Below are 116,760 nucleotides of genomic sequence, written 5' to 3'. Positions count from 1 at the left end.
ATTTATTGGAAATAAGCGAAAATCTAATTACTTTCAGTTGAGCGACGATCGGCGTCCAAAGTAAACAAAAGATAAGCCGTGGCCAGTTGGAGGCGTGTTATCGTTATGGATGGTAGATTACCAGCTATTTGGTGGTTAATTTTGTTAATAAGCAGATTGCTGAAGGATTTCTAATTTTCATATTCCCTACTCGAAAGGTTATTCGTTAAAGCATTTAAGACCTATGTATTTCATAACAATAAATATAAACGAAAACAATTTTACAATTTTTACGCTCTCCGTATCCATCAGTTCAGTAACCGAATCCTGCAAACATTTTCCTTCCGAAATTGTTTGGCCTTACAACAGTTTCACGATAAAGCGTCAACAAATTTTAATTAATTTTCCATCGAAATTTTCCGCACCCCTCCCAGCACACATACACATTCTCGCGCTCAGAAAAAAAATACCCTCAGATTTATCGACTGCTAGAATAGTCACGTTCAGCAGATTTACCGGCGATCCTTCGACTTGTTACGATAATCTCTCACTTCCTCAGCTTCAAGTTTACTACGCGTTGCTGTTTCGTCATTGGCGGAAAAAAGAAGTTTTTTTTGTGTGTGGATAGAAAATTTCTACCCAACACCAATTAAATGGAATTATAATTGGAAAATCGTCCCCGCTGCTACTCTGGCCATGTCATTCGCCGAGATTGGCGGAAAAAATCGACTGGTTCGACAGCCAATTGGAGGAAGCTCATAAAAGTGAAAGTAATTTCCCATTCCAGCAATTAAACGTGCAACATTGTTTTGTTGCAGAGATGGCAAATCAATACTTTAAAACTTCACAATTGAATGATTTTTAAAAAATCATCAAAAATTCTTTGTAAATTTTTTGGAATTATTGAAATTGATGATTTTTTATGACAACTTTGGTCTATAAATTCCTATTTCTTATATATGCAAAAGGTTTTGCCACAACTTTTGTTTTGGCACTTTAAGTTATGATTTGTCTACTAGTTTTAACTGCCATCCAGAAATTAAAAATTATAAAAAGAAAATCAAAAAATTGACTAAAAAATCATGAAAAAAATCAAATTAAAAATAATGTTTCAGCACAATATGGGGAATCAAAACAACAATATTTGTTTTATTCACAATTTAATATGTTTAGGAGACTGAATCAGTCATTTTTCACGCTAGAGATGCACTATGGGCCATCTCCATACAAGCAGGCGGCCAAATTATTTTTTTACTTTTTAAATGTTTTTTTATACAAATTTGGGTAATTGTATGGTATTGAAATGATATACGTCGATTTTTATGAGTTTTCATGTTTTTCAATAGTTGATTGTTTATAATAAATAGTCTTTTCATACATTTGCAAGTGCAACAGAACTGCGTATATATTGTATTGCAAGTTTATATTATTAAATTACACTACTCGACAAAACAAAACTTGTGTCAAGGGATTGACGATATCTCATCGGTTCCTCAGAGAAAAGGCATCCCCGAATCCGATGCAATCGACAGAATTTGATTTTATGTCCACGCGGACTGACGAGAAGCTGGTAAATTTTTTAACATAAAAAAATCGAACAATTTAAAAAAAACTTGCGTCTCCTCCCAACTATATGAGCCATCTACAAAAATATGGAGGCGCCTGGTGCATAGCCATTTCCTTTAAGCACAACGGAAACAACCAATACAAATGTATAAAAAAGTTGTCAAGTTCGGGGGGTCCACAGCTAGCATTTTTTGTACGATTATAAAAATAAATATTAAAAGTTTAAAATTAAAATATTTGAAAAACTTTTTTTTTAAATATATTTGTTTACTAAAATTTTATGTTTCTCAAAGGTCTATGTGTACTTCGGGATGTCCATGGTAATCCAAGGACTCCCTAGAGTTAAGATCTATGAGTCTACCGCCGTAACAAGCAAGAGGTCGTCGGATTTTGACCCCGGATTATGTGCGTATAGCATCAGTGGATATGGTAGACTACTATATGAATGTAATGGGATGTACATGGTCATCCAAGGACTCCCTGGAGTTAAGATCTACGAGTCTACCGCCGTAACAAGCAAGAGGTCGTCGGATTTTGACCCCGGATCATGTGCGTATAGCATTAGTGGATATGGTAGACTACTATATGAATGTAATGGGATGTACATGGTCTTCTAAGGACTCCCTGGAGTTAAGATCTACGAGTCTACCGCCGTAACAAGCAAGAGGTCGTCGGATTTTGACCCCGGATTATGTGCGTATAGCATCAGTGGATATGGTAGACTACTATATGAATGTAATGGGATGTCCATGGTCATCCAAGGACTCCCTGGAGTTAAGATCTACGAGTCTACCGCCGTAACAAGCAAGAGGTCGTCGGATTTTGACCCCGGATTATGTGCGTATAGCATCAGTGGATATGGTAGACTACTATATGAATGTAATGGGATGTACATGGTCATCCAAGGACTCCCTGGAGTTAAGATCTATGAGTCTACCGCCGTAACAAGCAAGAGGTCGTCAGATTTTGACCCCGGATCATGTGCGTATAGCATCAGTGGATATGGTAGACTACTATATGAATGTAATGGGATGTACATGGTCATCCAAGACTCCCTGGAGTTAAGATCTACGAGTCTACCGCCGTAACAAAAAAGAGGTCGCCGTTTGGCTAAAGTGGTAAGCAAGGACTTTTGTTCATCGTTCAAACTTAAATATTTCGATAACTTTACATCGATTGTAGATCTTAACTCCAGGAGTCCTTGGATGACCATGTACATCCCATTACATTCATATAGTAGTCTACCATATCCACTGATGCTATACTCACATGATCCGGGGTCAAAATCCGACGACCTCTTGCTTGTTACGGCAGTAGACTCGTAGATCTTAACTCCAGGGAGTCCTTGGATGACCATGTACATCCCATTACATTCATATAGTAGTCTACCACATCCACTGATGCTATACTCACATGATCCGGGGTCAAAATCCGACGACCTCTTGCTTGTTACGGCGGTAGACTCGTAGATCTTAACTCCAGGGAGTCCTTGGATGACCATGTACATCCCATTACATTCATATAGTAGTCTACCATATCCACCGATGCTATACGCACATGATCCGAGGTCAAAATCCGACGACCTCTTGCTTGTTACGGCGGTAGACTCATAGATCTTAACTCCAGGGAGTCCTTGGATGACCATGGACATCCCATTACATTCATATAGTAGTCTACCATATCCACTGGTGCTATACGCACATGATCCGGGGTCAAAATCCGACGACCTCTTGCTTGTTACGGCGGTAGACTCGTATATCTTAACTCCAGGGAGTCCTTGGATGACCATGGACATCCCATTACATTCATATAGTAGTCTACGATATCCACTGGTGCTATACGCACATGATCCGGGGTCAAAATCTGACGACCTCTTGCTTGTTACGGCGGTAGACTCATAGATCTTAACTTCAGGGAGTCCTTGGATGACCATGGACATCCCATTACATTCATATAGTAGTCTACCATATCCACTGGTGCTATACGCACATGATCCGGGGTCATAATCCGACGACCTCTTGCTTGTTACGGCGGTAGACTCGTAGATCTTAACTCCAGGGAGTCCTTGGATGACCATGTACATCCCATTACATTCATATAGTAGTCTACCATATCCACTGATGCTATACGCACATAATCCGGGCTCAAAATCCGACGACCCCTTGCTTGTTACGGCGGTAGACTCATAGATCTTAACTCCAGGGAGTCCTTGGATGACCATGGACATCCCATTACATTCATATAGTAGTCTACCATATCCACTGGTGCTATACGCACATGATCCGGGGTCAAAATCCGACGACCTCTTGCTTGTTACGGCGGTAGACTCGTAGATCTTAACTCCAGGGAGTCCTTAGAAGACCATGTACATCCCATTACATTCATATAGTAGTCTACCATATCCACTGATGCTATACGCACATGATCCGGGGTCAAAATCTGACGACCTCTTGCTTGTTACGGCGGTAGACTCATAGATCTTAACTCCAGGGAGTCCTTGGATGACCATGGACATCCCATTACATTCATATAGTAGTCTACCATATCCACTGATGCTATACTCACATGATCCGGGGTCAAAATCCAACGACCTCTTGCTTGTTACGGCGGTAGACTCGTAGATCTTAACTCCAGGGAGTCCTTGGATGACCATGTACATCCCATTACATTCATATAGTAGTCTACCATATCCACTGATGCTATACTCACATGATCCGGGGTCAAAATCCGACGACCTCTTGCTTGTTACGGCGGTAGACTCGTAGATCTTAACTCCAGGGAGTCCTTGGATGACCATGTACATCCCATTACATTCATATAGTAGTCTACCATATCCACTGATGCTATACTCACATGATCCGGGGTCAAAATCCGACGACCTCTTGCTTGTTACGGCAGTAGACTCGTAGATCTTAACTCCAGGGAGTTCTTGGATGACCATGTACATCCCATTACATTCATATAGTAGTCTACCATATCCACTGATGCTATACGCACATAATCCGGGGTCAAAATCCGACGACCTCTTGCTTGTTACGGCGGTAGACTCATAGATCTTAACTCTAGGGAGTCCTTAGAAGACCATGTACATCCCATTACATTCATATAGTAGTCTACCATATCCACTAATGCTATACGCACATGATCCGGGGTCAAAATCCGACGACCTCTTGCTTGTTACGGCGGTAGACTCGTAGATCTTAACTCCAGGGAGTCCTTGGATGACCATGTACATCCCATTACATTCATATAGTAGTCTACCATATCCACTGATGCTATACGCACATAATCCGGGGTCAAAATCCGACGACCTCTTGCTTGTTACGGCGGTAGACTCATAGATCTTAACTCTAGGGAGTCCTTGGATTACCATGGACATCCCGAAGTACACATAGACCTTTGAGAAACATAAAATTTTAGTAAACAAATATATTTAAAAAAGTTTTTCAAATATTTTAATTTTAAACTTTTAATATTTATTTTTATAATCGTACAAAAATGCTAGCTGTGGACCCCGAACTTGACAACTTTTTTATACATTTGTATTGGTTGTTTCCGTTGTGCTTAAAGGAAATGGCTATGCACCAGGCGCCTCCATATTTTTGTAGATGGCTCATATAGTTGGGAGGAGACGCAAGTTTTTTTTAAATTGTTCGATTTTTTTATGTTAAAAAATTTACCAGCTTCTCGTCAGTCCGCGTGGACATAAAATCAAATTCTGTCGATTGCATCGGATTCGGGGATGCCTTTTCTCTGAGGAACCGATGAGATATCGTCAATCCCTTGACACAAGTTTTGTTTTGTCGAGTAGTGTTATGGATAAGCTAATACACCCCTACTTTAAGGACACAACCCCTCCCTCCTCTTTCTCTAACCCCCCCCCCTCCTCCCACCAACAAAATTTTATTAAGCTTAATAAATTCATTTTAAGTCAAATATTTATTATTTACTGCTGTGTGTTTCTTTTTGTGGGTCCATGCCATATAACTTGAGACCCCCCCGCCCCCAACCCTTACGGGCATAAATTTCGAAAATTTCAATTGTTAAATCAAATAACAGAAAAATTGATTTCATTCAATATATTAATTATGAAGTAAAACGATAAAATACAATCCATATTCTTACTAATCCTAATGTTCTTGTTCATGAAAATTCATTTGATTATAGAGTTTCTGACAGCTTCAGGATATGTTAAAGGTACTTTTTATGATATTTTGTACTAACCAACATAGAACTTAAATGTGGATCAGTTTCATGGATTGATCGCAGAAATTCATCATGCTAAGTCAATATTTTGCTGAATACTTTTTTCGGTATCAAACTGAGATTCTCCAGTTTCGCTTGAGAAACTTCGGTACGAATACCTTATTTTGACTAAGGTACTCAATTTTAAATGTAGGCAACAGAAAATTCCAATAAAGTCATTTCGAACTTCTTGAAACCGGGTATTGATTTTGAAGCGACAATGCCCACGAAGTAGGTAGCAAAGCAAGTGAAATAAACGGGCGCGTAAATTGCAGCAAATTTTGATAAAACGTAAATGTTCAAAATGGCATATCTCCGAAAACGCAAAAAATCGCAGGCTGGAAATTTCAGCAATGTTAGATTATGATCCAATCTTTCAAGTGATCTTAGTTTCATGTTTAGCATCGGTTAGCAAAAAAGTACTCGATTAACAAACACAAAAATAAGTTTTGTCAAAAAATACTCCAGTTATTCGATGAAAACTTCAGTTTTGGTTTGGAAACAACATTTTATCTATTAATAGTTTCAAAGCTTATCTCATTACCTTTCTAACGATGTATAATTGTCCTAATAAAATATTTAAAATGGCTGAGCTATGTTAAAATTAAACAATCAGCCTTTTTTACGAAAAACGTTAGATTTTTACTCCATTTTTTGACTTTCAGCTTGCGTATCTTCGTAATGAACAAACTTAGAGCTTTGAAAATTTGGATTTTTCTTAGTTAGAATGTTTACTTTCGAGAAAAAAATACCAAAAAATATTTGGAGAAGGTCACTTTTTTGAAACTTGGCCACCCAATGTACCATAGTGAGATGGTTGGTGTTTGGTGCAAAAAGGAGCAAATTCTGGTACGGAAAGTGAAAAATAATTCAAAAACATGATTTTTGGCAAAACTAAAACATTGTCGAACAAAAAATTCAAAAATCATTTAAAGAATAAAAATGAAATTTCTAATTGAGAAAGACTCACATGTTTTTGATGTAGTGAACCGTTTACAAATTAAAAATATACCATAGTAAAATTTATCTCAAGATTTCTGTGACTCTATTTCGGCCTTATTTGAATAGTTGATTGTCTTTAAAATAACAAAATGCATTTTTTTTTCTATAATTCATTCCCACCATTTAAGCCATCATCTTGAATTAAAAAAATCTAAATCACTTTAGAGTAGCAAAAAAAATAAAACCATTTTATCAATTTAATTCAATTCACATGCAATGAAAAAATTAAAAGTATGGTTTTCTCATATAGGTAAGCTGTCTAAAATTTAGATTTAAGAATTTATGAAGAGTCAAATGTGCCAGTCATTGAACAATTTTCAATAGAAATTGCGGGCCAAATAAAATGGATTCACGAGTCGATTCAGGCACGTTGACCGTAGATTCGGCCTGTCTTAAAGCTTTTTTTGTGGGAATGGAGTTTTTCTCAGTATCATTCAATAAGCGCTCATTTTTAATTTGCGATTTTTCGGAAACTATAGGCTTGATTTTGAATGTTAAAAAAATAAATATTTGTGAAATTTACTGTGAGAAAAAAAGGTAAAATTTGAAACGTAAAAAAAAGTTATAAGAGATATGGAAACTCAACCATTCAAAATTTCATCGCTCTCAATTCAATATCATACAATCATTAAATAGTTTTTTTTTTTTTTTACGACGCAAACGAGGGTCCTGATAGATTTGAGGTTGTACTGTTAAGAAAAATCAGGAATCAATTGTATAACACACAATAAACATATTTCCAATTTCACTTTTTCATAAGATCGTCTGTTGTGTTCCAGCTTGTGTAGTACTAAATGGTCACTTAGTACTTTTCGAGAAAATCGATTTTTAAAGTTGGATGATAAGTATTTTCAAAACTATGAACGCTAAGGTCAAACTTTTTGAAGCAATTGATTCGTATACTATCGCTTAAAAAAGTTTCAACTAATTTGGTTTTACCAGTTAAAAAATACAATAAATTATGTAAACAAAAATTTGAAAAGCACGTGTCACAAGTGTTTTTCGTAAGTAAATTCTGGCGCAACATTTCAAAAGGGCGCATAAGCATTCTGACAGCTGGAACTGTTTGGCAAATTCCAAAACAACAGCCAGCTATTGGTTGACACCTTGAGTTTTTTGAAAAAGTTAACTAAATCCTGAGAATTTTCAAATTAGTTCAAAATATCAAAATGCTTATCCGCCCTTTTCTCGAGTTGCTCCAGAATTGTACTACGTGTCACAAGTGTGCACAGAATTTCCAAACAAAATAAAATAGTGTTTGTTAATTTTAGCTAAACGTCATCATTAACTCATTTTCTATGTCGCAAGATAGCACACAGCAGACGAGATGGTATTATTTTGGTTTAATTATAAGGATTTAACATTTAGACAAAACATTTAAAGCTAAGCAATATAATAACACTCTGAAAAATTATTTACACAAAAAAATTAAAACGATATTCAATCTACAGCAAGTTTACGAGAAAATAAACACAGAAAACAAACAAGCTAGGAAGAAAGTCTCCCACTAACAAAAAACTGTCTCAACTAACATCGTGAAAGCTGTCTTGATCAAAAAGTCTGGGATTGTTTTACGATTTCTTTCGCAAAAAAATCCTTTCGTCATTCCATTTGTTTAACTACATATCTTTGCACTCAGCTCCAATGCGTTTTTCGCTAAGTAGAAAAATACAACTAGCTGATGGAAGATTAAATATTTACTCGATTTCTCCAGGCTACACCAGAACAAGTGTCTACCCATGTTTGACAGTTCGACGAACTTGCTCGTTAGTGAGATCCGAGCAAGATTTTACATTTTGCATTTTTCATGAGGGCAGATGAAATCAATGAGAATGTAAGTTCAATCAATCCAGTAAAGATAACTTGAAACGTTTCCATCACCACGTAATTACGACTTCATCTCCGTCGTAACTTTACATCAGCAGCTGCTTGCAGTGAGAGATCTGTCTGGTACTTTCAGTCCCAAAAACGGTCCAACTTTTCGCACCAGATGCTGAGTAGATAATTAAAAATACCCTCTCTCGAACAAATAATACAACGGCACTGCTGCTAGCACCCAATGTAATCTTTTATCGCCAAACTGCCTTCCCTTTCCTGTCTGTCCGTCTATCCATCCATCGGCATCGGTTGATAATGACCGAACCATCAGGCGGTCGGTCGGTCTTCGGGGTGGCCACATATTGTCTTCCGAGTCCAGGACAGGAAATTAGCCACATTAGTAGGAAGCTCCTCACGCTGACTGGGCGGCCAAAGTGAAAAGCACAACTTTTATGTCCGAGAAAACCTGCCTTCCGCTCATCCCTTGGCTTATGTTTTGTTGCGGGGATGGAACTTTTGAAAAAGGGAAAAACACTTTTCGACCTCCCCTCCCTCGTTCAAATATCTTTTCAAGCTGGTTGTGAAGAAATGCTTGTTTTCAGCAGTTTCCGGCTTCAGTCTGAAGGCTAATGAAAAACGGAGAGCTGTTTCAGGGAGGGCGGATTACCGCCTCAAAACATGCCCCGGAGTCAATCTCCTGGACCTGGACTTTCAAACGTGCTTTGGCTCTGGAAGTGGCTTTCCGGGCCGAATCAATCAGGAAGGATAAAGTGAGAGATTATTGTGCTTTCGTTGTATATGTGTCCGTTGTGCAACTTTTATCGAAAGTGGTCTTACAAATTCGTCGGATACGCAAAAATTGACCTACGAGTATCTCACAAATTCCAGGGAAAGGGATTGTGCAGTCATTTCGAGGTAGAATGAGAGCTTAACGACTCGATTTCAACTGGTTTTGTTTAGAAAATCAAATTTATTACAGAGCATAGTTTTTCATTGAATGAGTTTTTGGTTATTACTTTTTAGTGTACCTCTAAATTAATGAAAGAGTTATAGTATTCCACAATTATCTTCTCACAATTAAATCCAATTCTCTGCTAAATCATTTAAATTCTTGCATGTTGATTCCCTTCCCAATAGCCTCAAGAGCTTCGTCAACTTTTATGATTACTCACCATCCTGTTGCTCGTTTTTGCCAAACTTGTGTTGGCGGCGATAATTCACCGGAACACAAAAAGAAACTCCTTCTTCCGACAAATCGGAAATATATTGCCTGCTGTCAAAATCCTTTGGCGGTTCACAAATCGGATTATGCTCCGTTCGATTTGATCCCGTCGGCGTCGGTCGTGCGAATTCAAGTAACAAGTGCGGTTGATACCTCATCCTTTCCTCTGGCTGATGTACCACAATGGAATACCCGATTCGAGTGGTAGTTTGACAGTTCGCTCCATAAGAAATACATTGCTTACTACCAATCGCGTCGGGTACTCCATTGTACGTCATTGTCACACAAACACTCGTTCTCACACTCACACACACACCGTTCATCATCATCAGCTGCCGTATAGATAGCAAATAATAAATGATTTTATTACCAGAATGTGTCCAGAATACGGCTCTGGTTGAATGTGCTTACCGGCGGGGTTCTTTTTCTCTTCCGGTACAGTAAGCTCAGAGATATGAGTCCCGCTGTAACAAACCAAAAAAAAACCTTTCTTCAATTTTCAAGAATGTTTGTTCGATTCGAAAAAAAACCTATTTTTAAATCACTCAACAATTCCCTGAACAATTGCCTGAGGAACACTGTACTTGTTCTCTTTGCGCATGATAAAAATGATTCACTAGACAACCATGATACATGTGCTTACACAATACATCATCATCAAAAATCGCTTCTTTTTTTCGTGCACGTGGCTTGCGGTGGTGGCAGATTCACGAGGCTTTCCAGCGACTGTCGTTGATGTCTCGTTGCGCCTAGGGTGGTGCTTCTTTGCACAAACCAATAACAATGTTTTTGCGAGTAATTTTCCACCAACTTTTCCAAGTCGATTTCACCAGCCTCAAGTTGAACTAGTTTGGTTTCAGTCTTCACCACACTCACAGAGCTTGTTAATATTTTGCACACACACACACAAAAAAAACATACATCAGCATAACTTATCCCCGGCGTTTGTTTGTTGGTTCACGCTGGGGGAGAAAAATCTAAGCAAAACCACCCCAAACCCCACCCCCTCCATTTTCAGCAGCGACCTTGGACGGTGAAAAGTTAAAGTCTGCCGCTGTGTGACTACAAAGGCGTTCGTCTTCTCGGCGGGAGTTCGCTGCTCTCTTGTCAAGAAATCGCCTCCCGCGTGATGCCGATGGCAGGTGGTGGTAAATAATCCTTTTTTGGCGCTGATTTATGGAAAATATGAAAATATTATGACTTGCCACACTCGTCACTCTTTTCGATGGCACGTGTGCGTGAACGCACAGTCACGTGGGGTTGAGTTTGTCTGAAAATGGCATTACCATGGTTGAGCCCGTCTTGACAAAGATCCACTTGTGGTGCGGCGTGATTTAATTTATGATACGCACAATCAACTCATGAATTGTCATAATACGGGTTATTTTGAAATTCCGTGGATATACATAATTTTTTATTTTTTTTTATTGATCAAAACCATCAAAGCGTCAGCTGTAGGAAGAAAATGACTAAATTTTGTGTTTGTTTCATTTAAGAATGAAAAAAATAATTGGGACAAAGAGGTGTTGAAAATTGACCCCTAACCTGTATCTCGTCAGCAAGAAAGCCAGAAAGAAACTTCCACAGTTCACGGTATGGCGGAAGATTAATATTATAAATCGAGATGACCCATGGGAAATTTATTCGGAGAAAGTTGTGTGATCAGCTTCCGAATATTGGTATAATTAGCATTTTTTCAGAAAAAAAATCTTGTTTTACAGAAAAAGAACAAAGCGTCAAGGTGCATACTGCCCACAATTGAAAAAACGGCTAATATCCACTTTTGGCAAAAACGAGATATTAGCACCAGGCGGTAGAGGATGTTCCAATGCATCTCCTGGAACATGAATTTCACTGAAATAGTGTTTAGACTTAGCTGCCGATGCGAAAAACCAAACGGCTAATATGCCACTCTTATGGGAAATTGCCTTGACGGAGATTTTGTGACAAACACTAAAACGCGTTTTTCTCGGAATACTTGATTTGGCATCACGGCGTGTTTTCTGGGCAACCTTAAGAAGAAAAAATAGTCATCGCTACTATTAAATGTGTCTTATAGGAAATTATCTGAGCTTTCCAATGCTTCTAAGAGCGAAATGTTTCATCGGGAAATTTCGAAGATATCTCTATTTTAAGTTTTTTTGTTCAACACCAGCCAGCAACAGTCAAGTGTTCGGAGCTCTTCAAACTTTTCGATTTTTTCGCCGTAATTTACCGTGATTACCCGCGAGTTTGCTGCTCCAGCATGCCAAGGGCCGGCCGTGGCCGTGGCAGTTCGAGTGCGGCCTCGAAAACCCGCGAAGCTCATCTACCGGCAGAGTGCAGAAAGGTAAACACACCAACGCCGCATCGACCGCCATCGCGCACGGGAGCGTGCCCAGTGACGTCACCGATCCATCGTTTTTACACGTGTCATACCGTCCACGTGAGTCCCTGTACGGACGAGACAATCGACTCGGGCATCCGGAAGCACTTCCGGCCAGCAGCAGCAGCAGCAGCCGTCCACAAGCACCACGACAACAACCACTTCCAACGTTCCCACCAGCAACGAATTTGAGATGCTGAGTGGAGAAGAAAACAACACCGCCAGTGACAGCAGCAGTGCTAGCGACGACGATGACGATGATGAACTTGCGCGCAAGCAAGAAAAGAAGAAAAAATGTAACTCTCCGAAGGAACGACGTCCACCTCCAATTTTTATTTTGGATACGCTGGCAGACGATGTTGACGAGTTGCTTGAGGGCCTCCAATATTGTCTGAAAATAGGTAAAACGTCAGTGCAAGTTATTACACTTTACAAACTGAATTTCGACATGGTGGTGAAGAAGTTGAAGTTGCGAAACTTCAAGTTTTTTACATTTGACCCTGCAGAGAAGGTCCCAGTGAAGATCGTCCTTCAGGGATATCCGGACCGCCCGATCTCCGACCTGGAAGAACACCTATCGGGCATCAAGGTTAAGCCTCGAGAGATTAAGGTGCTCTCAAAGACGATAACGGTGACAGGTACGTACACATTGTACCTCCTGTACTTCGATCGTGGGTCGGTCAAAATCCAGGACCTACGGCAGATCAAAGCATTGGACGGCTTCTTCGTGACGTGGCGATTCTACACGAAGAATCCGACCGACGCAGCGCAATGCCACCGCTGTCAAAAATTCGGACACGGTTCAAGAAACTGTAATCTTCCGCCCCGGTGCGTTAAGTGCGGTGAGACCCACTTCACCGAAAGGTGCAATCTTCCGCGGAAAGACCAGCTGGGGAAAACGCCCAGCAGCACAAAGCGCGCGTCAAGTGCGCGAACTGTGGTGGAAACCACACGGCGAATTTCCGTGGCTGTGCCGCGCGGAAAAAGTACCTCGAGGAGCAGGACAAGAAGAAGAAAGCGCCAGCGTCCCGCCAACCTCCGAAGACTTTGAGCTCGAACGCTGCAGCAGCTGGCGGCGGAGCGGTTCCATCGACCAAACCAGCGTTCCCTCCCGGTTGGGGAGGTTCATACGCTAGAGTAGCCGCTTCTGGCGTCGGTACTCCCCCGGGACAAGCTGATGTTACTGGTGATGATCTCTTCACGCTTCCTGAGTTTTTCGCCCTTGCTGGAGAGATGCTCACGCGCTTTCGTGCCTGCCGAAACAAGGCAGAACAATTCCAAGCTCTCAGTGAGCTGATGATGAAGTACATCTACAACGGATAAGCTGCCTTGTGCAGCGAAGTTTTTCGACGTCAACAGACAATACAAACTGTGATTTAGTTTTAAGCTTTTCCTATTTCTATCCTTTTCCTTAGCAAATCTCGAAGGTTTTTTTTTTTATTTTTCCTTCACTTGCCAAATCCATTGTTAGAATATCCAATTACATCTAAATGAATTATAGTGTAAACCATAGTTGAAAGGAACTCCAAAACTCTATTAGGTTATAAGAAACACTAAATTGTAAATTGATTATTTACTAATAAACACTAATTGAATTGAAAAAAGTTTTTTTGTTTTAAAATCCTTAATCATTTATTGGAAACTTTTAAATAACAGTCCAGGAAACTTATCAAACGATGTGTTTCATGTGTCATTTACTCATCAAAATGTGCAAAATAAGACAAGAAACAACTTTGTAGAAGGTTGCAAACCACTTAACATTTTGAAAATGAAGTTTTTACCGATTTTTTGAATATGTGAGATTTATTCAGAAATTAAAATCATAAAACCGCATTAAAATATTATTTTTACTAGAACAACTAGATTATTACATAATTGTTGTGTACAAATAACACCGGTCTGCTCTGATCCAGCTTGGAATTAGCTGATACAACCGAATTTTTTCAGGTTTTAGATTGATGAGGTTTTTCAAGATTTTTATGAATTAATATCATATTTCCTCAATCAAACATTAACCAGTTGCATGGATACAAAACATGTTAATGTTTAATACTCGAAATTGAACTGCAAACTATTTTTGCAAACTTTAGGAGAAATACTTTTCATTTGTATAAAATGATTGTTTTAGTTTTTTGTATTAAATAATCAAGGAATTAGCAATATTTTAGAAGTTTATAAGACTCTCATCTTCAATCTTATCTTTTTAAAAAAATGTTTTATTTCCTGATTTTTGTTCAAATAGTTTGGAAATGAAGTTTCTGTTTGATTTTTTTTGTTGAAATCATAAATAATATTGTTCGAACAAAAAAAAAGTTTGTGACGGTGTTTTCAGCATTCTGAATTGGAAGACTCGAGTTTTATTGCTACTTTTTAAGTGCATTTTCTTAAGTAAACATTATGTAAAATTTTATATTTATTTTAAACTTATGAAAATATGACTTTTGAAGCTTGCAAAAGTAATATGTAGTACATATTCGATTTTAAATCATATTTGTATTAATGTTCCTGGGTAATGTTTGTTTAAGAAAATTTCAAATTTATTCATTAAAATTCAATAATACCATTCACAATCACAAAACTACCAAAATTTCGATTGAACAAGCTAAATTAGAGCAGACACGTGATATTTGTACACCAAAAATATGTAATAATCTAATGATTCTTGGTAAAAAATATATTTTTGCACTATTTTTTCATTTAAATTTCTGAATAAATCCCATACATTCAAAAACTCAGACAAAACATAATTTTCAAAATGTTTAGCGGTTTGCAACCTTCTACAAAGTTGTTTCTTGTCTTATTTTGCACATTTTGATAAGTAAATGATAAATGAAACACATCGTTTGATAAGTTTTCTGAACTGTTTGTATAAAGTTTCTAATAAATAATATAGAAATTTAAAACCAAAAAACTTAAAATAGAGATATCTCAGAAATTTCCCGATGAAACATTTCGCTCTTAGAAGCATTGGAAAGCTGAGAAAATTTCCTATAAGACACATTTGAAAGTAGCGATGACTATTTTTTCCTGGAAAGTTTGTTCTAGAAAACACGCCGTGGCATAATAGCCGAATTTTCAAATATGGGCAGCATAGTGGGTCTAGGAAATTTTAATTTTCTGTGCTTAAAATTAAAAAAAAATACTAAATATAAAATTCAGCAAATACTTCTCAAATTATGAAAAGTATCACAAACATCATTGCATATTAATATTAATACTAAGATTTATGCTATAAACCTTCTTTTTATTTTTCGTCTCTTTGAAATATATATTTGAAATGACCTAATCACAAAAACTTGATTTTGACATAACTTTACCCCTTTGATATTTTTTAATTATGTTTGACAAGTTATTATTATGATTAAGTTATGATTGTTTTTAAAAACAAGTGTTTTTAAGTATTAAAATGCTCAAAAAATTTAAAAACTCATTTATAGATGCAAAAATGAATTCAAAATCCAACAGAACTTTTGTATCATGTACTTTTGATTTTATGCACTATTTTTTAACAATATCCATTTCAGATTGAATTATTTAACCGTTTTTTTTTTTCTTCAAATTTTGAAAAAAGCTTCCATCCTCGAAAAAAAATCCAAAAGATGACAAAAACTTCTACAATTTGCTTTTAAGGACATTGGATCTGACGTTTGGTTGATGAGATGGCCTTGCAAATAATGAAAATTCCCAAAAATAAGTTTTCCATCCCAATTGACCCTCAACTTTCAATCGATGTTATCTTAAAAATCAAGGGTAAAAAGTAAAACTTTTGTGAAATTTTCTTAACTCCTTGAATATAATATCATCAAATTTTTAATCACATCTTATATATCAAAACGCCTCAATCATAATATTTGGCACGATTGAAATGTAATTATAGAAAGCTGAGCTGACGATTTTAAATATGCTATACATTAAATTGTTTTAATCCTAACCCTTAATATTTGGCATGAGTTCATTTCATGTATAGACATAAAAACGCTGAAAGTTTCATCCAAAACGGAGCACCTCGATACGCCCTCTAGAATAACCGGAGAAAAATCTACAAAAACTTCCTCTTAAATTTCCTGCTGCTGGACAAATTGTATAAACATGAGTTTATCCTTATACTTGTCCTATTTTTCTCATACAAACTTCCCCCTCGAGTATGAGTGGGTAGTAGGGTGCCCAGAATACGGGACTTTTTCTCAAAACCTCGCTCCACAAGCTGAATATTGTTCCTTGATCTATTTTAGGACTCTGGTCCAAATATGAGCAAAATCGGTTAACATTTACCCTTTGATACTCGGGGGTGAAGTTTGTATGGGAAAAATCGAAAAAATGTATGGAAAACCCAATTTTCTTACAGTTTGGTCTACACGGTGCGCTACTTACATCCAAATATTCCCAAAAGTGAGATTCTCATTGGAAATTTAATGCTCTACAACTTTGTAGAACATACCAAAGCTGTAAAACTAAATCCTGAAAAGTTATTAGCGATTTAAAAAAGTCAATTTTGTATGAAAAACATTTTTTTCACCAACTTTAGGCTCGGATATCAATGGGTTAATCTCAACCAATTTCGCTCAAAATTTGCACAGATGCTTAAAATAACCCAATAAACCGTTTTCCGCTTGGGGAGCAGGGGGTCATTTTTTCTGGGCACCCTAGTGGGTAGATGTTGACCAATTATGCTCATATTTGACATAGATGCCTAACATAGATCAAGCAAAAATATTCAGCTTGTGGAGCAAGGTTTTGAATAAAAGTCCCATAAACTAAGCATCCAAATGAAGATATGTTTACGAGCTTTTTATGCGGAAATTTTATTTTAAAGTAGTATTGTATCCTTTTCTCAGTACCTAAAGAAAAAAAAACAAAACAAATATACCAAACACCGGTTTTATTTCCACCTGAAGTCGTCATAAATTCAGGGAAGCAGTTTCCTAGGGCAAACGTGTCATTTTTCATCGAATTTCCCCTCACTCACCGTAATACTCACGATTTGACAAATGGCCAAACCCGTCCGGAATCCTAGGTTCATTCCCCACACGTCGTCGTCCTCATGGTTACACGGACTTCAACCAGAGCTCGGGTAACGAGCTAGCAAATGTTGGCCAGAAAGGCAAAACATGCGATGATCCCGTGGGGGAATGATCTGCACATTTCGGTCGGTTGGAAAGTGAGCCTTTTTCGAACCAACATGACAGCAATTTGTGGGCATATGTATGCTTCCCAGGACTTTTCTCCCAACTAATCCCCCCTGAAACGTTTTTGTTGAGAAGTTTGTTTTCATTTGTGGCTTAAAATGGAGTTTCATTGTGCTGTTGTTCGTAGAAGAATGCTCTCAAAAGTTGGTACAGTTGCTGGGTTTTATTTACCGGAAACAATTGCCCAAGGAGGGCAACAAGTTCTTGCTTAAAGAACTAACAATTCCTCAGGATATGTTACTTCCAGTTTGAATTAAGTTTTGCCTTGGTTCTAACTTTTTTCAAAAACATTTTGAGGCGAACTTTTGATTGACGCAAGGAATGATAGATTCTAGATCAATATGTATTTTACTTTTCTAAGCCTTCAGCAGTTTACCATAAATTTTATCAAGTTTGCCTTAGGGTCATTGCTGAAAAATCACTTTTTAAAGTCCGAAATTGAATTAAGAGATGTTCATTCTGTTTCCTGTAGACAAAGTTAGAGCGAATAAAATTCCATTGAAACAGCTTTATTCACATGACCAAAAATTGAAAGTATAACTGTTTGTCCTGTACACAACCATGAACCGGCCGACACAACCTTGGCCCTGGAAGGGATGAAAATGAAAAACGCGCCCTCGGTTCCCAACGTTTTCCGGTGCAATTCCGCACCGAAAAAAGCACGACATCCTGAAATGAGCAAACAAGCTCGTAAAAAAAATCCTGTTAACAACCGTAAAAAGAAGGAACAATATAATACCAACCAGCAACAACAAACACCACCAACACAACACAAATTACATTGCAAACAATAGCTTTTGGCTTGCAGTTTAGCTTTCCTCCCCCGTTTGTGAGTGAAACCAAACTAACACAAACACCCACACACACATGCTTCCAGCATCCTTCGACAGTATCCTTCCACCACGGAGAGGTCAGGACACGTGAGCAGGGCAAAGAGGGAACCGTTTCCGGCTCGACTCGAATGGTGGGAGCTGCAGCGCCACACACACGAAGGAAACTGTAAACTCTCCGCAAACCAAAGCGAAACGGCCATTGTGTCTAAACTTTCTCCAAGAAGGAAATGCCCCCAAGGGGGGGGGGAGAAGGGGGAGCGTTAAGGCTACTGACTGTTGAGGCCGCGTCGGGGCACGGTAGTTCCCGGAGAAACCAATGAACTGTTCCCATTTTGATGCTTGAGATGGGTTTGGGCGTCATCCATAAAGTATGTCACGCTCAGGGTCTGAGAAAGTGTGACATTGCGTGTTATAAGTATAGGGAAAGCGTGACAAAGGGGGGGAGGGGGATTAAATTTTGGCTGATTTTAGCGTTACGTACTTTATGGATGAAGCCTTTGGAGTGGGGGTTGAGATTCCATTGCTTTATAAAGTGAACTCTTTGCGGTCCTAGCTATTTTTATTATACTGACCTGAGCTAACAAAATTGAAACATCCATAATTCAGCAATTCCATTTGAAAAGAGCATAAACCGAAAAAAAGTTTTCAGATTGGGCTCAACATTTTAACTGGCCAAAAAAATTAAAACCCGTTTTTGCCTTCCTCACTGAGGTAAGGCTATAATCCTGCTCTGAAAATGAACTTTTTATTAAAAGCTCCTAGACCCACCTTCATGTATACATATCGACTCAGAATCGAAAACTGAACAAATGTCTGTGTGTGTATGTGTGTGTGTATGTGTGTGTGTATGTGTGTGTGTGTGTGTGTGTGTGTGTGTGTGTGTATGTGTGTGTGTATGTATGTATGTGACCAAAATTCTCACTAAGTTTTCTCAGCACTGGCTGAACCGATTTTGATCGAACCAGTTGCATTCGACTTGGTTTAAGGTCCCATACATCGCTATTGAATTGTTTGAAGTTTCGATAAGTAGTTCAAAAGTTATGTATAAAAACGTGTTTTCGCAAATATCCGGATCTCAATTATATGCACGTAAACGATGTCTGGATCCATCATCCGACCCATCGTTGGTTAGGTAATTGAAAGGCCTTTCCAATGAGTCCAAAACATTGAAGATCTGGCAACCCTGTCTCGAGTTATGACCACTGAAGTGATATTTATGTACTATTTGAAGCCGGATCTCTCTTAAATGTATGTAAACTATGTCCGGATCCATCATTCGACCCATCGTTGGTTAGGTAATTGAAAGAACTTTCCAATGAGTCCAAAACATTGAAGATCTGGCAACCCTGTCTCGAGTTATTACCACATGAGTTATATCTGTGTTTTTTTCTGGAACTAAAAAAAGCTGAAATGTGTGTCCAAACCACTCATATTACCCATTTTTGGTAAAAAGTGAGGAAGGCATTAACCACATAGGTGGATTAGGTTAGTTTTTTTATTAACAAATGGTGTGACCTACGCCGTACTAGGGTGGTCCAAAAGATGACAATTTTCAACTTACATTTAAAAAAAACATAACTCCGCGCCATTCTAACCAATTTGAGCTGTCTTAGACGTAAATGAAAGATGAGCAATTCTCTACGAAATTTTTATTTTGTAATCGTGGTGCCTAAAGAAGCCATTTTGCATCATTAGTTTGTCCATATTATTTTCCATACAAATTTGGCAGCTGTCCATAAAAACATGATTTATGAAAATTCATAAATCTGTATCTATTTAAAAAATTTTGTGATCGACTGTCGTAAGGGCGTAATATTGAATGTTTGGCCCTTTTGAAATGTAAGTCTTGGTTAAAAAATTTTGAAAATATTTTTTTCGAAGAGATCGGAAAATTTCACGAATGTTTCATATTATAACATTAAAAATCGGACCATTAGTTGCTGTGATATCGACATTAGAAAATGGTGTGTTGTTTGGGTGGGACTTAGAAAACATCAATTTTCCTATTTTTAAACCTTTGCATGGCAATGTCTCAGCAACTAAGGGTCGTATCAACAAAATTTAAAAATGCAAAATGTAGAGAATTTTCTCAGCTTTTCAAAAATATTTTTTTTCAAAAGTGGGCAAACATGTGCACTAATTTAAAAAAATGAAATATTTTTAAAAAAAAGTCACCTAAAAATGGATTTAACTTGAAAACGGTACACTTTATCAAAATTTTACTAAAGTACTTTTTGATTGCAAATTTGATTTTACATCGAAAATTGAAGTTGAAAAATTTTTCGACCAAATTTTCGATTTATTGAAAAAATCAGTATTGATTCAAAAATTCATAACTCGCTCAAAAATTTTTTGCACGGCCTGGAAATTTCTGAAAAGTTGGCATTTGATGTCCTTTAAAACATATCAAAAAATAAAAAATAATAAAATAGTTTTTTTTGCAAATCAAGTTTTAGTGACAAAAAGTTAAACAAAAAATCACCAAAAAATTTTTTAACGTGCATCATTTTTTTTTCAGTGTAGTCCATATTCATACCAACAACTTTGCCGAAGACAGCAAATCGATCAAAAAATTCCTTCAAAAGATACAGATTTTTTTATTTTCATACATCATTTTTGTATGGCCAGCTGCCAAATTTGTATGGAAAATTATATGGACAAACAAATGATGCAAAATGGCTTCTTTGGGCATACCGAAGGCACTAAAAATGTTTCTGTCGGATTAAAAAATACAGAAAAATCGAATGACCGAAATCTGAGATAATTGCTCAGGTATAGTAGTAGTTTCAATGTCTATACTTTTTTTTTTTTGATTGTGTTTTTTTAGGGAAACTTTAACTATATCTTCTAATCTATATTTCACAAAAGTGTTCGACCGGTTTAAAATGTGGAAAAATGAACATATTTAAAGATTTCTGTACATTCGAGGTAATAAAAAAAATCAATAGGTTATAATGAGTAGTTTAAGACAATTGAACAGTAATTTTGAAGAAGACTACAAATCAATCTAAAAAATACGAGTTCAGCATACTTTCTAAAATATTTGAAAATTTTAATGAACAGCTGCCAACATTTAATTAAAACTTATATAGACTCACATCCCTAGTCACATTTAAGGTTTTTAGTAGGCCATTATAACCTTTTTAGGCTGTATGGGGGTTTTAAGAACCTTCATGAAACCTGTCAGTTTTAAAATGTTACTAGGGATAATTGCTCATATAAAAAAGTTAAGGAAATATTGTCATGTATAAATGCAAAATTTTGCACATTGAATTTATTTCGATTGCACACCTTCTTTAAAAAAAGACTTAATTTAATATAATTCAGAGTCCCTTTTGTAATTAATTCGGTAATACAAAATCAAAAGCCTCTTTTCATTTTAAGCCATTAAAATTTGTCATTTCACAATTCTCAAAAAAAAAATAATAATAGCCAAAATTTAAAAAAATGCTTCAATCACTCCAGAATTTAAAAAAAAACTCTCACTCAGGTTCCCAAAGAGTCAGCATTCCGGGGAAGGTCCCTAAGCCTCTAACAACCAAACAGCATACGGACCGTTTCCACTTACATTATATTTAACTAGTCAATTCAGCTGCCACTTTCGAGCAACCGAACCAACTCAGCGGAAGTTAAACAGCATCAACGTCTATACGACAGGACAGAGAAAAAGCTCCCAGCGGAAGCGAAAAAAAAGCTCCCCGTTGTCCCGGTGCAGTCAAAAGTTACATCGTTGCTGCTGGTCGCCGGCGTCGTCGGAAACGTGGTCAACACGGAAGCCACGAAAGCGTCAATACAAACAACCCAGAAGCGAAACCCCCAACAACCGGTGTGGGTGGGTGGGTGTTTGGTAGCTTGTGGGCAAAATTGAACAATTAAAAGTCAAATATAACATCACTTTGAGTGGGGGGAATGGGACAGGGGAAGCTGGCATTCAGGCCAGATCAAACGGAACGAAAGTCTAATGACCGGCCCAGAAGGTGAGGTTGAGTTGGGGGAGGATGTCGAGATCCCGGAACCAGGAACGGGGGAAAGTTACTAATAACGGAAGCCAGGGCAAACAATGGAGCCTCGGGGATAAACACAACTGTTTGCACAGGCTCACAGGCTTATGGAGGACGGAACGATGACGGTTAGTCAGGTGGTAATGGCCTATTACAATGTGAATAGGCGATTGAAGGAAGGAGGGGATTGCGCTTTCAGGGCGGTGTTTCGGTACAATTGAGATTAGCAAAATTTGTTGGAGTTGCGGGATTTAGAGTGGAGTCTGTCAGCATGACAGATTTTGTCCATCAAGTGTTTGGAAAGGAGATTAGTGGCTAACTACAAAGTGCAACTTTATACGTTGTATTATTCCAACTTCCAAGAACTAGTAAGCAACTAGATTCTTCATAATGCAAGCTTTAACTAAGCAGATTGTTATACATTAATCAACACTCCAGAGCAATACAAACTCGTCAGGTACGACTCCGTGCTGATGAATAGAAGTGGCAGTGCATCAAGAGGATTAGATGAAAATTGTATTTACTGCATTGTTCGCCGTCACTGCAAAGCTGGTAATTTTAATAAATTCAAGCCTCTTACATCGTATTCAACAGCACACACCTAGCCAGTTAGATGGTACAATCTAGCTCGTTGTACTACCAGACAAGAGATGAAATCTAGGAAATGTTCAACGTGCTAGCAAAAGTCTCTCCTCCTCGACGGTAACGATCCTCATTCTACTCGAATCCACGCCTTACACTTGGACACGGTTCCGGCCTCTTCCGTCGAGAGAGTGAATCAGAAAGAGGACACGGATGGCCTTGGACTGCACAGCATCCTCTTCTCGAGTGGGTGGGTGGTTGGTGATGGCGGTTGCACCTGTAGCCCCGGCATGTACCAACTATTGAGTGTTGTCTAGGAATAATGATGTAGTGCAGCTGCTCGGGTGCTGTAATAGTGCAACTTTTGCGACTCATTACTTATGCATGTAACAGACGTGATCCTGTTTCCTAATGACATCATCATCAAATTCGCAACAATCATCTTTGCCCGGGTGCCATCTAGAAAGAAGGGGTGGAAACCCCCTGGAAGTGCTCTGAGTTTGTCGAGTGGGTAAGTGAATTGTCATGTCGCTGTGCCGGAAGGAATCTTTTCTTCAATATCTGTCATTTATTTGGAAGGAGCTCTAAAGATGACGAACCGACGCAAAAGGTTAAAGTTTCGGTTTCCAGAATTCCAGAATATACTTGGTTCAGAAGATGTTCATACAAAAAAAAGCGATTTTTTGTTATCACAATTATCTGTCGAGAAAATTTGTCGGAGAAATATTACTGGTACACGGATAGAAATCCTGTACGCAAATCCGGTAACGGTAATCGGTGTTGCTGATTCCGATAACATGGTAATGTTATTTTCGAAATTCAAGAAAAAGTTTTAAATGTCTTGTTGTTAATATTTTAAAATGCATTGAAAATTTTTAAATTGTTGCAAAAATGATAAAAAAAAATAACTTTTTCTTGAATTTCAAAAATTTTTGTTCAATTTACAAAAACATCCCTAAAAGAAAGGCTTGAGAATTTCATAAATTTATTTCCCGGGACGAGAAATTGAACACTGCAAATAATATCATACATTAAACATAAAAATATAAATTTACCGTACACCTACTCAATATATCACAATCAATTAGTGTAGGACAGCAAACACGTGTTAACATACTATGACTACTAGCCAATCATCAACCCACAATTGATAGCACAACAAATACGACTACGAAAAGTTTTCGGAAATTGTAAACCGATTGAGCAAGCCTGAATCAGTTGAAACAAACCATAACTCTCGTGTAGTATGAGTTAAAAATACATCGATTTGAAGAAAGAACTACTTCCAGTCAAAGCAAATCGGCCGCAAAACCGATGAATGGTGATTTTCTCATTCAGCAACTTCTCGATCGATCGCACTGGCCCTATCCTTAAAGGGGGTTGGTTGCACTGCATTGACTGTCTCTCTTATGGTGAATTACATTCGGACAGGGAGAGTACCTATATTATCCACCTATGTATGGCGATGATGGGCATTGCACGAAAACGGGAAGACTGGTCAATTATGGTTGATGATGGTTGTTATTTGTGACGTGAATCAATGTTTTTCTTTCACATTAATCACACGGATATTACAGTGTTTTAATTATATTTCATTGAGATAATAGGGAATATCACTTTAAACATATGATGCTGGACTACTACATAACAAATAAACTGGATTGAAGCTTCCTGCGGTACATTGGAAGCATCATCCCTATGTTTGTACTAATCAAGTTTTAAATTCATGCGGTTTGGAACCTGTTTGGTAATTGCTGGCGGAAATTGTATGAAGATGGAGAGGAAAATATTTCGCATTGGATAAATATTAATGATAGATTATAACAAAGTTTGATAAATATTCATTAAAATGCAACAACTTGAGTGAACTTTCAGCGTCCACCCACTTCCTGCGGAATATCGTTTTTAATTTGCACCGAAAAACCGCCACAAGCAAAACGAATAATTAAAACCTCTCACGTTCCACCTTCACTGCGAGGCTGGCCGGGCTGACGACGGTCGGCGCCTCTGATTGGGACTGTTCTGAGCCAAGAACTCCGGGTTGATTACGATATCCTTCGATTGCAAATATGTTACCTTCATCAGCGGCGTTTCCGTTTTTCTTGTTCTTGTTCTTCTTCGAAGTGGCAGACACTCCGGTTTTCATCATCATCGTCATCGGTGCACCAATCTGGATCCGAATGGAGCCGCTATCATCCTTGGTAATTGATTTTCTGCCACTCTTCTTGTCAGCATCCCCCCGCGGCGGACCCACCGAGTGTCGTCTGACTGATCCTGTAGCTCAGAGCTTTGGTGCACCGTTCTTCGTCCCGGCCCGGTAGCAGGTCGGTACCTCCCTTTTGCTGGAGCCCGCACAGGCCGCCCGTCATCAACGAGATGATGAAACCGAAGAAAATCGTCAGGAATGTCCCCAGGAACGAGTACCATATGTAGCTTATACGGTACACCGGTGCCAGCGGGTTGTCGTCGGTTCCTGCCGCCGAGCTGCTGGAATAGGTTAGAAGAAGAACTTGCTTGTAATTTAGATACCAACCAAGTGTGGTGTGAGGTGAGCTAGTGAAATTAAGCAGAAATTGACAGAAAGAGAGCAGGATTAGAATGCCCCTGTGGCAGTCGATTTACTAGTGATGGTGAAGCCACACCATTTCATACATCATCTGACAAGCAATTTACTTAATTGGATGTGATCCCGTGAAGGGAAATTAGATGCAGTTCCTATTTAGCTACAGAATTGTTTCGTGTTCATCGAAAACGGAAGAATGCAAATGAGTTCTTTTTCCTGTGAATTTAACTACCTAATGCTTAATGTTTTAAACACAAAATTTCAAAATCAAATCCTCCAGACGGACCCTTGCATCATTTTTTTTGTAACTGCACCACCAACAACCAGCGCAAACTTTTTACCCTCTTATTGAGACTAATTTTCAATTACCACCACTTTTTCCTGTGAGTGTGCAAGTGTCTCTTTGTATCCCTGTGTGGGAACTGTTTGCCTAAGTAGTCACAAAGTTTTCCTCGTGATTGTGTGCAACTGTGGGGGTGTGTCACCTCCCCTCCCTATTCAAGTTGCTATAAAGCTCAGATTTTATTTTTCAATTTCCCTCAAACCAAGCGCAGAGTACAAAACTTTGTCTCCGGTACACTTTCTCTGCGCCACACTTCTTTCGAATGTGCAGTGTTGTGCCAGCGACTCGGTGGCACTTGTCTTGTTGGTTGGCTGTTTATTACGACTACTATTTACAATTGAACGGATTTGATCATGGTAAGATTCAGACGTTTCTAAAAAAAATCTTGGATACATTATTTTAAATCAATACTTCCAATCAAATTTTGAGATCAATAAAAAATAATAAAAAGTACTCAAAAATTTCAGAATAAGAACTTTTAGAATTTTACCTAAATTTTATCATGAACATCACTCCCATTGTAGTTGCGTGGTTCGCGCCCAAGAATAGCACAAAGTTTCGCTGTTTTTCATCCACCAACAACAGCTTTCCCCGCGAAACCCTTGCCACACCTCAATACCGCAATTGCCCGGGAAAATCGCACAGATTCATGGTCGCATAGTTTACGAGTCAAGCGCGTCACTTAGTCACAATTGTGCGGTGAGCTTCCACCGAGTACAAAGTTACAGTTTTATTCCCATTCTAGTTCATTTTTTGTTGTTGTTGTTGTTGTTTCCGCCAAAGGACGCGAAAATTTGCGTTGCATCCAACCAACGAACCAACAAGGTTGACAAGGACGCCCCCTCCCGCTTTGGCAAGCTTTGAATGAATAACGGTGAATGCAAGAAAGAAACGAGCTTTTCACAATGCAATCAACCCTTCGTTCGTCAAGTGATTGTTTCTGCGGTTGATTTGAGCGGGGAATTTGAGCGGTGAATAAAAGCGTCATTGTTTTTCGATGTTTTGTGGTGGCGTTTAGATTGGCGTGCCGAGGATGCAGCAGTTGGTTGGTGCGCCACGTGGAGGCGGGAGTTGACAAGAAACAACTTCCGTTTCGTGTTTACTTCCAATTAACTTCGCCAACCACACCTTGAAATTATGCGAAACCCGGGTTCGTGCTGACTTTCTTGTGGTGGTTGCTTTTATCCAATACGTTGCATTTAAAGAAGAATCCATTTAGTAGTGAAAAAATGTCTATAATTTGAGCCATTTTAAACTTTATTTGAATTATATTAAAATTTGAAATTTTTATATGGATTAAATTTCACCTCACATTTCCTTAAAAAAACCATCCAGCCTCACAAAATAGTTACAGAGAAACCTCATTTTACGCGGTGGCGTTACGCTTTTTGTTTCTTAGATTTCTCTTAAACCATTAAATATTATTGCAAGCTTTAAACGCGTTTTGTAGATCTGAATTAATTAATTAATTTAAAAACATTTCTAAAATGTTGCGTAGTTCCAGAGAAATCGACAAATTAGAAAAACGTAAGGCATGGCGCAAAAAGAGGTTTCAATGTATGTGAAATATTAAAAACTGTACACGGACTGTACGTCCGGACCGTGGTGTAGGGGTAAGCGTGATTGCCTCTCACCCAGTCGGCCTGGGTTCGATCCCAGAAGGTCCCGGTGGCAAATTTTGAGACGAAATTTGTCTGATCACGCCATCCTAAAAAAGGTTAGGTCGTTAGCTCAGTCCAGGTGTAGGAGTCGTCTCCCTGGGTCCTGCCTCGGTGGATTCGCTGAGTTGGACTAACAATCCAAAGGTCGTCAGTTCGAATCCTGGGATGGATGGAAGCTAAGGTGTAAAAAGAGGCTAGCAATTGCCTCAACAATCAAACCTTCGGACATTTAGTTTCGAGTAGGAATCTCGCAATCGAGAACGCCAAGGCAATGCTGCAGAGCGAATAATTTGATTTTTTTTTTTTTGACGCTGTAAAACACATGAACATGTAACATCGTATTAGGTATCTAAAATTGACAATATTAAAATCTTTTCGTGCGTAAGTGCACTATTCCAATAAATTCAGGTAAATCTACAATGAAAAGTACGTTTTATTCAACCAATATTACATTGATATTAGGCATTAAATTTTGTTCCGCAAATTTATCTTTTGTTGAATAAAATGTTTTTTTTTTCTTATACGAAAATTGGGTAAAAAACTATATCAAAATCATTTTACACGGAATACAATCAATTCCCGTAATCATGAGTTGTGTTCATGTTCATGAATTTTAGAACCACGAAGGAATTTACTCATAAGTATTTGTATTTGTACTCAAAACTGGTCTGAAACGTGTTTTTGCTCGGAAATCACGTTTTAGACACGTTTTGAGCACGCTGTATCTTTTGACAGGAGAGCAATTCTCTCAGATTTCGGCCATTCGACTTTTTTTTTTGTATTTTTTAATCCGGATGAAACTTTTTGGGTGCCTTCAGTATGCAGTGTGGCAGTGCGTGGCCGAATGGTTACGCTGTCCGCCATGTAAGCGGATGATTCTGGGTTCGATTCCCATCTGCTGCAACCTTCCATCGGATGAGGAAGTAAAATGTCGGTTCCGGCCTTGGTTGTTAGGCCGTTAAGTCATTCCAGGTGTAGGAGTCGTCTCCATGCCATAAGTACAAACAACACACCAAACCAAGCCTACTCCGGTGGAATCGCTGGCGGCGGTTGGACTCGCAATCCAAAGGTCGTCAGTTCAAAACACTGGGGTGGAAGGTTCCTTGGAGTAGAAAGAGGTTTGAGTGCTCTCCCCATTCAAGCCTTCGGACTCCTAGGTTCGAGCAGAAACTTGCAATAGAGACCACAAAAGACCCGGGGGTCGTTAACCCGAGCATGGGTAAATAACAAGGGAAATGCGTAATAATACCTTTCTCTGGTATCAATACCAAATTTTGGTATTCCTGGACCCTTTAAAATTTGTCTTAAGGATTATGCAAGAGCAAAATGCGGTATCATACCAATTTAAGGTATTGTTTTGATATTGCAAAATTGCAGAATTTGTCAATGATCGAACACCACATTTTGGTATTCTTTTGGTATTACAGTATTTTATCAAATTCCTCTGACACTATGGGAAAATTTTGACCAATTTTGACAAAATAATTAATTTTGCGCTAAAATGATGTCTCAAAGCGAATGCTTTCTTTCAAAACCGGAAATTTCAAACTTGATTTTAAACATTTTTGATATACCCCCTATAGAAATGACTTGAAATTGTGGAAAATTTTCTAAGTCAGGATGGCACATTTTGGTATTATTTTGGTATTAAAGTGTTTTATCAAATTCCTCTGAAACTATGGGAAAATTTTGACCAATTTTGACAAAATAATTAATTTTGCGCTAAAATGATGTCTCAAAGCGAATGCTTTCATTCAAAAATTTCAAACTTGATTTTAAACATGTTTGATATACCCCTATAGAAATGACTTAAAATTGTGGAAAATTTTCTAAGTCAATGGCACATTTTGGTATTATTTTGGTATTTAAGTGTTTTATCAAATTCCTCTGAAACTATGGGAAAATTTTGACCAATTTTGACAAAATAATTAATTTTGCGCTATAATGATGTCTCAAAGCGAATGCTTTCATTCAAAACCGGAAATTTCAAACTTGATTTTAAACATTTTTGATATACTCCCTATAGAAATGACTTGAAATTGTGGAAAGTCAGGATGGCACATTTTGGTATTATTTGAATATTGAAAAGTTTCATCAATTTTCTCTGAAACTATGGGAAATTTGTTAAAAAAAATTTACGAGTTAATTAATTTTGCGCTAAAATGACTTGAAACCCAAAAATGTTAAAGATGATTTTAAAAGTTAGTGTGATATACCCAGGGCTGTGGAGTCGGAGACGGAGTCGGAGCCGGAGTCGGTGGAGTCGGGTCTTTTTGGGGACCTGGAGTCGGAGTCGGAGTCGGAGTCGTCAAAACTCGAACAGCTGGAGTCGGAGTCGGAGCCGGAGTTGGCTAAATTTTATGAGCTAGAGTAGGAGTCGGAGTCGGAGTCGGAGTCGGAGCCGAAGATTTGATAACCGTTGGATTCGGAGTTGGTTTAATTTCAAAAATTGTTTTTATATTGTTAATTTGATAGTATTTACAAAACAACTCATATTTTCAATTGATTTATCAGATATCATTATGTATTTGAAGCTTTATTGTGATTGAAAAGCTCCATGTGTAATAACACAACACTATAAACACTAAATGATAACCTCTTACCCAAGTATGTAGTATCATAGTCAAAAAAATTAAAAATATTGGTTATGTAGTCAGACTATATTTATGTTCCCTTTTAATTCAAATTTGACCAAATTTCATCCAGTTATTTCTGAAAAAAGTACACACAAAGTCATCTTTTACCCCGATAGCGAATGTCTTAGAGGTTTTACGTTAAATCATTTTTTAGGAAAAAAATACGAGGTACATAAAAAGATTATAAATAGTAATCACTGTTTTTGCAGATCGAAAAAGAGTCACTGACAGTTTAACTTCTGTAACAAATAATCAACGATAATAACAATCTCTTACTTGGAACTCAACATGCGCATTTTGTTTATAACTGAGTACAAGAAAATCAAAGTCAAATTATTTAAAATAATTTAAACAAACAAAAAATGTCAAAAGAAGTTGCAACAAATTTGAAATAATCATTGATTGTTGATGTTGATGTTGATTTTAGGTAAACTTTTTTGATATCGTTGCAAATTATCGTTGAACAAATCTCAAGAATTCAGTACAAAAATGAACTAATAAAAAAATGTATAGAACAAAATGTAGGATTTTCATTTATTTTTCAAATATTATAAATAAAAAACACAGAATCAAAATATTATCAACTGGTACGAATTTTCTCATACTGTATGTCTCACGCCAATATGACGGAAGGTGATAATCATTGCAAATCCTTGTACCTTAAAAAATGAAATATTTGTGACCTAGAAAATATTTTACTTGTGGATATTTTTTTTTTATTATATTTTAAGTTTTTTCATATATTTTGATGAAGGCAAGATCATCCATTAAGCTTCGTTTTGGTTGAATATTCAAGAAGTATCGTGCACCTCCTTTTTAAAGTATATAAAATTTTAAAATTAAAATAAATTAAAAATTTACAGTTTAAGATATTTTCCATGTCACAGATATTTGAAAAGGACATCTTAAGCGTCCTTTCCACGAAAAATTTGTTTAGATACATTTATTTGCAATAATAATCTCCTTCAGCCATGGCGTGATGTCCATGTACGTCTTAACAAAAAAACAAAAAAAAAAGTTTCGTTAAAAATTGTCATTTAAAAAACCAGGTGCCTGTCACTGTGCTTCTTACAAATGTCAGCCTGAAAGTGAGCAAATTGAATTTTAATGTTCAATAGATCATTAAGGCCAGATTTCTTTTAGTTATTCATTCAAAAATAACAATTTAATATTTAAATTTATTAGCTTTCAAAAAAATATTTCCAAATTTGAGGTTAAGTAAGTAAATCGAAATTTACTTACAAAACTGTTCTTCTCAAAATGCCTCTAAAACTGAAGATAGTTTTTGATTTCTGTTTCCATAACGTATAAAACTTGTAACCTAGAAACTTTTTTCTATTTTTTTACTTTACTTTACTTTTACTTAACTTATTTTTCTTGAGAAAAACATGACGAGAGTATTTAAATAATCCTATTTATCAATGTTTCAAAAATAATTTACTAATAATAGTTAACTAACTTTTAAAACATTTAAAACATGTGGAGTCGGAATCGGAGCCAACCATTTGTTGAAAGCTGGAGTCGGAGTCGGAGTCGGAGTCGGCTAGAGTTGGTAGGCCGGAGTCGGAGTCGGAGTCGGAGCCCATTTCAAAGCCGGAGCCGGAGTCGGAGTCGGAGTCAGTAATTTGATAAAGCCGGAGTCGGAGTCGGAGTCGGAGTCATTTTAATATAACTCCGCAGCCCTGGTATAAACTAATATTTTTTCAAATAAGTTCAAATATTTCTAAGTCGGGAAACCAAATACTTTGAAAAACGAGTCAATCGACAGATTTTGAATTTTGGTGAATTTCAATTCAGTTTCATTTTAATAATACTATTTTTCAATCTTGTTATTTTTCAGAAGCTTCATGGAGTCCATCAGCTGTTCATCATGTAAAAAATGATTTCAGGTGTTTTGAAGCTTTGATACAAAATTTAAAAACTCATGAAAAATTTTAATAAATTGCTGAAATTATGGTTTTTTTGTTGTTATTTCAGCGAACATAATGTTTTGGTTGCCCAGTAAAGATGGTAAAATACCATGAAATCATACCAAAATCATGTATGTGAAAGACCACAGATAATACCAAAATATGATTTTCCAAAATACCTGAAACATCAACTAAAATCATGTATATCAAAAGTTTTGGAATTCAAGCAAATGTTCAGAATATTGGAATAAACATGGTTTACCAAGTTTTGCATTATAACAATTTTGTGAAACCTCAAATAAAATTCTGGGTATTTTTCCCTTGTATAAAACAAAGCAATTATTTAACATACCATTTTTGTGATATTTGATTTTGCCCATGGTCCAATTTTGTTTGTTCAGTCCCAAAAAACCATTTTACCAAGTGGACCCGTTTTATTACCCATTTGGCAGAATCCGGAAAATGATTTTGAATCAATCTGTATCCCAAAGAAATTTTTGAATCAATACTGAAAGAAAGAAATTTAATTTAATTTTTAAATTGTAAAAAAAATTTGTAAATCAAAATGTTTTACAAAATTTTGATAATGTGACTGTTTTATTTTTTTCAACTTCATTTTTCGATGTAAAATAAAATTTGCAAAAAATGTACATAGTAAAATTTTGAAATGTGCACTGTTTTCAAGCTTAAAGCCATTTTAAGGTAATTTTTTAAATAAACTCAGTTATTCATTTTTAAAATTAGTGCCCATGCCATGCTTTCAAAAAAATTTTGAAATTTTGAGAAAAAACTCATATTTTCTAAAACTTTGTTAATGCGACCCTAAATTCCTGAATATTGCCATGCAAAGATTTAAAAAAGGAAAATTGACATTTTTAAGTTTCACCTAAACAACCATCTAATGTCGATATTCAGAAACGGTCCGATTTTCAATGTTTCAAAATCTACTCAAAATTTCATCAAGAAACATTTCAAAAGGGCCAAACATTTAATATAACGCCCTTTTTAAATTAAGTCACATATTGATTTTAAATGGTTTAAAACATTTTGAAATTTGATTTTTGCATTTTTTATAAAATTGTTTTCTGATTTATTTCTACAAATCGTCATCTTAATATCAGAGCTTTGAAAAACATGGTGAAACGTTGATACACTGCATGAAATTTTGAAAAATTTTAAAACTGTAATATTTGTTATTAATAATAATTTGGCAGTAGCACAACCACACACTCCATAAGATATATTTCTGACAGAGCGTTTTTCCGAGCAAACTTAAAATAATCTTTTGTCGAAAGGCAAAAAAATTATGAGAATCACTCCAATAAATTTCAGACAGAGTGTTATCCGAATCAGTAAAATTATGGATGATCGGAGTTCGTACTGATTATTTTTTTTGGAGTCACATTTGTCACCCAATGCAAATTATAAAACTCATGTTTCATACTGTTGAGTAGTTTCAGTCACATTTGAGCACCCAATGCAAGAAAAACGTGATTTGAAATCTGAAATGAGTATCTTAGAAGTTGTGTGAAAAATGAGAGAAACAAGCAAAATATCTGTAGGATAGAGCTAGTTCAGTCAGAAAACAACATTCATACAAATTAAGAAAATTTATTTCGTCGCCGTCGTGCTAACTTGTCGTACGTGCATTTTGGGCCAAATTGTGTTAAAAACGCCATTTTATGCAGCTCACATTGCCTCACCTTTTGACCTTCACAGATCCCACAAATTCGATTTCATTCCTCAGATATTCAACGAAATCCGAAAAAAATCCGTGTATGTTTGTCACTTTACGTATGAAAGTAGTTTCAATCTTGTCCTGCTATCTTGTCACTCCCTGAAATTTGACGTAAGTGCGACAACTGGCCAAAGGGATTTCAGGTCAGAACGCGATTGACGCACGTACAAGTGAGACTACCGTAAACATTTGTAAATATAACTCGGGACTCTAGCAACTAACTTCATCCAAACTTCGGGACAATGCATATAATGGTCAGCCAAACAAAACGTGTTTGTTATTGTTTACAATGCGTGCTTTCGTTTTTGTTTATTCAAGGTCAAACATTAAAACGTGTATTCTCGGAACGTCAAAATGGCGGGAGCGACAAGATAGCACGACGACGTCGATTTCGTAAACCAAAAGTTGCTCAGATTGACCTTCATATGCGGAAAATACAATATTACCAACAAAAAATTCATATTTAATGACTTGATATTTCAAAATACACTTTTTATGTAGCGTCAAATGAAGAAAAAACAAAACGCTTCTGTGCAGGAAATGCAGGAAACCATAATTGCATTGTGAGAATTTGAATGAAAGACTAGATTTCGAATTTTGAGCCAAATTTTCATTTTTTTTGAACAAAAAGTATCACAACGTGTTGAAAAACCCATAACAGTCATGCTATTGTAAAAAAAGTCAGATTTTCTTAAGTTTTGTACCATGTTTTGATGTGGGGTCTTAAATATAAAATTTCTCAAATGCTAAAAAATGCTCTGTTTGATTTAAAATAAATTATAAAAGCGTTATTAAATGTGTTTCAAATATTTACAACCTTTACAATTGCACAACATTAAAAAAATAATAATACATTTTTAGCATTATTTATTTTTTTGACTTGTAATTTTCGAGGATAAGGGAGGGAAAGACAAAAACTACCAGTTTCTATTTCAATCAGTTTCAGATTGAACAAAAAGTGTACATAGTTGTTGCTATTTCATTTATTACTGGTAGCTTTAAACTTCTTGTAAATTGTAAATTATATTTTACAAAAATAAATATTTATTGAAGTGTCCAGGAATATATCGAAAGCAGTGATAAACTTTTTCCCGAATTCAACGTTGAATAAAATCTCATAGATTTAGTAATTTTAAACAAATTACAATCAAATTCATCATCATATAGTATAAAAAATGCAAAGCTATAGTGCTCTCCATGCATTACCGGGGCAGAAGGCTAAAATAAGTCAAGATTAACTTGAACCACACAATCCACTTTACCCCTTCTTCAGCTCGTGTGCAACACGAGTCCTCTTGGAAAACCCTCGTTATTCGAGGGCACTTAAAGCATTCCAGATTCTTCCCTTCATTTTTTATGTCGTGTTTTAACAATATCAGTGAAACACATACACATACACTCAACCTTTAACCATGTGTGCATGCCACGACACTGTCAGCAAGAATTACTCTGGATACATTGTTTGAATATTGTTAAATAAAAAAGGAGTCTTTATTTACCACTGTTTCCGGCGCTAAGCCATTCATCATTTCTTGCCACCGCCGTCGTCGACGTCGTCTTCGCCGGGAGCATTTCCCGACCCTGATGATCGCATGGTGGTGGTGGATGAAGAAAGCTCCCAGAAGAAGGTTGTCGTTTGCGGTGAAAGCACAAAACCAAACCGCAGCTTTTTTGTGAGTGGTTAATTCTTTGTACTGCTGCTGCTTCCCCACTCTCCGGCTGCTTTGTATGGCACCCTTTTCGAGCAAAATCCGATTCCCATTCGATAAACTAGCAAACAAATGGTGGGGTGGTTCTCTTTGAAGGTTTTTTATCGGAAAAGTTTTCCACCTCGGAGGCACCCTGAACCAGCGTACACAAAAAAAAAACGAAATTTCTTTGCACAAGAAAGAGTGACGAAGAAAAAGTCGACAACCTTCTTCTCTCTCTCTCTCTCTGTGGCTGGCCTTCCGGGAAATGCTCTCGGGGTATTATGCTTTCGTAGAAGAATGCAATTCACTTTTTTCTCTTGCTTTGCCTTCCCGTGAAAAATTTTTGCTCATTTTAGAAAGGCAACCCCAAGCCTTTTCTAGGGCAAAAGAAGAAGAAGAAGAAGAAGGGCGAATGCTTTCCAGCAGCAAACCAAAGCCAAAGTTGCTTCGCTTCCGTTACACGTCCTCACTCACGGAGACGAAGGCAAAAACTCCACGGAACAAGGACACACAAGGCCATTACCAACGCGCCACAATGCACTCGACAATCCACTGAAGCAGCGGGTAGAGGGCTCTGGGGGCTTTGGTTACAGGTATCGTGTTTTTTTTTGGAAGTTGAAGCAAGAAAATCTTCGCAAACATGTTCGTTTTGAGAAATTGAGATGTCTTAAAGAAATGTTTAATGCATAGCACAAATTTCAAATAATAACAAGCATGAAATTTGAAAAGAAGTGCCTTACAATGTAACATCAATAAAATGATGCACGTCGTTTCCAACATTCTTGTTAAACGAAGCTTTTTCATTCCATCGCGCCCCGAGCACGATTATGCGTTGGAGTTTGCTTTGAAGCCGGGTCCTTCCCAGAATTTAATGTCATTTTTTCGCCAGACAAAACCAGACTCGCCCTCTTAGCCCCTGGGCAAATCTTCAGTCTCGTTAGAGATTTTCCCCTTGCTGCAATCCATCTCATTAGACTTGCACGGGGAAAATTTACGACCTCGCCCTCAATTTGGCGGCAATTATGCGGCGGTCCAAATTTACTGCCGCGGATTTCCTTAAAGAAATCATGATGAACGGAAAAGCGGAGGCAAAATTCCCATTTCAAGGGCTGATGCATCACCGAAAAATGGTAGACGATTTTTTCGTTTTAATTTCCGATAACAAGTCGCTGGGTCGTTAAAATCCATGTCTTCTGCCTTAAGGCACGACAAAGGGCCTGTGACTTCCCGAGCAGGGGTAAATAACACGGGAATACCAAAATTTTGGTATTACTTGGGCAAATAACAGAAACCAAAATGTGCCCTTGGTTGCCCAGTAATAGATAACAAAATACCATGAAATCACAAAAAAAATCCACAATTTCAAGTCATTTCTTTAGGGGGTATATCAAAAATGTTTAAAATCATGTTTGAAATTTCCGATTTTCAATGAAAGCATTCGCTTTGAGACATCATTTTAGCGCAAAATTAATTATTTTGTCAAAATTGGTCAAAATTTTCCCATAGTTTCAGAGGAATTTGATAAAATACTGTAATACCAAAAAAGTACCAAAATATGGTGTTCGACTATTGACAAATTCTGCAATTTTGCAATATCAAAACAAGTCCTTAAATTGGAATGATACCACATTTTGCTCTTGCATAATCCTTAAGACAAAATTTAAAGGATCCAGGAATACCAAAATTTTGTATTGATACCAGAGAAAGGTATTATTACGCATTTCCCTTGTTATTTACCCATGCTCGGGTATTTGAGAGTAACGGAAAGGACATAAAATGTTCAAGGTTCATTCTTTAGCTCCACTCTTCCGAATGCACAGGTAAGAGTTTCCATACAAAATGGCAAAAATTAATCAATGCACTTTGAGCATTTCAGAAGAATTTTGTTCACTCAAAATATTATTAAAAATCACTTTTTTATATTCATAAAATTTATATGCAGTATTTTTGTTATTATTTAATACGTATGGACAATTCTTCACCAAAACTGGAAATGAATTTTATTTTTATATTTTAATTTGCTAAAACTTTTTGAAGGCCTTCCCTGTCCCCTAGCCATTTCCATACAAAAATTAAAAAAAGTAAAAAAATATAAAAAAAAATCTGTACTATCTGTAACTTTTTAAAGAAATTTTCTAATCGGCTTGGTGTCTTCGACAAAGTTGTAGGTATTCAGAAAAACAAATTGGGTGATTTAAAAGAAAAACTTTTTTATCAATTTATCAAAATTAATACTTTTTCATTTTTGATATGATTCAGAGGACAAAAAACCGCAACTTTTGAGCCATATAAAAGCATGGAAAAAAAATTGGGACCGAGTTATTATTTATGATTTTTTTAATAAAAAAATGTTGACTTCAGTTTTTCAATGTACAAAATATTTGCAAACGAAAAGTTTTTATTTAATAAAAATTCTGAATGGCGTAATATGATCATTTTATAATGTTAGTCTTGATTCGAAAATTTAAAAATATTTTTTCGAAAATATTTTCAGGAATGTATGCATACATACATTCCTGAAAATATTTTCGAAAAAATATTTTAAATTTTCGAATCAAGACTAACATTATAAAATGATCATATTACGCCATTCAGAATTATTACAGTTTGTTTCATAATTTAAAAAATAAAATTTTTCATTTTTAAACATTGAAAAAGGATCATTAATTCCTACGACATAGAAGAAAAAGCTGTTTGGATGAGACCTAAAAAACTTAAATTTTATTGTTTCTTTTTCTATCATTCGCTGTATTTCAGCAACCAGAGGTCCAATCATCAATGTCTCTTAAGCAGTTTTATTGGATTTTTCCACTTAAAAAACTATTTTCAAGAATGGGCATTATTTTTTCAGCTTAAATTATCTTTGAAACGGTTCATTTTATCAAACAATCTGTGAAGTACTTTTCGATTGCAATATTGATTTAACTAAATTCAATCATTTTGCCTTCCTCACTGAGGTAAGGCTATAATCCTGCTCTAAAAATGAACTTTTTATTAAATGCTCGAAGACCCACCTTCATATATACATATCGACTCAGAATCGAAAACTGAACAAATGTCTGTGTGTGTGTGTGTATGTGTGTGTGTGTATGTGTGTGTGTGTGTATGTGTGTGTGTGTGTATGTATGTATGTGTTCAAAAATCTTGCCAAGTTTTCTCAGCACTGGCTGAACCGATTTTGATCGAACCAGTTGCATTCGACTTGGTTTAGGGTCCCATACATCGCTATTGAATTGTTTGAAGTTTCGATAAGTAGTTCAAAAGTTATGTATAAAAATGTGTTTTCACATATATCCGGATCTCAATTATATGCATGTAAACGATGTCCAGATCCACCATCCAACCCATCGTTGGTTAGGTAATCAAGAGACCTTTCCAACAAGTCCACAACATCGAAGATCTGGCAACCCTGTCTCGAGTTATGACCACTTAAGTGATATTTATGTACTTTTTTGAAGCCGGATCTCACTTAAATGCATGTAAACGATGTCCGGATCCATCATCCGACCCATCGTTGGTTAGGTAATCAAAAGACCTTTCCAACAAGTCCACAACATCGAAGATCTGGCAACCCTGTCTCGAGTTATGACCACTTAAGTGATATGTATGTACTTTTTTGAAGCCGGATCTCACTTAAATGTATGTAAACGATGTCCGGAACCATCATCCGACTCATCGTTGGTTAGGTAATCAAGAGACCTTTCCAACAAGTCCACAACATCGAAGATCTGGCAACCCTGTCTCGAGTTATGACCACTTAAGTGATATTTCAGTACTTTTTTGAAGCCGGATCTCACTTAAATGCATGTAAACGATGTCCGGATCCATCATCCGACCCATCGTTGGTTAGATAATCGAGAGACTTTTCCAACGAGTCCACAACATCGAAGATCTGGCAACCCTGTCTCGAGTTATGACCACTTAAGTGATATCTGTGTACTTATTTTTCTGGACCTAAAAAAAATAGCTGAAATATGTGTCCAAACCACTCATATTACCCATTGTTGGTAACAAGTGAGGAAGGCATCAACCACATAGGTGGATTAAGTTTGTTTTTTCCATTATAGCGTAAATTTTTTTCAAAAATATTCATAACTTGGCGTCAACATTAATGTACAAGTTTATGGCTCAAAAGTTGCGGTTTTTGTCCTGCAGCTCAAATAAAAAAAATAAAAAAATGGAAAATATGAATTTTGGGAAATTGATTGTTTGTGAGAAAAAAATTATATTAAAAAACGCCCAAATTTTCTTAAACTATTTTTTTCTAATTTGTCTTCATAAATACCGAGCAACATTGCCAAAGACACAAAACGGGTCAGAAAATTCCTTCACAAGCTACAGATTTTCGAATATTTACGCATCATTTTTGTATGGACAGCTGCCCAAATTGTATGGAGTTGTATGGGTGAACCAATGGCACAAAATGGCTTGTTTGGTCAAACGCCTCCCAAAAAAATACAAAAATAAAAAAGGAACGAAATCATCCGATTTCGTAGAAAATTATGAGAACAACTTGGCAATTCGTAGAACACAAGGTTAAGGACGTTTAATTTTCATTTTTATATAGCTCAATACAAGACTCAAGTTCTAGCATATTTTTAACATCGTTGGGCGTGATTTTGGGTGCGTCCCATCTCTTTCAGACAGCAGAGGGAGGTGGATCTGGGTGGATAATTCCGGCGTATCGATAATGATGTCAATAAAACGGTTGAGCCCCTGTACTGCACCCAGTCACGGCTGGAGGTGTAATGGATGGGGCCCCCTGCAACTTCGCCAGCCTCTCCTTCAAAGTGAGCCACAAAGGCCGCGAGTGGCCATAAACTTGTCGATGATGTTCAATGTTTATTGGAATTACTGATGGGAATAAATTTGATTATATTCATTTTACAACCATCATAAAATGCGTTTTTCCCTGGCCGCGCGCTCATACAAACACATTTTCCGTTTCAAGGGGCTCGCGGATTTTATTTTTAAAACATTTTCAGGTACAATCAACCCATAACGAGCTTCGAAATGCAAATCAGCTAAATGGTTCACGATACTTCAAAACGATTATCCTGAGCAGTAATGTTGTAACGCATTAGACAACCCCCCGGAACAGCCGCGTGAATGGATTGGCTTTATCAACTCTCAACGTGGGAAAATAAATAAAAAAAGAAAAAAAAATCCCTCGTCGCTCATCCAAAAACGGAATTTTCAAGCAAAAATCCATGAATGAATCGCGTCACCCTCCCCATTATTATTGGACCAAGGCCGCGGATGCAGAAACATTTTTCGCTGATGCCATCTGCGTTTGTCTGTCTGGCTGGGGGTGGGGGTGAGCGGGAAGGGGCGAGGATGCACACCCTGTTGCTGTACCTGATTTGTGCCGCCGCTGGGCCAAATTTGGTCGCATGATGGGCTCGGGCCCAGGTTGACGACGATGATGACGTTGACGTGACGGGGTTCTGTTGAAAATTGCGGTAAGCTTCGTTGGGCAAATATGCAAAATTATCAGAGTATGAAATTGTTAAATCTATACGGAGCATCTCGTTTCGTTTTTTTTTTTTTGCGATGGGATCCAGCTGGGATGCGGAAACAGTAGAACTGTGAATGTTTTTATTCTCTCATTGCATTTCCATTTTTGTACTTTAATAATAACTGATTGCGTGTTTGCCGACATTGTTGATTTAATAAAAGAAATGAAAACGCATTCAGAGCTGAGCAAAGGCTTTTCAATGTTTTAGGCATATCGCTCCAATATATGATTATGTCAACTTGAAAAAGCAAAACAAAATGCTGGGCATGATTGTACTCGTTGAGTTGAAACTATTAAACAGTAATGAATGCGTACATTCAACAATTCTAGTTTTTTTTTGTTTCTGGATCTTTTGGTTAAAAATCAATTATTTTTTCTAATTTTTTATTCTCTTTTCTTAACATCAAATTCGACCATAAATTTGTCAAAGTTTAGCCGCAATCCAACATTACCAAATCAATATTTTCAATCCCTCACCACCACGAGACTTCTAAACCATCTTCTAAGACCATCTAAAATTAAATTATTGGTGTCATGTTTGAGCTCAACGTCCAAAATAGACAAGGAAATACCTTCTTTCGTGATTTGATTTTACGAAGATTTTTTTTTTACCAAACACTTGAGTATAACTGTTGAAACATTTAAGAGATTTTTTGAGGTTACTTTTTAAACTTACCCGAAGCCTGTATCATGTCAGGGTGTGAGTGAAAAATATGTCATGTTTTACTAAATTGTGTGGAAATGACTAAAACTTACCTAGTAGGGGAACAGCATCTAATTCCAGCGTGCCTCTAATGTTAGCAGGTCAGAAGTTTGACATTCAATTAGAGCTAATTAAAAGCGTTTTCAACTGAACTCGAGTGATAAATAGCTCAATAAGCAAGTGAGCAAGCAAGTTTCTATCAAAAGTTTTGCAAAATTAGTTGTTTAAATAGTGAAAATCAGCAAATTGGACGGAGTTAGGAGCGAAAGCTTAACCTGCCAAACATACGAGAATTTACCCTATAAATTTCATAAACATAAATGTCAGTATTGACTTAATTTGTCTATATGACCAAGGCGTCATCCATAAAGTATGTCACGCTCTAGGGGGGGAGGGAGGGAGGGTCTGAGCAAGTGTGACATTGCGTGTTATAAGTATAGGAAAAGCGTGACAAAGGGGGAGGGGGTAAATTTTGGCTGATTTTAGCGTGACGTACTTTATGGATGAAGCCCAACCTTGACCACTTCGGACTTTTAAAAATCCATCGAAAAAAATGCTGTCTTGTCAATTTATTATTTTTTTTTTTTTTTTGCATTAATATAAAAAAGTGATCGAAAATGATTTTTAATCGTGTTTCGCCATTGCTCAAAAAAATACATAGGGCTTTAGGATCCTATTGTCAATAAATTTCAAATTTCTTGCGAAATTGGAAGCTCTAATTCCATATTTATATTGTTTTCGTCATATTTTTGTTGGGCATTTATGGGATAATATTTTAAGGAGCTTTTTGCTATTTTTGTCAAAATGTTCAAGTCTGGAATATAACCGTCAAAAGTGTTTTATTTAAATTTCTGTTATTCGTTTAAGTTTTAACTGATATATTTCAGGAATCAACAATATTATTAAATTTATTTCTGAAATATTTCAGTAAAAACTTGTTTCTTCTTTCACAACCACTAGATCATTTTGCATAATTTTGAGCTCTCCTAGACAATTGTAGAGCTTGTCAAAATGAACATTTGTGTTATTGAAAAACGAATTTTGGTCGATTGTATCAAAAATTATAGGCAAAAAACGATTTAAGAATACTTTTGAGATTAAATTAGTTGAACAAAAAAGAGACATGACAAAACATTGTTATTAAACCGATGGTTTTATTATTTTCCTAATTTTTCATGAAAATGGTTGTTTGTGAGTTTTGAATGAGCCAATCAAAGAAATCTGAAAATTCAGAGATTTTAGAATTTGTAATTCATACTTCAGAAATATGGTCTTACAGCAAAAAAAAATAGTTTCAAACACATTTCGAAGCATTTTCAAACAACTGAACCAATAGATTTGAAGAAAACGAGATTTTGTGATTTATAAAAAAGTTGCTCATCTTCCTGATGGTGCTCTGGTGCACCACTTCAACTTCAACTTATTTGCACCAATTCGATGTTTGTGGGTCAAAGTAAAGTATATCCTGCATTATTGTACCAAAATTAAGCCATTTACTATTTTTACGATAGGCAAACAGCTCTGGGCGTTAGAGGGTTAACTGAAATTAAGTAATAAATAGCTCAATAGGAAGTGAGCAAGCAAGTTTCTATCAAAAATGGTACAAAATAAGTTGTTTAAATAGTGAAAATCAGCTATTTGGATGGAGCTAGAAGCGAATACGCCTGCTCCGGTGGAATCACTGGGGGCGGTTGTACTCGCAATCCAAAGGTCGTCAGTTTGAACTCTGCAGTTGGAAGGTTCCTTGGAGTAGAAAGAGGTTTGCATGCTCTCCACATTCAAGCCTTTGGAGTCCTAGGTTCGAGGAGAAACTTGCAATAGGGACCACAAAAGACTTGAGGTACGTTAATGTGGAGGGTTTCATTTTTTAAGGAGCATTCGCCTGCCAAACTGTCAGTTCTAACAAAAAAAAAATTCTGAAATACAAAATATTTACACCGTTTAAAACAGTTGAAAAATCCTCAATTTGAAACAGTACAAATCACGCTTCTCCAATAAAATAATGATCGAGACCCGAACCGACGACCCACACAGTTGCGTGCCGGCCAATAAATTCTGCATCCATTAGGTGATTAGTTCCACGGAACGCTTTTCACACAGCCCGGCCGGTGGCCACCAGTTATTACACCTAACATACCAGACCAGCTTCGCACACTCGACACCCATTTTGCCTCCGAAATACCGGAAGCGCCAATAACTTCCGGGTCCCATTAATCAAACCGGGAAATTCTCATAACGCGTACTCGTTCCGTCTCCCTCTCTCTGTCTGTATGGTAATTTTGCTCTGTCTCACTCACACACGTGCACATTTTAGCTTAGTCCACCTACCGGGGCATGATTTCCATGGCAGGAAGCACTCGATCACCGCCAGTAGTTGACAGACCGGCTCCGGCCGGGTTGAAGTGCTCGTCCAGGGCAACCAGCGCCAGGCTGACCGGTCCATCACCGTGGACATTGTAGTCGACTCGGCTGCCCAAAATGGACGCCAGCGAGTTGACCGGAACCGGTTCCGTGCAGTTGCAGGCCGCGACAGAAGATGGCAAATGCTGCACCGGCTCGCCGTCGATCTGGGCCATTACGCCAATGTAGATGACAAATGCCAGCGACAGGATTCCACCGTACAGGGCACCCTACAAGGAAAAGAGACGGCGTTAGAATCCATGGGGATTTGGTACGGGCAAGGACACGCTGCTGAGAGCAAATAAATTACATCGACACTTTCACAGGTGACAATACGACTGACGGGGAAGCCAAACTTTGCAAGGAGACCAATTTCAATTTTAGTTCCGAAGTAGAGAATTTCCTAGGTGAAAGAGGGATTAGGTCAGAGTGACAAATTGGACATCTATCGGAATGGATTTACGTTTCAATTGGATGCTATTTTTGAGCTAAATAAAGATTGGACCGATTTGATGTTAAACAAAACGTAGCTTGTTGAAAATGTCTTAAATCCAAAGTTTAATAAAAGACAACTTTTCCTCAGCAATCGAATCTTCTAAGGATAACAGCGTGCATAAAACAAGCCAAAGTTTCAGAAGAAGGCACCTTTTCCTCCCACATAAAAAAAAGAATCCTCCCCCAACATGAAGCACCTTGGATAAATTGAGTGAAAAATGGATTTCCGAAATACTTTTCCTGTGACTTCGTCTTTGCTTGCTATCACGCGGCTTCATAATGGGAAGATATCAACCCAACTCCCCGGGATGCCAGCAGTGGGTGTGCGCGCAATCGGATGTATCATGCGACATCCTCTGGAAGAGGAGGAGTTTTTTTTCGGGAAAAGATGATCACAGAAAAAAGGAAATGATTGACACGGGCTGGGTGCTGCGGTGTGTGGGAAAAGCAATTGTTTACGCCACTGCATGACGTACTTGTTTGGCTCAGGATGGAAATGAATGCGGAAGAACATGATCAGGAAAATTGAGTGTTTGTGTTTCAATAAAAGTGAACAAATGATGGCATTATTGTAACCACTTTGTTTACAAATAGACTTCAATGTATATTTCCTGAGTTTATATTGAGTGCAATACATTTTTCGTTTTCAACTTTAAATACATTTCCAATAAATCTCAGCTCTCACAAAAAAATACAACCAACTTGCATGTGACTTCATTCGGTGTCACCGCTGTAGCACTGCTTCCACCCACGCAGCCGTACATCACAGTTCAGAGTTTTCCCCCGAAAGAAAATCCCGTCAACTACGCCAACAACAACATCTCAATCCACCTTTCCGGCCCCGGTGTGTTCCCCTGACAATCACAGCAGAAGCAGAGACAACATTCTGACAGAATCCGCTGAAATAATGATGATGTTGATGATGTGGAAAGTATTTTATCAGCAATTTACGCTCAGCGGGAAGAAAAAGGAAAAATTAATGATAATTTATTATTTATCCCTGAATGTGTGTGTCTGTGTGTGCCGTGGAAATGTTTATCGCTCAGCTTGACATGTTTCGTCGCGGTGATTGAAAGGGATGAAATGAAATGAGAACGGAAATCCCTGCGGGAGGAAAGGCACATTTACTCGTTTAATCAATCTGGATGCCATTTCCATTTTCCGAATGTGTGCCTGGTCTCTTGGCGATTTGCGATAATTCATTGATCGGGAAAGTTTAAGAAGAAAAAGTTAAAACAAATATTACTCAAAAAAGCCTAACTGGCATTCTTTGAGCACAATATTGTTTCAAATTAAGAGAACTCGAATGTTTATAATACGTATTTGATCAAATTTACACGTTGTCAAAAATCTTTTTGAAATTTAAAAAAAAATAATAAAAAATATGATTTGGTCTGAAGCATGACATTACCAAAATTATCCATTTATAGACCTTTTCAGAAATTATTTCTCTGAAATGATCAACAAATTTCACATTTCATTTTTAACATTGAAAAGCTGACCAAAAGTTTCAGAGATATCATCAGCTAAAAATAACAGGATAATTAGGTAACAAAAACTCATTTCAGACTATATCTCAGAAAATAATTATCAGATTTTAAAAGTCTCAAAGAGAAAACATCATAGCATTTCAAAAATATTTTTCTTTGGGGTGCTTTTCATTCGAGAAGCATTTTTAATATCAAGAAAAACGAAATGAAATTGAAAATGTACACCTAAAAGTTGTTTTAACTTGAAAACGGTACATTTTATGAAAAAAAAAATGCAAATTGATTATCGATTGCAAATTTGATTTTATTGAATCAATTTTTATTTATTATTTCGACCAAGTTTTTTTTTTTTTTTCAAAAGAATTTTGACCTAATCCAGATTTTAAACCATCACACACTATGGCTCAGAAGATTTCTTTTTAAGTCCCTTAAAACATATCAACAAATTTTAAAAATAAAAATTTAACTGCAAACTGAACCCATTTTGTATGACCTTGGGGGCTGGTATTGTATTGAGACTTGTATGAAAAAACTAATCATGAAAAATGACTTCTTTTGGCTATGGAAATGCATGGACAAAGTTCCATCCAAATAAAAAAAATACAATGAAATGTTTTTTTTTGCGAAATCGTCGGGAACTTTTCATTTAATAATTTTAGTAATGATTTTAAAATAACCTTAATTTTTTTTTGAAAGGATCATTCGAAATTTATCGCTTTTAAGGATAACATTCCGATAAATAGTTTGCAAGTTATTTTCGATTGATAACTAAGAGCTTAATGAATAACGCATTTTTTTTTTTTACTTGAGAGGCCATTGCACTTATTTTACAAAGTTTATGTCAACTCCACCTCAAATATCGGGCCAAAAATTTAGGGGTAGAATTTGTATTCAAAAATTTCAATTGTTTGTTAAGTGCAATGAACTTTAAAGAAATTAAAAGGTATTTTACTCCACTGTAGAGCTTTTTGTGCAAGTTTTGGATCATTTTAAAATAAACTGAATATTATCAATAGCAATTCTCTCAAAAATGAGCATTTGAAAAGAAAATAAGCAATGCTCAAACTTTTTTGTATTTTTTTTTGGTCATAGAATACAAAAAAACGTTGTCTAATTGGTCAGTGAATTGCCCATTAGTGATAATTATTACATTAAATAACTCAAAATTCTTTGCTTTTTTCAATTTATCCCAAAAGGGATTTTCAATTTAACATATACAGCACGTTCTATTGTTTGTGCAACATATATTTTCGAAAGCATTTCTCGAAAACAAAACAGGATGTTGAGATTTCATGGAAAATTCATAAACATTGTTTGCAAAGAAATACCAGAACTGAAATCCACTTCCTGGTAACAACACGTAAAACAATGTTCCAAACAACCATTAATGAAACGATTCTCACGTATCCCATTCGCTTGGCAAAAACACACAAATAATTGCAGCAAAAATATCTCCCACGCTAGAAATAACTCTCAGCATCAGCAGCACTAAGTCGAAAGCATTTGTTGCGCGTGATTGTTGTTGTTTTCGCATGTTATTGAAATAAATATTTAGCTCCAATTTCCGAATCAATTCAACCGATTGATTTTTTTTCTCCATCGTTCAGCCACAACCAACCAATTGAACAACAGAAAAAAAATGGACAATAAATGTTGGAAAATACTGCGTGAATGACACTAAAGTTTACAGCCAGTTCCATTTCCCCTGCGTTAAACAGACAGAGGCGCAAAAAAAGTGCATAAAATAAACGAGTTTGTGTGAGCCCAAAATGAGCCACCAGGGAAAGTCTGACATGAATTCACAATAGCAATCGAGAGGGAGCAGCGAAAAAAAAATATCCACCGATAGGAAATGCCGCCTTTGGGAAAATTGTTTAATCCATTTTACCCTTCGCGTCCCCCACCCATCGTGTACAGTTGTGTTTTCATATTTGCATCCCTCGAATCTGGTTGCCCGGCTGGTTGGCTCAGTGCACTTTACATGATTGCGAATTTAAATGCAAATATTCACTGCGTGTGGGCGGCGATGGGTGTTCTGTGAGCAACGTGAACGAGGCCTTTTGTCTGGCAACACTGTGAAAGGGGGGGAGGGGGACGTATCCTAGCTGCAGGCTATTTCAAGTGTAAAAATTAATGGTACTCTACCATCATCAGCCGGGGACCATCGGCAGCCGGGCATGGCACTGCAATCCCAGTCCCCTCAGAAGCCCGTTGTCGACGCAACGCCAAATCCAGCTCAACCACCATCGATGCGATTTTGACTGAGGTTGAACAATCCTCCATCGATGTTGATGGGTTTTGGGGACAGAGAAAAAATCCAGCCGATTTTATTTTCTGTTATCAAGAGTGACGTGGTGGTATTTTTTTCCGAAAATTTATTACCAATAGCGCTCTCAACTCAGATTTACGCAACACTTAAAAACTGCATTAAGAGCTTTTGGACATTTATGGAGAAGCAATTAGGCAGTTTTTTTGTGGTGAAAATCAAAGAAGATTGAATTATGAATCCAACTTGACCCTTTTTCTTCATTGTGAAAGTTTACCAACAACATTTATCTTGATTTGATTATTGATTTTATTATACTTGTCTAATTTTACGACACGACATTGTCACATTTTTTACATATTGTTAGATTACAATTTAAACAAGATCGTTTCCAATTTCAACCGATGCATATATTTTTAAATTAAAAAAAAATTAAAGAGCAAGTCAAACATTCAAATGAAAAAAAGTATTTTACGCATTTTACACGGATTCAGTTGATTTGCAATCATTGATTACCGCCATCAGGGGTGACATTGGGTCTGGGGGGTGAGATTGGGTCATACAAAAATGATGAAATTTGAAAAATGAAGATTTGAAAAAAACTAAAATTTTAGTGAAAACTAAACTTTTGCGGCACTAAACATTTAGAATTTTTCAAAAATGCAAAAAGTTTTGCTACTAAAAAAGATTCTTAACGCAGGGAAATGCATTTTTAAATTGATTTCAGCTGATTGCACTTGAATTTCCATTGAAATATTGAAGTTGTCTGTCCCCTGATGTTTTGGGCCGATTATCAAGGGGCGATTTTAAAGGGGGTTTCAAAACTTTTAAAAATATTTATACCAGTTTTATCACATTGTTTGCGCACATACTAGCGTCAGATTCCCGGTGCCTTGCAAAATCGGATCTTCGTTAACAAATCAGAACTCGCGGGTTAAACAGAAAACATTTATTCTCTAATCGTCAGGTTTTATTCGCGGTCAGTAAAATGGACGGACTAAATAGTGGACTGTAAACACTAATCTTAGTAATTCTGCGTCTGATAAAGATCTGAACTGGTCAGTAGTATGGTTCGCAGAGCAATGACCAACTGCTAGTCGGTGCCTGCTGGCCAAAGCTACATATTTGAACCCTAAACTCCAGGCACTCACTGATGTCCTGTTATTATTGGTATTTGTGTTATGCTGTTGAAGTGAGTGCTGCTGTACTAGAGCATAATCTGCACTGGCTCACAAAATCTGTTTGGACCTGATTTCGGCGCGTTCACACATAATTTCAAAAAATCTTATGAAATGCTGTGACCAAATGCAGTTAAAAAGTACTAATTTTTAATCTTGCTGACACTTTTTGGAGGCCTGCATCTGTTGGAGAAATTTTATGATCGATTTGATATCTTCGGCAAAATTACGAATGAGAACTACGCTGAAAAAAAAATGCCACTCGGGTTTTTATGCTGGTTTGAAAGTCACCTTTGTCACAAAAAATGAATTTCAAAAAATAGTATTTTTATATGGTTTAGGAGACAACTTTGACCACGTCAAGCTTTTTGCAAAATTATTGGTTTTTCAATAAAAATAAGTATAAAAATGTCAACACTACATTGGACTTCATTTTTCAATGTCATATCAAATTTGAAATCAACAGCCTTTGGTTGCTGATTATGACCACGCATAGGTAAAAAAAGAGGAAAATGAGACAGGAAACAGGACATTTTTTCAGAGTTGCCTAATTTAGGGTTCAAATAATAAAAAAAAAATACTTTGTTTTCAAAAAATCATATTTTGCAATAATAAATTTTTTAACATAAACATATTTTTAGAAAACCTCTATTAGCATTTAAAAAAATGTTATTTTTGAAAAAAAATAATGCAATGTCAAGGATTTTTTGTCCCTTTCCCAATTTTTTGTAAAGATGGTATTCTAAAAAGAAAGCATAAAAACTGTATGATTTTAGGAAAACATTTAAATATGACAAAAAGTAATTTAAAAATTCAGCAAAACGAATTTTCCGTGCATCACTATTTACAAAGTAATTGTCAACAATATCTGAAACTTTTCCGAAGTTGATCAAAAAAATTTCGTTCAAAAGATACACATTTTTTTGCCTTCCTCACCTTACTGAGGAAAGGCTATAAAATCACTCGAAAAACAAAATTCTTAATTTGACCTCCTAGACCCACCTTCATGTATACATATCGACTCAGAATCAAATTTTGAGAGGATCTCAGATATTACCTAGCATTACACTCTAAATGTGAGGAAGGCACCAACCACCTAATGGTGGATTAAGTAACGTTTTTATTTTTGCATACCATTGTTGTGTGGATACGTTCAAAATTTGTATGAAAACTTATATGAACAAACTGTTGACTGTTGTTTTTTGAGCACCCCTCAAATTCCAGCTAGATTTATAAATACAAAAATAAAAACTAAAAAAAAATCATTTTCTTGAGAATTGCTACTTTGAACAATTTTTTTGAAAATTTTCTTCCGCTTTTCACATTTTCTACCTTATCTATCAGCTAGTGTAACCAAATAAGTTAACACTTGAAGTGTTTTAAGCGATAGTATAGGAACCGATTGCTTGAAAATGTTTGACTTGATCATTCTAGATTACTTTTTCAAAACATATTTACCATCAATCATTAAAAATCGATTTACTCGAAAAGTATAATTCGGAACCGAATGACTCAAGAGTTCAGTGGTCCTTAGATGAAAATAAATAAAAATAAACCCGAAAAGTACTGAAAATCTCTGTGACTAGATAGCACACAAGCGACGATTTGTCTGAAAACGCACCAAATAAGATTCTTAGTCGAGTCTACACCAAACAAAACATTTCTGATTTGAAGTGCACCCAACAACATCATTTTCACCGAAAATTGATATTTTTAAGGATCCTTTCCAGGACAATGCTGTTTCAAATTTCATTCGAAAGTGACTTTCATTATGCAACCATCACAAGCGTGCCTCAGTGAATCTAGCAAAGCACCTAACGATAGACTACCCCGATAACCTACATTGCCGAGGGCTAACCATTCGGTTGATGGGTTTTTGCTTCACATTACACGGCCCGGGCACAATGGTTCAATTTGATGAGCGCACCTGCTCGAAGACCAGCAAAGTGAGAAAGCCTTGGCAGAGCACACCATAAGGCAGTAGCAGAAAGCAAATTTCACTCCTGCCGACAAGAGTACGTTCGTTGAAATTGCCCCCGGGTCTTTTCCAGGTCGCAATCGAAATCCTCGAATCTAATCGTACAAGACCAAAAATCTCTGCCAGTGGAATCAGACCCAATGCTAAATAGGCCCCATCCCGGTGCGGCAATTGAGGTAAAATGGTAATATTAACAGGTAATCAAATTTTCATATTTTCAATTTACACTTACAGGCCTCTTTCTCTCTTTTTGGTTTGTGTAAGAGTCTCGTTCAACGATTTCCGCCCGGTCGCGGCAAGAAGTAAGCTTTTTCCATATGATGTGAATGGACGTGTTTATGGCACTTTATTCCACTCATTTCACCCTCACACACACGTACACCGATGGCACAGTCGGCTCAATGGTGGAGAAAAGTGGAACGATTTTCCTGCAAAACCTGACACGTGGAAAAGCGCGTCACGGTGATCAGGAACCACGTCGTCATCGTCAGCTTATGATGGTTACGAACGGGCTGTTCCCAGAAAACACATTTTTAAAGCTTTCACTTTGGCCAAAATTGCTTTTTGAAACAAAATGTTAGAAAAAAATATAAAAATTAAATACAGCAAAAGCTCTATAATTCAAAATTTCAAAAACCATTCGACTATCCTCCAAAATCACACCCCAATCCGCATGTTCGAACAGACGTCGTCCCACGCCCATTTGCGGTGCGGAAACCATTACAACGAATGTAATTTTCGTTCAAGTGGCCCCTAATTTCACTTTTCCATGCCTGAAGTGTTTGGCATTTCCCTAAACTGCCCGACATCCCTCCCATTGCCCACGATTCTGCTCGCCACTACCGCTGCTGCTTCTGTTGTGTGGGCGGAAAAGTCACCGATTTCATTTTCGCCAAGAGTGCCCCTTCAATTTCAATGGCGAATTTGTGAGGAATCCCCGGTGAAGCACCAAAGTTTAGCTACCTCATTTCAAGTATCGCCGACTTTCGCCACCCACAAGTGGATCTGGGAATGGTTGTAAGAAAAAAAGGAAAACGTCTGTAATTGATTTTGACGCCGGGAAATACATTTTGGCAACTTTTCCTTTGATTTCTAATTTTCACAAAAATTCGCCCCCCGCCGTCTGTCGCCCCCCCTTCCGAAAGAATTCTCCGCAGTGTGATAAATCAGTGATTGTTTTAAGTGAATTGGACCTACCTTGGCGTTGGCATGCCGGAACAGGATCCCGAGGGAAAACAGACCAAGCGTGACGCCGCCAATCAGACCGTTTAGCGTGAGAGTTGCCTGCAGGATTCCGCCGAGTCGCTCCACCACGAACACCAGTCCAAAGGAAAACACGCCGTAGCTGTGGGAGGAAACCGGAATTTGGAATGAGATACATTTCAACTGGAGCGGGTTTTACTGCTGAAATTGCAATTGAAAGTTGGTTGGTCCATCTTAAAGCAATTCTTTGAAGTTATTTGGAGGATTTTTTTAAATAAATTTAAAAACACTGAATTTAAGTTAAAAACATCGATTTCACTGCTCACGAAACAATAAACTCTCCCGGACAAAGAAACTTTAACAGCAGTAAATTTTCCTATTCACTGTCTCCTAAGCCCCTACCGTCCTCAGAACACCCATCCATACAGAGTCAGAACCGATGTTCGTACAACACCATTCGTAATCCCAATCATATTTGCATGTTTGCAATAAAAGTATATTTTACGTCCGTTCTTTTCACATTCACTCAACCTGGCCCGATCCTAGAAAAAGAGGAGCGCACAAAATTCATTCCAGTTCCAGCTCGCTCGAATGCGTCCAACGACGGACGGCCTGCCTGGCACCGGTTGATGATGGCCACCTGGCCGACCGACTCTAGGTGAACTCGAAATAAAAAAACTCAGCTCAGCTCTCTGTGTTGAAAGTTTCGTGGCGCAGGCAAAATTGGATCGGCCAAGAAGTGAAACAAATCAGAAGAAGCATGCAATGCAAGCCCGCTCCAGGATTCCGGGAAACGACGGAGACTAGCGGCTGGAGGGCGGTGGCACTCTGGCAGTCAGATAGACAGTAAAATAAAGCAAAAGTCACATCGCATTCAACTTGCTGCTCGGGCCGACGACGGACCCCCTCCTTGTGCAAGATTAGTGATGTGAAAAACTAATTTTCGTGTTAACTTTAAAAAAAAATTATCGTGTGATCTAAAATGCTTGTTCAATTATTGAATTTCTGTTGATTAATTTTAAAATGGTTAGATCTTTAAATGTTTTGGCATATTCACCACCAAGAAAGATCTTGCAATTAAGCAAAACTAGGTTTTAAGTGACCCGGCGCCATTATCGGACTGGTTTCCATTTTGGATAAATAATTTCCGGTTCACTTTAAACCATTTTTAGGGTCATATTAACCTTCAGAACGCAATAACCCATAACTTTGCTCAAGACCCAAAAATTGTACTGTTGCTTTTCGTTCAGTGTATGTCCCGTTCAATATTTGTATTCAGTCTGCGAAGATGGTGTGATTGTCATTAAGAGTTTTTTTTTTTTTTTTGTTAAAAACTATTTTTTTTCGATATTTTTCGAAAATACTCCAATTTTCATAATTTGCTAAATGAGTTTCAAACGAAGCGAATTTTGTATGCTTATTAATTTATTGTAGTTTTTTTTAAATACTATGTTTTTAAATAACTTTTTACTTGAAAATACTCAAATTTCCAAATTTGCAGGCGAATTGTGTATGCAATTCCACCTTGTTATTTTTTTGTAAATCACTAAAATGTTCACAAAACTTCGTTTTTTTTACAAAATGTGTAAATAACTAAAATGTTCACAAAATTTCATACTTTTTCAAATACTAAAACTTTCATACTTTGTTATATGGGTATCAAACGAAACAAAATTTTATATGAAGCGTACTAAATTTTAATGCTTGTTTGAAGCATGCAAAATTTCACTTCGTTTGATACCCACATTGCAAATTTTAAAAATTTGAGTATTTTCGAAAACACGGTATTTTGTGAAAATTTTAGTATGTTCCAGAAAAAGCTCTAATCATTTGAAATAGCAGACGAATGTTCGATTTTTTTTTTTGATACTCATGTAGCAAATTATGTGAATTTGAGTGTTTTCAAAAAAATTGGTATTTTGTGTAAAATTGTGTTTCGTTTAGTACCCATATTGCAACATTGAAATTTTGAGCACTTTTGGTAAAATACGGTATTTTTGAAACTTTTAGTATACTCCAGAAAAAACTTTAGTAAAGTGAAAAAAGCATACACAATTTTGCTTCGTTTGATATCCATATTGAAAAATTTGAGTTTATTCTAAAAAATACGGTATTTTGTGAAAATTGAATAAGGCTGTTGCAAATATTTTATGAAGTTTATGTCCCTTGATTCTAACCAAAGTCGAGGGGGGGGGGAGGTTTTTGCAAACTAATTAAAAATTATGAAAATTTATAATACAAGCCTTGAATGAAAAAAGTGTTTAAAAATGCATTTAACACCTGCCCAGATGTTATGCAATCTTTTGTTTTCAAAATATCAAAGTGCTGGCAAAAAAAAATTTGTCGAAAAAACTTTTGCAGTACTGTGCATCGGAATTTCACAAAAAAATATTGTTGAGCGATCTAAAATATTCTAAATATGATTGTAGACACAGAAAAAACATTTCGAATTATTTTCAGTTCATCAGACTTCTTCTTCTAATAAAATTTTGAAGTTTTTTGAAAAAAAAATTGTCCTCTGATTTTCAGACCGATTTGAAAGAGGAGGGGGAACGACTTAAACTTCAGAATATATTTATAACGGCCTAATTAAAAAAAAACCATAATTTATATAAATAAAATGCAAACAATATTTGAATTATAAAGGAGAATGGGCAAATTTGTATGGGACCTGGTCCAAGGACGTACACGAACTGGACCAACTATTTTCGAAAGATCTCGCCGAGACATGAAAAAAAGTCTTCCGGACCAACTCTCTAAACCCCGGGGTTCAAAAGTTACAAGTTGTTGAAGTTTGAGCATTTTGGTTAAAAATGCACAAAAAATCGTATTTTTGCTATTTCTAAAATCATTTACAAAATCTCTGTTTTATTATGGATTTCGATTTTCTTGACTTCATTCGACGCGTATCAGCAAAAACTATGAGTTCTAATATGTCTTAGCATGATTGAAACATGATTTTTTTGTTTTTATACGTTTGAACCGTTTGTACAAGAGGCATCCCATAGAAAAAAGTCGAAACTTCAAGGTATTGAAACCGGATCCGACCCAGATTGCTTCAGTGCAATATTGTAACAACTTATTGGGATGGTCTGAGTCATCCGAGAACTCCTTGGAGTTAAGACTGGCGAGTCTACCGCCGTAACAAGTAAGATGTCGGCGGTTTTTGACCACTGATCATACCCGCATGGCTTCAGTGAGTATGGTAGACTACTATGCTGATGTGTTGGAGTGTCCTGGGTTCTCCTAGGACTCCCTGGAGTTAAGATCTGTGGGTCTACTACCGTAACAAGCAAAATGTCGACTGGTTTTGACAACGGAACAAACCCGCATAGCTTCAGTGAGTGTGGTAGACTACTTTGCTAATGTGTTAGGATGTCCTGGGTCATCCAAGGACTCCCTGGAGTTATGATCTGTGGAGCTACAGACGTATCAAGCAAGAGGTCGACGGTTTTTGACCCCGGAACATACCCGCATAGCTTCAGTCAGTATAGTAGACTGCTTTCTTAATGTGTTAAGATGTCTTTGGTCATCCTAGGACTCCCTGGAGTTAAGATATTTGGGTCACTGTAACAAGAAAAAGGTCGACGATTTTAAACCGCGCATCATAACCGCAAAGATTCAGTGAGTATGGCAGACTGTATTGCTGTTATGTTGGGATGTTCTGGACCATTCCAGGGAGTCCTTGTAACAGCCGTAGACCTACAGATCATAACTCCAGGGAGTCCTTGGATGACCCAGGACATCCTAACACATTAGCAAAGTAGTCTACCACACTCACTGAAGCTATGCGGGTATGATCAGTGGTCAAAAACCGCCGACATCTTGCTTGTTACGGCGGTAGACTCACCGGTCTTAACTTCAAGGAGTTCTCGGATGACTCAGACCATCCCAATAAGTTGTTACAACATTGCACTGAAGCCTTTCATACTCACTGAAGCAGTTTGGGTCGGAGCCGTTTTCAAAACCTTGAAGTTTCGGCTTGTTTCTATGGGATGCCTCTTGCACAAACGGTTCAAACGGATAAAAACAAGTGAAATCATGTTTCAATCATGCTAAGATATATCAGAATTCATAGTTTTTGCTGATACGCGTCGAATGAAGTCAAGAAAATCGAAATCCATAATGAAACAGAGATTTTGTAAATGATTTTAGAAATAGCAAAAATCCGATTTTTTGTATATTTTTACTCAAAATGCTAAAACTTCAACAGCATGTAACTTTTGAACCCCGGGGTTTAGAGAGTTGGTCCGGAAGACTTTTTTTCGTGTCTCGGCGAGATCTTTCGAAAAAAGTTGGTCCCGTTCGTGTACATCCTTGGACCAAATTCGCCCATTCTCCTTTGAAATTTAAATTTCGCTTTGTTTGATACCCATATTGCAAATAATGAAAATTTGAGTATTTTCGAAATAAAACGGTATTTTGTGAACAATTTAGTGAAAGCATTAAAAATATAATATGGTTTGGTTGAATTAAGTCGATTTCAGAAAGATTTAAAAAGTGGGTTATCCTCCCGACTTTAATATTATCGACGATAATCTATCGATTTAATTTTAGGGCTGTATCCCAGCGACCAGCAGTCCAAGAAAGCAAATTTGTTGATACTGTAGCACCTAAACTTGAATTAAAAATTTGAAATTCCAAAAAATACTTGAAAAAACTATTTTTTTATCCTGGCTCTGGTACAAAATTTTATACCACACTAGATTTAAGTACTTCTAGTGATAAAATTTAATCTGATGGTAAAATTGATCTCTCGATAATACTATACAACTTTGCCGAAGATACAAAATCGATCCAAAAATCACCATAGAAACAGATTTTCAAAAAACTCATGATACAATATGGCATATATTGAAGTAATCCAGCTGCGTGTAAAAGGCCATTATTTTATGAAATTTTATGCAATAAATATTAAACCCTGAAATATGTAGCCAATCAGTATGGGAAACCTGACTTGACCGAAATGTCAAGATAAACTATGCGTTTATCCTGCCCATTCTTCATCAGTCTGGTGGCCGAGCGGGATAAGGCGCCAGTCGATACTGTTGGTGCTGGGTTTGGATCCCATCGGTTGAAGTTTTATTTTTTGTGTTTACATAAATTGTACATGCAGTGTGTAATATTAAATGTCTTTATGACGAAGGTGATTTGCATGCGATTTTACAATAAAAAATTTCTGTTAAATTCGATTTGCAAAAAACGTTCAAAATTACTCTATATTAATTGAAAAAAAAACTAGCTGGATTATTATAAATAAAAAATTGTACAATTCAAAATCACCCATGAATAAAAAAACAAAAGAGCTTTCCCATCGCTATCCGACCACCTTTTGCGTGAATCTGAATATCGAACATTGAGAATCATAAAGTGGATAATTTATGCCATCAGTCGAGAGTTGGCAAAGAGCGTGAATCGGCTACAGTCATGAGATCGGACAGCAGCAGCAGCAGCAGGAGTCCTCTCCAGAGAATAAGGACTGCAGTAAAACGAGACAGATTCTGACGAGTGGCACTCGACTTTTGCTTCTACACCCCATCCACTGCACTGTGACTCTAGAGGTTCTAGATAGTGGAGTGACTGCCTGCAGCAGAAGCAGCAGGTCCCGTCACGAGACTCCTTTGAAAATGGCCGCACATTTGCGTGCCGCAGCGGTTGGAAGTCTGTGTTGAGTTTTGCCCGCGAAGAAGTGGGCCTCACCTTACCTTTCACTGCGCGCTGGGTTGGCGAGTTCGTGCTATATTTATCAATGTTTGAGCGCTAACCTGAAATCAATTTTCGAAATTCTGCGGATGACGACCCCCGCTCTCGTACGAAACATTTCAGACATGATTCTTGGAAGACAAGGTAGACGGTTCGTGATCTCGACTTAATCGATATCCGGAACCCTGGAGGCTAACGGGTGTGTGCAGCGGATATAGATTACAAACTTCAAAGTGGCTTGAATGATAGGCGGCGCCAGCACCACCTCACACTTGATAGCAGCTTACGGTGCATTGACTTCAAAAGTCACATTATGTGAACGAATTATAAGTTGTGTGCTTCCGGAACGGAAAGCAGCAAACTGTTATTAGAAAATTGCGCAGATGCTTGAAAAATGTTCCTAGTCTGTTAAGTTCAGTTGCTGGTAGTAGATGTTGGAGCAAAAAGTCACCGAGACAATGCAAAATACGAGAGAAAGGAATCATCGAAGCGTTTAAAAGGATACCGAATGCTGTACAACAGAATAGTCTTCTGTTGCCGATTCTCCATCAGCAAAGTTAAGCTGTGTTTAAGTTGTACAAAGTTTATTCAAATGTACTACGGTGGAAAATTCAAATGCACATTGTGCACCGACTTGGGAAAGGATGTTTACCTTGGGCGAATTAAATTGAAATGATTTGGAAGATTATTTTGTGACTTCAGAGATTCAAAAATAGGTGGACGAAAAAAGTGCAAGATCGAAAAAAATTATAAAATATGGCACATATCGATTTTTTAAGCTTTACTCATTCTTTCAAATCATTCTCTTCAACTAGAATTTATATTATATGCCATTCTAATGAGCCTTTACGAAAATTTGGTGACCTGATTTGGCAAATAAGCCAAGTTTTCAAACATGGACAGAAAACAGAAACCCATTGCAAGTATTCCGAATGCTACTAGCTGAGTATAGTGAATATATTATTTAAGGCAAATTTGCAGCTTTCCACGACAAAAGTTATATTCATTCTATCAAGGCAACCAAGCGTAAAAAAGCAAACCCTTACCAAACGTCGAAACGAATTCTGTTCGGCTGATTAACTGCTCCATAAAAAGTGTTTTATTTAATGTGATAATCTTTTCGATAAAAAAAATCAGCAAACAGCAACGCAAATCGAAAGAACAATGGTTCTGAATTATGTCAAACTAAACGTAACGAATAAGTTACTTATATCTAGAAGTGAAAATACTTCCCTAATTAAAACATCTGGCAACACTGTGACGAAATCAACCAACTTCTAATCCCCGTCCAAACAACAATACCAAACTCAATAACCCCAAAAACGTGTGCTCAAACTCGGCCAAAGTGTACTTAAGGCAGGCGCCAAAAGGCATTTCGCAAGTGTCTACGACGTCAGAATGTTTCCATCTAATTTTCCAACCAGTTGGCGGCAGTAATTTTGGAAGGAAGAAAGCATCTCTCTAAAACATTTCGCACGTCCAACTACGACCACACGAGTAAAACCGGGAGGGGGAGGCGGAAAACAATTTAGCAGTGCCGGTTTAGTGCCTGACCGGACAAATTGGATGCCTTTTGGTCAGGGCATTGTCACTGGATGTATGCACAATGTGTGTGAGTGTGTGTGACACATTCATAAAACTATCGGCTGTAAACGGAAGCTCATTAATTTTCTTTGTTTGTGCTGAGACCACAAATAATGAGAGTCGGAGCATCAGTGAATGGGAAAGCCAAGAATAACGACAGTTATGAAAAGATGGCTGTCACACACGGGATGAATGGGAACGTGTCCCTTGTCGGGTGGCAAATGGGGAAAACTTCCCCCGAAACGGAAAGTCAGGACCGCAGCCAGCGCTCTAAGAAAGTATAGAAGTCATTGCTGCCGCTGCCCCAACTGGGCTATAAAATGGGTGGGTTGTTAATAATTTATAGCCGGACGAAATTAAAACTATGCGCCATAAAACGGAGACACTTTTCTTATCGACTTTGCGCTCTACTCTGATAGATAGAGGCACAGAATCACACAATGATGCATAAAATTAGTCCTTGTAAGGTGGTGGTGTGGTATGAGGGATAACCAAAGCGTTTCCTAACAAACGATGTGTGATTTTGTATTCATATGCGTACGAGCGAAACGTTAAAGTGCTGAATTATTACCGCAATCGTGCTGATACGCATGATAGTTGTATGATTTATGGAGAACATTATTAGATTTTTCTGCTTTATGTGATTTTGCTACCACGGAAATGATTAATGATTTCAAAATGTAAAGTAAATCATTTAAATTCTGCGCCCTATACCATTAATTCAGTCTTAGGTTTCTAGAGGAAAGCGCTTGAAAAACAATCTTCGCACGAGTTCATAATTTTATAGATAAATTTGTGGAATTTTATCCATACATTTTCAAGAATATCGGTAAGAATGGAAAAATGGAGTAAGATAGTGGTATGGTAATTTCTTATGTGAATGTAGTCAGAATATTATGATAAAAGTGTAATTCTTTTCTCATTCCATAATTGAACACAAAATTATGATTATGATGATTCTGTCTTAAGTCTACACACATTTGATGTTACTGATAAAGACTTTGTGATGCTTTTAAATTTCTTAAAAATGTTGCACATAATTGGCTACCTTGAAAATCTAATCAATCAAACTCCAATGAAATACTCATTTCTTCATACAGTGGACTCTCTCATTATCGATATTGAAGGGATCGTCGAGAACGGGATTTATCAAATTAAAGAACGAAAAATCAAAACAATCTACTGGACTGAAAAGTTTATTGACAGCGGGAACAGCATTGATATGGAGAAGATCGACAGCCAGAGAGTCCACTGTAATTATTTTTTATATCCAATAATTCTTATGTAGTATTGTCTGAGGAACAAGATGGTTACAAAATAAAAAAAATATCAAAAATAGGGAATGGGTGAAATTCAAGTTTGAACATTTTCAGCCCCTTTCTAGCCTATATTTGTCGTATGGTCATAAAATTCATTCAACAACCATTAACTTTTAGCTAGTGTCATCAGGGGTGACATTTGGTCTGGGGGATTAGATTGGGTCATACAAATGTCAGCATTTTTGTTTCACCCAATCTTACCCCCCAGATCCAATTTAACCCCTGATGACGGTACCTTAAAAAAAAAGCCTGAATGAGTTAAAACCTAAACCGCATAGAAACATTATTAGAAGGATTTTAAGGGTTAATACATTATTTCCATTGAATTTCTAAGACAATTACCTATGAAATGCAACCTAAAAAAAAGTATTTTGGTCAAATAAGTTGGAAAGTTTGGAGTAAAAGAAAAAAAATAGAAGATCGTTAAAAAGCTGTTAAAGGCTGTGCTAAAATAGAGCAATGATCAATGGCACCAAACTTGAGATTTCTATAAACTATCTATAGATGAATGTTCCCTCCAAGTTTGGTCCAAATCAGTGATGCTTAAGTCCAAAAGTGTATTCAATTGACATGTAATGACCCAAACATATTATAACACAAACAGCAAACAAATGCACTAAATATGAAAAAAGAAAAAAGTTTTGTTTTGACATTTTGAGTGTTTAGAACAAAAATTTTATAAAATAAAAATCAAAACTTTTCAAAGTCTGAGATGTTTTTCTTTTATTCGAAATTTCAAAAATCACTACTTTGGAAATCGTTTACGGAATGCATCTAGACAAAATATTAGCTTTAAATAATGTCAAAGATATTGTCTAAAAGAACTGAAGAAAAGTGCTCAGTAGGGTGACAATAAAAACAATCGACCTCAGATATACCCCCTGATTCCATTCTTTATGCGAAAATGAGTAGTTATCAAAATCGATTTAGGTTGGTGAAAAAAATCATTCCATACAAAAACGTTTTCTTTAAATCGCTATTGACTCTTTAGGGTTAACTCGGATCGGTATTGGGGTCTTCGTCAAAGATGTTTGTGATAAAATTTTACTCAAGAATTTCACACTTGACAATGATCTGATACATTGGCGGTATTTTTGCGTTTTTTTTTTTTTTTTCATAAACCGATTTGGCTCGAAATTTGCACAGCTACTTATTTTTACCTAAAGAATCAAACCAGGGGGTATCTCTCAAGACTCAGTTTTTCATGTCACCCTAGTTCACAGATTTTATGTTATAGAAATAGTAAAATTGGCATTTCAAATAGTATTTTCTTATTTCATTTTTTTAATTAGGGGAAATATACCCATTTTTATCACACTTAGCCATTCGACCAATTCTCATCACTATTGCCGTTTTCCGCTATTAAATCAACATTTTCAGATGTATCAACAATGAAGAGTTGCTTGCTCACTTTGATTTGAGCTATTTATTACTTTGGAACAGTCGAAAAAACTTTATTTAAGCTGTAATTCATGATCAAAGTGCTGATAGGCCGATAATAGAAATAGGCTGAGGAAGGGTGTAGTTCCCCTATCTAAAAAAAATAAAAAATAGAGGGTAAACAAACTTTGATAAAATTTCAATTTAAGAAGAATTAAGTGTATAAACAACATTTTTTGCAAAATCCAAACAAAAGGTAAATTTTGCTCTGTTAATATGATGACAAATATTGACTCAATCATTTTTCAACACATATGTTGCCCGCTATAAAGAATCTGAGTCAATTCATGCCCTAGATAGTTGACCACAGTTTCCCTGAAAATGAATTATGAGGCATAGTGATAATCCAATAAATCACTTCTTGCCAGATTGCAGTAGTAAAGTCGGTAAGGATAGATATAAATCAGCAAGTATTCTTGAAATGTGATTTTTTTTTCTTCCCATTTTAAGCACTTCAAAGAAGAAGACTCAATCATATAGTAATGATGGATGCTCGACAAGCTTGTTTTAACGGGAACTGTCTCAACGTTATGAAGCTTGGAAGAAATTGCAGAAGCCAGCTTTTCAGAACTTGTTTTAGTTTAGTCTTTTCATTGAAAGTAAAATCACAGCACAGACATTATTGAGCTGTCACAAAAACAAGTAAGGTTTAATTTATTAAGACAATGGCTTATTCTATCGCTGCTCAACCAACAACAAAAAAGAAACAAACCGAGATAAAACTATATTAATCCACGCAAGGTTAAAGGTGAAATTGAGCAAAAATCCAATTACATTCGAATCGTCACCTCGAATAATGACGGCGATATTCGAGTGTTTCTGGCGTGCACAAAAATCGAAAAGCACCTCCCCCGGTAGACACCTGACTGCAGTGTGCAGTTCCGGTCTATGCGGCGGCACCTGCTGGTTGGCCAAATCGTCGGACCGTATCCTTGTTCCGCGAAAGCACCAGCAGCAGCAGTCATGCTGTGAAATCGCTTCGAAAGTTCAGCTCGCGCGAAAAAACCCAATTTTTGAAAACAACGAGATTAATATTTTTTATCTCCAGCACTGAAAATTTTATGGGATTGCGGAACGGGAGAAAAAGTTCTAGCAGTCATCTATTGGCTCGGGAAAAAAAACCAACCAAGTGTCACCGGGAGAAGCGGATTTTTTGTTCTGGTTTCGGTTGGTTTTCTGTCCGCTCATTGGAGGTTGATCCGAACCGAAAACAATGGTGGCCGGCCATCCTCAATTCGCCATAACCCCGTTATCTCGTTTATGGAATTCGATATTTTCCAATACATTTGATACTTGCAGTCAGATTTTTTTCTGTCTCTCTCGATATTGAGCAGGACTTCCCGTTTCTCTGGTGGCCTCGGTGGCCAGCTGGTGTGTTGTGTTTGTGCCTCTCTGGGGCCCAGCCAAGGACCAACTCATCTCTCGACTCGGAATGAGTGCATTCCGGAGGGGCTCTCTACTGTTGACCATCGGTGCCGTTCTGCAAAGTGTTTATTCATTCCTAGATACGATCCAATTGATTTCATTTTTCTGCTTCACAGATGAGTTTGCTTTCGCGATTTTTAGCATACTGTAGTGAAAATGGAAACGTGATGAACTTGTCTAAGTAGTTTTCCATATCTCAGTAATTTTATAAAATTGGATTTTATGCAAATTTATTATTTTTTCAACACGATTATTCAACGTAGCTTTCCGAGATTCGAAAAATATTAGTTTTCGTTACAAGTGCTTCCGTTGTTGAACTTATAGCACTCATAAGAACTTTTCAGCACTCATATGATGCTGAAAAGTATTTTTGCAATTCCGTCGTGAAACTACTTACTTTTCCTGTCATTCTTGAACGACGAAATAGCCTACTTTTCTGTACCAAAAATAACAGAATCGAATAGCAACACTTTTCAAAATAAATGCTGAAAAGTTCTACTTTTCAGCACTCAAATGGGTGCTGAAAAGTTGAACTTTTCAGCACTTGTTTCGAAAAGTAACACTTTTTAACATTTTTTTGATTTAAACGATTTATTGACAAAATACATGAAAATTTGACATAAAATTTCACTCAGTGTGTGTTTTTTGGAATTACAAAAAATGTTGTATGGAACTCGTTGCAAAACTTGATTTTTTCAGCACTCTTCGTATTTATCCAAATCGGTGAACCTCGTTGGATAAATGTACGACTCGTGCTGAAAAAATCCTCTTTTTGCAACTTGTTGCATAAACTGCTATTCCAGTACTGTCATGGGGGCTGCCGCATTTGTATTGTTAAATTAATTATTATTATATTTTTATTTTATTTTGTTTTATGTTATTTTAGGGAAAGGTATGCATAAAATTTAAATATTTGAATATTTGCATGTTACACAACATTTTCTGAACAGTTTGGAGTTAACAGCAGTGTTAGGACTATAAAAAGGTCACAAAGCCTCTATATTCTATTCGTATGTTGAAAAAGGTAACTAAAATGTTTTTTAAAAAGCTGAGAATAGTAAAAAACATTTTTGCTTTTTTGACCTGACCTTTTCAGGACTCTGATATAGTAGTTCAACTTGTTGAATTGCAAGTTTTTTTCAAAATAAGTTGTACATTTATCCAAAAAGTAAAACTTTTCAGCATTTTTTGTGAAAGTGTTGCTATTTAGCAGTTCTCTACGAAATCGGGTTTTTTTTTCTTTAATTTTAATTTTTGTATTTTTTAATCCGGCTAAAACTTTTTTGGTGCCATCGGTTTGCTTAAACAAGCCATTTTACATCATTGTATCTTTTAAAGGAATTTTTGTTCATTTTGGTGTCTTCGGAAAAGTTGTAGGTTAAAAAAAATTGGTGATTTTTAATTTTACTTTTTGTGACTAAAACTGTGCAGAAACAACAATATTTTTATATTTTTTATTTCCTGATATGTTTTAGAGGATATCAAATGCCAAATTATCAGAAATTACCAGAATGGGCAAAAAATCTTTGATCGAGTAATGATTTTTTTATTCGATACAACTTTTTTCAAACAAAATAATGAATGCTTGGCCCTTTTGAAATCTTAGTCTTGATTTTCAATTTTTCAAAATATTGTATATGTATATACTGTAATATTGGTAAGACTTAGAAAACATCAATTTTTCTGTTTTTAAACCTTTGCATGGCAATATCAAGCAACTAAGTGTCGTATCAACAAAGTTCAAAAAAGCAAAGTATAGAGTTTTCTCAGCTAACCAAACTATTTTTTTCAAGAGTGGGCAAACATGGGCACTTATTTTAAAAAATGAATAACTGCGACTATTTTGAAAAAAAGTTACCTGAAAATGACCATAACTTGCAAACGGTGCACATTATCAAAACTTCACTAAAGTACCTGCCAAATTTGTATGGAAAATTATATGAACGAACCAATGATGCAAAATGGCTTGTTTGGGCATACCGAAGGCACCAAAAAAGTTTCGGCCGGATTAAAAAATACAAAAAAATCGAATGACCGAAATCTCAGAGAATTGCTTTATTCGATTCTGTCAGAAAAGTAGGCGATTTCGTCGGTCAAGAATAACAAGAAAAATAATACAGTCGTCTCTATGGCTGTCTATCTTCTCGATATCAATATTGCTCCAGCTGTCAAATAAATTCGACAGTCCCATCAATATCGACAACGAGAGAGTTGTCTACCAATTGACACTGAGAGTACTACCAATCTACATTGTTTTTCTGTTTGAGTTGACGCGTCAAACTAAAACGTTTCAAAGTTGTTGTTGGAATTGCATGAAGAGTTTATCAATTTGACAGCGCCTTGTTAAATAAATATTCGATTCGTGCTTAGAAAATCCTCAATTTAAAACTTTTTTGTGAAAATTACTATTTTTGGAGAAAAAATCATAAATTTTGTGAGATAAGTCTGATTCACTTAAATGAATTATGTTGCATCAAGTTTTCGAAACGGTTGCTCATGCGGTAATTCTCTACTCAGCTTGATGGCAGATGGCCAATTTGAACTAGTTTTCCCGACGTCGAAGCTAGGTTGCTCTCCAAGGATAAAACTCATCTGCGCTTCAGTGTGAGTGATTTTACCTATTAATGAAACCCTGTAACTGTTCGAGTGCAACCTTCCTTTTCAACGCTCACAGCTCGCTTCGCTGCCTCTCGGTGCTTCCAATATGCTAACGGCAGATCAGGTAACGATAAGCTTCTACTGATGGAATGATTTATATTTCTCAATGGGGATCCCGTTTCTGATCGATGAAATGAGTTTTTTTTTTGTTCATGCCATCCACCTTCAGCAAAGCTTATTCCCGTTTTCCCGATGAGAAAGCACACTCATTCATATGAGTCGCTCTCTCACCCTCATACTCTATTTCCCTTTCACAAAAATGTTATTCGAAATCACTCGAGCGTTTAATTCGCAAAGTTTTGTGTGACTGACGAAAGGTGAGGAGAGTGTCTGTGTTTATGATGAAGAGGTGAATAAGGCGAGTCATCGGCATCATCATCTCGCAAATTTCTGGTTAACTTGCAAGGAAGTGGATTTGAAGAGAGTGTTATGGGATGCCATTTCTTATCACTTTTTGTGAATTTTGTTGGAAGTGGAAATTAATGTAAAATGTGTATGCTGCATAACACATAAAAAATACTTCCTAGAAACAATCGCTTCCGGTTCGCATTCACTGCTAGGATCCAATGCACGCACGACAATATCAGACACTGACATGATTTCACGAGATGGCATCGATATTGGTATTAGCTTTTTCCAATATCGCTATGTTACAACGGGACGGATTACATGACACAAGCGATGCCATTATATTGTAATGTTCTTTGCACCGAGGGAAAAATAATGATGAACTTGTTGGAAATATTCAAACTAACTGTTAAGTTTCGGTACATATTTTGCGAAACTTTACAACTTGATATCGTTAAGTGAACTATAATGTCAAAAATGATTTTAACAGTGTAGGTAACCAAGAAGCAACTCGACGAGATAGACAAAGACACTGACAAAGAACAAAAACAAGGAAGCATGCTTCCATATCACTGGTTATTAAATTTGTTAGTGCACGTTGAAATGCACAAGGAAATAGGAGCAGTGAAACCTTGAATTTCAAAGCAAACAGCTTTCAACTTACCCCAGCGACATCCACTTGGCGTACTTGGAGGCCTTCTCCGGGGGAATCTTCAGGCCAACTCCGGCCACCAGAATGTCCTCGCACGTGACGGCCGACAGCGAGTTGAGTGCAGCAGCAACAGTTCTGCAAAGAAACCCAAAAATGTTTCAATCGTAAAAGACAAGTACACGCCATTAGCTGGAAACCTCCATGACGGATGCATCCGGCCACGGTTTTGACGGTAGGTTAATAAAATTTAGAACCAAACATAAAACGACAGGTACAGGCTCATTTAAATTTAACGTGTTATCTCGTTTCGCTCTCTGGAAAGCTGCGTTTGAACCGACGAGCGAAGACACGACAGTTCATTTTATCTCAAGATGGCAGCTTTCAAGAAGCTCTGGCACTCACACGTGCACGCGATACTTGAGTAACGAACGCAAACGTAATTATCATAATAATACCTTCAAACAGTCGCACTTGACGTAAAAGGATTGTTTGCGAAAGCACTCAGAGTTGCAATCAAAGCCGTGAACGGTGAGGGCAAACTTGTTGATTTTGAGAGTGAAAGTCAGATCCGACAAAACATTACGGGATTTATTTACCCAACAGAGATTGTTTGCATAGAAGCATGTAAACATCAAACAACATTAATCCCAGAAAAAATCCCCAAGCAAACACACCGTGCGCTCAAGGTGACAATAACAAACCTCAGGAATTCAGTCCACATGCTTCAGGACACCAAAGTCTGAGAAAATTTGCGTCTTTTCACGGCGAAGAAGACCTTCAATGATGGCACTCTCCTTAGCATTGTACCGTAACAAGACCATTCTGCTCATTTTGCACGAGAAAACGCTCCTTCTGACAAACTTGCTAACAAAAGGAGTTGAGCAGATGGGGGCGGAGGAAAATTTTATTAACATGTTAATGGGATTCTTCTTTTTATGCAATGCCGTTTCGTTTGAAAATGTATTCCATCTGCCAAAAATAATTGCTCGTTTCGCGAGTGAACTCGCGGCCAAGCGTGTGTTTCCACTGGTGGTTCCGTACTGGCAATAAAAATTGCGTTTTATTCGTGGTGAATGAGGTATAATTCAAGTGCAATGATTTGCACTTATAGTTTGAATTTAAAAAAAAAAACGATTGAGTAAATTTTTATTGAATTAATCAATTGCTGATGAAACACTCGTGAATTGTGCTACATTGAACGAATCGTTCACATTCATTTTACACGTTAATTGACATTCATCAAGCGATTTTAACGAAACGAGTGGTACGTGCTATCCATATGATCGGTTTGTGAGCGGACGCGCAATTGGTCACGCTTGCACGTAGCATCATTTTATTCGAGAGTGTTGTTGAGTGGTTATTATTTAAATTTCAGCTATTAAAATGTAATAGTGCTCTGTTCTAAATCATTTTTTATCACAATTGAAGTGCTAAATTCGTTTATGAGTACTGTTCAAAACCATTTCGATCAACTTAAGTACACTTTAATTGTAAAAAAGGATTGCCAAACTCAACAAATTTCGTTCAATTCCTTTTTCTCTAATGCACTTTGAATTTCCTGGTTTTTTTTTATTTATAAATTCTAAGAAATTTTATAAACATTAATAAATGTATAAATACACAAAGCTGTTGCAAATATCATTTAAAGTTTTTGCTATATTTATTTTTTGTGTTTAAAATTCAAAGTTTCGATTTTCCAAAATAAAAAAAAATTGCGATTTGCGTGAAAGTTTGTCCTTTGGGGTAATGTTGGTCCTTGATCACAAATCTGATGTCATTTTTTTGATATCTCGGTTGGGTAGCCTGAAATGGTGATAGTTTGGAAATTTGGTGTCAAAAGAAATTTTATGTAAAATTTGACGGCGTAACTCGTGATGATTGATGATTGATGAAACCTCTTATGTTTACACATTTTATAGCCATTCCACGTCAAACAGGAAGTCTACAAATCAAAAGTGCTCCGATTTGGCTCAAATTTGACTCAAATAATTAGACCCCTTTTTTTGTTTGGTGATTAGGGTGCTCCAATCAGGAATAAGGTGGTCCCAAAAATTGCATTTACATCGATTTTCGCAAAAAGCACATTATTCAAAAAGTCTTATCTCCGGAACGGATTAACTAATTTCAGATCGCCCCATTTCAAAAGCAAGGTTTTAAGTTGAGCGTTTAAGGAAAAATATGAGGATGTTTGAAAAATCTAGCTGAATATTTGAAAAGGTCCAATGAAAATTTAATTTGCTGATTTGAAGGTCTCGGGACCAGATAGCTCATATCTGAAAATATTTTTCCCTGATTCCTTGTAATATTTTACATAACATGTCCAAAAAATCAAATTATTCGCTCTACAGCATTGCCTTGGCGTTCTTGTTTGCGAGATTCCTACTCGAACTTGGTGTCCGAAGGCTTGATTGTTGGGGCATTTGCAAACCTCTTTTTACACCTAAGCTCCCAACTACCCCGGGATTCGAACTGACGACCTTTGGATTGTTAGTCCAACTGCCTACCAGCGACTACACAGAGGCAGGACCCAGGGAGACGACTCCTACACCTGGATTGAGCTAACGACCTAACCCTCTAGGTTAGATCGGGGCCAACATTTACTTCCCCATCCGACGGAATAACATATCCAAACATTGCTAATATGTATTCAATAATTAAGACTATTTGGAGATATGATTTTTTGAATATAAAAACTAGGTTTTTCGACGCGCCGCGGGCAAATGACGCAAACGGGCAAATAAACTTTTTTCACTAAAACTGCGATAACTTTGAAATTTCAGCAAAGACCTATGCATGTAAGGGTACCAAAAGTTGCGTCTTTCAATTACGTATGTATGTATTTTTTAAGTCAATTGTCTTATTGTTAAATTTTCAATGTGAAAAATAAATTTGTGAAATTTTATGATCTATGCAAAAACATTTCAAAAGGGCCAGACTTATATGGGATGACAAATGACGTAAGGAAGCTCCCACAAAGTATGAACCAAATCAAATAATACAAAAAGCACTTAATCGACCGATTCTTTAGTAAATTACTCAGATATGATAGAAAAATAATGGATTTGCGATTACAGTCAAATTAGCATATTTTTGGACCACCCTAGATCAAAACTTCTTGCAAATTTTGAGCCAAATTGATGCATTCTTGATATGGATCCTGCGGGTTTGAAGTGGAATCGCTTTGTTAACCTATCTTTGATTTTCGAATCATTTCACCAACAAAATTAAGCTGCAATTTGGGCCAATCCGAAGAAATCGATGCAATTTAACGATTTTTTCGTTGACTCTGTATTTTATGACCACATCTTTCACTCTTCTAAAGCTCCAATCTGCATTCTATCACCTTCTAGGATCACGCAAAAGCGCACCAGCCCTCTCCGAAAGGCGCAACAATGTGCGGGGGCCTGAGTTTTATGAATTAGCCATAAAACTGATTAATCGTGTCTATTAAAAAGTTATCAAACTTTTACCTTCCACTCTCGTTGTTGCCATGAAGACATTTCAAGCCCAGGAGGAGTGTGGGATAAAATCATTAAACGCACTGAGCCTCTCGTTGACACCGGAGAAGGGCACTTCCCGCTTTCCTATCGAACGATGCGCATCACTTCCAGCGATACTTGCGTCGTCCCGCCGGGGATGATGCCAAAGTTGATGAATAAGTCATCAAATGGAAAAGTTGCGGCTTCGGTGGAAGTTGATAGCTTTATCTGTCTTCAATTTCCGGCGGCGGCGGCGGCGGTGGATCCGGAAAGTTTAGCTTTTGAGGGGAAATGGGTTGAAGGATGTGAACGAGTTGATTTTTCAATTTTAATATTTAATTTCATAACTTTTATGTCAGAAGAAAGTATGGAAACAATACGTTAAAAATTCAGAAGCGAGATAAATGGCTTGAAGTGAATATTGTTGAATCAATACCGCACAAAGTGATTAAGCTTAGCTGAGGGGAGAACTCCAACGCAATGAAACGCGCCTTTCCCTTTATATCAACTCCTGGTGGGACCACCCTCTCCCATTTGAGGTGTGCCTCGGGGTGAAACTTTCACCTATCTTTAACGTCGTAACGATGATGATGATGATGGTGATCACTATGAAGGATGCCAACCCAGGCCAATCTGGAGAGCAGAGGATTATAACTGGCTCCCACCTGGGGTGGCAGCGCACCACCACCAGGTAAAGATGGGTGGCAAGCTCGAGTGATTTAATGAGGTGATTATCGCCCGGAGTTCGATGAAAACGAACGGCGAATCAGTGGGGACTGTCGTCAATAAGGTGAGTGATGATCAAAGTTAGAAACAGATTTGGCCCGATTGGCTTTTCTTGTGGGGGGAAGGTTGGTGTAATAAGACGATTGCAGCTGGAGAATCCGTTTGTTTTTTTTTTTTTACTATCAGGAAAATTTGAAGTTTTATGAGTTTTCAAACCAATATTAGAATTATATTTTCAACAGACTCCACACAAAGCAAACATGTGATCTAATTATTTAGTTAATAAATGGAAAAGCGCTCTTCCAACAGTAAATTCAACGACGATTGCTTCATAATGCTGATTACATGTGCAACCACAACGTGCGGGGCCGTAACCACAAAATTAATAATCTCTCCAGAACCTAAAATTGACAACCCTCGCCATCCTCCAAACCCACATCAACCATCACTCAAAGCAGCATCCTGCAGGTATTGACACAGATTATCACCGCACACTACTAATCACCCAATCTCTATGGTTGCACGCAGATCAGTTTGATTACTTGCCATTGGCACGGGGAAAATTAATAATTTAAAACTTTCATCACTAACAATCAACCACCCACTCGAACAATATTGAAAACCTGTGCCAGATTGTCCCCTTCTGGATGAATGGGTGTAACCGCTTCGTTCGCCATTCACACGCTGCGACGGATAATATGAATTAATTAAAACCTAATCAAACCGATCGTTTTAGGAAAGGGTAGGTAGCGAGCGAGGGAACCCGACGTGGTGTGGAATTTTCACGCTACAGAACGGACAACCGCGCAGCCACCATTTCCGGCGGATCGGTACACGCATCAACCGGAAAATAAATTAATCAATCTCCTTCTTGGACGACCCATCAGTTGAACGGGTTTAAAATGATGTTTTGAGAACGGAAAACAATTGTTTCATTTTTTGTTAATTTTTAAAAGAAAACTATTTAACACCTATTAAAACTTCAAGTCGTAAAAAAAAGTTTTCTTCAAAGAATATTATGATATTCTGAATATTCCGTGTCACGATAGACTTATAAATACGAACACGAAATTTTCACAATCAAGAAAATACCGGAAAGTCCGGAAACGAACCCAACACTCAAGTGGATCAACAGTTCGGAGAATCCACAGATAATGACATGTGCGCAGCAAAGTGTCAACCGCGTATGGAATGCTCACACTAAATCCAATTAAATGAGATATTTCATTCAAGCTCCCCGCGCACAATCCCTCATTTTCCACGCAATTTTCCACCCGAAAATCCGCACTCAGCGCAGTAAATTGAGCACGCATCTGTTCCCCTGTAACGAAGGGAGGTATTTTTCGATCAAAATTAATTGAAACCGAATCGATCCGGACGCGGCTCTCTGGTTCGACAGCTTTTACAGCCTCGTAATTAGCGTGGGTTCTACGTGTGTGTGTTTTAGAAAATTTTCATCTCCATCGCAATTACGGCGGAATTTTCCAAGTGATAAGTTCAATTTCGGCCTACGCACGCTAAATTGAACCCTCCACCGTTGTGGTCGGTTCCATATTTGCGGTTAATTAAAACAAACCTGGCCCGACCTCGGAACGCCAGCGCCACTTTTGCACATAAATAGCCCTCGAATTAATTAAATCAACTTTGGATTGAAATTTCCGATTATTCAACATCAATTAAAATGTTATTACTGGTTGGATTTTTCTGGGCGGCAGAATCCTATCGAATGCTCGTTAAAATGTAAAACGAAATGCTTGTAGATTAGTGTGGTTCACAATCCGACTATCAAAATCATGTTTTCTTAAATATCTCTTTTGTAAAATAAGACCCCGAGAAATTACACGGTTTTTCGTAAAAAATCTGAATACCTTAAATTTGTTTAACATTTCCGTAAATCTTCAAGATTTTACAATAATTTAAATCTTTCAAATAACAACAATTCATATCTTTTACAATATTCCTTGCAACTGCAGTGATCGTGTCATTTTTTCGCAATTGCATTTTGGGCCAAACTGAGTTGTGGACAATTTGTTGTGCAGATTTCAATTTTCTATTATATTTTTTTTTTTCAGTTGAGCAATTCTCTATGAAATCGGCTGATTTCGACCATTTTTATTTTTTGTATTTTTGTATTTTGCTCACCTCAATGAGGAAAGGCAATAAAATCACTCGAAAAATGAACTTCTTTATTCAACCTCGTAGACCCACCTTCACGCATACCTATCGACTCAGAATCAAATTCTGAACAAATGTCTGTGCGTGTGTCTGGATGTGAGTCCGTGCACCGAAAAATACGCACACGATTATCTCAGGACTGGCTGACCCGATTTGGACCGTTTTGGTCTCATTCGATCCGTCTTGGGGTCCCACAAGACCATAGTAAATATTATGAAGTTTAGAAAAGTACTTCAAAAGTTATGCTAAACTTTGAAAGATTGTAAAAAGGGTGTTTTTTGTAAGAAAACCCGTCATGCTATACATTGTTAGAAAGGTATTTAAAAGAGTGAAGATTTGACAACCCCATCAAAAGTTATAAGCACTTAAGTGTTATTTGTACACTTTTTTGAGGCTGGATCTCAAATATTTTTATGAAAAAAGTTGTCCAGATATATCATGCGATACATCGTTGGATAGGTAATCAAAAGATCTTTCCAACAAGCTCAAAATATTGAACATCTGACAACCCTATCAAAAGTTATAAGTACTTCACAAAAAAAAATGATGGTAATATTCATCAGGAAATGGTGACAGATCTTGTGGCGAAAAAAAATTGTAATATTACATCAGGAATTGGTGAATTTTCATCAGTTTCTGATGAATATTCATCAGGCTCACGTTTTTACACATTTTTTGAGTAATATTACTCAAAAAATAAGTAATATTCAACCTACCAAATTTTCAACATTCCAAAATTCAACTTTTTTTTGCTGTGTTTAGTGTTTTAATACACTTTTTTGAGTGTATTAACTTTATAAATGCGAGGAAGGCACCAACCACCTAAAGGTGGATGAGGTAACGTTTTTGTCATTGATTCACCCATACAAGTCTCCATACAATTTTGGCATCTGTTCATACAACAATGGTGCGTAAAAATTTGTAACTTTTCAATAATTTTTTGATTGATTAAGTGTCATTGGCAAAGTTTTAGGTATTGATGAGGACAATACAGAAAAATATAGGAACACGGAAAATGGTGATTTTTGAATTTACTTTTTTTTACAAAAAAAAATAATTCTCAAAATCCGTATTTTTGAACTTTTCTTAATTTTTGTATATGGTTTTGGCCCCTAAAAACCATGCATCTTTTAAGCTATTCAGAAGTATGGACCAAAATTTTGACGACGAGTTATGATTTTTCTTGTACTTAACATTTATGTATTAAAAACATTTGAATTATTTATTCGATAAAAAAAGTCCTTTTTAAAACAAGGTTTTGCTAAATGTTACCAGTTTATGATATTTTTATTAGTTTCAAGCACAACCTTTTTTTCCAAATTGTGATCGTTGTGGTAGATAAAAAGAAGTTATTTTTTAAAAGGATTATGAAAAACATAAAGATTCGTCCTTATTTGGTAAGGTTTGACGTTTTGAGAATTGATAATTTTAAGATATGGGTAATTCTCCGCCAACTCACACAGCAGTTGCCCCGACCCCTCTTCGATTTGCGTGAAACTTTGTCCTAAGGGGTAACTTTTGTCCCTGATCACGAATCCGAGGTCCGTTTTTTGATATCTCGTGACGGAGGGGCGGACCCCTTCCATTTTTGAACATGCGAAAAAAGAGGTGTTTTTCAAAAATTTGCAGCCTGAAACGGTGATGAGATAGAAATCTGGTGTCAAAGGGACTTTTATGTAAAATTAGACGCCCAATTTGATGGCGTACTCAGAATTCCGAAAAAACGTATTTTTCATCGAAAAAAACACTAAAAAAGTTTTAAAAATTCTCCCATTTTCCGTTACTCGACTGTAAAAAATTTTGGAACATGTCATTTTATGGGAAATTTAATGTACTTTTCGAATCTACATTGTCCCAGAAGGGTCATTTTTTCATTTAGAACAAAATTTTTCATTTTAAAATTTCGTGTTTTTTCTAACTTTGCAGGGTTATTTTTTAGAGTGTAGCAATGTTCTACAAAGTTGTAGAGCAGACAATTACAAAAATTTTGATATATAGACATAAGGGGTTTGCTTATAAACATCACGAGTTATCGCGATTTTACGAAAAAAAGTTTTGAAAAAGTTGGTCGTCATCGATCATGGCCGTTCATGGTCACCCGCGACAGACACGGACGACGAAACAAAGAGAAACGCAAAAGTAACTTTTTCAAAACTTTTTTCGTAAAATCGCGATAACTTGTGATGTTTATAAGCAAACCCCTTATGTCTATATATCAAAATTTTTGTAATTGTCTGCTCTACAACTTTGTACAACATTGTTACACTCTAAAAACAACCCTGCAAAGTTAGAAAAACACGAAATTTTAAAATAAAAATTTTGTTCTAAATGAAAAATGACCCTTCTGGGACAATGTAGATTCGAAAAGTACATTAAATTTCCCATAAAATGACATGTTCCAAAATTTTACAGTCGAGTAACGGAAAATGGGAGAATTTTAAAACTTTTTAGTGTTTTTCGATGAAAAATACGTTTTTCGGAATTCTGAGTACGCCATCAAATCGGGCGTCTAATTTTACATAAAAGTCCCTTTGACACCAAATTTCTATCTCATCACCGTTTCAGGCTGCAAATTATTGAAAAACACCTCTTTTTTCGCATGTTCAAAAATGGAAGGGGTCGTACCGCCCCTCCGTCACGAGATATCAAAAAACGGACCTCGGTTTCGTGATCAGGGACAAAAGTTACCCCTTAGGACAAAGTTTTCCCGATTTCGTGTGAGTTGGTAGAGAATTACCCATATATATAATTTATATATATCTGCATTTTTTGAAAATTGTGCTTGATTTTGTTTACAGCAGTGAACCACACTATATCAGCTGAAATGTTTGCAGCCACCATGATCGTGAACCATGTGGTTGATTCGCAAATTTCATTGCAGGAAGAATTAAATCAATTATGCAAATAAAAAGTGCCATGGTTTGCTTGTTATTAATTTAGTCCTGCGGTTTACTGTTGGTTAATAAGCATATTTTTTTATCAATTTATAATACTAGCAAATGCAGCAAGTCATTCACACTTACCCCAAGCTTGCGGCGAATATCCCCGCCACGAAGATTCCGGTTACGAACTTGATGTGGCCGAAAACGTCCATCACGTAGAACGGCACCAGCTGGTCCTTCTCGGAGATCTGTCCCGACCGCAGCGGGTCACATTCGGCGTAGTGGGCAAAAGTCATCAACCCGGTGTAGAAATTGAACAGAAACACCAGCACCAGTCCTGTGGAGTTTTTCGATTAAAATCCGAAATCGAGAAACGAAACAAAAAAAACATACGAATCGAATATAGTTATTTCGCCAGCAAGTCAGGCAGAAATCAGTGCCGTGTTCAGTTGGCGGAAAAATAACAACTTTCTCTAGAGTAACAAATTGCGCAAACATTTAATTATCTCTCGCAAACAAATTGCTGGCTAGTGTGGTAGGGTAGGAAAAAAAGCGGTACGTGCACGAGTGTATGAATGATGAACGAAAAAGTGGTTTGGCGGGGAGCAAAAAAAAAGAGGGTCCTGCATGGAACTCTACGCACAACTGCTGGTATAACATATCGAAAAACTATGGCAGTAAAAGTTTCGAACATGGCAGAAGATGAATCACATATTGAGTTGGGTGAAAAACGCTGCTGCACTATGGGAGGGTTAATATCGTTTGCGAATTTAAAGTCATACTTTTGGTCTCTTTCAATAGTATAGAAATTTAGTCATCAAACAACAATTGAGATTTTTTGTATCAGATATAAATCGGTCAATAATTTGAGTAATAACACAACTCTACTTCTTTAAAGTAGAAGTCAGTGAACGATTCAGTTTTGTCATGGTATGATAGATTATGCTCCCTGAACACGCTACAATCGCCATGATTGAATTTTAGTGATTTTTTCTACTAATAAATAAAATTGTAAATGTCAGGTATAAATGGTATGAAATCATCTTAAACAAACCGGCGCACCCACTTTTATCTATGGGAGCAGCAACAATAGAGGGGTGCGCATGGTTGCCTAAGATGATTGGTTGCCTAAGATGATAACCGAAATTTACAATTTTATTTATTGGCAGGAAATTCACTAAAATTCCTGCCAAAAGTAGCTCCCTGCCCGAATCTATCATACCTTGACGAAACTGAATCGTATAACACTGGAACGCCCAACACATGTCCAACTTACACGGACGCCCAAGCCTCCCAAAAAAGTTGGAACGGTAACTTCAACTCGCTGGTTCTCGGGCATAACTCAACCAATCGGGACGATTCTTGTTTCCAGAGATTTGTAAGAATGTCTTTAGGATCCTAAAATTTTGCAGAACTTGATTTGTACAAATCTGTCATTTCGGCGTTGGAATGATATGACATCGAAAATTTTCGAGTTGTGTAATCTATACTATGTTCAAGCAATTTCCACTGAAAGAAAACCAAAAATATGACCAAAAGCTCATGTTCAAACCGAGTGTGAAGCTCCGCCACCGTTCCCACAGTTTACCAGCGCGAACAGAGTAAAAGTTGGAACTTACCGAGTATCGCGAAATAAATGGCCTTTTTTGCCTTATTGAGCGATTTTAATGACATACATTTCTGAACCGATGCTTGATTTGTGCAAAACAGCGACGTCCAATAGAAGAAGCCCCCGATGATGACCGAGTAGACGCTGTGGCGGGTGGTGGGGTTGACATCGGTGCTGTTTTCGGAGCCGGTGGTGGGGAGGGGGCGGCGTAGATTGTCATGTTGTACATCAGCATCAGTGGAGCCACGTTTTATTGTTGTTGTTGTCGTTGATTTCGGTTCGAAAAAGGACACGTCACAGTTGACAGTGATCCAGATTCGAAATTTATGCGCCACCGCCGGATCAGACCACGTGTGTGTGTGCGAGTGGGTGGGTGGCGATGAATTAGCATTAGGCGAAAAAATAAAAAACGGTGACGCGAAATTCGTGGAAAACATCCCGACATCGATTGAATGCAGTCATGCGGTAGATTGTCGTAGAGTCACACACCGATCAACCAGGCCAATCACAGCGTGGGTTGTTTTTCGGCGATGATGAAGATGAAATGCCGGCAACGTGGTCGACCGAACCCATTGCCAAAGGACACGACGCGTGGGGGCAAACAGTTTATCGTTTGCGTTCAGTTGGTTCAATGAAATGAAAAGAAAACAGAAAACATTGTTAGTAATTGAATAACTTGACGCCCCAACGGCGAAACTGGGTGCCGTAACTCAATAGCCAAACGTCAATCTTATTCACAAAAATCTTGTCTTTAGAACTTCAAGCAAAAATCACCACAAAACACTTTCTCCATAACAATTCCACGGAAAAAAAAAGAAAAAACCAACAGTTGATAAACTTTCTTTACGAGGAGCAGTGACCTTCGGGCGCAGGGCCAAAGGTTCGCGCAAAATTTCATGGGAAAGCACCATAAAAGCAGCTCTTCGAGTGGCCCAACTTTTGGCCTGACGATGGCGAAATGATAATTTTAGTTTCCTGCCAGAACAACTCGAGACGGCATTAAAATTTCATTGTTTCAATAATTAAACCGCGGACCACGTTGAGCCACGTCGAAAGATACCATACCATTTGGCAAGCTTGTCGTGAATGGAAGAATTAATTCGCAGACTTAACGAGGTCACCACTACTGGTTTGGAATGACATGGCGCTCGAATTGGAGGTGCAAGTTGGTCTTTCCGACACGGTTTGACAAGGTTCAGCCCTGTTTGCTTAATAAAATTTTAACTAATTTATTATTCTGTTACCTTTCCTAATATTTTTTCTTATTACAAATTTAAATATCTGATAGGACTCAAAAGATGTAAAAACGGCATTATAATATTTACTCAACCCTCTAAAAGCATTTTTTTCGAAATTTTTATTTTTTCCGAGATTAAAAAGTAATTTTGAGCAATTTTTGCTCAACGAAAAACATTACGTCTCTTGTTTTAAATTTCCATGTTTCATTTTAAGTTTTAGAAATTTGTATAAATCTTGTTTAATTTCTGTTTCTTATTCTCCCTTCACCTCCTCCGAAAATTCAATGTTTCTCAAAATATTTTAGAAATGAAAAAGGCTGTTGCAAATACTTATCAATTTTTGTGTCTCTTTGATCTTTAAAAATATTGGCGTAGGCCTTATTAACGCAGGAGAGTTAATTATATTTTTTCAGTCGCACTAGAATTCTGGAGCAACACGAGAAAAGGGAGGATAACATCCTCAGCTACCTGTTAACAATGCAGATTTTGCGGAACAGTTACCTTTTGACTCAGAATTTACAAAAAAGTTCCAGCTGTCAAATGCTTATGCGTCCTTTTCAATTTTTGCTCCAGAATTGTAATTACCTTATTTGAGTTTTTTGTGGAACAAAATTTAACAAACTTTGCAACATTGATTATTTCTAATTAATTTTGTCTAATTCCATTCGTAATTCAAACAAATCTGAAAATATATTTTTCTAAATATTACAAAAACATACAGTAATTCCATACAAATTACATTAATTACATATGCGGTTCCAAATTTGAAAGTTTTGAAAAATTCTAAATAGCATTGTTTTAAACAAATATTATTCACAACAACTATTTTCCCTTAAATGTCTAATCCTTCATTTGAGTCGGTAAGATTCAAACAGGCTGAAGCTTGAAAAAGCTATGATTAAAAAATGTCTTTTGTAATTTTTCGAAAATTTAGATTTTTGGGAATTAAACTTGACTAGGACAACCACAATGGTTCAGAAAAAAACGTGTCTAAATATTTGGGCCAACAAACCGCATGACCCATTTTGGACATTTTTAAAATTTATATTTTTTTCTTCGAAATCTGTTTGATAATTTCCAAGATATCTTTGAATTGAAAAAAACTGTTTCATTGACAAACGCTGGCAAATTTTAGAAATGTTATTATCATATTCTTGGAAAAATCATCCGCTAAACAATAAAATTCAAAAGTTTGGCATTTTGTGTCTACCAAGGTTGATAATCGATATAAATATCGTCGTTATTATTATCGTCTAACGAAAACGATATGTGTTCTCAAATTAACTTAATGCATTATTGTCATGTTAAAATTTTCAATGCATTTACTTAGAATATATTTTACGATTATGTATTGAGTTTAAAAGCATAAAAACATTAAAAAATCACAAAATACCGTATTTTTTCAAAAACACTAAGATTTTTTATGATTTGCAACATGAGTAGCAATAAGACGAATTTTGGTTTGCTTATTCCTATTATAAGAGTTTTTGTTAATATTAAAATTTTAACAAAATACCGTATTTTTAAGAACTCGAATTTTCATAACAAACGATTTGGAATATTGCATGCATTTTCATTATTTGAGATTTTTTGGAATGAAATACTCAAATTTTCACAAATTACCGTATTTTCCGAAAATGCTCAAAATTTCTTCATTTGCAAAATGGGTATCGAAGGAATTAAAATGTTGGATATATTTTCACTACTTGAGAGTTTTTTTTGTTGAATATTCTAATTTTCACAAAATACCGTATTTTTCTGAAGATACTCAAATTACCATAATTTGCAATAACAATATCTAACTATTTGAAATTCTGGATGCATTTTCATAATAAAATACCACATTTTCCGAAAATGCTCAAAATTTTGTAATTTGCAAAATGGGTAACGAAGTATTTAAAATTTTGGATATATTTTCACTATTTGAGAGTTTTTGGAATACAACACTCAAATTTTAACAAAATACCGTATTTTTTTCGAAAATACACAAAATTTTATGATTTGCAATATGGGCATCAAACGATTTGAAATTTTGAATATATTTTCGCAATTTGAGAGTTTTTGGCATAAAATACTTAATTTTTTTTAAAATACCTTATTTTAAAAGTACTCAAATTTTAATAATTTAGGCCGTTGCAAATATTTTCAAAGCTTATTCCCCCCCCCCCTTCAAAATTGGTCCGAAAAATCAGTGGGCAAAAAAATATTTTTTCAAAAAAATATCAACATTTCAATGGAAATAGAAGTCTAATTAACTGACAACAATCTTATATGCCGTTTTCTGAATTAATAATCATATTTAACATGTTTTGACTCGTTTAAAAATATTTTGAACTTTTATGAAATTAAATTTATTCTCGCAAAAATAAAATTTTCGTCAGTATTTAGAAATTTTGGAAATCAATGATTGCAAAACAACTGGACAGGTGTATGATGCATTTTAAAACCCTTTTTCATTCAAATGTTGACACCGTGGCCTGTAATTTCAATTATTAGCTTTTTTATTCCCCCGCCACCCTCTCGATTTTGATCAGAGTCGAGAGGCGTAAACTTCAAAAATATGTGTAATGGCCTTATTCATTTTTTTACAAAATATCCAATAACAAGTTTGTTTGTGCAACTTTTGAAAAATCACTCAGTGCGAATTAAGATAAAAAAAAACTCAAGAAAATTCCCGGGAATTCCCGGGAAATGGCCATGTTCACCTCTCCATTCCCGGGAAATTGAAAATCTCGAAAATCGTCGTGGAACTCTGATTAGGCTAAACGAAATCTGTTCAAAAACCGTCATACTTACTTCAGCAATTCGATGCGATCGTGTTCCTTAGCAATTGTAAACACTTCTCCCGGCCCTCCAGTATAGTGCCATCCAAGGGCTACAACCAAAATGAGGGAGATAGCAAGGACGCAGGCCTGAAATCATAAAGAAAAGAAATGGTGTTAAGATTAAAAATAAATTGGGCAAAACTATAGTGAATGGAATCAAAGCAGACATTATTCAATCAGGCTATAACGAAATCTATCAACACAACGGCAACCAACTAAATTCCCACGTGGTGAAAGGTCCCCCCCCACCCCCAATCCCTTCTTTCAGCTGATCGATTGCGTGAACATCAACCCAGACATACCGACTAATTTTTCACCAGCAACCCGAAAGTCGTCGAAGCTCTTGCCCCCTCGTCTCCTCGTATGTGGTGTAGTACTCAAAGCAAATTGAAAAGGAGAACCTTCTCCCATTCCAGGCTAGAAAAATGAGACACGTGTGCTCGGGGAATTGGCCCAATTCATTCAACCGTTTTGCACCCCCAGGGACCGACCGCAATCTTTCACCGAAAATACACACCTACACCCGACTGATGCTCTCTGTTTGGCTAATCGGAATTTCTTCACTTTCTTAGGGGGCTCTCCCTCGTCCGAATACATGCCCCAGCCGGCATTCTTTTGCCAAGCATAATGACTAGCAATTAATCTTCATAAGGATATCACAGGTGGAATTACGGTGCAATTTCTTCACTTTTGTAATCTAACTTTGCCTATTTTTATTAGTATACTTTGTGGGATTTCACCGTTGTGAGGGGTGGGAAAAGGGAGTCTCTCCAAATGGGGATGGTTGACCATGAGTCCATCTTCAAATGAAGGTCCCATGCTTGGATAGCAAAAATCCTCTTTAAAATATTTAAACACCTGTTAACTCAACCTTCAATTGTCTGTGTTCTGCTTTTAGCAGCAGAAAACGTGAAGAATAAATTTCCATTAACCGTATTTATTTTGTCACCTCCTCGGATAGGCCAGTCCCCTCCAAGCTTTATGCTAATACAGAGCACCATCCGTCTCCATCTTCAAGACAACCTACTTAATCAGTGGACCTTTTGGGGGGCTCAAAAGTAGAAGTAGCACCCGAATATAGCTGTTAAACTTTCCCAGCTGAGCAATTCCACCGCAGTATTTGAGGCAAAATAAGACCAAACCCAACACATCTCCCAGACAGGGTAAGACCTGAGATGTTTCTTCCATTCAACAGAGCAGCGGCGGTCCGGCGGTGTGGTGCTAATGAATGCATAATTTGTCTAATTATAACCACCGAAAAGTGGCTTGGTAGCTTGTTGTGCTTTTTGCGCCTTTTTCCCACGAAATGTAGTACTACCGCGTACTACTCGGAATTTACTCGCGAATCCTTCTCCTTTTGCCGGGGTCGACCTTTTTTCCGAGGATCCTCCGGCTCTGACTGGTGGCTAATGTAGCAATACCCATTTCAAAGTGAAACATCACGGTAAATAGAGCCTTTGCTCTGAGTGGCTTATGGTTCTGGGTAGCTTTAGGTTCCTTGCTACCGTGCTTCTTGATGGAGAAATTAACGTGAAAGCAGAAACCGAGAATTATTCTAAATTTCTTCTACATTTTCATGAATCAAACATAGCATTTGTTTTATTTTTGTAAAAGCTACGGGAAAACGAAATGTGTACTAAACATCAATTAACTAACCCAATTTAACGCAATTTTCAAAAAGTTCATAAATAACTCCCTGTAATCCACGTTCAAGCGTAACATCATTGCCCTACTTTTCAACACGTTGCGAAACTTTTTTGTCTCGTTATTTGCTGTCCCTTTTAAATGGGGAAAGTATCGCTCTCCCCAAAAAAAAAGTGCCACGCTGTAAAAGATGAAAAAAATTGATTCAAAAAGTTTTATTGCGAAACGTTTTACGCACTGGCCCAACACACACAAAAAAATACAAAAGGATAAAGTGCTAAAGTAATAAGCAATTTTCGCCGTTGAACAAAAAGTTAATTATGGAAGTGAGAGGAAAGTGTCAGCATCATCATTATTGATCGAAGGGTGTACAGAACAAAAAGGATAAATCGTTTTCCAAAAAAAAAAGTTTCACGAAACAGAAAGAGCCTTTTACTCTTAACATCCTCCATTTTCAACCTGCTTTTATCTCAAAAAGCCCCACACAGCTCTGCACTTGATTTTAAACGGCTCAATTAACGTCTCTTTCCAAGGGAAAAAAGGCCCGTCAATCACAGGCTCCAATCTATCATTGCAGTCAAGTGCCAGGAAGCTTTCAAAATTGATCGTACGTCATGAGTCACAGGCTAATCACCGAGCCCACGTGACGCAATTCATTTTCCGGGCCCTTTAAAAATCGTCCAAATTAAGAAATTTGACTCTAAAAACGCTCAACGCACGGTTTGACGATCTCACAAGGACAAACAAAAGCAGCTTAGCGCGTCTTTTGTGAAAAGCGCCGGAAAAACAAAAGGAAAAATCACTGACTTTGATATACGATATCCGATTACGACAATCAGTCATATGTAAATTCTTCGACAATATTTCCTTCAACTCAATACCCTACCCTGCTGCTGGCTGGGGCGCCACCACCATCCTCATCGGGGAGATTCCCCCGCATTTTGATTGACGGGAAAGAGCAAGCAGGAAACAAAAAGGCTTTTATATGCTGCTTTCCCCCCTTCATTTTCCCGCTGAAAGTTACACAGCATCCTTGGGACGCGCAGAAGGAACAAGGTCGCGGGGAAAGACGGTTGAGGCAGGTGCCGAGTGACTGATCACCTTACACATCACCATTTCGTCGTTGACGCTGCGAGGGAATAGTGGGATTAGAGTTGAGATTTTATTTTTTAGAATCCAGAAATTCAGAATGAAAAATGGCCTATTGAGAATAATTCAGATCTTTTTAAACTATAAATTTAAAATTAAAGATTTTTCAAATTACGAAAGCTATTCTATAAGACTTTGAACAATGATTATATTTTGTATTTTGATTTGATGAAAAACATTGTGGAGCAAAAATGACACAAAAAAATCAAAATTTAATTCGCAAATTTATGCCAATTTTAAGAATGTAAATTTTAATTTTAATAGGCTAAAACACATGCATTTTTCATCACATCAAATGTTGGGGTTTATTCTTCTATCCCTTTGCACCAAATTTACTGGAAATTTTCTGATCTTTAAAAAAAATTCAGTCATGGTTAAGCTTGATTGTGACTTCAGGTAAAACAGCCACGTTTTAAAACAATTAAACTTCTGTAACGTACTTTCCAATTGCAAATTTGATTTAACGTCTGAAAATAAAGAAATTAATCGAAAAAAAATTATCCAGAACATGATTTATGAAAAATCATTAGCAATTGAATTGCCATATTCCATAGATTTTTTTTAATGTCGAAAATTTGATTGTTTGAATATGATTTCTTTTTAGAGTAATTTTACCTAAAAATGTGTAAAAATGAAAACATGATTAAACTTACCAGAAACTGATGAAAATTCTCAAGATCCTTATGTAACATACACATTTGTCGACCGAACATCTATCGGCATTCTCTTATGAACATTACCACCATTTTTTTCTGTGCAGCTCAAAATATGAGCAGTTCTCTAGGATTTCGGTCATTCGATTTTTTTTTGTATTTTTTAATCCGACTGAAACTTTTTTGGTATGCCCAAAGAAGCCATTTTGCATCATTAGTTTGTCCATATAATTTTCCATACAAATTTGGCAGCTGTCCATACAAAAATGATATGTGAAAATTCAAAAATCTGTATCTTTTGAAGGAATTTTTTGGTCGATTTGGTGTCTTCGACAAAGTTGTAGGTATGGATATGGACTACACTGGAAAAAAATGATACACGGTAAAAAAAAATTGGTGATTTTTTTATTTAATTTTTTATCACTAAAACTTGATTTGCAAAAAAACACTATTTTTAATTTTTTTTATTTTTTGATATGTTTTAGAGGACATAAAATGGCAACTTTTCAGAAATTTTCAGGTTGTGCAAAAAATCTTTGAACGAGTTATGAATTTTTTAATCAATACTAATTTTTTCAAAAAAATCGAAAATTGGTCGCAAAAATTTTTCAACTTCATTTTTCGATGTAAAATCAAATTTGCAATCGAAAAGTACTTTAGTAAAATTTTGATAAAGTGCACCGTTTTCAAGATAAATCCATATTTAGGTGACTTTTTTGAAAATAGTCGCAGTTTTTCATTTTTTTTAAATTAGTGCACATGTTTGCACACTTTTGGAAAAAATATTTTTGAAAAGCTGAGAAAATTCTCTATATTTTGCTTCTTCGGACTTTGTTGATACGATCTTTAGTTGCTGAGATATTGCAATGCAAAGGTTTAAAAACAGGAAAATTGATGTTTTTTTAAGTCTCACCCAAACAGCCCACCATTTTTCAATGTCGATATCTCAGCAACTAATGGTCCGATTTTCAATGTTTATAAATGAAACATTTGTAAAATTTTCCGATCTTTTCGAAAACAATATTTTCAAAATTTTCAATTCAAGACTAACATTTTACAAGGGCGTAATATTGAATGTTTGGCCCTTTTGAAATGTTAGTCTTGAAGAAAAAAGACCGATTTCGTAGAGAATTGCTCATATGGCTTTTTGTCATCTGAAACATGCATACACATTTTTAAATTTTGTTCACAAAAAAATGATGGTGAAATTCATCAAGAAATGATGACAAATTTTGCGCCAAAAAAGAGTATATTATACAAGGAATTGGTGAAAATTCAGTTTCTGTTTAATTTTCATCTGGTTCACATTTTTACTCAAAAAAGGTAATATTCAACCTTCCAAAATTTAAGAGCCAGATTTTCGCTAGGGGACACGCTGCTCGCATCGATGAGCTCCGATTTTGATGAAACTTTCAGCGTTTGTTGGTCTACAAAAAATATGAACTCATGCCAAATATGAGCCCTCTACGATACGAGGAAGTGAGGTAAAATATGAATTCAAAATTTTGCAAAAATGTTCAAAAAAATAGACCAAATTATTAAATCTCTTATAACTCAAGTTTGGCAATACGTAAACCTGCTCGCTTGGTTTCATTTAAAAAGTCTTTACATGTACTACAACTTCGACTTTGAATAACATCTGTCGGATTTTTATCTCCAAAGATATTTACTAATTACTGAAAAGTCGTGATTTTTTAAAAATTGTCGTGTCTTTCTTAAAAACGGAGGTACCACCATACCCTATGTGGCAAAATTGAGGCATGGCTAGTACTCTAAGTCTACAATAATAACTTTTTGGTACCTACGATTGTGGTAAAAAATCAATAAGTTTTGGAAATCCATTTTTTTTAATTACACAATTCCATCAAACCAAAAACAATGTTTCGATATGAAATCGTTCTTGTTGAGTCTCAATTTTATCACCGAATATGTTATACACTCGAGATGTTAAATATGGCATAATTTGACATATCTTCCAGCTTTTTATGCCAAACTTATTCCAATAACTGAATTGAAAAAAAATTTAAAAAATGCTTGTGAATACACCCTATGACGGTCTTGGGAATTAACGGGCAAAAATTCACTGCTGCTGAAGCTTTCAAAGCAATGCGTTCGAAAAGAGATGCTGTAACTGGAGAAAAAGAGTTTTCCACACAAAAATATATTACTACAGAGCAAATTAAATCACTATTTGCTAGATTTGCAATACTCTACAAACAAAACAAACTGAAAGTGTCTGATGTACGTGATGAACACATCCAAATGATTGAAAAATCTGATGATTTATACACGGTGAATAACAAATAACATGTATAGAAATCAATTGCATTTTACTTATTTTTTTTCAGGAAGCTTCTGAAAAAACAAAGCAGGACTTTGTTACTACACTGTTAGAAACTGTAGGGAACTAAATTTATCACATGAAGTTTCTTTTGAAATATTTCTTTACATGGTGATATCAATTACATTTATTGAAGTCTACTGAATTTTATATATATCATATTTTTTTCAGGAAACGGCAGAAAAACAAAGTGAGCTCTGGAATTATACATTATCTTATTATATAATGGAACAATATTGAATTTATCATACACTTATATCATACAAACTATATTTATAAATTAAACTGTCACTAACGAAAAATAAAAAGAAATGATATGCACTTTACCTTAGTAATGTTTATATTAATGCCCAATCTCATGACATCATACCAAGTTCATATAATCAAAGACCGACGTATATAATTTCTTCCTAAAACAATAGTTTTTTTGAATGAAAACTGATGTTCTGCGCAAAGTCTTGTATCAAAATAAGCCATATTTAACATCTCCAGCGTATAAATATATTCGGTGATAAAATTGAGACTCAACAAGAACGATTTCATATCGAAACATTGTTTATGGTTTGATGGAATTGTAAAATTTAATTTAAAAAATGGATTTTCAAAGAATTATGATTTTTTTACCACAATCGGAGGTACCAAAAAGTTATTATTGTAGATTTAGAGTACTAGCCATGACTCAATTTTGCCACATAGGGTATGGTGGTATCTCCGTTTTAAGAAAGATACGACAATTTTTAAAAAAAATCACGACTTTTCAGTAATTAGTAAATATCTCTGAAGGTAAGTATCCGACAGATGTTATTCGAAGTCGAAGTTGTAGTACATGTAAAGACCTTTCAAATGAAACCAAGCGAGCAGGTTTACGTATTGCCAAACATAAACTATGAGAGTTTTAAAAATTTGGCCTATTTTTTTTTTTGAACATTTTTGCAAAAATTTTAATTGATATTTTACCTCTCTTCCTCGTATCGTAGAGGGCTCATATTTGGCATGAGTTCATATTTTTTGTTGACCAGCAAACGCTGAAAGTTTCATCAAAATCGGAGCTCATCAATACGACCTCTAGAACAAAGCCCCCTAGCGAAAATATGGCTCTTAACTTTTTTTCTGAGCAATATATCTCAGCAATCAGAGGTCCAATCTTCAATGTCTCTTAGACAATTTTATTGCAAATTTTCTGAACTTTAAAAAAAAATATTTTAAGGAATGATCACTCATGGTCACTATTTTTTAAAACGAAAACTGCAAATATTTCGCTAAAATCAAACTTTCGGTGGCTATATCTAGAAAACAGAGCCCTTTATCAAAAAATCTGTTAAGTATTTTTCAATTGGAAATTCAATTTTACATTAAAAATGCGTAAAATTTGTTTTTACTTGAAAATTTGATTTTTTCTCAAAAATCACTATTTTTCAAAAATTCAAAACTCGGCGACACATTTATTGACCATATTTCTCTATTTTTGTCCTCTAAAACATATCAAAAAATCTTAAAAATGCCTATTTTGGGAAATTAAGTTTTTGTAAAAAAAAAGTTGATTAAAAAATCTGCAATTTTTTCCGTTTCCCTATATTTTTCTAAATAGTCCTCAACAAAACCTACAACTTTGCCCAAGAGACCAAATTGATCAGAAAATTCACTCAAAAGTTACAGCTCTTTGAATATTTACGTACCATTTTTGTATAGACAGCTGCCAAAATTGTATGGAGACTTGTATGGATGAACCAATGGCACAAAATAGCTTCTTTGGTCATAGGGAAGGCCCCACAAAGTTGGAATCAATTAAAAAAATATAAAAATAAAAATGGTCGAAATCGGCCGATTTCGTAGAGAGTTGCTCATATTTCGAAATTTTAAAGATACCTAAAAACAAAAAAAAAATGTGAATCTCATTTTATTTTTGCATTATCTTGAGTAGACAACCCAACAAAAATGGAAACAATACATTGCAAAATCTTAACAATCATTAAAATACTGAATAATTTAGTTTGTGTGTGTGTTTTCCAAATAATGGAAAACTATAGTCGAGTCGGTTTTGTGTTCATATTCTATGTTTGAATCCTGATTTCAATTATTAAATTATCAGGAATTACGTTACGTTACTTCAAATGATTCGTGACAGACAATCAATATGAATCCAAATTTTCCTTACCACATGGGGTTTTTGATAAACCCAAGATTAGCTAAGAGAACATTACAAACAAGACAAATATACTGATACGTATATACCAGTTAGAATAAAAAACGAAATCAATGATTTATTGAAAGGAAATACGAAATCTTATCAAATAATTCAAACTTTGACCATCTGAAACAGAACATTCACACTGTTCCAAGATTCGCAAAGAAAGCTAGTCACAAAAGATTCAAATTTCCAACCTATTCAAATTCAGTGGAAAATCACAAATTTTCCACAGTTCACCGCGTCCGCCACCAGCGAAAACTTGCCAATTCTCGTTGAGTGGAAAATTTGCGCAATCAAAGTCACGAGCTCAGTGCGCGCAGATGACTGATTTCCTTCGAATTTTGACATTCTTCCCTTCTCACGTTTTTTTTTCGCCAACATGTGTACAGCAAATCTGACAACCGCTTATTGCTTCCCCCGTGGGCCCTACAAATGCCCTATTAGAAGGAACTCCCGGGGAGTCGGCGGAGGGCACCACGTGGACGGTTTGGCGAACTTTTTGCGACAACAGCGCGAGCTTATCAAAGAAAACGCAGGCAGCACAAAAACAGGAAATAAATGTAAGCTATTTTCCGCGGGCACGTCACATCTCAATCAAACTCGCAGCGCCCGGGCCGGGCACACAAATAATAACATCGTGAACTCGCCAAGTTAAGCTCATCAAAATTTCGCAGAATGGGCGGTAAGCAGTCTATTTTCGCAAATGCGCTGTACGCGTAGGGACCATGTCTAGGTTTTTGCTTTGATTGGCAGTGTAATCGTTTGTATTTTGAATCGCAAAAATGTTTTAAACAGTTCAAACGACTATTTGTAAACGAAGTTAAGTAAGCTTACAACAGACTTAACTTTTCTCAACTTCATGATTTTCTTTTGCGGTAATGTAGCTTTATCGTCTTCGAATGACTGCCATTTCCTTAACTTGGTGTCATATTTCAACTCCAATATGCTAAACTGGTGCTCAACGTAAGAAATGAGAGGACAGACTTCCTATTGACCTTTTTGCAGCAATTCAAACGACATGATACCATTTCCAAAACTGTTTATAAATGAAACAAAAATCCAAAGACCTTTGTTCAGGCCACCACGCTGTGACATTGATGGGTTCAAAGTGGATACCCTCTCGGGCGACCAGCGTTTGTCCTCTGCCCCGATATCATTCGGAAAAGGACTGTGGACTGTGGCAAAAAGGGATCACAAGTGCAAATTGGCACTTATCAACTCATCCCCCACCCCAACTTCATCCCCATTGCCATAGCAAAAGAACCACACGGTCGCGTGCTGTGAGACAAATTTTTAAAAGGAAAACTGCGATGCGGCGATAAAAATAAGAACTTGTTTGTACGTCGTCATAAAGATGACATTAATTTGATAAGGCGAGCGAACTCTCTTGGTTTGTGATTTGCACGAGGCCACACGAACCAATGGCAAAATTGTGTGTATAATGTTTGCAGATTGAACTAACAAAAATGGTAGAACATCAGAAGAAGAATATTTATCGAGCATTTCCACCGATATGATATTACATGAAAGCATTTTTATGTTGCTTGTTGATGACTTTGCAGAAAAATCGGTTCATTCCATCAGGATCAGAGGCTGATCCCTTTCACAGAATAAATTGGATGGAACATAACATAAACTACACATTCCCATCAATCGAGAGAATCCTTAATACACGTTCATTAGGCCTTGACGAATACTTCTTAAAACACTCGTACAAGTTACCATTCCAAGTGCTATAAACTTGTAATCAATTCAATCCCATTAAATATCCAATTCGACAAGCGATTCTTCCCCACTGATCGCTTTCAATCACGCACCAAGAAGACGAAATTCCATAATTGGGAATATGCTATTCAGCAAACATACACTCTCCCACTCACATCTGGCAATTAGATTCACATCCGACGATCCGACATCAGTCCCCCGCCAATGCCATTTCAATGACAATTCCTTTCGACTTCCTAGCCGAACTTTAAACGTACCCCCGGCATCCTTATAAGCTGTCGAAGAGGACCTGCGCGACATGTAGGTTCTCGAAAAAGCTCGTTTTCCCCCCAAAATGCTATGAACCCAACCTCAGCGCACCCCCCACTCCATTGGTGACTCTTCCGCCGCCGATACGCTTTGATTCGCGATCTAATCTGTCTCCAGTGTGTTCTTATTATTTCTCGCTCCAGCACCATTCCGGAGGTGGGTTGTTCGGAAGGTATGTACGGCAGGTTTGTTGTTGTTCCAGGACTATATCTGCTTACAGACACACACACATAATCCGTTCATCTTGGGGCAGCACAGCTTCCGAAAACGAACGGGGAAATACTTGACGGTGGGTTGCGAGGTGGATGTTCACAGAAAAAATAAAAAAATCAAAAGTGGCCGTGTTTTTAATTCACGCTAGGAAATTTAATTATCTAATTTTATATATGTATTAAATTATTAGCTCCTCATTTTGCTTCCAGATTTTTAGAAAATATAATATTTTAATTAAATCATTTGTTATTTAAGATTTTCCCGCATACAAATAAACTCAAAAATTGCTTGTGCATAATTCGAAACAACCGGAATCTTCAAAATCTGGTGGAACGTGCTGGCAAAGAAAACCTGTATGACGAAAATGGGATATGAATCTTGTATTGTATATTTTTTAAATATCCTTTTTAAACCATTTGTGGCCTTACTAAATAACATTGCGCACAGAATAATGTATCAACGGATGTGGTAAAATTAGTATCTATATTTCACATTAGGACCCAATTGGTAACTTAAATTTTTAGTGAAAAAAGTGCTGTAATAGTAGTTTATGCAACAAGTTGCAAAAAGAGGATTTTTTCAGCACGAGTCGTACATTTATCCAACGAGGTTCACCGAGTTGGATAAATACGAAGAGTGCTGAAAAAATCAAGTTTTGCAACGAGTTCCATACAACATTTTTTGCAATTCCGAAAAACACCCTTTGAATGGAATTGTATGTCAAATGTTTATATATTTAGTCAAAGTACCGTTTAAATCAAAACAATGTTGAAAAGTACTACTTTTCATAACAAGTGCTGAAAAGTTCAACTTTTCAGCATCCATTTCAATGCTGAAAAGTAAGAAATTTTCAGCATTTGTTTCTAAAAGTGTTGCTATTCGATTCTATTATTTTTGGTAGGAAAAAGTAGGCTGTTTCGTCGTTCGAGTATGACAGGAAAAGTAGGGGAACAGCATCTAATTCCAGCGTGCTTCTAATGATGGCAGGTCAGAACTTTGACATTCAGTTAAAGCTAATTAAAAGCGTTTTCAACTGAACTCGAGTGATAAATAGCTCAATAAGAAGTGAGCAAGCAAGTTTCTATCAGTGCTTGACCTGCCAAACATACAAGAATTTCCCCTAAGTTAATTCGTAGATTTTGATAAGGTTGTCAGATCTTAACTCATTTGGACTCGCGGAAAGGTACTTTCGAATACGCATTGAACGATGGGATATGTGAGACCCTAGGTAGCGTTCTTTTATTACGTAACGCAGCGTTGGGGGGAAGGTGTTCAGAGGTCGTGTTACGCTTCATACATATTCTTTTAAATTCGTATGAAAATTTTGTTACAAGGGGGGGAGGGGGTCAAAAAATTCGATTTATTGCGTTACGTAATAAAAGAACGTTCCACAACTTTAAAAAAATTATAATTACTATTAATATGATAACAACTCCTAAAAGAATTGTCCGATTTTTGATCTATTGAACGCTTGAAAAGGTCTAATGATTACGCATCCAACAATGAGTAGCATAATGAACCTGGACATTTTTTTTTTTTTTTTCAAAATATCATAAATTCCACTTTAAAAAAATGTGTAATTATCCCTTAACTAATCATAACTTTTGATGTTGTCAGATCTTCAATCTATTGAACATGTTGGAATGTTCTTTCAAATACATTTCTAAAAGTATATAATATGTAAAGTTTTCTTTCAAAAACCACCCTTTTACAATCTTCTGGACTTAAGTCAAAATCTTTTTTTTTTCAGCATAAATTTCGAAGTACACTGCCGGCTGACCAGTCCTCAGTTAAGTAATTGAAACAGCTTTCCAATGAGCCTAAAACATTGTTGATCTGATAACCCTATCAAAAGTTATGAGCACTTAAGTGTTATTTATACACCTTTTAGAGTCCGAATCTCAGATAATTCGATTAAAATTATGTCCGGGATCATCATGCAACCAGTCGTCAGTTAGGTAATTGAAAGACCTTCCCAATAAGCCTATTACATCGATAATGTAATAACCCTGTGAAAAGTTATGAACACTTAAGTGTTATTTATACACTTTTTAGAGTCCGATATATCGGACAGATACTTCGAAGATATTTCGAATGAAATGGTCTGGGGTCCATCATGCGACCCGTCGTTAGTTGGGTAATTAAAAGACCTTTCCAATAAGCCTATAACATCAAAATCTAATAACTCTATCAAAAGTTTTAAGCACTTAAGTGTTATTTATACACTTTTTAGAGACCGGATCTCAGATATTTCGATTAAAATTATGTCCGGGTTCATCATGCAACCAGTTGTCAGTTAGGTAATTGAAAGACCTTTCCAATAAGCCTATTACATCTATAATCTAATAACCCTGTCAAAGGTTATGAGCACTTAAGTGTTATTTATACACTTTTTAGAGTCCGGGTCCATCATGCAACCAGTCGTCAGTTAGGTAATTGAAAGACCTTTCCAATAAGCCTATTACATCGATGATCTAATAACCCTATCAAAAGTTATTAGCACTTAAGTGTTATTTATACACTTTTTAGAGTCCGGATCTCAGATATTTCGAATAAAATGAGGTCTGGGTCGATCATGCGACCCTTCGTTAGTTAGATAATTAAATCACCTTTCAAATGAGCTTTAAACATCGAAAGTCGAATAACCCTATCTAATATATGAGCAATTAAGTCTTGATGTTAAGACTCAACTCGACTTATTGTCTGATTACAATGTATACTAGTTTTGGCAGGTATGTTAATGTAGCGATCAATTTACGCAGTTTTTCCAATAACTGTATTTGGATTCTGCAAGAAAATCCGTCATTTAAAAAAAATGGTATTTGAAAGTATTTTCTGATGGTCCTAAAATACAATCCTATCAAAAGAAATGAGTAACGAAGCTGTTATTATTAAATATTTTTAGGGCGAATGATGCTGTTTTGGGTATTTTATAGCTAGAGTGCGATTTTGTTACAAATCTGTTGTAAGAAGATTAAACGTGTAACAAGGTAGTACACAAGACGATTTAATATATGATTGTGAGGAAGGCTCCAACAACCTTAAGGTGGATTAAGTAACGATTTTTGGTATTGTTTTGAACAAATATTTCGCAGATTATTGCTGAAATATTCTTTTGTGGTAAAATTTCAAAATAATCACCGCATTATCGAGTGACAACCACCACGTGGAGTGTGAGTCTGAGTGACACTGAATGCGTGTGGGTGTGCATGTGTACGTCTGTGTCAACGTGTCTGTTTCCCAGCGAGTCTCGTTTTTGCGTTCCCCGCGAGATAATTTTCAATCAGCGCGCGCGCCTCCTGGAACGCTGAACGAAAAGTAATGGAATTAAATTCAGCTAAATTTATAAACCCACCACGGCACGACACTCTGTATTGGCGTGACAGTTGCTGGGGTTGTGTGGGTCCTCGGAATGACATCACATGTGGGAGGGGGCGTGGGGGAATAAGCATTTCAAGCAACCACCCAAAACGCCCCTGACCCACGAGCATAAAGAGAGACCTTTTGCGATTGTGGCCTCGAAGGACGATTCACCAGGATGGCGGGTGGAATTTAATGTTTCGTCCTTGCTGTGTGGGAGTGCTGCTCGTGCTCTTTTGCACTTTACAAAAGTTGAATGTGAAGGCACGTGGAAAAAATATCGGAGCAAGGACTGAAAAATAAACCACACACACACACAAACATATATTCTAACGGCTCAATAGTGGTAGAGGTAGAATTGCCTGAATTGAAGGTGTGCTGGGATTTTTTTGTTGTGGCTTCATTTTAAGGACAAAGTGCGTCATGAGACGACGCCTCCGGGAGCAATCGACATAAATGAGATTTGGGTATTCGAATGCAAAATTGAATGTTAGCCACTTGAAGAATGCTGGTTTTATTTTTTAATGTTGTATAGGGTACTGTTGTATACAACATTAGATATGTTTTGTAATATTGTGTCAATAGATATCCTAAACTTAATCTAACTAACTGGCAATAATAATTCAAATCGTTGGCCAAGCAAGTGTAACTTGGGACCACTTTAAATCAAATATTTACCAACAATTACAATCACATCTAGCAGAAAAATCTAATCCCATTGTACACATTATCATTCTGCCATTACGCTCTGTGAACCTGCATTAACATAAATCTTCGTGAGCAAAGGTAATCAGTTAAGTGATACTCCACAATCAACAGTGTACATAATAGTTTGTCTTTTCCGGAGTCAAGAATAAAACGGTTTTTCCGCTATTTTTTCCACGTTCCTTTCTGCTACATTGTTTCCACGGGCACGCTGGAACAACGCAACAACACGGGATTGCCATTTCGCCAGCCCCTGCTTTCACTTAAGGACACACCATTTCTGCAGGATTATGTAATAGTACTGCACAAATGGTAAAGCATTGCTTGCTCGCTCACTTCCACTTCCCTTGCGCGACAGGGACAGAGTAGAACAGAAAATTAACAATTTTCATTACAACAATAAACCACCCACTTCCTACTGCTGTGAGTGTGGCGTGGCAGCCACTTGTCTCAAGAAACCGTGTTGAAACACTGCCCGGCCACTAGACGTGATCTACGCCCGGGAACGCGGACCCGGAGCCCGAACCTGGGCCAGAACCGGGCAGTGTCAACCTTTTTCCACTTTACGCGCTTTTCCACCATCATCGTCGTCGTCGCTCAACAAAACAGAGAGTATACTCGGCTGGGCGGAAAAAAGGACAATCACGGGATAACGACAATGGTTGATCACTTTGCTGACATCCACTTTTGCCCGAGCGTGAGCACACACACACATCTACCCACACTCTACGCTGCGAGAAGGTCCCGGACGTGACCCCGGAATGAAACCCGAGGACGTCCAACAGCCAGCCAGCCATCCAGAGCGTCGAGAAGCAACGGAATTGAGATTGTTAAAGCGATAAAGCACTATACTTGGCTATGTTGTACATGAAGTCCTTAGTTAACTGCTAGCATGCAACAAGCTGTACAGAACAACGGATCAACGGTGCGATTCTGTGGAAGCAATTGGGGGTTGGTTGGATATGACGTAGCACAAATGAGGCAATTTCAGAAATGTCGACTTTTCCATGACACAGCTTCCATACCAAATGAAAATTAAATGTACATTCGTTGATCCCCACTGCCCTAAATTTGCTACGTCTTTTTTGAATGTACTCTGGAACTTTGTAAGTTAAAAGAATGGGTCGCCGAAAGCATTTTGAAAACAAAGTTTGCAATAAGTCGTTGACATACAGGGCTTCAGCTTTAGAACTTAGGTTCCAATGTCCATTTGAGAATCTAAAATACTTAAAAAATAAATAAATAAAACAACAACAAGTATATTCAAAATCCACTAAAAGTCTTAACAAAGCGATGTAAAGGAATATCTTATCAACCAAAAACGGATCACAGATTTGTTTTCATTTCTCAGTGCATTTGGAGTATTTTTTTTGTAAGTTTTGTTTTGTAGTAGGAGCAAAAAGGTAAAGCGGGTTTTCAAGCTGTCAAAATAGTTAGTTAGCACGAAACTCGGATTTTATATGAAGATTTTCAGAAAAGTGAAAATTTGACAATTTTCCGGGCAAATTTCACCGGATTTTTTTCTGTGGGGTTGTTAAGCATGCCAAACTTAACCGAAATACGCCTTTAAAACACAAATATTTAAAAAAATAAATAAATTCAACTAAACGCGTTTTTCGGTTCAATTTGACATGCTAAAAACCCCCACGGAAAAAATCCGGCGAAATTTGCCCGGAAATGGTCAAATTTTCACTTTTCCTAAAATCTCCATATAAAATCCGGGTTTCGTGCTAACTATTTTGACAGCTGGGAATTCCCGCCTTACCTTGTATGTATCAGTTTTTTGACAATGAAAACCATGTGAAAGTTGAGTACAATTTGGGTGATAACAAAACAAAAACCTGTTGTTTTTTTTATCTTTCTGTGTTTCGGCAAAGCTTTTTATGTAAATTTGAAGTAATTTTCTAAACTTAAAATGAAATATTTTCAAACTTGGGCAACCAAGAGCACAATTGAAAGAAAACGAAAAATTATTTCAAAAATTAACCTTTGGATTCATTTTATTGAGGTGCATTTTATCAACATTTCTCTAAAGTACTTTTTGATTTAACATTTCGTTTCCAATCTCAGAATTAATTGCTAAATATTGAGAATTTTGGAATGGGCCTCGATTCAGGCTCGAGCTCTCAGTGGGCTTAAGCTATTTCTCGGTAATATCTCATTTTTTTCCTTTTTTTAATCCAAAATGGCTTCATAAGGTAATATGGAAAGTCCCTACGCACACGGATGGTTGCAAAGAAATTTGATTTTTGAAGACAAAAAAGTGATGCACAGAACTTGTCATGACCGTCTTTATCATAATTGTAACTAGGTCGTTGCAAATGTTTTTTTTGCAATTCCGTCTTGAAACTACTTACTTTTCCTGTCATTCTTGAACGACGAAATAGCCTACTTTTCTGTACCAAAAATAACAGAATCGAGTAGTAACACTTTTCAAAATAAATGCTGAAAAGTTCTACTTTTCAGCACTCAAATGGGTGCTGAAAAGTTGAACTTTTCAGCACTTGTTTCGAAAAGTAACACTTTTCAACATTTTTTGATTTAAACGATTTATTGACAAAATACATGAAAATTTGACATAAAATTTCACTCAGTGTGTGTTTTTTGGAATTGCAAAAAATGTTGTATGGAACTCGTTGCAAAACTTGATTTTTTGTACGACTTGTGCTGAAAAATCCTCATTTTGCAACTTGTTGCATAAACTACTATTATTTTATATGATTATGTTTCTGCATGCCAAAATAAAAGAGGGTGAGGGCTTGACTGAACAACAGGGTGGCATGTTTTTTTGGCAAAAAACTAGGATTTGTGCCTGCGAAGTATTGAAATTTAAGATTTGTGCCTGCCTCATAATATTGAAAATTTGCGCGATACTTGGCTGCTTCAAAAATTATATTATTTTTAAACCTAAAAATGTTGCATTTTAAACCATTTAACTTTGGTCAACCCTGCAAGAAAGTATCAACGAAATGCAACTCGCTGCAGGTATGCAAAAAAAAAACAATTCAAAGAAACACATCACTTGAAAAGACATGGCACCCAAAGCGCAGAAATTGCAAGGATTATCCCCCTGTCTCGTGGACTCACCTGGAAGGTATCCGCAATAACGACGGCCTTCATCCCGCCCTGCGACGAGTAGAAGATACACACAAAGTAAATCAACGCGACAGCCACGTGCGTATCCAGACCTGTTGCCTTGGAGAGGGCGATCGCCGGTGCCAGGACGGCCACCGAAGTATAGAACGACATCTGTAACAAACGCAAAAAAAAGCTGAGCTGAGTTCAGAACGGAAATAGCTGACGGGTGGACGGAGGGCGGGCATTGTACTTCCACACGCGGGAAAATTCAATGGAAGATTATGCTGGCTGGAGACTTCATCTGAGTGAGCACTTCTTCAGTGTATTACACGAGATTGGATGAGCTTACATGAGTAGGAACCACTAGCAGAATAGAGGAAGCAGCGCAATCTAGAGTCAGTATGCATGCCACGTGGCTGACACACTACTGTCTATGCTCAAAGAGGATAGAAAGGTGAGCAGTAACTAGTAGGATTACAGGTTGTTGGAGCTTCCACGTAACAAAGGGTAAAGTCTCAACTGTTGAGGGGAACTAATTCTTTGAAATAGAAATATTACCTTTTGAAATTGATGTAAGGAAGTTTTTTTTTAATATAAAACGGAAATCTCATCTTTTCCAGGTAATTGAAAAGGGTTGAAAAACTTACTCGGACTAAATAAGAACCTTTTTGCTTACGAAGGATCTTTTGCAAGTTATAATTGTTAACCGATAAAAAGTTTTGTCGCCACTTCGTCTGCTGATCTTGGGTTCCACAGCTCAATCAAAGGGACTCCAATGCTTGGCATCTAATTGGTTTTCCCTCATCACGAAGTCAACCAATTTCCCACCAATCCTACCGTGTGGGAGCGAAATAAAATGATTTTCGTATGCCAGTTGGGTCGACTGAGGAAATTTCATCAGAAAGTTGATTAATTACCAGATTTTGGGATTGGTTGATTGAATTTTGAAGTTAATTTCTGAGACGCAAAGTGGTAACAAGAACCGGGACTTTGCATACTAAGCTTTCCCATCAAAAGGTCCCGTAATTTCGGTCTCCACGTGGGAATCTGCGTTTGATAAACCCCCTTTTGAGAAAGGATCAAAGTCTTACCTGCAAAATGTACAAAATTCCACCGAAAACTCGAAGTTTGTTATCGAACCGCATCCCCAAATACTCGTAGCAACTGGTCAGATTCAGCTTGTAATAGATTGGGTAGAACATCTTCACCGCAACGGGGATTACGAGCAGGGCAGAAATAACTGAAAATCGAACGAGCTGATTACTTCGCGAACGAACGTTATAGCCAAACCCCTCCCGCAAATGCGTCTTACCAATCAGCGCGTACTGGGTTCCGCTGAAGAACATCTCCGAGGGATTTCCCAGAAGTTCGATGGCGGTGATGAAGCTCGTCGTCAGGCTCAGCGTTACCGGGAAAACAGTCATGCCAGAACCGAGCAGAAACTCGTTCGATTCGGGATCCGCATCCTTTTTTGGCTTCACGAAATATCCATAGAATACGCCTGGAAGTTCAAAGAAAGGTGCAAATGTAAGAAGTAAACAGGTGAAATCGAAGTGGTAAACAGCAATGGCAATACGACTTGATGTATGCTGTGAATTTGAAACCAAAAACTTTGTACATTTGATGCAAAAATCTTCAATAAAGTTATTATAAACTTTAAAATAAATTACAATTCGAAATTTTAAAGCAAAATTCTTGGTAAAATTGTTTTAAAATGCATCCTACTCGAACACAATTACACTACAGCTGTATACTAGGGTGTTTCAGCCAAACAAAAAAGTTCTCAGATTACGGCAAACCGAGGTTCCCCTTGTAGAGGATACCCATAGGGACCCTCATGCCAAATATCAGCCCATTTGGTTGAGAATTGGCCTGTCCCCAGCGGTTTAAAGTTTATATGGAAATTACTATGGGATTTTTGTGCTTTTCGTTCAATCGTTCCTACAGGTCTGGGGACAACATGGATTCGTGCAAATACTAACCATAAAAAAATCGCTGCACGATATCATTTTAGTAAATAAGTTATCTTGCAGAGAAGTTTTTTTTTTCTAAAATATTCGCAAGATAACTTCATTTTTAGACCAAATAATTAAACGGATAAATTAGTTAAACATAAAAAATAGCTTCAATTCCATTTGGAAAATCACATTTTGCAATAAAATCTAAATTATAGAACCAGGAAACAAGAAAAGTTCAGGTTTGGTGATCAAGTATTTAGGCCGTTGCAAATATTTTTCACGGAAAGAAAAATTTCGTCAATACTTAGATGTATTGAAAACTAATAATTGCAAAACAACACGGCAGGTGTAAATGTATGTTAAAACACTTTTTCATTCAAATGGTAATACCATGGCTTGTGATTTCATTATTTTTTTTACTTTTTTTTTTGTTTGTCGAAGGGCATTAATATTTAAAAAATATCTACAACAGCATGAAAAAAAAACAAACAAATTAATTTCGTACTGAAAATTCTATCTAGAAAATATTTAATTTATTGATTTTATCCAAAGTGAAGTTAATCAGGCTACAATAGGTCCATGAAATTATCAAAAAAAATTGCAAGAAAGGATTCTAAGGTTTGCAGTACAAAATTAATTTAGCTTAATGTATTTTAATAAAAATATTCGAACGTTTATTTTGACATAACATATATATATCTTGTATCCTGCTTCTATACAACTTGCTTAAACGAATCGAGAATTATTTTTTCCAAAACTGTAGTTATCTCGCAACAAGTTTTTTTTAAATTTATTTACAGAAGCTATTTATTTATCAAAACGTTCACGTGGTTTGTGGATGGTCCCAAGACAATTTCTGCCATCTAAAACATGCAACTTTGCTTTAGATCTTATAATTTTTAGAACCTTGTATAGGGCGTTCTTTTTCAATGTCACTACTTAGCATTACAATATTGATTTATGGAAAGTTGAAAATTCGCTTGGTTAAATATTACCTCTTTTTTGGTTATTTTGCCTAAACAATGTAAACTAATGTGAACTTCAATAGAAACTGAGGATTTGGTATACAAAATCTGTCTTCGTTTTCAGAAGTAATAATACCATCTTTTTACTGAAACTTTAAACATAATACTGCATTTCTAGACTGTATTTTTTTCAAAAGCAGAAAAAAGCTATGCTTCCAAATATCCCGCTGAATAACTGTGGGATGTTATTAGACCGTCCACCGTTATGGAACATCTGATATTGAGCAATTCTCTCAGATTTCGGTCATTCGATTTTTTTTTGTATTTTTTAATCCGACTGAAACTTTTTTAGTGTCTTCGGTATGCCCAAAGAAGCTATGTTGCATCATTAGTTTGTTAGTTTGTTGTTAGTTAGTATAAATTTGGCAGCTGGCCATACAAAAATGTTGTATGAAAATTCAAAAATTTGTATCTTTTGAAGGAATATTTTGATTGATTTGTTGTCTTCGGCAAAGTTGTAGGTATGAATATGGACTACACTGAAAAAGAAATGATGTACGGTAAAAAAATTTTTGGTGTTTTTTTATTTAACTTGATTTGCAAAAATACACTATTTTTAATTTTTTTATTTACGCCCTTTTAAAATGTTAGTCTTGGTTTTAAAATTTTGAAAATATTTTTTCGAAAAGATCGGAAAATTTCACGACTGTTTCATATTTTAGCATTGAAAATCGGATCATTAGTTGCTGAGATATCGACATTGGAAAATGGTGTGTTGTTTGGGTGGGACTATCTCAGCAACTAAGGGTCGTATCAACAAAGTTCAAAAATGCAAAATATAGAAAATTTTCTCAGCTTTTCAAAAATATTTTTTTCAGAGGTGGGCAAACATGTGCACTAATTTAAAAAATGAAAAACTGCGACTATTTTCAAAAAAGTCACCTAAAAATGGTTTTAACTTGAAAACGGTGCACTTTATCAAAATTTTACAAAAGTACTTTTTGATTGCAAATTTGATTTTACATAGAAAAATGAAGTTTAAAATTTTTTGCGACCAAGTTTTCGATTTTTTGAAAAAATCAGTATTGATTCAAACATTCATAACTCGCTCAAAGATTTTTTGCACAACCTGGAAATTTTTGAAAAGTTGGCATTTGATGTCCTCTAAAACATATTAAAAAATAAAAACGTTACTCAATCCACCTTTAGGTGACTGGTGCCTTCCTCACATTCATAAAGCAAAGACACTACACATCCTCCAAAAAATGTATAAATAACACTTATTTTTTTTATCAAATTATCTGAGATCCGGCCTCAAAAAAGTGTATCAAAGTAAAGTACTTATAACTTTTGATAGGGTTGTCAGATCTTCAATCTTTTGGGCTTGTTGGAAAGGTCTTTTGATTACCTATCCAACGATAGGTCGCATGATAGATCCGGATAACTTTTTCATCAAAATATTTGAGACCCGGCTTCAAAAAAGTCTATAAACAACACTTAAGTGCTCATAACTTTTGATGGGGTTGTCAGATCTTCAATCTTTTTAACGCATTGGAATGGTCTTTCAAATACCTTTCTAATAATATATAGCATGACGGTTTTTCTTACAAAAACCACCCTTTTTATAATATTTCAAACTATGGCCAAATCGTTTATTTAGCATAACTTTTGAAGTACTTTTCTAAACTTCATAATATTAACTAGGGTCTTGTGGGACCCCAAGACAGATCGAATGAGACCAAAACGCTCCAAATCGGTTCAGCCAGTCCGGAGATAATCGAGTGCATATTTTTCGGTGCACGGACTCACATCCAGACACACGCACAGACATTTGTTCAGAATTTGATTCTGAATCGATAGGTATACGTGAAGGTGGGTCTACGAGGTCAAATAAAGAAGTTCATTTTTCGAGTGATTTTAAAGCCTTTCCTCATAGAGGTGAGGAAGGCAAAAATAGTGTTTTTTTGCAAATCAAGTTTTAGTGACAAAAAGTGAAAAAAAAAATCACATTTTTTTTACCGTGCATCATTTTTTTTCAGTGTAGTCCATATCCATACCTACAACTTTGCCGAAGACACCAAATCGATCAAAAAATTCCTTCAAAAGATACAGATTTTTGAATTTTCATGCATCATTTTTGTATGGCCAGCTGCCAAGTTTGTATGGAAAATTGTATGGACAAACTAATGATGCAAAATGGCTTCTTTGGCACCAAAAAAGTTTCAGTCGGATTAAAAAAATACAAAAATTTAAATTTAAGAAAAAAAAAACGATTTCGTAGAGAATCGCTCTATTAAACGATAATATAATGGAGCAATTCTCTGAGTTTTCGGTCATTCGATTTTTTGTATTTTTTGCTGTTTGTATCATTTATCATTTTGTCCATAATTTTCCATACAAATTTGGCAGCTGTCCATACAACAATGATATGTGAAAATTTAAAAATCTGTATCTTTGAAGGAATTTTGATCGAGTTGGTGTCTTCGACAAAGTTGTAGGTATGGATATGGACTACACTGAAAAAAATGATACACGGTAAAAAATTTTGGTGATTTTTATTTAACTTTTGTCACTAGAACTTGATTTGCAAAACACTATTTTTAATTTTTATTTTTGATATGTTTTAGAGGACATAAAATGCCAACTTTTCAGAAATTTCCAGAATGGGCAAAATCTTTGACCGAGTTATGATTTTTGAATCAATACTGAAAATCTAAATATCGGTCGCATAAATTTTCAAATTTTCGATGTAAAATCGAATTTGCAATCAAAAAGTACTTTAGTGAATTTTTTAAAGTGCACCGTTTTGTTATAGCCAGGTAACTTTTTTGAAAATTGTCGCATTTCATTTTTATAATTAGTGCCCATGTTTGCCCACCTTTGAAAAAATATTTTTGAAAAGCTGAGAAAATTCTCTATATTTTGCTTTATTGAACTTTGTTGATGCGACCCATAGTTGCTGAGATATTGCTATATATTGATGTTTTCTAAGTCTCACCCAAACAACCCACCATTTCTAATGTCGATATCTCAGCAACTAAGGTCCGATTTACAATGTTCATTCGTGAAATTTTCCGATCTTTTCGAAAAAAATATTTTCAAAAATTTAAAATCAAGACTAACATTTTAAACGGGCCAAACATTCAATATTACGCCCATTTGAAATGTTAGTCTTGATTTTAAATTTTTGAAAATATTTTTTTCGAAAAGATCGGAAAATTTCACGAATGTCTCTTGTTTTAACATTGTAAATCGGACCTATAGTTGCTGAGATATCGACATTAGAAAATGGTGGGTTGTTTGGGTGAGACTTAGAAAACATCAATTTTCCTGTTTTTTAGCCTTTGCATAGCAATATCTCAGCAACTATGGGTCGCATCAACAAAGTTCAATAAAGCAAAATATAGAGAATTTTCTCAGCTTTTCAAAAATATTTTTTCAAAGGTGGGCAAACATGGGCACTAATTATAAAAATGAAAAACTGCGACAATTTTCAAAAAAGTTACCTAAAAATGGCTATAACTTGAAAACGGTGCACTTTATCAAAAATTCACTAAAGTACTTTTTGATTGCAAATTCGATTTTACATCGAAAAATGAAGTTGAAAAATTTATGCGACCGATATTTAGATTTTTTGAAAAAATCAGTATTGATTCAAAAAATCATAACTCGGTCAAAGATTTTTTGCCCATTCTGGAAATTTCTGAAAAGTTGGCATTTTATGTCCTCTAAAACATATCAAAAAATAAAAAAAATTAAAAATAGTGTTTTTTTGCAAATCAAGTTCTAGTGACAAAAAGTTAAATAAAAAATCACCAAAATTTTTTTTACCGTGTATCATTTTTTTTCAGTGTAGTCCATATCCATACCTACAACTTTGTCGAAGACACCAACTCGATCAAAAAATTCCTTCAAAAGATACAGATTTTTAAATTTTCACATTTCATTTTTGTATGAACAGCTGCCAAATTTGTATGGAAAATTATATGGACAAACTAATGATGCAAAATGGCTTCTTTGGGCATACCGAAGGCACCAAAAAAGTTTCAGCCGGATTAAAAAATACAAAAATTAAAATTAAAGAAAAAAGACCGATTCCGTAGAGAACTGCTCAATGAAGAAAATCATACAGTTTCAAAAACATAAAAAATATGAGTTTCATTGATTTCAGTGAGTGCAGTCGTAATTTTGTCATTATATATATGTTTCATGGATCAACCAAAGTTTTAATTTTTTTTTTTTTTTTTTTTTGACACCCTAGTGTTCAACCAACTTACCTATTCCAAGGGAAACCACAAGCATAAACGCCAGCGCCGAGTAGTCGTACGGGGTAAACTCTCCCCGGTGGGCGTTTTCCTCGCTGCCACATTCAGGCCACTCGCCGTCACTTCCGGCATGTTCCTGGGCCACAACGCACCAAGCCGCCAGGCCAATTACCGCCACAACACCAAACAGCTTCATTGTTCTAAATTGTCCTTTATTGTCTCTTTCACTAATCAACTAAACTATCACAACAGCTTTTGTTTTGTTCTTTTTGGTATCAATTAATAACTTTGTTTAAAATCGGTTGATAATTTTTAAGATCACTTTTCAATTGGTTCTGAAGGCGAATAGTTTACATTTCCGTACGCACCCAGTTTTGTAAGTTTGAATTAAATTTACGATTGTTCCTAATTAATATCACAGTAAAACTAGCACCAATCAGCAGCGCTCTGCCGACACCCGGATCGTCCCAATCTGGAGGACGCTGCTTTATCTGGAAAAAAAATAAGAAAATAAACACCAATCAATTTTATTTGTCCACCATATTTGAGCTCAACGATTCTCAGGCTATTTGCCAATTTCGGCAAAACTCGACCAATTTACGCATGATGGGTAATAGAGTGGAAGATATAAATCCACAAAATTTGGACCAAAGTGATAATTTGTGAAGGCTAATCGTGCACAAGAAGATCAGCGGCTTGCTTAAAAATATATAGGTAGCCGCAGCATCGAAGTGATAACTAATAGGTAAATATTTGCAAGTCATGAAGAAAGCCACCGTGACAAGGTTCATTTTAAATTTAACTCGTCTCACTCGCGCGTTGATTCGCTTATCGAAACTGTCAGTCATCAATTATCCCCACCAAACAGCTCAGATTTTTCGAGACAGTTTTACAGCCAAGATTGGGGTTGATTTTTCGACGATTGATAAAATAAAATCACAGACAATTGCACCAATAACAATGTCATTAGCTGTTGAATTAGCAACGGCTGCTGATAAGGTGTGACGTGCCGTCTGAGATTGGAGCTGTCTCAAATTTGCTAGACAAATGTCCGCTTATCAATAGACGGGAGGTGAGCAATTTACAACCAACAATTAAGACGGTTGCGATGTTAATCATAATTGCAGTACAGAACACCACCATATAGTAAAGGTAGCTTATATAATGCAATCTTTTCATAGAGAACTAATGCAGTAATTCTAAAAAAAGTTCCCAAAACGTGTCTTCACAATAAAAAACATCAAACAAACATTGATGATGATATATTCAGATTTTTTTTTTGTTTAAACATTGTTTAACAATTTTTTTTGAACACTTTTGTTCTGATATTATTTGTGCTACAGCAGATTAAACTGGAAAAGTGTACGATTTCCTGAATATGAATTTATAATAATATCTATTATGTTTAAATCATAATCAAAAATTGTTACTCATTTTTGCCAAGCAAATAATCAACATAAAGGGTTTTTTTTTCATTACTCATAACCCTTTTGTCTTAAGCTTAAAAAGGATGGAAATTTTGTGTGCCATCCCTCATATTTATTTGACAAATTCCACAAATTAACATCAATGTGTCAAACTGTCGAAACAGTCACACATAATAACCCTTAACTCAAGGCTGCACAAACAAAAAAAGGGATAACAATCAACTGCTATTACAGCAAACAAGTCAACAACGGTCTTTTTCCACGAATAATTCCACCCCCAGCAAACAGTCATCGCCGCCGCGGCTACTGGTTCATCAGAGTAAAATTCCCAAACGGTAGAAAAGACAAGTCCAAAGTGGCTCCGATCGGCTGCGATCTGCCACGTGCCAGATTGATCTGCATTTATCCATCCCACACCACCGTTGCAAGCAGAATGGACGGATCGAGCAACGAGTTGCAACGACAAGCCTCAAGTGAATGAACGACATTCGAGCAGAATGTTGACCTGCCGGCGGTCGCCGGTTGGGCTCGTCTACGTACGAGCCCCGAAACAGCTGTGTTTAAATGCCTTGACTGCGTAAAATTGAGCGACAGGTTTTTATGTTTTGCTTGTCGTTCGGCTGATAACGGACCAGAAGCGAAAGATAAACAAATTCGGAATATCGCGCGCGCGAAACGATTTCGGAAATGATGTACGATGAATGCGAAATTTTGATTGCGGGGGATCGTTCGAGACGGTTTAAACAGATTGGGCATTGTTGAGGCCAGTTGTCTGGTCGACAATTATTAAAACTAATCTTGCAGGCGTACTTTACTCATTATAGAAAATTCGCTTTGAGCAAGTTAACTTCATTTTAGAAGCATTTTCAAAGATAAGAAAATATTCATAATTTAAAAATATTGTTTTGATAAATTTAAAAAATTGCAATTCGAGAACGAAACCTCAAATGTGGTTGAAAAGTGACAGTAAAGCGGAAAAGTGGTAAAATCACTTATTTTTAGAATCATAAAAATAAATGATGGTAATAACGTCATGATTCAAATTCCAGGACGCTTCGAAACCCGGGCACCTCATCTTGTTTTATCAATTATTTAAGTATAAGTTCGCATTATGAATGTAAAAACTGTTTTATTTGATGAATTCAACATCAATTTTCATTTGAAGTTTGTTTAAACGCTGTAGTTAGTGCCAAAACAATTAAATAAAATAAAATTATAAGTTTATCAAAAAAATCGAAACATTTCACTGAAATATTTCATAAGCGTCCGATGCACCATGAAGGCAAAGCAGAAATTTATGGTTTTGATTTCCTAAAGTTCTAGCAGCCCTTCACTAAGGGAGCGTTCTTTTATTACGTAACGCAACAAATAGTCAGCTGTGTGCTATCTTGTGACATAGACCATTTTGGTCGAAAATGAGATAATGATGACGTTTTGCTATACTTAACAAACACTACAAGATGCTTTAACCCGATTTTGGAAACTCGCTTCCGTTTCCCGGATATCGCAATACACACTTGTGACATAGACCAATTTATCATCAAAATGATTGGGCACACTTGTGACACATCATACATGTTGTTGGAAAATGTGGATTTTTTTCTTGTTTTTCACAAATTAATGTACACATATACTTTCGCAAGGCAATGCAACCTTTTGTTTATAAAAATATACTGATTAAGTCGGATAATCTATTGATTTAAGTCTATTTTAGTTTGTATGGGAATTCTGTGCACACTTGTGACACGTAGTACAATTTACTTTCGAAACACACTTGTGACACGTGCTTTTCAGATTTTTGTTTACATAATTTACTGTATCTTTTAACCCTCTACAACCCAACCCCGCCTCTAGACGGGCTTTGATTTTAAAAATCGCCAAAAATCCATTTTTCAACCAATTTTTGATCTTCAAAAAGCATTGGAAAGAAGAACTTTTCAATTTTTTTTTAAATTTTAGGGTTGGAAGATTGACTTGTTTCATGTAACTTTGCCAATGTTTTTAAAAATGTATTTTTTTAGGGGTCAACTTTGGCTGTGTTTTTACTAACATTTCCTATATTTAAAGTAAAAGAAGTATACAGTAATTTTCTAGTGCCCCAGGCTATGCCTCTACGCATTTATTTACAATTTAAATGATAATGGTTCCATTTTATAGCAGAAAATGTGAAAAACATGCAAAAATTTGAAAAAGTTACTGTAAAAACATGAAAAAATTAGATAGGCAAAATGTAATGATAGGAGGTGATACAGTAGGCCAAATACTACCAAAAACAAACATAAGCTTAACAAAATAAATGCAAATTAAAATACTAAAAATGAAACAAGAAAAACATAAAACAAGAGAAGTAAAGTTTTTCGTAGAACAAAAGTTGCTCAAAATGACCTCCTGAACACGGGAAAAATAAAAAAAAATCGAAAAAAAATTTGGGCAGTAGAGGGTTAACTGGTGTATCCAAATTAGTTGAAACTTGGAGCGTTTGTTAAGCGATAGTATACGAACCGATTGCTTCAAAAAGTTTGGCTCTATCATTTATAGTTTTGAAATAATTTACCAACAAACTTTAAAAATCGATTTTCTCGAAAAGTACTAAATGGCCGTTGTCACAAGATAGCACACAACTGACGAAATCGGATTTTTAGACATAAGCATAATTGAGTGTCCGGAATTCGAAGCAAAAGTGTCCGGAATTCAAATCAGCTTTTATCAGTGTCTGGGATTCGAAACAAAACAAGCCATTTTAATTTTAAAATTCTGATTAATTTTTTTTAGAAATGACATATTAAGGGAAATACACGAAATAAAAAGCGTATGGATTTTTTTCTCTGTTCTCAAAAATATGAGCATTATTCTCTACCAACTCACACTAAATCGGGAAAAGTTGCCCCGACCCCTTTTCGATTTGCGTGAAACTTTGTCCTAAGGGGTAACCTCCCAAGTAACTTTTTTTTCCAGGAGTTCTACAAGAGCTCTTCAAGATAGCTGCAGCATAGCAGTTTGGACCGCGGTAGGATAAAACTCTCTTCAAGTACTCTTCCAAACTCCTGAAGAAGTTTTGAAGAGAATTTTATCCTACCGCGGACCAAACTGCTATGCTGTAGCTATCATGAAGAGCTCTTGTAGAACTCTTGGAAAAAAATGTTACTTGGGCTTTGTTCCTGAAGAGGTGTTTTTCAATAATTGGCAGCCTGCAACGGTGATGAGATAGAAATGTGCTGTCAAAGGGACTTTTATGTAAAATGAGGCGCCCGATTTGATGGCATACTCAAAATTCCTAAAATCGTATTTTTCATCGAAAAACACTAAAAAGTTTTAAACATTCTCCCATTCTCCGTTACTCGACTGTAAACAATTTTGGAACATGTCATTTTAAGGGAAATTTAATGTACTTTTAGAATCTACATTGACCTGAAGGGTAATTTTTTCATTTAGAACAAAATTTTTAATTTTAAAATTTCTTGTTTTATCTAACATTGCAGGGTTATTTTTTAGAGTGTAACAATGTTCTAAAAAGTTTTAGAGCAGACAATTACCAAACTTTTTTTTTGTAAAATCGCGATAACTCGTGATGTTTACAAGTATGATATGTATACATATCAAAATTTTTGTAATTGTCTGATCTACAGCTTTGTACAACATTGTTACACTCTAAAAAATAACCCTGCAAAGTTAGAAAAAACACGAAATTTGAAAATGAAAAATTTTGTTCTGAATGAAAAATTACCATTTGAGGTCAATGTATATTCAAAAGTACATTAAATTTCTCATAAAATGACATGTTCCAAAAAAATTTACAGTCGAGTTACGGAAAATGGGAGTGTTTTTAAAACTTTGTAAGTGTTTTTTCGATGAAAAATATGTTTTTTCGGAATTCTGAGTCCCTTTGACACCAAATTTCTATCTCATCACCGTTTCAGGCTGTGAATTATTGAAAAAACACCTCTTTTTTCGCATGTTCAAAAATGGAAGGGGTCGTACCGCCCCTCCTTCACGAGATATCAAAAAACGGACCTCGGATTCGTGATCAGGAACAAAAGTTACCCCTTTGGACAAAGTTTCACGCAAATCAAAGAGGGGTCGGGGCAACTGCTGTGTGAGATGGCGGAGAATTGCCCATGTTATAAAAAATGTTCATTGCAAAGTTATTCACAATATCAGGGAACTTTGAAGATTGCATCATGGAATATGTTAATTTCCAGAATTTGTTGGCTATCTGACAACATTTCCAGGAATTAGCATGAGTATTTTTATAACTGGGTAGACTTTATTTCTTAAGCGTTTTTTATAAAATTAATGTTTTACTAGAATTCGTCCAGCATTTCAAAATATCGCTGAAAAAATATTATTTCAGATGTGATTTGATTTTATTTTTTTAAACATTTTTAACATTTTTAAGAGGCTGGTATAAATTTTATTTAAAGGTATGATGATTTTAAAACACATATCAAAAATCTTTTCAATCCTTACAAATAAAATTTCCACTCACGTGTATCTACTGCTTGCTTCTAATTTCCTTCTATTGTGACAATTTATTTTCTAAATTGATCGATTTGCCTCATGACTAAACCCATCACGTTCTTTTCAAAAAGCTTCTAACTTGCAACTAGTGCAACAAGTTGTGCTGCGCTGGTCCGTACATTGAAACCCGTATTTCTTGAAGATTTCCAATGATAAAATTCCACCATTTGTAACTATCAAAACAAACATGAAAAATCACTCATGCAACACCGCACCGTATCTCAACTTACCACCGCCGAATCCCCGCTTGCGATGGGGACTTTCTTTAATTTGCAGGAACGTCCTGAACTGAATCTGCACAATCAGCCCCAAACTGTTTCGGTATTTCATTCGCTTGAGGGCGGAACTCGACAGAACATCAGGACGAGTTTTCTTCTTTCGGGGATCCAATGTCGGAGTTTTTCTTGCAAGAGTCCTTGGAGAGTAAATTATTGTGGTTGCACTTGCTATGAGTCCCTTTTTTCAATGATAACGTATGAATTTTACACTCTGAGATTCTAAGGTTCTAAATAACAATTCAATCAATATTTTCCAAAAAACGACTTTTTTCCTGTCTTCGAAATCACTTCTGCACAAGCGCGCGCGTCTCCACCGAAAGCTCGAAACTTAGTAAGACGGTCCAATTGAATCGGCTATTACTTATAAGCAATTCGGAGGCTCCTCCAGCAATATCGGCTAAACACTCTCGCGGGAAACCACACACACACTTTGTACCCTCATATCGTGTGCGAGAGATGCTGAGAAGAAGCAAACCGCGCGCGCAAACGTAAGTCACTCTCGCCGGGCCAATTTTGTCACGTTGTAGAACGTCTGAGAATTGCTAGTTGGGGCGGAGAGAGGGATAGAGAGCCGAGCCAAACATCAGCTGTAATGTCATCTCGGGCCATGCTTCCGTTTTGTTCGCGCCAGTCGAAAACAGGTGCTCGACGATTAACCCGGAAATGTCGAATTTGTGGTGTGGATTCGTGGGCTGAAGATTTAAATTTAATTTAGTCTCAATAAAAAAAAATCCAAACATAATGTTACTTTAAAGTTTCTCGGAGCTTAGAAAAATTAACGTTAAGTCAAGAAATTTGATACGCTCAATTTATTTATTTATTATCAATGTATGTCAACAATGCATTTTCTGGTTTTAAAAAGTTAAAAAGTTATCAAAAAAAAGTATAATTTAAATTATTTGTTCAATTTTGATTTGATCATGTAGCTTTTTGTTTTCCAATGTTATTTGTTCACTTATATTTAACATAATAAAATTAAAGCATGGTAATATTTTTTTAACTCCAATTATTGTATAAAAAACCCTGAAAAAATGACACTGATTTGACGAATCCGAGATTTATTTAAACAGTTGGAGTATTTTGATGTTTTTTATACGAGAAAAAAACGTGTATTATTGTTCAAAAGCTGTTATGAATATTGTGGTTCTGCAATTATCACTTTCATTCAAATTGAATGTTTGCCTGCTGTTTTTCTATAAGCTTAACATTTATTTGGCATAATTTGATTCGGTAAAAAGGAAGTATCAAACTTACGAAAAAGGGGAAAATACAACAATTAAAATCCCCAGAAGTTCAGTAAATTTTTGACAGAAAAAACTTTGAATGGCAGAAATATCCTTATTTTAATAATTTGCTATTATCAGTCTTTAAACTAGGGCGTCCAATTTTCCCGGGTTTTTGAATCATGAATATACTTTCTTTTTTTTCAAGAAAATATAAAATTAAATAGAAAATATTTTAACAATTTTCTGTTCATCTATTTCCACACAAAATTTGAATATCCAGACCAAAATTATTTTTTTTTTTCAATTTCAGGAATTCCTGGACAAAATATGAAAAATCCCGGGAATTCCAGGGATGGTCGCACTACTTTAAATGCATTGGCCTGAATTTGACTGTCTCAAACTCGGTCTCAAATTTATTTGAGATTCATAAGAGATGAAAATAGGTTGTTTCGTTCGCCGAAAATGGGTTTTATTCTTCTGTCTGTTATACTCGTAGAAAATCTTTTCTATTTTTCAACGTTCTTTTAATAAACATAAGATTATTCTTGACAAGACTAATCTCCCGAATAAAGCATAAAAAATCTTTTATTCACTACTTTTCTATGACTTTTAAAGATTTCCAAAGTTAAAATCAAAACTAGAACCTACTGTCTTATCATTGCAAAATTTTTTATAAAATATTACTAAAACTATCTAACTTACTTTGCAGAACCATTAAAGCTAAATCAAAATATCTTATTAAATCTTTTCATCTTTGAAGGCAACTTTCAATAAAAAAAAACATGATGGACAAATATAATCAGTAACTGATTTTCATTTATATTGTGGCACTGACACTGATCAGAAAACAAAAATATATTAATTATCATGCAAACATAAACAGTAATCAATTTTTTTTAAATGGCAATTTTGGTAAATTTTGCACAAGCAACAGAAATACTTTGATTAAGTCTTAAACCAGAGGTGCCCAACCTTTTGGCCCTGCAGGCCAGATTTAATTTTTCTGAAACTTTGGCGGGCCGGAATTAATGTTTTATTAAGTTAAAAAAATAAACAATTGTTTGCATAACATTATTATTAATTAGTTCTTTTTAAAGTAGATAAATTAATAAACAATTGCTGCAAATAAAATTTATTTATCTTTATTTTAAGATAGAAAAACAAAGGAAACTTTTAAAAATGTGTTTCTTGATTTATTTTTATTATGATTTTTTTTATTTTGTTCCCTAAAATTTAAACTTCTCAACACAATAATAAAAAAATCAATGAGGAATGATAAAATTTATTGAAACGAAATTTTGATTCAAATCTTCTTTACAATTATCACTTTTTGCTTTGTTGTGCAACTTTATTCAAATATTTTACAAAACATTATATTAGTTCATTTATTTAAGTCAGTTTTAACTTTCCTGGCCAACCACAACCTATAAAATAATAAAAAATATAAAACACAAAAAAATAAAAAGTTATGAAAAAAAAACAAAATTATATTTGTGCTTCTTGATTTCTTGAATCATTTTGAGATATTTTATTAATCTTTATTTTCAGTATGGATCATTATCAATTTAAATTTTTTTATGCAAAATTTAATCACTGAAAAGTTGATCTGAAAAAAAATAATCAAGTTCCTCAGAAAAGAAAAAAAAACTAAATTTAGTGTCTTTCTCTGCATTTTTAACAACAATCTAAGGTTCTTCATATATTACGCATTTTTACAATAGTGATAATTTTGTATTCTTGCGCAAAATTTCAGTTTAACAAGTGATTCTGAAAATATCAATACAGACATGATAATAATTAAATTTAAACATAAAGAATGTTTGAATTTGAAACAAAACATTAAAGAAAACGAAAGCAAAATCCAAATAATACGTTTAATTAGCAACATATTATTGGTAAAACAAAAAAAAAAATACAGCCGAATCTCTAGTTCTCAATATCCAAGCGACCGACAATCTGCAAAATGAAGACTCGATTGAAATTTGTTTTTTTCTTGCTAACCAGCTATGGGAGAGAATCATGGCAACGTCCAGCAAACAAAAACAAAGAAATGTCAAACTCCCTTCAAAGCTTCGGTTTCTCAAAGAAAAATGTCTAAGCAAGCCATGAGAAAGTGAAATTTT

At 36.2% G+C, this 116,760-nt stretch overlaps 1 protein-coding gene across 2 annotated transcripts; it reads right to left on the bottom strand.

The window, feature by feature from the left end:
* Positions 1–24,370: 24,370 nt before the first annotated feature.
* On the bottom strand, positions 24,371–113,751 carry LOC6031073 (putative sodium-dependent multivitamin transporter). 2 transcript variants are annotated; one of them, XM_038263118.1, is made up of 12 exons: positions 113,364–113,751; positions 107,201–107,679; positions 101,313–101,501; positions 101,092–101,240; positions 100,010–100,171; positions 82,607–82,722; positions 78,583–78,746; positions 77,105–77,300; positions 67,714–67,836; positions 52,567–52,714; positions 43,891–44,192; positions 24,371–25,286 (listed from the first exon to the last, which is right to left on the bottom strand). In XM_038263118.1, the coding sequence occupies exons 2-12, from the start codon at positions 107,382–107,384 to the stop codon at positions 25,028–25,030; spliced, it is 1,992 nt and encodes a 663-aa protein (XP_038119046.1). In that variant the 5' UTR covers positions 107,385–107,679; positions 113,364–113,751; the 3' UTR covers positions 24,371–25,027. The 2 variants fall into 2 exon arrangements, with proteins under 2 accessions (XP_038119046.1, XP_038119047.1); XM_038263119.1 differs by having other exon boundaries at positions 24,371–25,283.
* Positions 113,752–116,760: the final 3,009 nt, after the last annotated feature.

Source organism: Culex quinquefasciatus, chromosome 3, assembly GCF_015732765.1.
Source record: "Culex quinquefasciatus strain JHB chromosome 3, VPISU_Cqui_1.0_pri_paternal, whole genome shotgun sequence".
In the NCBI taxonomy this organism is placed as follows: domain Eukaryota; kingdom Metazoa; phylum Arthropoda; class Insecta; order Diptera; family Culicidae; genus Culex; species Culex quinquefasciatus.
The sequence above is the reverse complement of the archived record's forward strand: the minus strand, read 5'-3'. Positions and strand labels throughout refer to the sequence as shown.

Coding starts and splice junctions, on each gene's coding strand:
- LOC6031073 (XM_038263118.1), bottom strand. CDS start 107,384: ATGAAGCTGTTTGGTGTTGTGGCGGTAATTGGCCTGGCGGCTTGGTGC. Junction 77,301..78,582: donor CATTTATTTCGCGATACTCG/GTAAGTTCCAAC, acceptor AAAACTCCACAG/GACTGGTGCTGGTGTTTCTG. Junction 25,287..43,890: donor GCCATGGAAATCATGCCCCG/GTAGGTGGACTA, acceptor AACCTATTCCAG/CAGCTCGGCGGCAGGAACCG.